Source organism: Phascolarctos cinereus, unplaced genomic scaffold (genome assembly GCF_003287225.1).
Source record: "Phascolarctos cinereus isolate Bilbo 61053 unplaced genomic scaffold, phaCin_HiC Scaffold_9;HRSCAF=440, whole genome shotgun sequence".
Classification (NCBI taxonomy): domain Eukaryota; kingdom Metazoa; phylum Chordata; class Mammalia; order Diprotodontia; family Phascolarctidae; genus Phascolarctos; species Phascolarctos cinereus.
The window spans coordinates 253,879,201-254,008,774 of NW_027556402.1; the positions used below are offsets into that span (position 1 = coordinate 253,879,201).

Genomic DNA, 129,574 nt, shown 5'->3' on the forward strand with positions numbered 1-129,574 from the left:
GAGGACACCCCTGCCAGACTCAGGCTGAGGTCTACAAGAACAGCCCTCCAGGGTCTGCAAAGCACTGCGATGTCATTTGGGGGAGATGGGGGCCTTTTCCTGGGGAGAAAATGGAACCTTGAATTCTCCCATACCAACCCTCCAAGCCCACATGAGGTAGCCTAGAGGGGAGTGGGGGTATGGTAAGAATTATCAAGGCTGCAGGTTCAGGAGGTCCAGCTCCATCTATCTGCAGGGTCAGGGCACGCCCTCAGCCTATAACCTGGCCCCTCTGCTGCTGGGGGCACAGCAGCCTAGCCAGAAGCTGGAAGAGGCCACACATCTGGGCTGGCAGAGCAGGTGTGGAGCCAAGCAGTAAGGTCAGAAACGGGCACCCTCAAAACCACCACTCAAGCTAGAATGGCATCATGCCAGGGAGGATCCACGGTGGAAGAATTATCACAGATTCCTGGGAGAGGAGGGCCTGAGGCCCCTCCCTCTTTCCATGGGACACCCACAGGCCAAGGAGAAGGTTAGGGGCTGAGTCAGGAAGAGATGACCAAAGGATCTGACAGCAGGTCCGATCCTCTTGGCCAGGGTGTGTCATTTATCTAGAGCTGGAAGGGACTCCAGAGGCCACCCAGACAAGCTCCCAGATTACAGATAAGCAAGCTGAGGCCTAGGGTGGTCAAGTGACTCGGCCACAGTCACACATTAATGGCTAGAGGTGGCATCTGAATCCTTTCTGCATCGGGCACAGCCCCTAACGCAGACGCTGCAGCAGACAATCCCTGGTCTGTGTCAGCCTCAGTGGGCAGATGTGAGCATATTGTGTTCAATCCCCAGAGTCAATTCAAAACAAGAAAAGCCCCTTGGTGTGTATGCTGCCCACATTCAGCCACTAGCTTTTTGTTAAACACCATCCTAAAGAAGGAGGGGGGAGGGAGGAGAGATGGAGAGAGGCAGACACCACACACGCTGCGGGGGAACGGCAGCAGAGGCCTCGCTTCCCCCAATAACGTGGGACGCTCACGCAGGGTTTCTGTGTTCAGTTTCATTTAATGACTGGCACCTCGCTGCAGAGGAAGCAGGCAGCGAGGTGGTAGCAGGGAGCATGTTCACTTGAAGATCTTGCCCTGATTGAAGGGTTTGCCCATGTGCTGGAAGGCCCCCTCCCAGGAGAAGTACTCTCGGACCATGGTCTGGGCCTCCTCACTGCCAGGATCCAGCTTACGCCATGTGTAGGACTCATAATCCACCTGCCAGTCTGGACTCAGCTGTAAAGAAAACAAGCAGTGAGTGACCGGGGCAGCAGCAGCCCATGGCCCTCACCAGCCTTAACTCTATCACACTGCCCACAGGCAGGGACAGGAAATCCCGCCTCTCATATTCTACCATCACCCCAAGGCCAGGGCCGAGAGAGAGCCCCAGCTCACCGGGAAGGCAAGCTCCTGGCCCCGGAAAACCCAGACTCCAGAAATGGCGCTACTGTTGTTGGTGCCAAAAAGGATGACGCTGGCGAAGGCGTTCTTCCTCAGCTTGTCCAGGCGCTGGAACATTCCTGGGGGGAGAGAAGCGTCAGCCTCCACGCTCGGTGCCACCCGTCCCTGCCCCGCCGGCCCCTCTGCCCACCTACCGGTGATGAGGTTGCAGCTCATGAAGGTCTGGCTCAGCTCCTGGGGGAAGCGGTACTCGGCATACCACAGGGACCAGCCGTCACGGTCGAAGTGCTCCCAGAAGTACGGCAGGGCCACCGTCAGCGTGTCCTCGTTGGAGTACTTCCGCTTAAACTCATCCAGCACAAAGGTGCTGCGGGGAGGCAGAGAACAAGGGCCCGTGAGGACGGCGGCCAGGCCGCGGGGCAGGGGCCGGGCGCGAGGTCCCGGCCGTTCTGCTTAACCTCTGCACTGCAAAGCCTGCAAAGAGCCTCTGTGACACTAAAGCACAGAAGTTTTCCCAGCTCAAAATGCAGGGCCACAGCGGAGGGCAGCGACTGAGTGGAGCCCGGCGGGCTGGCCAGCAGGGTAGAGGGGAACACTCCCAGCACCCCATTTCTCCTACTTCGCTTCCCTCCCCACCAGCTATGATCGGCATGTGGAGGGCGTGGGACCCAAGGGAATGAGGGCTCCGGCAGCGGGTCGCTGCTGCCCCCTGGCGTCCACTCCTGCTCCACCAGCAGACTGGCTCCCTGCCCCTGCCCTTCCTGGACACGGAGGCACATCTGCTGGATGACCGGAGCCCGAGGACACAGAAGGAACCTGGCCCACCGTGGTTTCCCTCAGCCTACCCATCAAAGCCCAGGCAGCTGCTGGAGATGGGGGTCACCCACATCTCCCACCCTCCCCAGGGAGTTATCCACACAGGTACGCTCTTTCACGGCCCGAGGGCACTTTCCTCTAGCAAAGCAGCAACAAAGTGAACCTTCTGCAGCACCACCAGGGGGTGCAGTGGAGAGCGCTGGGCTGAGGGGGGTCCACCCCCCTCCCACCCAGCCCAGTCCAACCTCCACACTGCTGCCACTACCTGGTGATGGACCGATCCCCGTCTCTCCTCTACTCCCTACTGGCCCCAGGATGAACGAGGACCACTCCAGGGAGCTTTCAAGCCCTTTGCCACTCTGTAATCACCAGGAGGGGCTAAAGGACCCAGGCGAAGCCCATAGGAGGACCCACTCAGATCTACAAAGCCCCATCCTCACTAATGCTGCGCAAAGCTCCACTAAAGCTCAACTACTACCCCATTTTACAAATGGGGAAACTCCGAGCTGAGGCTCCTGACCCAAGTCCGGCCAACATCTCAATGATCTCAATGATCCCAGCTACACCACCAACCATCCCCAGCCACTACATACAGGTCCCAGACCCTGGGAACCCAAACTCATCCCAGGGCACATGCACGGTAGGGCAGTCTGTTACAGCGGTCTGGAGAGGGCGAGAGTGACTGACCAAGGGAATCCGAGCCAGAGCCAGGAAACACCTCCCACAAGGACAACCACAGCCCCACTGAGGAGAGTCAGCGCAAGATCACAAGTGACGGGACCACGGCTGGCTGGGGAGGAGCCCAGGAGGCTCTTTTTCTTTTTGTCTGATGAAAAACACCATTTGTTATATGGAATGGCTCTTTGTGAAAAGACTGGCTGATTGAGTGGGAGAAGGAAAGGGTACTGGGGGAAAGCAGGGTCATGTAAAGAGATGATAAAAACCTATTAAGGAAAAAAGAAACAGTCCTGTGTGTGAGCCACATGAGTCTCTCACTTCAAAGGGACACTCCAGGGAAGGAGAAGATGAAGGGCTCAGCAAAGCCTCCTCTGGGAGCGCTGTGCACTCGAAATACAAGCTCTTCTAACACGGCATGTCGGGCCACCTCCTGGATAAAGGGGAAGCCCAGGGCACTTCAGAGCAAAAGCCAATCCCGCTGTGACAAGAGATTCTTCTCGGTGCCCACAGAGGTCCCTGACTCTTCCAAGGATCTCTACTGGGGGCCCAAGAACATGGATGGAAAAAGATCACACCCTCATTTTCACTATTTCCTTCAGTTCTTTAAAAACATCATCCCAAGGTGTCCGGAACACACCAAAGGTGAACAACTCCTGGTCTCCCCAGTGTCTCCCTTTGCAAGATGCGAGGCCTGATGCCCAAATCCACAGCTGTCCCTATGACAAGGCTGGGCTTCCTCTCTCCCATCACAGAGCCACAAAATGCCCCTGTGGGAGCACAGCCCAGCAGCATGTGCGCTGCACGCACAACCCCAGATCAGGACCAGGAAGCCAGCTGAGACATTCGAGCTTAATGATCAGGACAGCGAGGGGCTGTCCAATTGGCCCCAACTCCAGGCCCCCAGCTGCCTCTAAAGAATTGGGCCCAGGGACAGCTAGGTGGTGCAGTGGATAGAGCACTGGCCCTGAAGTCAGGAGGACCCGAGTTCAAATCTGGCCTCAGACCAAACACTTGACACTTACTAGCTGAGTAACCCCAGTGGCCTAAAAAAAAAAAAAAACAAAAAAACCTAAAGAATTGGGCCCAACAGGCGCTGGAAAACCACCTCTGGGGTTGAGAGGGAAGTCAGCATAACCAGTGGTACCCAGAGGCTTCGGGGAATGCTGGGATCCATCCCACTGCTGGCTGGCCAACCGTCTCCTAAGGATCAGTTAGCTGCCCCCTTCCTTGCTGCACCTGGCCTCCGGGTGAGATCCTCATAGCCACACTGGACAGAAACAATAACTGGTTTTCACAGGTGACACTGACACCCAAGACAGCATGCCGAAGGATGGCCCTGTCTCTCCAAATCTCTGGACCAGGAGCCCTCACGGGCTGCCACCTCCCTTCTGGCCTGGACCCTCCTCTTCCCCACGGGTTCAATTCTCATCTCTATGCCCAGGGCCTTCTGCTCTCCCTTAGTCAGCCCCCGCCCCCCTCCACTGCCACATGTCAGGCTGGAAGGCCAGCAGACCCCTGAAACTCACCATGTTCAAACCAGAATTCACGCTCTTCCCACCAAAGGCTAGCCTCTTCTTCCTTTCCCTGTTACTGCTTACAGCTACGGCCTGGGCCACCATCTCATCCTCATCTCCTCCCTCTCCTTCCCCAAACATTTCTCCTCCCCTCTCGCCTGGACTACTAGAAGAAACACCTAATTGTCTCTCCCTATTCCACTCCATCCCCCACATAGGTGCCAAGGCAGGTCAGCCCTCTGCTCAGTAAGCTCCCACGGCCTGCAGGATCAATACAAACTCTGGCATTCGGAGCCCTTCGTCACCCAGCCCCTTCGTGCCTTCCCAGTCTCTCCCTCCCTCCTGGGAGGTTCCATCTTTTGCATTGTCTTCCTCCCTCCAAGGCTCAGCCCAAACCTCACCCTCTGCAGGCCTTCCTCCTAGGGCGCTCCCCTTGGACAGCCCCCTACATCCACTCCGTCCAACTCCTATGCAGACCCAGTGACTGACAACGCCATCTCCCCACTAGAAGGTGGGCTCCTTGAGGGAAGGCATGATTCTGACCCCCTGGCCCACTTAAGCACTCAGTAAATGCTTCTAATTAACCGACTGCTTCTGACCTCTTGGGCAGGTGGGCAAAGGGGTCCTTGGCCTTGGGCTCTGCAGCCAGCGCCTGGTCACACTCGTCCATCTCCTCCTCAGGGCCGGGGGCTGCAGCCGCCTTCTTCTCTTCCTTCCGCTCAGCCTGGGCCTTCTGCTTCTCTTCTCGCTGACCCTTCTCTTTTCGCGGGGCTTCCTTCTTAGGCTGACTCTCCGCAAACTTCTTAGCTAGAGAAAGGGAGAAAGAGGCCCCGCTAAAGCCCCATCTCTGGCAGCTCTCACCCGGGCAACATGACTCTGAGAGCCGTGAGAGCCGAGACGGACCGAGGGCCGGGCCGCCCAGCCAGGGCCCAGCGCTCAACAGGGCTTTGGCAACATCTGCTCTAGAAAGCAGGGGTCATCAGAGCCACGGGGAAAGGCACGAGAACAGAAGATGGGGTCAGCAGGACAGAGCAGCCTGGAGGATCACTCCACTCGATGCCTCAGGCCTTGGTAGGCCTCTATTGACCAGAATGGCTGGGAAGCAGCCTGGCAGAAACCAGATTTATTTAGACCAGCACCTTACACCACACACCATACTGAGATCTACTAGGGAGCTGGCCGGAAAGTCAAGATCAGACCAAAACAAAGGAGGAGAGAAACAATTACAATTACAATCAATGCCAAAGAGAACCAGTTACCGAAAAGAGAGCCCTGAACATATGAAACTTAAAAGGTTTTGTACGAGTAAGAAACTGAGGAGCAACCAAGTGGGGAACGTCTCTGACAAGAGTCTGACTGCCCGGATGACCGGGGCAAGTAATGGGTATGCTGAATGCAGAGCCTCCCTCTTGACAAGTGGCCAAGTACAAAGACACACAAGCACAAGAATGACCAGTCACCCCCCCCCCCCAGTGCCAATCTCCACAACCAGTCAGCAAGGGGGTGGGATGCCTGCCTGGCTACCCCAGCCTGCGGGCTGAGCCGAGGAAGACCTCTGAGCCTGACTCCGCCGCGGGGCACGCCCCACAAGCTCAGGGATGGAACTGGAGGAAGGGCCCTTGACACCAACATTCCTTTTGTACCACAGAAACCTGACGCCCCTCGACTGGGTGAACTGCTGAATGAGCCACGATACATGAAGATGACGGAACACACGTGAGCAGAGGAAACGACCGGGAAGAAACACGCAACACACGTGAGCAGATGCAGAGTACAGCAAGCCGGAAGACACGCGGCAAACAAACAAGAACTAAATCGGCCCAAAGGCCCCAGGAGATGCCTGCCTCTGCCTCTCGGGCAGAGGTGGGGGGCCACGGACGGGGAATACTGCACACACCAGCAGTTCTGTCACCATGCCAGGTTTCAGGAAGGGGTTTTTTCCTTCCTCTCTTCACCATGAGCGATGTTGCTCTGAGAAGAGGTAGGGGAGGATACGGCACAGAAAGAGAGGTTCAAAAGGCACTGCTTACTGGTCCTCCCTGCCGCTTACCATCAAACTGCGCCATCTTCTCACAGAGCTTCACCTCTCCCAACACTGCCTGGAACTGGGGCTGGTGGATGCAGGTAAGGAACCAGCGGTTGGTGTTGGGAAAGGCCTGCCGGAAAGACGGCTCCAGAACCTGGGGGGAAATGGCAGGGGGTGACTCAGCACTGACATGTCCTCACCCCTGAGGGGGAGTGCCTGAGAGCTGAGGGCCCCTGGGGGCAGGATCCCAGCAAGCACGGACCCTTCCCCTTCCCAGGAAACACTGGCAGCGGCACAGCCCCCATGAAGGGCTGGGCCACGGAGGCAGCAGCGTCAAGTGTCCAGGCCTCGTCCCAGCCGCACCCGGCCACCTGGCCCGCTCACCTGCTTATAGAGCCACAAGAGGGTGCACACCACTGTGATGTCAGCCAGAGTCACGCGCTCCCCCACAAGGAAAGTCCGCGTCTTCAGGTGGGCGTCCAACAGCCCCAGCACTCGCCTCACCTCCTCTTTGGCGTTCTCTGTGGCCTGGTGGAGACAAGGAAACACAGTGACCTCAGGGGACCTTCATGGTCCAGCCACACTCCATCCCTGCAAAAGAGACAGGCCGAGGCACCCAGCTTCCCCCAGCTCACTCTCCGGGCTGAGCGGTGCCCAACCTGGATGCCTGCAACAGCCCTGACGAGTTTCCCGGCTCCTCAGCTGCCCGTTCTCTTCTGGGGAAGCTGCTTTCTCTTCTATCCAGCCTCAAGTTGCCTTTTTGCCCCTCTGGGACCAGGCAGATGTCCCTTCCAAATGCTCCCCTCTGCAGTGCCTTCCCTGACCATGTGACCTGGACAGGCCCCAGGGAGGGAGAGCAGGTCAGCTCGAGTCCTGCCACACAGACTAAAGAGGGCAGGGAGGTGACCGGCAGCTGACGGTGCTATATTCTGCCATTATGACTTGGCCCCGCTCACTCAGTGCCTTCTAAAGGCTCTTTCCAATGCCAACTTCTACCAATTTAGAAACCATAGGATGCAGAGCTGGAGGGAATCTTCAAGGTCATCCGGTCCAACCCCCCTTCCCTTGCAGAGGAAGAAACTGAGGCCAGAGAAGGGAGATTAGTTCACCAAGGTCAGAGAGGGACACAGGGCTCAAACCTCCCTCCCCCTCCTCAAAGGCTGGGCCAAGGGCACTACCTCAAAAGGGGTATCTATCTCTGGCTGAAACTATACAAGAAAAGCCCGGCCATTCCTGGTCACACCTCTGCCAACTCTCAGTGGTCACAGACCAAGAAAATAATCCCAAGGACCACATCTTCTCCAAATTCAGCTACTCAGGCCCTTGGGGTCCTGGGGCACCTCTTCAGCTCCCCCAGAGAAAGAGGGAATGGGACTGGAACATCTAAGGGCTCCTTCTGTCTGCTGTGAACCCCACCAGGCTTCCCCCTGGCACCGGCCCCTCCCATCAATCAAGCACAAACACCTCCTGGCAGGCCGTGTACCAGGTGCTGAAGAGTCCCTGCCCTCAAAGAGCTTACGTTCCATTGGAAAGACAACACATGCCTCTGTGGGCACACACATGCACAGACAACAGAGGGCTGAGGATCAGCAAAGGCCTCAGGGGGAAGGGAGCGTCTGTACTGAAACTTGAAGGGTGCCAGGGTGAGCAGGGGGAGCGTTCCAAGCATGGCCGATGGTCGACGCAAAGCCACGATGAGGCAGCCAGTGTGAGCGGACCATAGAGAAAGGCAGGCTCAGAGGAGTCGTATTCGCTCCTCAGAGAGTCAGGCCAGCTCTGTGCTTCCTGAAGGCCAAGCAGCAACTGGTCTGGAGGCGATCGAGACCTGCACCAGGGACCGAAGGGAGACCAACCCCATCCCTTATCCGTCTCTTCATCAGGTCCGCCTCATGCTAGCCAAGGATCACACCTTGGGCTGCCCTGCAGTCGGGGGTGCCCCGGACCCCAGGAGCTCACCTGTTTGTTATGGTGCATGATGCCGAGAGTGGGGAACACCCAGGTACTGGCCGGAGGAACAATGTCACTGTCAGCAAAGCTCACCCACTGGATCACCTGGGCAGCTGCCTCGGGAGTAGCGCCTCGAAGGTCATCATTGCTCACTACACGAGGGAGGAAAGGAGGGGTGCATCCTCTGAGGACCAGGCCTGAAGGGTTCCCACCATCCCAAGAACAGCCCCTCCAGCAGCCCTCAAACAGCCCCCCACAATTACCATAGTGTGCAATGGCATTGCTTTCAAACACACAGAACCCATCATCACCCTCAAACGCTGGAACCTGGGGGTGAAAGCAGACCATATGAACCCGTTACAAGCAGCCTGAGGACAAGGCCAGTGTTCTCTGCTTGTCCTTCCCACAGGGTCTAGCACAGTGCTAAGTCAGCAATAGGGGTTCAGACCCATTTCTCCCACCCATAGAACCTAGAACGGGAAGGGGGCACAGTGGCCTGGGAGGAGGAAACCATACTGGGCCCCCCCTCCCCCCGCCCAAGATCTAGCTCCAAGGTAACAGGAAGCCTGGAGAACTCAGACTCTGAAAATACCTACTCACCTTGCCCGCAGGAAACTTTCGGAGGAATTCGGGGGTGCGGTTGGTCTGACCAAAGTGGAAGTGGGGAGGTGCGGACAGCACGCGGACCTGGGCCCCACTGTACTGTGCAGCAATGAGGGCCTTGAAGGCCCGCCAGTTTTCAGGGTATGTGTACAGGGTCTGTGGAGATGGCATAAAGAAAATGAAAGGGAGCCCCAACACTAGGCAGCCTCAGAGCCCCCAACACTCCTTTCTCCCTACTAGATTCCTTGGCCTCAAATGCTATTGCTTCAGGCAGTGACCTCCCCGATGTGGAGAGTGTTAAGAGACGGCCACCCCTCAGTGACTTGAAGCCCCCAGAAAAGGGATCTCTCCAGGGCTTCCAACCCATCCCCCTCACGGCTCTGGTCAAGCTCTGAGCCTCAGTTTCCTCACGTGGAAAACAGTGATTACAACTGTCTGACTCACAGAAGCCTCACAGCAGGAGGAAATCGCAAGCCCCGTGGGAACCCGAACAGAGGTCCTGACCCCAATCAGCCAATGAACAAGGACTAATGGGGGATTACCAGGCAGGGCCCAGGACAGGGACGCCCCCCACCCCCAGCTCTGGGAAGGGAAAGGCAGTCGCTGGTGTTCATCCCCCTGTCCCCAGGCCAAGGCCCGGCATGCCAGAGGCTGAATCAGCGTTGGCTCAGCCCCCCCCTCCCCCGAAAGCCTGATGTCGGAACCCGGAGAGGCCCGCCCCTGCCTCCCCCCCACTCCTGGGCTGGACCTCCAGAGCACTCAGAGCCCCGTTCCCCCTGGCGGCCTGCAGCACCAACCTGGCCCCTTTAATTACCCCCCCCCGGGGAGAGGGGACCAAAGCACTGACAGCCTGCCCCCCTGCCCTTAGCCCCGCAACCCCTAATATCACCCCCCCCAGTCCCCCAGGCCTCCAGCCATCCCCCCCGCGCCCGGCCCTCACGCCCTGCCCCGGCTCTTGCCCCCGCTAGCCCCCAGCCGTCACCTCTCGGCCCCGGCCCGGCTCCCCCGGCCCCCCAGACCGCTCTGGGACGCCAAGCCTCCGACGCCGGGCCCTTCAGAAAGGCAGGGAGTCGGGAGGCCGGCCGGCGAGCGGCGGGGCTGGGAGGCGGGCAGGCGCGGGGATCTCCAAGCGCTCTCGAGCCGGAGCAGGCCCGGGCACCCGGCTCCGGGGCGGCGCCTCAGTTTCTCTCCCCGCCGCCGCCTCGGGGCCCGCGCGGCCGCCCCGGCTTGGGCCGGGCCCCCACACGCTGCGGGCCCCCCCGAGAGGCGGGCGGCGGCGGGGGAGACAGAGGATGGCGGCGGATGCGCCCCCCGGGGCCCGGGGCCGCCGAACTCACCCCGGCCGCCATGGTGATTCCGCAGAGAAAGGGGGCGGGGACGTCGGCGCTGCCGCAAAGTGAGACCGGCCGGGGGGGGGGCCGGGAGGGGGAGGAGGAGGAGGAGGAGGAGGAGGAGGAGGAGGAGGAGGAAGGGAGGGAGGGAGGGAGGGACGGGCGGGTGGGAGGGGAGAGCGGCCGGAAAGCGAGGAAGGCGTCGAACGGAGCCGCGCGACAGGAGGACGAGCCCTTCCCGCACCGGCCGAAGTCGCGAAGCGGCGCGCGCCTGCGCACAGGACGCCGCCGAAGGCTCGCCGCGAGGGCGGTCGGTTAGCTTCGGAGCACCTCGGAGTCTCCTCTCCCGGCCCGCCCCGCGGAGAAGTTGCGGGGCCGGAGCCCGAGCGACGCTGAGCTGGCGAGCTGCCCGAGACGCTGCCCAGGCGCGCACCCGCCCGCCCCCTAGCGCGTCCCCGTGAGAGCGCTCCTACTTGCAAGGCGGGGAACCTGGGCTGGCCTGCCGTATCACTTCATCCCGCGGCTGGGGAAACTGAGGCTGGGCGGGGAGAAGTGATTCGCTAAGGGTCACTAAGGATCTCAGGACGGCAAAGATGAGATTCAAACCCAAACCCCCTGACTCCAGGACCAGGTCACTGAACCAGGGAAACTGAGGCATGGGGGGCGGGGAGAGATGACTTGTTACTAAGTACCCACTAGGGGGCGCCAGAGTGGGATCAAGTAGACACCAGTTCAAATCCAACCTCATACTGTAGTTTTTGAAACATTTTTTCTTTCATTAAATATTTCCTAATTACACGTAAAAAAGTTTTAACATTCATTTTTTAAAATTTAGTTCCAAATTCTCACTCCTCTCCCACCCCTTAAGAAGACAATCACCATATCAGTTATATATGTGAAGTCAGGCAGAACATTTCCATATTAGCTAAGTTGCAAAAGAAAACATACACAGAAAAAAAAAAAGAAAAATTAAGAAAGTTTGAAACAGGCAGCTTCGATCTGCGTTCAGAATTTATCTGTTCTCTCTGGAAGTGGATAGCATTTCTCATCATGGAACCCTCTGAACTGTCTTGGCTCATTGCATTGCTGAGAATAGCTGTCATTAACAATTACCACCTCACGATGTGGCTGTTACTGTGTACAATGTTCTCCTGGTTCTGTTCATTTCGCTTTGCATCAGTTTATTTGTCTTCCCAGGTTTTTCTGAAACCTTCCCCCTTAACATTTCTTACAGCATAATAACATTCCATCGCAATTATATGCCACAACCTGTTCAGCCATTCCCCAAAGGATGGGCACCTGTCAATTTCCCATTCTTTGCCACCACAAAAAAAAGAGCTGCTATAAATATTTTTGTACACACGGGTCCCTTTCCCTTTTCTTTGACCTCTTTGGTATTCGGTCCTAGCCGTGGTAGTGTTGAGTCAAAAGGTATGCAGAATTTTATAGCCCTTTGGATATAGTTCCAAATTGTCCTCCAGAAAGGCTGGACCAGCTCCACTAACATGGCATTAACATCCGTTTTTCCACATCACTTCCAGCACTTGTCATTTGCCTTTTCTCTCATGTTAGTCAGTCTGATAGGTGTGAGATAGTAGTTCAGATTTGTTTTCATTTGCATGTCTCTAATCAGTAGTGATTTAGAGCACTTTTTCACATGACTATGGATAGCTTTGATTTCTTCTAAAAACTGCTGGTTCATATCCTTCGACCATTTATCAATTGGGGAATGCCTCTTATGTGTGTAAATTTGGCTAAGTTCCATATATGTTTGAGAAATGAAGCCTTTTATCAGACAACCTTACTGTGAATTTTTCCATTTTCTGTTTCCTTTTGAATTTTGGCTAATCCATTAGTTTTGTTTATGCAAAACCTTTTCAATTTCATGTAATCAAAATCATCATTTTAATTCACACGATACTATCACTGGTTTGGTCATAAACTCCTTTATCCATACATCTGGCAAGCACATTTTTCCATGTTCCCCTAATTTACTTTTATTGCCCTTTATGTCTAAATCATTTCTTCCTTTCTGGCCTTATCATGGTATACAGTGTGAGATACTGGTCCATGCCTAGTTTCTGCCAAAACTCTTTTCCAGATTTCCCAGCAGTTTTTGTCAAATGGCAGGTGCTTGCCCCAAAAGCTTGGATCTTTGGATTTATCAAACACCAGATTACTAGTCACTTACTACTGTCTCGTAAGTAATTAATCTATTCCATTGCTCGTCCACAACTCTATTTCTTAGCCAGTGCCAGATTTATTACCATTTCATAATATAGTTTGAAATCTAATAGTAGTAGGCTGCCTTCACATTTTTTTCCCATTCCCTTGATATTCTTGACCTTCTATTTTTTTTTAGGTCTATAAAATAACTCTTATAATATAGTCAAGTATGCTGAGAGTTTTCCTAATACTGAACCAGCCCTGCCCTTCCTGCTATAAATCCCAACTGGTCATAGCTGATGATCTTTATGATATATTGTTGTGATCTCCTAGCTAATTTTTTGCATCCATGTTAAGGAAATTGGTTGATAGCTTTATCAGCACTCTATGGTTTCAGTAGAATCTTTTTAAGTGAATAAAATGCCTATTATGAAAGAAACCTTGCACATAAGTAAAAATAAAGATGTAACTTTTTTTCCCCCATCCAAGGTTACATCCCTCCATGAAATGTATCCACAGAACCCCAGCTAAAAATTCCTGGCTCAGACCCAAAGCTAACAGTTTGCTAAGTTAAAACGGACATTTGGCATTTAAAATCCTTCACAACCTGGCCTCAGGGCAGTGCCCCAAAGATAGGACCCCAAGTCAAAGCTCATGTAAAAGCACTTTATTGGCCCCTCCTCTCTTCAGTCACCTTTCTCACACTCTAGTATGCCCCGAACAGTTCGAGGTAGAAAGCCACGTAGGAAATGATGGAGATCAGAGAACAGGTTCTGAGGATCCCGGAGCTGGGTGAGAGTGAGAAACTGGCTGGTGGGGCTGGTGGAAGCAGTGAAGATGAGGAGAGGCTGTGGCAGCCGCAGCAGCTCTGACTCCTCTCTCTGCCTCCTGTTTTCCTGTGCTATCAGCTCCTGGGTCACACGAGCCTCTGCTTGCAGCCAGCTCATTTCCCCTCTGGCTTGCTGCTGCAACTGCCTCCGAACCCTCCGCCGCCCGAGCCATACCCGGTGCCGGAGCGTACAGAGCCAAGTCTGTGTCGTCCCTGGCCCTGTCTCCTTCTCCCCCAGGGCTGCTGCCACCTCTTCAGTCCCTGGGTCTTCTAGCTGCTTTCTTTCTCTTTCAACCACATGCCGCCCAGGGTCCCCTGTGGCCGGTTGGCCCTTCTCTTCCGCCCCAGCCTCTCCGTGGTGCCCCTCCGCTGCTCGCTGCTCCTCCTTCTGCCCTTCCTCCCTCTCTAATCGTAGCCTTTTGCTCGGTCCTCCCTGGGGACACTCTTCCCCACCTCCCTCTCCTTCTGGCCTCCTTCTCTTGCCATCCTGCTCTACCTGGCACCCCAGTGCTTCCTCTAACACCCGGGTGATGGCAGCACAGAGCTGAGTGAAGGGGGCCGGGGGCAGGGGGATGGGAGTAACAGACAGCAGGGAGCTGGCAAAGCTGGGCTGCAGGAGAGGAAGCAAGCCCCAGTCCCGGCCTCGGGGAGAACGACGCTGGAACTGAAGGCTTCGGCAGTAATTAGCCGACTCCCGACAACAGTTCTGCAGGCGGCCGGCTACCCGGCCTGTCACATTGGCTGCCACGTTGTGACTTAGGTCAAAAGGGTCCTGGAGATTCAGAGGGCCGAGGCGTAAGCTCCCCCAGAGACCAGGGGGCAGGCCCTCGGCTACGGGCAATGGCTGGCCTTCCCTCAGAGACAGCAGCAAGCTGCGGAGCTCCCAGGTGGACACACAGGAAAAGAACTGGGCCAGGAGGGCGGCTGTAGGGAGGCCAAATTGAAGCCCCTTGAGCTGTTCACTAGATCCATCCAGGAGATGGGATTCCCCCGCCCTCCTGGCCCCTGGTCTGGCTCCCAGGAGCACAAGGGCCCTGCGCTCCCCGCCTCAGCCCAGTCCCAAACAAAGCCCAGGCTCCTTCCTTCCTCCTCGGACGGTCTCCAGGCACTTACCCAGGGGCTCAGTGTTGCTGCTGGGCTCTAGGCGGGAGGCCTCCTGGGGGAAGCTACAGTCCCAGCCATCCACCTCCACACGGTCCTCCTTACCTGAGGAGAGGAGAGAGGAAACATGGAAAAGAGGCCAGGAGACAGAGATCTCACCAAAATCTCCCCAGAGAACTCACAGTCACTAAAGACAGGAGAAAGACAGTGATGTGGGCAGACACAGCAGGAGACAAAGACAAGGGCGAGGGCCACAGGAGCCTTTGGCCTGGGACGTCATACCTGCCATCTGGGTGAGCTTTGTGAGGGAAGGCAGCACCGGAGGGTCCCGGGTTTGAAGGAAGTAGATCACCAAGAGAGTCAACGCATAATTACTCAGAAGGGGGCCACTCCCTAGGCAGAAAACCGAAACTTAACCAGTAGCAGCGGAGAGCCTCCGAGGTCCCTCCTGGTCACTGCTCCCAGCCTGCTGCGTGTGGCCTCACCCCTCCAGGGAGGGTAGGAACCAGCTCACCTACACCACTCCTCCTCATGCCCACCTTCCTTACCTGTCAGTCCTCGTCCCTGAGCCCAACAGCGCAGGGTATAGACCAGGGGCCGTACCCGCCTGTCCAGGGCACAGCAGAGATTCAGGAACCGTGAATTGTATAATGCCAGCCTGGGATAAAGAGGAGACCAAGGAGATATGGCAGCAGGAGCCTAAACATCCTCCCAAGCCTAGGCCTCCACTCCACAGGTCAGGAGAACTCAACACGCCCCCTCCCATGTCTGCCTTGGCGGTCTCCCGTGCCCGTCGCAAACCTGGCCTCAACTCCCAGCTTCGTCTCTGCTTGCTGCCAGGCTCACCTTCCCCAGAAGAGATCGCCTCATCCCCCCACTTCCCTTCTCCAGTTACTTTCTGTTTCCTTCTCTATTCATGTTGTGTGTGTGACTACCCGGGGGCAGAAGCGAGCTTGTTCTGTGCCTGTACCCCCTGGACCCAGGACGCTGCCTGGAATGCAATTGATACTGAACCAACTGAAACAGGGTGGGAAGGCCAGAAGCGGGGCCGTGGGCAGCACTACGGGCACAGAACTTGCCCCAAAGGCCCAAAGCAGCGACAGGACAGGAAGGAGGAAACAAGGACCAGGGCGAAGGTCCAGAAGCTCCCTGACCCTCGACGGCCCCTCCTCATGCCAGGGAATTTCCCCCACATACCTGTTACCGAGGGAGACATCACCGTGAAGACCAGAGGGCCGATGACAGAATTTGACCACGGGGCGTCGAGCTGAGGGCACAGTCCTGACGCTGTGCACCCCAGGGACACAGCCTCGGAGGACAGACCCAACAAGTTCCAGCATGGCCTCTCCCTCCCCCGGCTCCCCCTTCAGGGCTCCAAGTTCCCAGGCCTTCCCCACGTCCCTTTCTCCCACCTCTTCCTGGATGGGTGACACTGGGGGCAGGGACTGTGGGGAGGCCAGGGCCGAGTCAGGGGTCGGAGGAGCTAGGGAGGAGGTGGGGGTTTCAGAGTCTGGGGGAGAAGCTGGGGCCTGAGGACCTACAGGGGACGCTGGACTGGAGGCCAAGGCTTGAAGATCCAGTGGAGAAGCAAGGGCTGAGTCCAGTCCTGGAGAGGCCGGGGTTTTAGGGTCCTGTGTGGGGGAGAGGCGAGTTGGGCCAGCGATCCCTCGGGGCTCCCTCCATCGCCCATCCTCCCGAGCTGCTCCGCCTCAGCACGGCACGGTCGTCTCCTCCCTAGCCTTCAAGAAGGAATCTACCCACCCTGTACCAATTGATTTCTCCCTTCTTTTTAAGGCAAAGCAGTACAAAGAAAAGCATGCTGGGCATAAAATCAGGAGAGAGCTGGGTTCAAATCCCACTATGAACATTTACTAGCTGAGTCATGCCAGGCAAGTTACTTAGATTTCTGGGCCTTGGTTTCCTCATCCAAACTGAGGTACCTAACCCATGGGACCATTAAAGGTCCACTGAGATCCATCCATAGACTGTTCCCTACAAGTCCGCTCTTCCTCTTCCCTGCCCATTGCACCTGGCTCTCTGACGTCTCACCTGTGGCCCCTCCAAATCCCCCAGATCCAGGAAGAGGTCAAGGTCACACCCGTGAACATCAAAGCCGTTTGTAGAGGAGCCAAAGGGACGGACGACACAGCCTGGGCGGCGAGCAGAGCGTCAAGATCAGGGGATGCTCAAAGAGACACCAGCCGTGCAACTGAGTGGGCAGGACAGGTGCTCACAACAGAGGGGCTGACTAGAGGCCTCGGCAATGCAGGGACCCGGGGCGCGGCTCGGGACAGGCAGCGAGGGATGGGCAAGCCTCACCAGGGAAGAACTCGGTGAAGACCTCCTGCAGCAGGGTCACGACAAGCCCCCGCAGCTGCCGCTCCGCCTCGGACAGCTCTCGAAGGCCAACCAGCTGCACCATCTGGGCCTCCACATCTGGAGCCTCTGCCAGCTCCCGCGTCAGCTGCTGGTCATCTGGCGGTGCCCCTTTGGATGACCTGGGAGCCGGGGCCTGGAATTCCTTCTGCTGCCGAGGCCTAACACGTAGCCGATGGCCGCTGAGAGCGTGCTGGGGCTGGGACAAGACGGCATCCCGGGCACCCACGTCCCCCATCTCGACAATAGCAAACACCCCCTGTCAGGCCACCACAGAGAAGAGTTCTCAGACACCCTTTTCCAATCACCGTGGCCCTCCTGTCCCTCCCTGTCTCCCTTTCCCCAGATCTTACTCCCTTCTCCATCAGACTGCTCACAAGGGCTCACCCAGGCCGGCCCCACTACCTTGTCCTTGTCCATGACGATGCTGGCCACGGGCCCAAAGGCCTGGAAGTACTCAGAGAGCTGGGCCGGATCCACACCACGGGGAAAGCCGCTGACAAACACACTCCGCAGGCCCTGGGCCCGGCGTGCAGCTCGGAGCTCTTCAAGGCGCCGGTGCTTCTTTCCCGCAAGGTGGGCATCCAGGCTGGGCCCTGCAAGATGTGTTCACTGAGCACACGCTACTTGCAAGGACACAACAACAGAACAATGACTGTCTCTGTCCTCAATGAGTTTTCAGTCTGCATAGTGGAGACACCAAACCAAACATGAAAACACAAACCACAATTTTGGCTGGGGGGAGCTCCAAAGGACCATGGAGGCCCCCTGCTCCTTTGACAGTTGAGGAAACTGAGGCCCAGAGAACCTAAGTGACTTGCAGAGGGAGGAACCAGGAGAGTCAGATTCAACCCAGGTCTTCCCCCTCCAACTAGAGTATCACCAGGGGAAATCACACCTGGGCTGAACCTGGAAGGTAAAGACAGGCCTCAGGAGTCTGGGGAGCCTGAGAAACAGAAAGTACACTAGGGGGCGCTCACCAGGTCAGAAGGAAAGCACGGTGGGAGCCAGGTGGGGCCAGATGGCAAATGCCCTCTCATGACGGGCAAAGGAAGTCAGGCTTGGTTTTAGATACAAAAAAAACTCACAGAAGGGTTTGAGCAGGGAAGTAACAGGCCCAGGAATGATTCTGGTGGAGTGCAACGGAAGACGGAGGAGGGAGAGGGGAGAATGTAGGCAGAGACAAGTCAGGAGGCAAAGACAAGAGTTCGGGCAGAAGGCCATATGAGCCTGGCTCCAAGATGGAAGAAAAGGGATGCAGAAGGGAGGTGACTGGGGTGGGAGGTGACAGCCCAGTGAAGAGGAGAATGAAAGCTTTCTACAGAAAAGAGAGAACTTGGGAGATGAGGCCAGTTGGGTCAGGAGAATCATGGGCTCCCCCCCAAACATGCTGAGATTGAAGAGGAGAAATCCAGGCAAAGGGTTCAGCCAGCATCGGAAGAGGAGGAAGAGGGGCAGAGGGGCAGCGGGACAGAGATCTGGAATACTCTACATAGAGATCAAACTATGGAAACAGAAAAAAGTCCCCAAGGAGGGCATGTAGAGAGAAGGGAAGAAGGGCCAGGGATGTGGCCAAGGAATACCAAAGCCCAGAGCACAGGGTGAGGAGCTGGAAAAAAACAGATTCACACCCGGCACCTGCACCACTAAGGTACCTCAGCAGTGACTGCAAAAAAAGCAATCTCCATGAAAACGGTCCTAGAGGAGAATCTGGAGATTGGGAGCATCTGTGTTACAGAGCGCTTAGAAATGTCAGCAAGGAACAGGGCTGAGAAAAAGCCACAGAGGAGCCTTGGGAGAACAAGCTCATGGACCAGTGGGCACAAGGCATGGAAAGTGAGGCAGCGACAGATATGGGAGCTGGGAAGGAAGAGAGAAAAGACCCCAAATGTCAGCTACGGATAAGCTGTCTTCGGGATGGGGAAAGGCCCGCTTCTACACGGCAGGGAAGGGAGAGACAGAAGGGGAGAGGAGATAGCAGAGGGGCCAAGGGCTTTGACAAGGAGAAGTCACAGCCCTAGAGGCCAGAGAAAAGAGGATCTGGAGGAAGGGAGCAAGAGACAGACGAGCTCAATCAGGACTAAGGACTCTGCCTGCAGCATCCAGACAAAATCACACGAATGGGGTATGCTCAGCTGACATGATTCTGTGGCTTCTTGGGCAAAGTTCAGGGGCTTAGAATCAGGAGCAGAGTGGGCCTAGGGCCGGAGGGAGCCAGGCTGAGGATAAGCAGGGAATGGACAGGACAAGAGGGCATCTTCATGGGTGGAAGACCGCGTTTTGTAAATTAAGTTTTATTTTAAGACAGGGAGAAAACAAGAAAAGCGAAATCCCTGTTATCGATAAAGTCAAATACCACAAATCGCACGTTGGTGATGCCCACGTGTGTGGACGTATGGGTAGACATACGAATTCACACGCGCATCTCTCATACGCCCACACTCCCTCTCTATCACGAGGTGGGCGGCAGGCTTCACTGGAGCCGGGATGGCAGTGACGTCAGTGTTCCAGCACACGCCCCCCCCCCCCCCCCGCCTCGACCACGGCCTGGGAGAGGCGGGGCAATGAGGGGGCCGGCCTGGGCCACCGGATGCCCCAGGGGCCGAAGCCCGGAGAGGGGCCACAGAACTCCCAACCCAGGCCGGCTCTGAGCCTCCGTTTGCGCCTCTGAAGTGAGGGCGGCTCGCCTGGCCGCTTGTAATGAGGACCCGAGTTCAAATTCTGCCTCGTATACTTGTGGGGTGGCCCTGAACAAGCCTCTTCGCCGCCGCCTGCCTCAGGTTCCCCCGTAAAAGGAGGGGGGCCTCCAGCCCCTTGCAGATCCGGAAGCCCCAGCTGGGTATGCGCCTTCGCGCTGATCTCTGAGACAGTGTGAAGGGAGGCCAGAGCTCCAAACATTGAGGCCGTTAGGTGAAGGTGGGTTCGAATTCCGCCTCGGACCCAAGTAACTTCCCAGCGCCCTCGGTTTCCCCACGGGGGGGGGCAAACGGCCAAGAGCCTCAGGAACCACAGCTTAGGGGATCAAGAGAGCACCCCCACCCCCAGATCCCCGGGGCAAGAAGCCCAGCTCGCTCCGCGCAGGCCCGGGGTCTTCGTGACCCACGATCTCCACCCCGCCCCCTTACGATTAGCCGTGTTCACGTGGCAGAGGCAGCATCTGAAGCCCCCGCGCGGCAGAGCCTCCACATCCGGCTCCGTCGTCGCCATAGTTCCCGCTTCAGAACGGTAGAGGGCACGACTTCCGCCACTACCGGAAATGGGTCACCGGGTTCGCGAAATAAGAAGCCACTTCCGCCACTCTCGGGAACCTAGAGCTCATTCGGCCGCGTCTCTGGACGCAGACTGCACGCGCGGTCTCCAGCCCGATTCCTCCCGGGTCAATCTGCATACGGTAACGCGATTGGCCAGCTCTGAGCGGCGCCTGTCGTCGATTGGCCCTAGGCTAACATGAATATTCATGAGCAACGGGCCGCGGCTCGGGAAGCTGCAGGCTCTGGAACCGGCCGGGACTCCCAGCTCCGCCCCTCCGGTAGCAGAGGCGACCATGGCAGTCACCGTCTAGGCCCCGCCGCCGCCTCGGCCTCCGAGGGACCCGTGGGAGCAGCCCAGCCTCCGTGCGGCAGCTTCCGGCGGGACGCCCCGCCCCCGGACTCTGGTCCCGCCCGGAGCCCGAGGGGAGTGGGGGATGGGTGCTAGAGCGCTCTTATCCATCTCTTCCTCCAACTCGAGCAGTGGCTGTTGAGCGGAACCCCACGCAAAACGATGGACCCACCCACGGACCGTGGACCCCCAGTAGGAGCGACTCCCGTGGGCGTGACCCTAATCCTGCTGGTGGTGCAGCGCGCCCACGCGGGACCCCAAGAACTTGGGATCGCCTCCGGCCCGGGCCCCAGCCGCAACGGACGGACACCGCTGGGCCCCTCCTGATCCTGGGGCTGGCGTGGGTCCCGGTCCCGTCCCGGCAGCACTCCTGCCCCCGGGGAGCCCGCCGGGCGTGGGGCGCTGCGGCCGGCGGCTTCTGGAACCCCAGGAGTAGGAGCGCCCCCGGGTCGGGCTCTGGCCTCGAGGGCCGGCCTGCGGTTGTCACCAGAAGGCACTGGCGGCAGGGAAGAGAGAGTAGGATCTGTGGCCGAGTTGTGGCCTCAGGGCTTCACCTGAAAAATGGGTACAGGTGGTTAAGCCAACCTTCAAAGGCCGGTATAAATGTGAGTGGTCACTGGACTCTTAGCGAAGCTCCTGCCCTCACCCCTTCTGTCCGTTAGCCTCCTCCTAAGCCATTCCTGGCACCAGACCCCACCAGAGGATTGACAAATCCTATAAGCATTTACTAAGCACCTACTAGGTGCAAGGTGCCAAGGACAGAGGCAGTCCCCATCCTCAGGAGCTTGCATGGTGGGGACAGTCAAGAGGCCCTCTGCGTAATCTCCCGTGTGGGGGATGTAAACATTGCCAGTCTCTCCCTCTACCCTTGCCGGGACTCCCGGGCCATGTCCTCACTTTCTGCTGACCCAAGGATGCTGCTTCATCTCTTGCCCCCGAAGCAGTCTGTAGTCCTCCTAGCCTGCAGTGCCCGTCTAACCAGCCCTGGCCCAAGGGCTGGCCCCAGAACTTCCAGAGGACCAGCCTGCTCCTTGGTGGCTGCTTTGGCCAGTTCACTTGTCGTTCCCCCCCCCCCACCAGGGAAGTGACTAGGAAGCCTCTCCTAGGACCGCTGGTGCCTCTTCCTCCGTCAGACCTCCTTCCCCCCAGGCCCCATCCCATGTCAGAGAGCAGCAGAGCCAGGAGGGCTGAAGAAAAACAGCTTTTTATTTCTGTGGATCTAAGAATGGATTACAGATTCCAAGGTTAAAAAACAGACAAAGGGTCTTTATTTCTGAGAATTGGTGTAGAAAAGGCAGGGATGTGGGGGAAGGGAAGGAAGAGTGAGCACCAGGAACTGGGATTGCCCGAGCCCACAGGCCTCTAACTCCAATTAAGTAGGGACATTGGATGGGAGTAAAACCCAAAATTAGAAAAGAAAACAAGTCTTGAGACATGGCAGTGCACGCCCCACCCCCACAGGTACCAACTGGCACCCTACTTTCCCCTCCCACACTCCCCAACAAGGGGAGGAAAAATTAAAAAAACTTTAAAAAACCCTCCCCCAAAAAAAACCTGCCCCAGGACTGAGTCCTCTGTACCCCCCAAAACAGGCCATCCTGTGTGGGGCTTTTCCTCCTTCCCCAGGATCTGGAGAAGGCCAAGGAAGAGGCAGACCTGGTGTCAGAAGCTACAAACACGCGCTCCAACACCCTCCCAGGACCCCGGCACACAGGGCAACGCCCCTGTCCAGAGGCCACCCTCCCCCCAAGAATGCTCAATCCTCCAAGACGATAGGCTCATTGGTACTGGCAGGGTGTGGGGGCAGAGGTGGAGCAATCGGGGCCCTGACCGCTGGCAGTGGAGGCTTCACCTTCAATGGTAAATTGGGCCGCCTTGCAGCCCGACGCATTTCCAGGTGGGTCAAGGCCTTCCGTAATGCCCTGTCGGAGGAAGATAAGGTCCGATGAAATCCCACGGTTGACAGCTAGGCCCTTCCAGGCTGCCCGGTCCCATCATTCCTGCTTAGTCTGTTTCTTCCCTCTGACCCGCCAATCTCTGCGGTCAGCCGCCCACGTGCCCAACGCTGTCCACCCGCCCGCTACCTGGTGTCTTTTGTGGCCACAAATACCACAGGGTTGGGGGCATCAGCCGGGTTCAGCTTCTGCCGCTTGGCAGCTGGCTGTGTGCTTGATCGAATCCCTGAGGTGAGGGGCCTTCCGTTGGCTGAAAACGGAACCACCTGGAGAAGGGGAGGGGAAACTTTCAAAACCTCAGCCACGTGCCAGCTGAAGACACCCTGTCCTAGAAGCCTACCACCTCCTATTCCACTTCTGGACAAGCTGAAGGTAAGGAAGCACTCCCCTACAATGGGGGGTAAATCTGTTCCTCCGCAGCCAGGGGGCACAGTGGGTAAGAATATGGGTCAGGGAAACCAGGGTTCAAATCTCACTTTAGACACTTACTAGCTGTGTGACCCTGGGTGAGTCACTGTCTGCCTCAGCTTCCCTATCTGTAAAATGGAGATGATAATAACAGCCCTGACCTCCCAGGGTAGTCGTGAGGACCAGATGACTTCAGAATGCGATGTAAATGCCAACACGTGCACGTACGTAATGGGCACACGTATGTATTTTCTGCCATTACTGCTACTTCCAATCCCTCAGAAACCAAGCAGAGCGAGGAAGAAAGAGGGGCTCCCCTAAAAGTCACCCCCCGGGCAGTCTGGCCCCGGGTCCCGACTCACGCTCTCATAGGCACGCTTCACCACGATCCCCCCCAGGCTCCGGTTCTGGGTCATTTGGTTCCTGTTGATGGGCGTCTTTGTGCCACGTGGGGTTTTTGGTTTCAGGGGAGCCTGGGCCGCTGCCGAGGAAAGAGAAATCCTTGCTGAAATCCTTAGTCCTGGAAGCACTCCTGGCCCTTCTTTCCCGTGCCCCTCCCCCATACCGAGGTCTTTGACGATGGTGGCCAGGGGCAGTCGCACCAGGGGGTGGATCTTGAGCGGTGTCTTGGCTGCCTTGGGGAGCCGGATGGAGCCTGGGATGGGAAGGAGAGTTACCAAATCGAAGTGACCCCCCCCCCATTCCCTCCAGCAGATCTCTCCCGCCTGTTCTCACACTCGGCCTTGATGGCGTTGGCGTTGATGGGCGCGTACGGCCGCCGGGCAGCCCTCCTGGGCTGCAGCAGGTCCCTGCACATGCGCCGGGCGAGACGGGTCAGCTTCGTCGTCTGCAGCAGGAACGTCTGCCTGTTCTTGGCCAGCAGCTTGGCCCGATTGGCGCTGGTTGTGTATGGAGAAAGGCTCTGGGCTTCAGGTCGAGACAAGTGGCCCCGGGAGTGTGGCTCCTGTGGAAGGAGGAAACGAGGCCGCAGTCAGCGGGGGGGGGGTCCTACTGCCCTCAGAAGCCCCACCTTCCCGATCCACTGGTTTGGGGAAAACGGATCAAAAGCCGCCACCGTTTCCTCCCCGTCATTCAGAGTGAGCGGACAGCTTTCTCAAGCTCTTGCCTTCTAGGCCCGCTGCCCCAGCCCTGAGCCCTGGGTCCTTACAGTGGTACCCCGTGCTGCCCCCTCCAGCTGCGTCGGAGTCTTCAGCCCCCCATACTTCTTCCAGTAGATCCAACAGGAGGCACAAAGGCGGCACTGCATGTTGGGGGGGCCCCAGGCATACCACTGTGCCGACTGGGTGGCTGAAGAAACAGAAACAGGTGAGCTGGTGGGGCAGCAGTCAGAAGGGACAGGCCCAGCTCCCCTGAGCTGGGGCAGGAGCCAAGGCCGCCGCACCCCAGCAGGCCCTGACACTCACTGTGGCAGCTCTCGCAGGTCAGGCCCTTCTGGAATCCGGCCCCGTTCACGCCGGGCTTTGACCCCACAGAGATGATCTGGTTTGGGTTTGGCTTAGTGCTGGGGGGACAGAAAAGGGCAGGAGAGGATGGGCGCACAGGCTGGTTTCAGTGGCCAGAGTAGGGCGGCTTTCCACCCCATCCCAGGCCAGGGAGTCTCCCGCCCACTCGGGATCACAGGGAAAGGAAGGAAGATGCCCTAGGCTCCCCACCGTACCCACCTACTCCCACTTACTAGGTAGGGATGTAGACCTGCTTCAGTTTACTGTCGGCTTCGGCTGCTTTTAATCTTTTCTGTAGGCGACACAAGAAACAGAGAAGGCAGCATGGGGGGCTGTCTCAGGGCCGGGCCTCCCCCCCCCCACAACAGCTCAATGCCTTCCTCCCAGGGCCACCGTTCCCGTCCTCACCTGCTGGATGTAGCGGTCCGTGGTCTTCCACATGTAATAGAACTGGACGATGCTGGCGAGAGACTTCCAGGGGAGCTGGGGAGGTGATGCACAGTGAGCTGGTACCCTAGCCCGAGGACCCCGATCCCCTTGCTGCCGTGGCTGCTGCTTACTAACCTAGCCCTCATCACAGCCTCACTACTCACAAAGTCCTGACGGATATCATTGAAATCCTTGCCGTATTTCTCCAGCGCCTCCTCAAAAAGCATGGCCTCAGAGGCCGACCACTCCTCCATCTCATCCCGGCACAACACAGGGCCACCCTGGGGCACCAGTGTAGACATGGCCTTGGCCAAGTCATAACCATTCCGCTGCAGAGTGTCCATGGCATGGAACTGCAATGGGGGCGACATCCAGTGAGGACATTCTGAAACGGCCCAGGGACGCCGGCACTGGCCATCCCTCTGCCCCTCCGAGACCCCTGCCTTCCCCAGCCCAGACGGCGGCGGCTCACCAGGGTGATGTCTCGGGAGGCAGCTGCCGCACTCATGTGCAGACTGGGCTGCCGAATAGAACTGCTGCAGTCCAGGGCCCTGGCGAAGGTGCCCACCGCTCTAGGGGAGGAACAGCGGGTCACTGGGGCAGAAGGAAGGTTGGAGGGAATGGGGAGGGGGAGGGGGAGAACACCACAGGGAAGATCAGGACAGCCTCAAGGACGCCAGCTGGGACTGAGGCCTAGAGCCTCCAGTCCACAGCTCCCCCAGCCTAGGGCCACAGTCGCCCACCCAGCCCTCACCGGGCCACAACGAGGAACTGGTCAATCTGCCGGTCAGTCAAGGGGTTGTCTGGATCCCACACCTTCATTTCCATCTTCTGCTGATTTCGATTATCAGACTCACCTGGGAAAAAAAGAGTTCTATCATCATGAAAGAAAAAGGTGGAGGGTGGACCTCTAGACTCCCTGTCCTTGGACAGTGCTGCCCCCCCCTTTTCCCCTCCCCTTTAACGTCTCCCTCCTCCCTCAACTCTCGACCATAAGGCCTTACCTTCGGCCAGCCGCTCTGGAATCTCTGCTTGGTATTTGCAGCCAACCCGAATCTCCCCCTGGTCAGCCAGAAGTGTTTTTTGCACGGGGTCAAACACCAAGGAGTAGAAGAAGCAGTCCTGAAACAGGGTGGTGGAGGCAGCTGAAATGAGCCTTCCCCTTTCCCCCAGGGCCTCTCCCCAGCTGGTCCCCAGCAAGTAAGACTGGAGGGCCCAGAGACACCCCACCCCACACAGTTCCTTCTCTCTCATCCCAAAGCAGGCTCTCCTGGAGCCCTCAAGCTTCATCCTTCACTCCACACTCACTCCACATGTGCAATCACCAAATCTGGTCATTTCCACGGCTCAGCATCTCTCCCACCCACACCCTCCTGTCTATCCTCACAGCCACCAGGCTGCCTCAGGCCCTCAGCACCTCTTCCCATCCTCCACAGAGCCATCCATGTCACAGAAACTTGCCAGTTTGGCCTGTGATATACCCTAGACAACCTGACCTCAACCTGCCTTTCCAGCCCTGTATCATTCCCTATCATCCATCCTCTGGTTCGGCCAGATTGGCTTCCCTTGCTGTTGTTCCTCCATCTCAGGACCTCTGCACCTAGGCTGCTCACTCCCCCTCCCCCTCCCCTACTCTACCACCCCTTAGAATCCCAGATTTTCTGGAGACTCAGGTGAAGTAACACTTTCTAAATGAAGCACTTCTGGAGGCTCCAATCACCATGAACGTAAGTTGGTTTTAGAGCCATTCTGCACGCACCTCTCTCCCCATTAAAATGAAAGCTCTCAGCCCTGTGCTGGTTCTCCCCGCCATGGTGGTACCACCCAGACCCTTTCTGCCAACACAGCCCTCTTAGTCACCTCCTTCTCCAGGTACTGGCTCAGGATGTCTGTCTCATTCAGTAGCGTCACACTGCATTTCCCACTGCAAGAGGGGGAAGGAAAAGTCACCAAGTCCACAACCCCAATCTTCATCCTTCATCATGCTCCCTGATCCTCACACCCCTTTGTCTCTGGGAGCCAGGGGGTGGGGGGTGGGGGTCTTCTCCACTTGCCAGCTAAAGTGGAGTAGATGGTGGGTGAGAAGCCCCTCGTAGGTAGAGCTAAAAAATGCCTGTGGCCTGTCCCCTACCGGATGTGGGTAGCTGGCAACGATTCAAACTGTCTAGAAAGGAAGAGCTCCCGGTGCTTCAGCTGGTGCCTCTGCTGTTCTGAGACTCCCGGCTGCTTGGACTCTTCCTCAAATTCCCCTGGGAGATGAAAAGAGAGGAGAGGGTAGCTGGGGAGGGGAGGGCAGGAGAGAGGAAGGAAAGGCAGGGGAGGGGCTGTGCTGGTTCGAGGTTCGCATCTCGTGTCTCATTCTTATGCTGCCGCCCTCTTTCTTGCCTTTCCCACACTTTCCCCAATGCTGCTTCACCCCTAATGCTCTGGGTTTAAAGCTGATACTGAAGAGCTTCCATAACCCTTCTCTCCCCACCCCCCCAAACCTCAGAACTTCATCCCAGGCCCCAAGGGTTGATGCTAGGATCTCACTTGCCCTACGAAGTTGAACCCCAGTGAAGTTCTACCAGGCTGTGCCTCCCCAAACATGTCATGAGACTTCACAGGCCTCCCCACCGTCAAGCATGGCCTGCAAAACCATAAACGTCACTCGCTCTTTGTCAGGCTTGTGACGTTTACTTTTCAGAGGCAGAACTTCCACCCCAAAGAAAACACTATCCCCCCACCAAGGCCTCAAGCTGGCCAAGAAGCCCAGTTGTGAAGGTTTAACAGGGATGGGCGCCAAGCAAAGAAGAAAGGTGTAGGATAGCAACAAGCCCAGACCCATAGGCCATTGTTCAAAATACCAGGAAGATGAGGTGGGGGAGGAGTCTGCAGCTGACTCCTCCCCTTGCCTGCTACTCTGGGACCACACCCCCCAAATCCCTTCTGATTGGACAAAGCCAAGGTCAGCCCCTGCCAGATGGAGCAGTAAACCCCAGGGGGCTACGAAGCTTGGAGAATCTGGTTCCCCATTAACCCTTTAGTGCTGGAACCTTGGTCTAAGAAGTTGAAAATCGAAACATCAATGGAAGGGAGCAAAGAAATCAAAAAGGAAAAGAGGAAGAATGATAGAGATGAATAATTACTAGGAAAAGAAAGGAGGAAAAAAGGGAAGTGAGGGATGGAGAAAAAAAGGGAAAGAGGGAGGGAGGAAGAGAAGAAAACAAAGAGAAGGAAGATGAAAAGGGAAAGCGAAAGAAAGGCAATTCGGGCAGTTCTTCCTCTTCCCAGGCCTCCCTCCTGTCCAGACCAGCCATACCCTTATCTTGGGCACAACCCAATCCTTTAGTATTCAAAACAAACTACCTCCCCTACTTCCTAAGGCAGGATCCACTGTATGTTTTGGTCCTTCCCTTCCCTTTAACACAATCCTTCTCATTCTCTGCACCTAACTCTAGTTCAAAAACTTACCCACAAGTCCCATTTCTCTATGATTACATCTGCTGTTTCTACCCTCCTGACCAAACCTCCCATACCTCCCATCTCCTACTGTCCCCCCCACCTGAAAACTCACGTTTTGCTCTCCTCATCACATGGCTCCTCCATTCTACTCTTCTGCCATGTGAAAACAAACCCTAACCCCTCCATGCAGACCTGCTCCCCCATCTCACAATTCATCCCCCCAGCCTGGATCATGAGACCAGAAGAAACACCTGCAGAGATCTGCCCAGACCTGAGGACACAAGAGGAGGGGGAGAAGACTCACTGGCATTGCTGTCAGCCAGGCTATTGAGGCTGCTAGAGATGTCCCGTCTTCTGAAAAGGCACACAACCTTTGCCTCCACGTTCCCATTTGCAGTCTAGGAAGAAAGGGCAAAGTGGTGGAAACTGGATGTTAGAGAAAGATATGTCTTAAGGAAAAGGAGCTAGTAACAGGGAATATATTCAAAATGGAATATGAGCACTTACTGGTTTAAAAAAAAAAAAGACCTCAAGGAATTATGTGCCCAAGAGAGTCCCGCTCAGTCTTGGGGCCTCCCACCTAAAGAGCTCAGAACTAGGCCAGGGCCAAAATAAATTCAGCCAGGACACCTCAGGATGCAGGAGACAGTAAGGAGACCACCTGAGAAGCACACAACTCGAAGGGGCCCAAGGCCCTCCATTCTAACCAGCCAGAAGAAGGGTAATACCCATATTGCCTAAAAGTGATCAACCAGCCTTCATTTGTAAGCTCTAGTAAGGAGAAACCAGTTACTTCCTGAGGCTGTACCTTTTACTCTCTGAGAGCTCTGTTAACTAGAGCTTCTTGTTAGGAAGTCTGTTCTCCCACTGAGCTGAAACCTACCTTTCCCCAACTTCTGCCCCCTGCCCCATGGAGGCCATGTTGAGGAAGTGAAGCTGACAACCACCCACACAAAGAACAGAAGCCCCACAAAAGCATGTGTGCCTTATCAACCTTCATCGCACATCCTCACAGACGGTTTCATTGCAATGATTACCACCTCCCCCCTTCCTCACCCCCCAACACACACACTCTCTCTCTCTCTCTCTCTCTCTCTCTCTCTCTCTCTCTCTCACCTTATTGAGCTCCTCAATCCTCCTCACCAGGTAAGGATTGCTGGAGGAGTTCTCAAAATAGACGTAATCTGCAATGGGGAAAAGCCAGGAGGTCAGGAGGCGGAAGAGCCAAAGCCCTGAGTGAGAAGGGATGCAACAGGAAAAAAGGGAAAGGGTGGGGGTAGAGAGCCTTGGAAAGGATGGGGAGAAGGCGAGCTGAGGAAGGAAAAACCTGGGACTGGCGTCTAGGCCAGAGTAAATGCAGTCAAGGCTCTCTCACCATCCCTCCCTGAGCTTCAACCAATCAGTCAGCATTTACTACTTCCCAGTACTGGAGATACAAAAGAAAAACCCAAATAATCCCTGCTCTTAGCCCTCCTCCTCCCAAAGGCCTGAAGCATCTTTACAAAGACAAAAAGGACAATTAATCTGAAGAAGTCAGACTACCTTAATTCTGGGGATGCTGATCAGGCCAAGGGCAGCCCAGGAGCCGGAAAAGCACTGAGTGACCCCAGCCCGGCCCTCCTGATCCTTACAAGCTCCTCTGGGAGGACCTGCCCCCTGGACTCATCCCCGGCCCCCCTGCGCCTCTCACTGCTACCCCTCCACACCGGGCTTCCTGGAGGCTGAACCTCAGCTAACTCCGGAGGGCAGGGCTGTCGGCTCGGATCTGGGGCTCTGTCCAGGGCGCTGACGGGGAGGGTGGTAGACACAACAGTACGGGGCTAAAGCCGGGAAAACCCAGGTCCCAAACCGTGCGCCTAAGACAGGCAGGATGCGCCCCAGAGCCCCGGCACAGGAGGGAAAGTTAGGGGCTGCTCCAGGGCAGGAGCAAAGGACGTCCCTGCCTGGAGAAACTCTCAGCCCAGCCCCAGCTGGACAGAGGGCCAAAGGGCCGCCCTATCGCTGGAGGCACAGCGGGGCACGAGTCCTGCCCCAGGGCAGAACTATCACGACAAGGGATCCAGGCAAGAGCTCCGCCTGGGGGCGCTAGCACGCAGGGCATCCCGGAGCAAACTGGGCCCCGAGGGGGTAGGGGTTTCCTATCGCGACAGAAGCGGGGAAGGAGCCTGCTGAGATGTGGCCGAGCGTGCGGGCAGCGAGAGTCACTCCTTCGCCCCGAACAGCCCGGAGCCCTGAGCGCCCGGGCCCCACTCAGGGCCCCCCCCCACCCCCGCTGCGGCCTGAGTGGTCAAGTTCATCTATTCAAGTCTCGTTGTGCCCCCCGCCCGGGACCCCGAGACCCCCCACGGGGTGGGGGAGGGTTGCCGCGCATGCGCCCTCCACTACCGGGACCCCCGACAAGGCTCCCCGTGCGCGCATGCGCCCTCCCGTGCCGCGCCCCCCCCAGCCCGTCCGCGCCCCCCCAATCTTGCCGCGCCCCCCCCCCCGCCCCGGCCCGGTCCCGGGGAGCTTGTTCCGGTTCCGGTGGGGCCGCGGGCGTGCGGTACTCACCTCCCACCCGGTACATGTTGGCCGCCATGGCCGCCCGACGGGGCCCGCGGGCGCCCGGCTCAGCCGCAGGGAGGCCCCGGCGCTGCTCGGCCCTGCTCGGCGCCCCGGCCCCGGCCCCGCCGCCGCCTCAGCCCCGGCTCATCCCGCGCCGCCGCCGCCGCCGCCGCCGCTGCTGCCTCCCGCCCAGAACGCGCCGAGGCCGGCGGCGGGCCCGCTCGGCTGCTTCCGGTCCCCCGGCCCCGCGTCCCGGGTCCCGCGGTTCGGTTCGTCCCGACGAAGCCCTGCCTCAACACCGAGCCCTTCCGGAACCCTTCCGGCTGCGCCCGAAGGACGGGCGCCCGCGCTTCGGCCACTTCCGGAGGAGCTTCGGCTCTTTCCGCCTCTTCGCCGGGAGGGGCGGGGGCGGGGCCGGGGCTTAACCCTTCCCTCGCCTCAGCTTCCCCCGGCACGTGGCTGCGAGAGGGAGCGTCGGACCAGCATTGTGCATGCCCTTTGCTTTTCATTTGCATGGGCCCCTTCTTTTCTCTTCCTTGGTTGGCCTAGCTCCTGCCCGTGGACTCCTCATTGCCCCCCCCCCTCCACCCTGGTCTGAGGCAGCCCAGAGGATGTCCTCTAACTTCCAATCCAGTGCTCTCTCCAACCCCGCTCCGTGCCACCCCCCAGCCTTTCACCGGCAGAAGGACACTCGGGAAGCCGCAAAGGGACTTTGCATCTGTTTTATTGCCCCTGCACTGTTGCGGGGTCTGGGAGGAGGGCGGGGGCTGCTCGGCTCAGCCTGCGGTTCTGTACAGTGTTGGGGAGTCCCAACGCCCCTCCCCGACCGGGAGAAGGCACGGAATGTAACGAAGTTGAAAGAAGAGGCTCCTGGTCCTTGGGAGGGGGATGGGGGCGACGGGAGGTACGGGGGGAAAGCACCCTCTAAGTGGGCCCACCCACTCCATCTAGTCCTAGTGGGGTCAGGCATCCAGCGAGGAGGCGGGGGAGAGGGAAGGGGTGCGGGAGGGCGTGGGGGGGGCTGGTCCGGGGCCCCCACCACCCAGCATGCGCCACTGGAAAATGCTCGCATCCTTTCCTCCCAGTGAGATGAGGTGAGAATCATCATGAGTGAACCGGACACTGGTGACGTGGCTGCCGTGGCCTCCGTACTTTCGGCTGGGAGCCTGGGGGGTGGGGGAGCAGGGAGGACGTCTCAGAATGGGAATAAATAGGTGGAATCTAGCCCAGTTACGTAGGATTTAGAGCTCTACAGAAGTTTAGATACCACCATTTAACAAATGAGGCAACTGAGTCTCAGAGGAAGCAACTTGCCCAAGATCACACGGCCAGTAGTTAAATCCTAGTCTCCTTACTCCAAGTCCAAATGCTCTTTCCACTTAGGGACAGCTGGAATGCCGTCTCCCTTGGCCCCACCTACTCTTCCGCAGCTCTGGACGGACTCCCGTCTCACACCCCTCTTCCCCTCCCCCACCCACTCTTCTGCAGCTCTGGACTGACTCCCGCTTTGCACCCTTCTTCCCCTCTCCCACCCATCTTCAGCAGCTCTAGACGGATTCCCGTCTCACACCCTCTTCCCCTTCCCCACCCACTCTTGTGCAGCTCTGGACGGACTCCCGTCTCACACCCCTCTTCCCCTCTCGCCCCTCCCCTGGCCTCTGGACCGGTAGCGTGGAGGAGACACCTCACCTTGGCACGGGCGCACGGGTACAGAAACAGGTGCACTTTGCAGAAGTCATCGGCTACGGCGACCACTCGCTCATTGTGGGAGCGGCACAAGGAGTTGATGTCTGTCCCGTCTGATCCATCCGGCCACACGCCTACCAAGTCAAGCCCTCCTCACTCCCGTTTCCTCCTCATTCCAAGCTCCCACATTCCCAGCCACCCACAGGCCCAGCATTTCTATTGTTCCCGGACATTCCCGGACCCACGACGCTGCATTCTCAGGCAACCAATGCTTCTGGCCTTCCCCTCCACCCAAGGGCGTTCGTTCTCAGTGTTGCAACATTACCCTCCACACAATATTCCCAACTATCTCCACCAGGCTTGGTTCTCACCATACACGTGGAAACCCAAGACACAGGTATAGGTCGCCCACTCCCGATCCCGGCTCTCATACCGATTTCTCAGTAACTTGCAACCCCCTGCCACGTCCCCTGGGTGGAAGGGAAGGTGAAAAGCCCCACTTAGGTCAATCACTTTCCATCAACTCAGCAGATTGAAGAAAATGAGGAGAGCCTAGAGAGGGCTTGGGCTCCACGATTTCCTGGCAAATCCACATTCCTGAAGTCACCCCTCTCCCCCAGTGCTCCTGGATAATTTTTCTATACAGGTCTTTACTTGGCACATTTTCTACGGATTAGATTCATGAGATCATAGGATTTAAAGCTGGGAGGAGCTTTAGAAAATAGAAATATCAAATGTCACAGCAGGAAAGGACTTTAGAGCACAGAACATAAGAATGTTAGAGCCTGGAGGGAGTTTAGAACCTAGAATGTCAGTGCTGGGACAGATCCGAATCTCATTTTACAGATGAGCAAATGAAAAGCTGAAGAAAGGAAGTAACTTGAGTGTAAGCAACAGTGCTGGGATTCAAATACAGGAAAATGCACCCAAATCCCCCAGTGCCCCCTCACCCTAGCTCTACGCCATCGTGGAGGAGAAAACGTGATCCCTGTGACCCACCCCTGTGAACCCCTCCTCACAGTAGAGGATCTCGTAGTCCCCAGAATTAGACATGATGAAACTGCCATCTTTGGACCAGTCTAGATGAGTGATGAAGCTGGAGTGCCCCTGGGGAAGGGGGGGGTGTCAAAATTGGAGCCTTGGGTTCCCACCCCAGCCCCAGGCCATTCCCTAGGAGAGTCAGTGAAGAGCTTGCCAGCTCCTACCGCCACTAGCACCACCCCCACCTCACTCTGCTCTTTAGGCACACTCACCACGCATCGGCCAAAACGGCTACACTTGGCCCCATCGCAGGACACACTGTAGATATAGATCGTGTTGTCGTGGGAACCGATGGCCAGATACATCCCGTCTGAAGAAGTCAATCAGCAAGCGTGTCTTAAGGGCTTACTATGGGCCAAGCAGTGTGCTAAAAGCCGGGGGTATGAGGAAAGGCAGGACCAAACAGTCCCTGCTCCCCAGCTTACCTCTGAATACAGGAGACAAGGGGCTAACAATTATGGGCATAATAAATAAGGGTAGAATGACTGGAAGGTAATGGCAGAGGAAAGGAACCAGGATGGGGGGAAAAAGGCAGGTCAGAGAGAGGCCGCCTCTAGATGGGGGCAGGGGGTCGGAGAGGCTCTCACCTGGACTATACCTGACAACTGAGAGCTGCTCATTACCATCAGTGAAATCTGACACAATGTCTCGGGTCTCTGTGTCGAGAACCAGCCACCTGGGATCAGAGGAGGGCATGGGGCCAGCTGCTAGGGCCACGTCTTCCCCCCCCCCCCCCCCGCAACTTCTCCTTACCTCCCTCTTCCCCCTTCCAGCCCTGGAGCCTTGGTTCCACCCACTCTCACCTCCCAGTATTGAGTCCCACAGCCACGACCTTCCCACTGGGGTGGAAATCAGCACAGAGACCCGTCTCCTGGAGGGGGAGGGTGGTCAGAGATGGGAGGCTGGGGTTGGGATTCAAGGAGATACTTTTCTCATGGGGGGAACCCTCCAGATCACCCCACCTCTTGACAAACTCAAAGTCCACCCCCTCCTCAGTGTTTCTCAAAAGGGGAAGAATGGCCAGCCCTGGGAGAGATCGCTGGATTCCCCAAAGATTACAGGGGAGGAGAGGGAAAGGGGTCCCAGGGGAAAAAATGGTAGGGTATAGGTTCATGGCAACAGTACCTTGAGATCAAGGCTCCAGGCCAGGGCGTGACACTCTCCGTCCCACAGACAGAGCTGTCGGTCATGGCCACAGGTGAGGAAGCGGTTCAGGGAGGGGTGAGTGCAGAGACCCCAGAGCTCATCAGTGTGACCCTACAGGACACCCAGGCTAAATGATGTTATCAGATCTCCTTTGCCACCAGCCCCACACCCCTGTGGCCCCACACAAACCCGAACCTGGATAACAGGGGAAAAGCCCTGAGTCAGGTCTCCCCTCAGCAGTGCATTCTTTGTGGTGCCCACCAGCAGCTCTGAGCCCAGCCCCTCGGCAATGGCCCGGACAGCTCCAAACTGTTCTGGGATCTGGAGGTAGGGGATGTCCATGTCTCAGGAGGAAAGGAGTCCCCACAACTTTCCTCCTGCTCCCCAGCCCCATCTACCCCAGTTCTTCTTCTCTTCCCTCCACTTCCAGTCCCAGCCTTACCTCAGCCTCCTGGAGGGCAGTGAGTCCAGGGCCCCACTGAACCAGCCGGCGATCCCGCCCACCCCCACTCAGCACAGTCCCGTCCCTCAGCAGACACAAAGCGAAGATGGAGCCCTCATGGGCTCGGGTTTGAGCCACAATGCCAAACGTCTCTGTACGGAAGAGGGAGGGCCAGGGTTGGTGGGATCAAGGTCACTTGGAAGGACGTGATAGATACAATGCAGGGGGGAGAGGATGGACTGAGGGCCAAGCCCAGATATAATGAATCCTTTAAAACCTAAAACGGCAGAGCTGGGAAGGACCTTAGAATATGGTATGTCAGTGCTGGAAATGGCCTTAGAACATTGACTGGTGGGGCCCTAGAACCCAGAATGTCAGAGCTGCAAGGGGCCTTAGCAACCACCTAAGTCCAGGGGGTCTTCACCTTTTTTGCAGCATGGTCCCCTCTGGCAATCTAGTGAAACCTAACACGACTGGTTTGTTGCCTGCATTAATAATTGAAGGAAATGCTAAATTTCTGTTAGAGGTTAGTGGAAATTTTAAAATGTCATTTTTTTCCCCTCCAAGTTTAAGGACCTTCTAAAATCTATCCATTAAGCAGAGTAAGAATCCCTGATCCAGTCCAACCCCCTCCTTCCACAGATGAGGAAACTGAGGTCTGGACGGGAAAGTCACTTTCCCAAGGCAGGTTCCTAGGGCTACCTCCAGGGCTGGACTTCCTTCTACTAAGGCTCTTCTTCCTCTCAATTCTCTACCCTGCCCCCTGGGAACTGCCCTGGCTCTCATTTGGTGTGATGGTCCTGACAAGCCTAGGGGATTGGGGTAATCATATACCTTTAGCCCCACCCCTCCCTGGGGTTCTGGAGTCAGGTAGGCTCCGCCCCCAGGTGAGGATGGTCCCTTCTGAGTCCCCAGTGAGGATGTCTCCATCCGGAAGGAACACAAAGCAGGGGACGAATTTGGGCTTCTTGTATTTCTGGGAGGGGGCAGAGGGCAGAGGTAAAAGGTGAGTCATGAGATCATCCGAGTGCTCAAGGGATAAGTTGGTACTTTTGGGAGTCAGGAGCAAGGGGGGAGGGTCAGATGTCAGGGATCAAATCTAGGCTTTGTGGGACAGTCCCCACTTGACCCTCATATGCACACATTCCCACCCACCAAGCCCTTTCAGACCTCACCCCAAAGACACCCTGTTTCCGGGTGAGTCCCCCACTGCCCAGAGCCCCTCCTCCAGTAGACCAGTTCCAGAAGTGGACATGGGACTTCCCACTGGTGACGATACAACTGCTATCTCGGGGGTTGAAGCCGACAGCCAGGACAGAGTCGTTTGTACTCTGGAGGGAGGGAGCCCCGGGGGTTAGACAGCCAGGCAGCCCCCAGATCCTCTAACCCAATCCCCAGCCAGGGAAGCCCACTTGCCACCCCTGCCCCTTTCAAAGTAACCTGTGCTTCAGGGTGTTCCACGTTCAGAGGGCTCAGAGATGCCGAGCTAAAGGGGACTTCAAGGTCACTGGGCATTTTTCAGGAGAAATGAGGCCCAGGGAGAAGTGACTTGCCCAAGGTCATTCCCATAGCAGTAAGAGGCAATGGTGGCATCTGAACCTCAATCCACTTTACACTGCCAATCCTTCCTGAAAGGAGGCTGCAGCTAACCATGGAGGGAGGCATCCAGAGGCTCCAAGTTAGCCCCAGTCCCTGACTCTGCCTTCTGTCCCCCAAACCACCAGAAGACTTTGCCGTGACCTTGACCGACTGCTCAGGTCCCTGACCTGAAGCCCCCACAGCCTCGCTCCTCTGTCCCACCTCCCAGCCCCTCACCTTGATTTCCACCAGCTTGGTGCCCCGGTTCCAGTCCCAGACGGACAACATGTGCTCGTTAGAGTCATCCACCACACAAAGGAAGTTGCCCTGATCCTGGGGGTGAGGGCACATTGGGAACTCAGGGGGGGAGCCCTGGGTCTGAGAGCTCACAGGGCACTCATGAGGAAAGGGGACAGGAAGGGCTAAAACATGCCCCAGTCATAGGGGCACAGGAAGGTGGCAGGCAGACACTGAGGACTTACTAAGCACCTACTACGTGTGCCAGGCACTTGCTAAGGCAGGAAGGGCCCTGGGCTGCATAGGTTTCTCTCTGAGTAGAGGTAACACAAAATCCTGGCATGGACATGGGCTGTGGGGAGGGGCCAGCTCACCGAGACAGAGAAGGCGAGGGCCCCAACTCCTCGCTCAAACACCCCAAGGCCGATCTCCTGTAGCTTATGTAGTTTCTCTGAATCCCAGATGTGAACCACTGGCTGAAGGGGCTGAAGGGAGAGTCAGAGAGCCAGAGGCAAAGGGAAGTCAGCAAACAGGTTGAGATCATCAGCCCACCCCATCTAGGCTTGGTCCCACAGTACCTTCCCATCTTTGTCGACCCCTGCCGTCTGCCCAGAAGCTACTCGGACACCATCGGGATGGACAGCAAGGCTAAAGGCACAGAAGGGGATATGACACTGGGGGACAGATCTCTAAGCCCCCCATCCTGGGATCCCAGGATTTCCAGCTGCAGGCAACTGGCCTAGATGAGCTGGAACAGACAGGTACCATCTGCCTCTAATTTATAGGATCAAAGAGCATCTGGTCCAACAGAGGCCACAGAGAGAAGGGAGGTGACAGAGGAATTGAACCTCAACCCTCTGCCTCCAAACCCATCAGTAAGCCCATCACTTTCCTGAAGCCACAGCTTCACTCCCTCCCCTCATCCCTGAGGGCAACCTGGCCATCCCATCTGGGCAGAGCCTTCTCCTGAAACAGCTCTCCCACTTCCTGGGTCCTCCCTTTCCCCCATGCCATTGACCTCACCAGCGAACACAATCTGTGTGACCCAGGTAGTGTCTCTGGCCACCACCCCCAGGGCCTCCCGGGCCTCCTCCTGGGCGATACAGCACCACCACGCAGGCAATGAAATAAACTACTTCCCCAGAGCGAAGTACAAATAAGTTGGAACGTGAGTCTCGGCCCCTGTACCCATAACTGGGAGGAGGAGGAAGAAGGTCAAGGAAAAGAAGCCAGTGGGAAGGCTGCTATTAGAATTCTTGGGTATGGCTCCACCAGCCACGCATGGCTCTTCCATCCCCTCCACCTTTTGATGCCAATCAGTGGCTGAAACCTGCCCACCACCTCCGCAGGCCCTCTCCAATCCTTCCCATTGTTTTCCCCCTCAAAGCTATCAGCCTGGTTCTGGATCCCACAGCAGGGCCAGGGTCCCCCAGAATCACAGAACCAGAAGAGAACTCCAGGGCTACCTGATGTCTCCCTGCTGCCAGCCTCTCCCCTGATCTCTCTCCGAGTGGCTGCTGCCAAAGTCATCTTCTGAAGGCACCCCTTTGACCATACACTCCTCAGCTCAAGAATCTTCAGTGTGTGCCTAGTGCCTTATCCCGGCATTTCTGGCCTTCTCCAATCAGACTCCACCTGACTCTCTGGAGACCTGTGACATCACTGCTCTCCACTCAGGGGTACCAATCAGACCCAAACTGTTCCCCAAACTCAACCTATTACCTCTGACATCTAGACATTCATGAAGGCCTCCTCATCTTTGCCTGTTAAAATCCCTTTTCTCCACTGAAGCCTAGCTCAGGGGCCATTTTCTCTAATCTCTTCTAGGTAAAACTGAGACTCTCCTGCCTTGAATATTTCTGTAGCGTTCTACAACTCTTGCTATCCCAACCTACCTTGTAACAAACCTATGGACAAGCATTTTACTGCTCCCTGATCAACTGAAGGCCTCTTGAGGCTACTATAATGAGGCAAATGCTTAATAAATGCCTATGGAACTGAACTGTGAAACTATGATGGATGGGTCAGAAGTCAAGGGTGAACAGACGGAGTGGGATAAGGCTCCTTTGCTGGCAAGGGCACTGAGGAGGGAGACGAGAGGATTCTGGGGCTCTTTGAGGGAAACTCCAGGGAGAGGAGGGGGCAAGGTGGCCACTCTGGGTCAGGGGGATGGGAGGATACACCCAGTCTAGGCTGAGGTTTTCAGGGGGCGGGCCACTGGGCAGCTCCTCAGGACTGCGGACGCCTGATGGAATGTACATGGTGATGGGCCGCCCTCGAAGGAACATCTTCACCGAGATGCCCTCTGCAGGGAAGACAGGGAGACCGGACTTACCTTCCAATTCTCTCTCCCCATGGCGAGAAGGAGGACAAATTGGGAGCTAAATTCCATCCTCTGAGCCCCATCCTCACTTAAGGGCCCACTGTTCTCAATTCCAGGGTTCCACAGCCCAGAGTTGGAAAGGACCCCAGAGGCCACCTTATCAGACCCACTCCTGACCACAAATCTCACCTCCACAACACAGCTTACGAGTGATCCTCTCACCACTGCTGGGAAACCACCCAGGATGGAGAACTCACTCTCTTTGGAGGCAGCCATTCATACCTGCCCTGCCTCCTGAGTCCACCAAACAGACCCTGCTTCCCCAGATCTGCCCTTACCCAGGTTATAATTGCTCCTCCGAGAACCAGGGCCTCCAGGGCTGGAGACTGGATCTTTCCCTCCTCGGCTGCGGAGGGAGGTGAAAAACAGTCAAGAGGTGAGGATGTGTCACAGAGCAGGACCTTGAGGAGAGAAGTCTGGGAGACGGTTTACTTAGTATCAAGAAGAAAAACACTCTAATTATAGCTAGCACAAAGCATTTTTACAAATATGATCTCATTTGGTGCTATGGTTACCCCCATTTCACAGATGAGGAAACTGAGGCCAACAGCAGCGAAATGACTTGCCCAGAGTCACTAGTGACTGAATGCCTGAAGCCAGTTTGAACTCAGGTCTTCTTGACTCCAAGTCTGGGAACCACCCAGCCACTGTGGTACCACCCAGCTGCAGCCATGGCTCCTTGGGGATGGTTGGCTCTTTCAGGGAACTACCAGTGATAAAGAGAGGCCCAGGACGATCAATAAGTGCCTTGAGGCTTCTATTCTAGGGCGCTGCCTGAGGCACTGTAAGGAACAGTGACTAGCCCAGGGTCATACAGCCACTTTGTGTCAGTGGCCAGACTTGAATCCAGGTTTTGCCAAGAGGATGAGGAACCCATGAAGTCATGCAGCCTCCCACTCTGGGCATTATTATCCCCATTTTTCAGGAGAAAATAGAGGCTCACACAGCTATTAAGGGTCTGTGTCAGGATTCAAAGCCAGACCTCTCTGGCCTAGGCCATGGTAACTGGCTGAGCAAGAGCTCCTACCGGTTCTATAGCTGACCTGTCCCCAGGGCAAGTAGATCTGTCTGCTTGGGGAACAGCAGAGCCCACACAGACCCTGCTACAGTAGCTTGATTTGTAACAAACCAGGTGGCTGAGAGGGAGGGAGAGATACATTTCAATGGCCTGGCCGAAACCTACTGGGAACCTGGTGCTTTGGCTACATTGGGGTAGGCCTCTCCTGGAGCTGGCTTAAGCTGGTGGGGAGGTGCTTAGGAGTGCCTAGGTTCAGATCACATTATTTTAGCACTCTGGGCCTCAGTTTCCCCCTCTGTAAAATGACAAGGCCAGACTAGATCAGGAGTTCTTAAGCCTTTGGACAGTTGGGAAACCTAAGGGTCCCTTTTTGGAATATTGTTTCTAGGTGAACAGAATACATAATATTAATTAAGGAAACCAGTGGAATTGAAATAGTTATTAAAATATTTTCTAAAACAAGTTTGTGGGCCCCAGGTTAAGAAGCCCTGAACGAGACGGCCTCTCTAAGATCCTGCAACAGCATCTCAGTCAGTATTGCTTCTTCTACAGTGCCTAGGCAGGGGTGACAAAAATGAGGTGTGTGGGAGGGGGAGGTGGTTCAGTGTCTTAGTGTGGGAGTCACAAAATCTGAGTTTGAAACCTGCCTCAGACATTTGGCCTTTTAATCTGTCTGAGCCTCAATTTTTTCATCCGTAAAACAGGGTTAAGAATAGCATCTACTTCACTCGCTGTGGTGAGGATTGAGAAATGTTGCTTCTAGTGTTTGTGGAATGAATAAATAAATGACAGAATGCCTAGTGACGGCTACGACCTCCCAGAGACCTCTGAGGATGCTGGGGAAGGCAGACAGGCCTGCACCCTAAGAGCCAGGCAGCCACCCCCACCCCGATCTGGCCATTGTATGGGAAGGCTGACAGAGAGGAAGGGAAGTGTCTGGAGGGAGGAGCAGCCCACCTTTCCGAGCTGCCTGACCGGAGCAGCAGGTTGGCTGATGAAGCCGCTTTTTTGGAGAGCTTCTGGCGAGGTCGTTCCGAAGGGGAGGAGGAAGAGGAGGAATTCCGCCGAGGCCTGAGTACAGGCCGGGGGTGGGTGGTGGAACAGGCCCCCCGAGGAGACAAGGAAGAAGATGAAGTCAAAGAACGAGCCTCCATTCCCACCTTTCACCTCCTAGCCACCCCCCTCCCTTCCTCTCCCACCCCTGGCTTTGATGCCCAGGAGACTCACGTGTCCCCCCTTTGAGGGAGCTGAAAGGGCCGCAGGGCCCCGGGAGGGCCCGGAGAGCCAGTGCCACTGCTGCTGCCTCCACCTCCTTCGGACTGCACACCCCCCAGCTCCTCCTCTCCACCCCCAGGAGGAGCTGGGGGCCCATTGCTCAAGGCTAAGGGGCCAGAAGACAGCTTGGACTCAGTCTCCATCTCCGTCTGGGTGCCCCTGCTCACCAAGAAAGGCCTGGGGGGAGGTGGCAGCCCTGGAGGGGCTGAGGGGCCACTGCGGGAGAGAGTGAGACGATGTGAGCCTCGGCCCACGGGTCAGAGAGCAGCAGAGAGAAAGGAGGAAGGAGGCAGAAGGGAGGCCAGGTACCTGTCACTAAGTGAGGCAGCCTCCCTGGATGCCTGCACAGAGACAGGGGAAGCTGGGGCTCCCAGGGGTGACCTTGAGGTCCCCTCCTGCAGCCTGAGTCTCCGCAGGACTTCAGCCAAGGCAGCTTTCACCAGCTCCATCTCCTCCTCTTGAACCCGGAGCCTCTGGCTTAAGACCCCCAAGAAGTCTGATCCGGGGGGCTCCCAGCCCCCAGCCTGTCCCTCACCTACATCAGGAGAGAGGGGTGATCATACCCGGCCCTCTCAGCTCTCTGCTGAGCTGGAATTTGGGAGCAGGACCCAGGGCTCCTGGCCTTTCTGTATTCCCTCGGGAACAAGGACTGAAGGGAACCCCCCAAGTACCCCTCCACTGATGCAAGCTGTCCCCAGCCTCAGGAGGGAGAGAGGGAGGGGGCCGGGCTCAGGGTGCAGATTCCGGGGGAGGAAGGGAGTTCATTCCCTGACGCCCACTTCTCCCTCCTGGCCGGGGCTCAGCCTGGCGGGCCCCTTCCTGCCCGACCTACTACAACGTGGAGTAGGGCAGAGGGGACCGGGAGCCGTGCCCAGGACCTGGGGACTGACAGCCGGCTAACAGCGCCCCAGGAAGGCAGGGGCTCCACGCTGCGCCTTGCTGCAGTGAAGCACCGGAGACCCCCTCGGAAGGGCCGCTTCCTTAAGTGCCCTCAAGTCCACGGAGGTGTTCCCATTCCCCCTGGCCTGGTACTCACCCGGCCCCGCGGCCCCGTCCATTCTGCCCCCACCCCGGGGTGCTCCGATCGAGCCGCGAGCTGCGGCCGCGTCTAAGGCTGGGGAGATGCGAGGGCCATGGCCCGCCCGGGGAGGGCACTGGACGACCGGGCGGGGAGCGGGCAGCCGGGGGGAGCAGGGGCCCCCGTCGAGGCGCAGGAGGGCGCCTTCCCCGGGCTGGCTCTGGGCTCCCGAGGGGCAGGGTAGCAGTCCCGGGCCCCTGCTCCGCGGCGCAAACAGACGCCGGACGCGGAGCAGCCAGGAAGCACTGGGGGGGGGCAGTGGGGGGGCGGGCCGCCTGGTAACCCCTCCCTACCCGGTCCGGCTGTACTCCCACGGGGGCGGAAGGGAGGGCGGAGCAAAGGGCCCGAGACCTCCCGTAACCTACTCGCCTCCTCCGGACCCCCACACTTCCCAAGTGCCTTGCCTGTCCACTGTCCCCCGACTCTTCCCGGATCGCCCCCACACATTTACCCTCTATTCCCAGGGGACCAGAGAAGGGTGAGCTATGACACCCAACAGGCTCAGTAGCTCAGCTCTCACCCACCCCCTTTTAATGGACTCCAGCAAAGTGTGTGTAAGGGGTACGGTGCACACAGAGGCCAGGCCGGGCAGGTAGGGTTTTGGGGGGGGGGTGTAGAACAGGAGCAGGAGGCGGGGCCACAGGACTGCTTATTTTATCGATAGGGGACAGTCCCACGGGGGGATGGGGGGGGTGTGGAGCCCGGAAACCAGTGCTGGGACGGGTTGGCTGGGGGATGGGGGGGAGGGGGATGGGCAAGGCAAAAAGTTATTAAGGCTTAGGGGTGGGCCCTTGGGGTATTGGGGTCAGGTTGGCATTAACCCAGCGCTGAGCCAAGCCAGGCTGACTCAGCAGCCTGGCCCCTGTCTTGGTCCCCTGGCAGGCCCCCTCTGCACTCCCACAGGGCAGAGATGGGAGATGGCTGTCATTCTGCCCCTTCCCCTGCCCCTCCAGGCCCGGATCCGCCTGGCCCAGGGGCTCTGGCTCTTCTCCTGGCTATTGGCTCTGGCAGGTGGCCTCACCCTGATCTCCAGTGGCCATCTCCTGGCACAGCTATGGCACCTGAGCCCTTTCTTGGAGCCCACCTGCTCATTTCCAGCCCTCCCCAAGACAGCTTTGGCTGCAGGGGTGGCTGCCCTGGGCACGGGGGTTGTAGGGGCTGGAGTCACTAGAGCATCCTTGGACATGACCCGATATCCACCTTGGCGAGAGGTGCTGGGACCAATCCTGCTGGCTGGGACCATTGGGGGTGGGGGTCTCCTGGCCCTGGCAGTAGGTCTGGCCCTGGCATTGCCCAGGGGCCTGGATGCTGCTCTAGAAAACGGTTTGGGGACAGCCTTGGCTCACTACAAGGACACAGAGGTTCCAGGGCACTGCAATGCTAAGCGGCTGATGGATGAACTCCAGCTGGCCTACCACTGCTGTGGACGGCACACCTACAAAGACTGGTTCACCGTTCAGTGGATCAGCAGCCGGTATCTGGACCCCAATAACCAGGATGTAATTGAGTAAGTGATGGAATGCTCCTCGTCCCCCTCTAGTCCTGTAAGCCCGCTGCCCCCACCCTCTCCCCCTCCCCTACCATTGTCCTGATGGGCCCCCCAGCTGACAGCCTCTCCACTTCTTTGGCAGCCAGATCCAGAGCAATGTGGAAGGGTTCTATCTAATCGATGGGGTCCCCTTCTCCTGCTGCAACCCCCACTCCCCCTGGCCCTGCCTGCAGAACCAGCTCTCCACCGCACAGGTCCATCCCCTGTCTGATCCTCGGCAGCCCAACCTCAACCTCTGGGAACAGGGCTGCCACGGTGTGCTACTGAGGCACGTGGCAGGGCTGGCCAGCACCCTGGGGACTGTGCTCGGCATTACCTTCCTACTACAGGTAAGCAGATGGAGCTGAGGCACCACCTCTGAGACTCTGCTGCCTTAGGCTAGAACTCAGACAGGCCCTTGGGCAGCCCTCAGGCCTCTGAGTGGTGGCACTCTTCCCTGAGCCCTCTCCCTTTGCCCCTCACAGGTGTTGGTGCTCCTGGGACTACGGTACCTGCAGACAGCTTTGGAGGGCCTGGGAGGAGCCACAGATGGGGAGGGTGACACCCAAGGCTACCTGTTCTCGGGGGGGCTCAAAGAGATGCTGAAAAGTGCATTCCAGCAGGGGCTGTGTGCTCAGAGACCTGTGCCCGAGGAGGTCCCAGCAGAAGCCTAGCACCCCAGAGGAGGGGAAGGGGGCAATGAAAGGAGGAGAGGCTGGCCAGAGCAGTTCTCAGTGCCCCTCCCTGCAGCGGTGCCCATGCTGAGAACAGCACTGCTCCGGAGGGGAATGAAGAGGGGCAACAGCAGGGTCCAGGGAAGAAAGGAAGGGAGCTAGATTAGGAGCGACAGGCAGAAGACACAGAGGGAAGCACCAGCTACAAGCAGCTAAACACAGAAAGCCACCATCTGCTGCTGGCACAGGCGGTGCTGGGGGCAGGGGGGGAAGCGAGGAAAGAAATGGCCGAAATCAATAAACCTCAGCCGCCCAACGCTTTCCTTCCTTTCTTTCTGGGGATGGGGAGAGTGGGCGCTGTCTTCTCTGACCGAGGCAAGGAGGCACTTCTTGGTTCAGGAGGGGCCTTGGGACCACTCTGGGGTCTGACCCGATTCTGAGGAGGTTCAGACGCTGGGTGTCGGGGGTGGCCCTGTTAGAACCACTGAGCGAAGAGCAGGAGTCAGAGGACTGACATACTTTATTCTGGAGGGAGGAATGGGGGAACATGCTTACTATGGGGAGGGACCTGACAGCCCCGTCCTGATCAGGCCCTAAAATGCATGCCCATGCCCACTGAGTAACTGGACAGCACCGCTCTTCAGGCAGTCGTCCCTGCTCCTCCAGCCGAGTCCATCTGCCCGGTAGGACTGACCCAGCTCAACACCACTGTCCACTTGTTCTCTTCGGCGAGCTCCACATGGCAAGATGGGGGAGGAAGGAGCCCTAGAAATGGTCACTGTGTCCACCAGGCCCATAAGGCAGACCCGGCATCTGGAGGGTCAGGACCTTGGACGGCCAGAGAACAAACTCCTCTAGCATATGTATGTCCCCAAGAGTGTCAGCCTCTTGGGTCACACCTCGATGCCGGGGTCTGAGCCCCGTCCTAGCCTCTGCAGCTGTTCTTCCTGTTTCATCTTGGGTTTCTCTGTTCTTGTGTGCCACACCAGCACCTGCAATCAGCACCAGCCCCCCCAGTCAGAAAGCGCGAGGGGACCCACTCGGAGGAGAGAAGACAATACTTCTTGTCCAGCCTCCATGATCATGCGCTCTCTTCTTTGCCATACCCAAACGAGCAGGTCCCTTTGGGCTATCCCCACCTCCCCAAGACCTGACCTCTCCCCCACTATGCCTCCTCTTCAATCACCAGACCCTCCACAAGTTCTAAAGCTCTCAATCTCAAAAGCAGGTCTTAAAAATGTGAAAAAAACAAGCTCACTAGAATGAGAGGCTGCATGCTTATGCCTGAGAAAAGTATCTTCTGTCTCTGACCCCTCCCCCTGCCTTCCACCCTGTGGTTCCCGACCCTTTACCCGTGTGCAGTTCGAAGCCCGGGGCTCCAGATCCTTGGGGTCAATGAGATGGCTGAGGAGACTGCTCTCTAGATGGCCCCGGGGGGCCGTCGGGTCAAACCGGGCACCGGGCCGAGACAAGAGAAGGGGCAGCGATACAGCAAAGCCGGCCATGTCCAGAGGGAAGGGCCGCTCGGGCTCCCAGGCTGTGTGAAAGCCAACCACCTGGCCCCCCTGCACTTGGGGCCCCTCAAACCGCAGGCCACCGACCAGTCCCACAGGCCACACAGAGACACCTCGGGTTGCCCTCATCTGGAGAATAAAACAGATCAAGTTACCAAGACAGGAACAGCGCATGAACACATGCACAACAGGCCAAACTCCTCTGAGGGGCCCCTTCTTCCACCAGCAGCCCCCCAACACAGGAATGTTCTATTTGACTCTTTTCTGCACAACCTCCACCAATGGTTCCTCTGCCTCTCGCCTTTCCCTTACCTCCTCAAAGAGCTCCCGGCTATAGGTGTTGTCATCATCAGCAAAGTACACAACCCCACGAGCCCCTTCAGGAGGTGGGTCCCTTTCCCCACCAACTGCAGTCTCTTTTCCCCTGAGCCAATCCAGGGCTCTGTTCCGCTGCTCCACACCCCGGGGCCGGACCCAGCCTGGCTCCCCTTCTCGAAGCCGCTGTCCCTTGGGTGTGAGGACTACCAGGTGAGTGAACCGGAGGCCAGAGGCAGCCAGCAGTCCCGAGACCAGTGGGGTAGGGGCCTCAGCATCCTCTACCACCACCCAGTGAAGTCTGGGCACCAAGGACAGGGTCTGTGACAGGCGAACCAGCTCGGCCTTCTGCACCAGCCTGAGATGGAAAAGATGAGGGTAAGGGAACGATAAAAACTGGGGGATGTGAGAAAGGATAAGGATGGACACCACTTAGCCATGGCTGAACCCTGACGTAGCTTCAGAACAAAGAACGTGCTAGAACGTGCTTACTGTTTCAGAAGCCTGGATTTAGGATTCCATGGAGTCCACCCCTGTGATGTTCTCTACTACTGTGACCTTGGCAAGGCCTGTGACCTCCCAACCTGTTTCTAGATGGACAATAATAGCTAGAGTACCTTCTTCACGGGGTTACGGTGAGAATAAAATCAGCTGCGTACAAAAACCACCGCACCCTCCAAAGAGAAAATCTCCACCTTTGTCTCTTCCCTCTGCAGCTGGGCCCCATCGAGGGAAGCAGGGACTCCACGGGGCACTTTGCTCAACAACCGCATGGCTTTTCCCATGTTTCCTCTCTCTGAATCTCAACAGCTTCTCCTATTCAGTCTTAGCTTTTCCCTCAAAAAGGTGCCAGGTCCCCAGCACCCCAGACCCACACAGGGTCTCTCCAGCGAGGGCCCAGATGATCCTCCTCACTCCCACTCTTCACGTGGTCAGAAAACATCCTTCCAGGATGGACGTCAGTCCTGGACGACAGGCTTTGCGCCCAACCCTGGCCCACATCTTGTCCCCGACTATATCATTTATGTTTTTAAAAAACCGACCGACCCCACTTTGCTGAGAGAACTGGCTTCCCAGACAGAGCAGGTACCTGGCATAGGTAGGGGTCACAACATAGATGGCGGGCAAAGCCTCAGGTTCAGGGGGCTGGGCGGGAGCAGGGGGTGGCCGACCAAGCTCAGCTTGCAGCTGGGAGATCTTCAGGTCTTTCCTGCGAAGGTGCTCGGCAGCTGCTCGAAGGTGTGGGGAGCAGTCACAGGGCTGGCCTGGGTTACAGAAAAGGGGGAGGAGTGGGTAGAGCAGAGAAGAAGGGATCATTTCTGCCCCAAGGGCCACAGACTAGAAGAGAGAGGTCTCTCCACCTTCAACCACCATCTTTCGTACCTGTGCGGCCCAGGCCAAGTCTCTTAACCTCTCTAGGCATCAGTTCCCCCATCTGTACAATGAGAAGGATGGAAAGAAAGGGCCTCTATGGGACATCCCCTCCATCCCTAAACCCGGCACTCCACCATCTGATCTGTATAACCTCAGGCGAAAGGACCCATTTCTTCACCTTCAAAAGGAAAGGTCTGAATGGGCTTCCTGCTGACACTTTACCTTATCTTCCCTCCAGGAGCTCCAAAAGCCTCGTCTGCAGGAGCCAGAGAGCACCTACCTGACCTGCCTGAAAGCAGGAGGCAGTGAGGAACATTAGAAGGGGAGCCTAAAGACCCTAACCCTAGTCCCGGCTTGGGTGCCGCCATCTCTATATGGAGAGGATGGTTCTGGAGGATGCCCAAGGCCACTCCCAGTCCCAGCATCCAAAGATTCCAGAAGGAGAGGCCACACTGGCTGCCTCTCACAGCCCTTCATCCGCCCCTTGCCACCAAGGGTCACCATCCAGGACACCTTGAGCCCCGTCTGTCCCGCTCCCTCGCCCCTCCTTCCTCACCAAGCTGCAGGAGGGCATAGAGGAGGCCGGTGAGGGACACCAAAAAATAGACGAGAAAAACGTTCTTCAGCTTCAGCTTCATGACCAGACCTGGGAGGACCCTGCGGAAACGGAGGGCGTAGCTGAGGATGAGCAGGGAGAGAAGTGGGGACAGAGGTGACCAGGCGCGGGAAGAGAGGAGCTAAGGAGGGGCAAGGGTCAGGGGCCTCGAAAGTAACAGAGAAGGGAGGCCAGCAGGGGAGGGGCCTGGGGAGACCCAAGGACAAGGGGAGGGGGGTCTACGAGGCCTGGGGAGGTTGGGGGAGATGACAGGGTCAGGGACTGGGGGGCTTCAGGGCCAGAGGAGGGGGATGACAAGGCCGGGGATGGGGGCTGGGGGGCTTCAGGGCCACGGAAGGGGGACAAGGCCGGGGGTGCGGGAGGGGGGCTTCAGGGCCGGGGTCGGGGGATGACAAAGCCGGGGGTGCGGGCCGAGGAGGCAGAGCGGGAAAGGGGGGAGGGGCAGAGATAAGAGCGTGGCACGATGACGGGCGGGTCCCAGGGATGGGGCGGGGAGGGAAAGGGGGTCGTTGGATGCGACCCCAGCCTCACCCTCTACGGGGTCCTGGATGAGCTTACGCCTCCTCCCCCTCCCCTTCTCTCCTTCCGGCCGGTTGGCAGATGTTCATTTCCGGTCACTTATCCTGGCCCATCCCCTAACTTCCGGGGCAAATCTCTCCTCGGTCCCACCCCTCAGATTTCCCGCGCCGCTCACTTCCGGGAGCGCCGGGCCCGTGACGTCACCTCCGGCCCACGCACCCGACGCGGCCCCTAACGCCGCGGAGCCTCGCGGGTGGAAGGGCCCTAGGACCGTCACGTGGGCGCTGCCCCCACGTGGATCCTGCGGCTGCGTGGGCCAGGGGCATGCTCGGCTCTCCGCGGCTCCTGGTGGGCGGGGGGAGGAGGGGAAGGCCCCTCCAGGCCGGAGAGGGGAGGGGCCGCCAATGCCACGCCCCGGCGGCTTCCCTGAAGTTCTACCCTCCCAGGGGTCACTCGGTTCCTCTCCTTGGGACCCCCCAACTCGAATGAAAAACACTGCTCGTTCCACGGACCGCCCTCCCCGCAGTAGTCGTCCGGGAGGATGCGGCGCAAGCGCAAGGCTGGCTCCGCGACCGTGACCTGACCCCGGCCCCTCCCCTCCCCCACCCCGCCCCATTCACTGACTCGTCTTCCAAGAATTTCGGTTCTTTTATTGTTTTTCCGTTTATCAAAACCTGTCCCGGCTCGAGCCGCGGGGAAGTACAAATGTCCAGCCGGATGCCCCTTCCCCCATTCCTCGGAGCCCCCCATCCCCCACTCTGCCAGCAATAAACACACGGAACCGGCAGCCTCGTCCTGTGCATCCCTGCGGGGGGGGGCGCCCACAACGCGGGGTTGGGGGCTCCCTCCTCCCCCGCAGGGCAGGGAGGCGAGGGGCCCCTCTCATGAACCGCAGCAGCTCTGGCCAGGGAGAGGAGCTGGGGAAGGAGGAACCCCACAACCTTCTTTCTCCCCACGCATCCCCCCAGGCTAGGTAAGGGGGTGGTCCCAGTGTATCGGTCAGGTATGAAACCAGGCTATACCAGGCTGACGGGAAGTCACCTGGAATCTCCTTCCCTCCACCGGAGAAGAGGAACAAAAAGGGTAGGCCAGGGCTCAAGGTGGGGACCAGTGTCCTTGGGTCACGTGATCCAGATGCCAGAACCCAAGGCATTCATGGGAAGAGTCTAGGGAGGAAGGGTTCAGGTCCCCTACAAAGATGGGGCGAAGTCGAGGGAAAGGGCCCTGCTGTCTCCATCTGCAGGGAGGGTGAGGGTCAGGAAAGCAGAGGAGGGATTCCCAGGCCGGGAACCACCCCTGGCCCCCGCCCAGCTTATGGCCAGTGAATCCTTCAGGCAGCCTCTGGGCCCTACTGTGGTTGGAAAGGTGACTCTGGGGCAGGGGGAGGGGTGGCTTGCTCAGGATCACGCTTGGGCAGGGCTAACCCTCAGGCTATCGCAAATGGATGCTCCAGTCGGCTGACACATGGACTCCAGGCTTGCGCAAAGTTAGCACCGAGGTCTCTGCGTTGTGATGAAAGCTCAGGATGCTTTCAAGCACGCCTGGAGACAGAGAGGAAAGCCTGTGAGATATGGACAGGCAGAAACCGACCCCTACCCTCCTCCCTCGGGGGTCAAGGCGCTCCCTTACCCTCTGCCTGGAGCAGCACCGAGGCAGGCTTTCCAGCCCCCAGGATCACCACCCGCTCAATCCAGATCGAGGTCTCAAAGTAGCCTTGTGGGTCAGCTGAGCTGGAGGGGAGCAGAACAAAGAAATCGACAGAGACGCGTCAAAGGGAAGGGGAGAAGACAACGCCCCACTGCATGAGGAGCGTGCCTCACCTGGAGGTAAGAGTGTTGCCCGAGAAGGTGAACTTGCGATGCAGGTACTCCTTCTGGGTCTGATAGTTAAACGTGTGGCCGTCATCTAAATAGAGTTCTCCTTCCGCTGTGCCCTGTGTGGAAGCGGGGGAAAGTCTAGCACCAGGGAGAGCAGAATTTAGAGGGACTGGGGCAGGAGGAACCTGGGGTCCCTCACCTGGGGGCTGATTGCCACATAAAGAGTGATGGGGTCGTCCTTCATGCAATCTGAAGATCGTCTCACCCGCTCCCACCGAGGTACGATGGTTCCCCCACGCTGGAACACAGGGATCTGCAGGAGAGAGAAAAGTCTGGGTCGAGTGCTCCCGACTTAACGTTCACACCTGCCCCTTCCACTTACTTTAGGTCCCCACCTCCCGTCCTCCCAAGGAGCACACGACACTACGGACAGTGGGGGGGCACTCACGCTGCTAAGAGTGACGGGGAGGTACAAGGTCTGGGGGCCGTGATGCTTCTGGTAGCTCTGAAGCTCATACCACACCTAAGGAGGAAAAGGGACCATGGCGGTTTCCCCTCGTGTTTGTTCTTGCCCCAGACCCCCTCTTCCTCTCTCTCCCTTTCCTCTGTGAGCTCACCTCCCCTTGGCCAGGCAGGTACACTTGGACTCCACGGGCCCCAGGCTCTGTCACAGGGTGAACCAATAGAGAGTCTCCTAAAATAGACAGGGAGCTGCGGTCACCTTCAGAGCAGGAGGAGGGCCCCAGCTTCCAGTCTGTGGGCAAGGGATCTCCGTACTACACGCTCCCATAGCCACAGATCTTAATCCCTTCCCAGCATTCTCACCTAGCATGTACTGATCATCTTGGCCAAAGGTGGTCACATCCTTTGGATACTGCACCCACATGGGCCTGCGAAGTAAGAGGATGGGAGAGTGAAACTGAAGTACTGAGTGGATGTCCATACGTCCCCGTCCTTCTCCCAGCCACTCTTCTGTTCCCAACCCACGGCACTGCCCCTCTCACCTCATGACAGGATGGCCATCGCGGTGAGCACGATAGAAGAGGGTGTACCAAAAGGGGAGTAGGGCATAGCGTTGGCGCAAGGCATCTCGGGTTGGCCCCAGGTACTCGGGGGGCAGCAGCCAGGGTTCTCGCCGGCCTGTGTCCATGTGTGAGTGTGCCCTGTAGAATGGCTGATAGGCGCCTATCTGGTACCAACGCACAATCAGCTCTGGCTCAGGGTTCTTGAAGAAGCCACCCACATCCGCTGGCAGACAGAAGACGAGACGGAGATGAAACGAGACTGGTAGAGAAGGTGCGCCATCCCCCCACCTCTTGGGCGTTCCCAGCCAGTGACCTCCCCCTGCAGCCCCTCTTTCACCCAGGTCCCCATTTCTCACCCCCACAGAAAGCAAGCCCCACCAGCCCCAAGCTGAGGCACATGGGGATGCTGATTTTCAGATGGTCCCACTCTGCCGCATTGTCTCCTGTCCAGACGGCTCCTGGGAAAGGACGCAGAGAGAGAATGCCACAAATAGGAGCTTGGAGAGGGGAAGCAGGCCCAGCCTTTCAGATCCACCCAACAGCTCCCCCTGCAGCTCCGCAGGGCGCCACAGGGTGGGCTGTCCCACCGGGGTCTCCTGGCACGGCGCCCTCACCCACTTGCTGACTGCTCCTAGGAGGGGTGCTCCCACTCCCCATGCGGCCTCCTGCTCTCCCTTCCCCCCACCCTGCCCCCTTCCCTCGGATCTCACCAAAGCGCTGAGAGCCGGCGAAGAAGGCCCTGGCGAGCACAAATGGCCGCTCCACCCCTCCAGAGCGTCGTATGAGCCCCTCTGCTGTGGCCATGTGCTGAGGGGGCACAGAGAAAGCTGTGGTGAGGGCAGTGCCGCAGCGGGCCCCAACCCAACAGGACCCATGGCTCGAGGCCCCCCAAAAGCCTCACCACATAGAAGCCATAGATGTTGTGGACATCCCGGTGCTCCCAGCCTCCGTGGTGCCGGGCGTCCTTGAGCATGGTGACCTCGGGGCCACTGAATACCGACGGTTCATTCATGTCATTCCAAACAAAGAGATTTGAGGCTGAGCCCTAGAAACAAAAGGAAGAGAACCAGGGCTCAAGGAAGCAACACACAGCATTTCTAAAAAATGACAAATGCTACAGATGCAGGGAAAGCAAGCAACAAACTGATGCAAACAATGTACATGATGACCAGAAAGACTTCGCAAGCCCCTGAGCAGTGCCTGGGCAGGACTAAAGACTGATAACGGCATGGGCCTCCCATCACTCAGTAGAGCTGGGAACTGGGTCTTTTCAATGTGACCAACGACACGGTATCTTTTTCTCGATGATGCTTGTTACAAGGGAGGTCTGAAGGGAGCAACAGATGACAAAGAAAGGAAAATCATCAACAAAATGTGCAGAAGAAAACAAGGACATCCCAAAAGGAACACAGACTGCGCCCTCTGGATAGAACCTAGAACCACAAAGCAGAGGCTTGGTGAATTGGCTCCTGCTTGTCTGGACAGCCCTGCAAAGACTTGTGCTTGGGAAGCTTCACTTCCCTGCAGGCCCTGGGGTGCCTAGCCCTCCATGACGGTCCAACCCACCAAGGCCAGGGCAAAGTAAGGAGTCAAGCGCCTAGGCACGGAGGGTCATGGATGGGACGGGGAGGGAGGAGACAAGGACGGGCGGAGGGGGCACCCACCCTCATCCTACCTCATATTTGTCAAAGCTGAACATGTTTGCCCACCACTCCCTCATCTTGATGTCTGTGAAGTCAGGGTAGCCCACAGAGCCTGAAGAAGGTCAAAAGCAAGGGTCACCCCCTGGGGTTAGGGGCTGGTGACACACCCATGTCAGCCCAACCTCCAGCCACACTGGGACCCCACTCCTCTCAGCTCTGCCAGTCCTGGCCAGACCTTCCCGCCTGACCTGGCCAGCACCATCCCTCGTAGTCAGAGCCATCTCGGGTCTTGACATACAGTCCCAGTGATCGCAATTCCTCGTGCACCCGGTATCCCGAGTCCACCTTGATGTGGGGGTCCACAATGGCCACCAGCTAGGAATAGGGAAGACCAAGAGGTCAAGGGCTCTCCACCTGGGACCCCCTGAAAGTTGTCAGACTTCCCCTCATGGCCAGCTAGCTCTCTTACCTTACGTCTTTTGCTGGCCAGATGTCCCAGCATGGCAAGGGGCTGGGGAAAACGGCTCGAGTCCCAGGTGAAGTAGCGTTTGCCATCAGCATGTTCAATGTCCAGCCAGATGACATCATAGGGGATGTCATGGTTATCAAAGCCCTGGTCCACTTCAATCACATCAGCCTCATCTCGATAATTCCAGCGGCTCTGGTGGTAGCCGAGAGAGAAGAGTGGGGGAAGGGCCTGGGTCCCTGTGGGAGCGGGGAAGGATTGTGAAGTGACAAATGAGGCCAGAACCAAAGCACGGCTGGGACCAAGAACTGAGTGCGAGGCTCAAGATCAGCCCTAAACCAGCAATCCAAGACACGTAAACGGGGGGGGGGGGGCGCGGCCTGAGAAAAAGTATTTTCCTCTCATCTATCTCCTGGCGGGAGGAGGGGATTATGGATGTGAAACAACTTTCAAGGGCGGCCCAAACTGGGCTGAATGAAGAACCACAGAGCAGAGGCTCGGTGAATCGGCTCCTGCTTGTCTGGATAGCCCTGGGAAGCTTCACTCCCCTACAAGGCCTTGGGGCGCCTAGCCCTCCCTGACAGTCCAACCCTTCTCTCTCATCTCTGGACGAGACTGTGGATGTGCAAGGACTAAGGGGCTGCCCCAACACACCTGACGTGACTGACGGCTCCTACTGAGCTGCCTTGTTATCACTCTTTGTTGTAAGAGATGGTTCATGAGATAGAGAAGAGGAAAGGATATGTATGGATGTAAAGGTGACGTAAAAAATACAAGATGTCATCACAAAATCAAATTTAAACAAAAGAACAAGAATTCTAGGGATGCGGTCAACTAGGCACCATGGGATTTGAGAAGGTGAAGCACTCGGTACATGCAAAGGGCTGCTGTTCCGACACTTAAACCAGGAGGCTAAAGCTAGGCAGGACCCCACCTGTAAGACTGGTGTACTGACGGAAGATGTCTGAGATCGTGGGCCCAAGGAGTAAGAACACGTCAATGATGCCGCTCTCTGACATCCAGCGCACATCAGTCTGGGGTGTCTCCCCGCCACCTTGCAGGTAATCTAGCATCTTCCCAAACAGCGTCTGTCCCAGGGGGACCCGGAATTAGATACTCCCTGCCTACCAATTTCCACAAGGGGGAATCTGAGTAATCATTCTCTAGGAAAAAATGTCCAGGACCTCCTTCCACAGTGTTGTCTGACGGGCTCTGCCAGAGGGCCTGGTTGAGAAGTGGACTTCTTCCTCCCACCCAGGAATCACACATCTTAGCTACTCCCTTTGGGCCCAAACAAGTCGTCCCTGCGTTATATGCCCAGACTGTGTTGACCTCAAGTGGTTGTTTCCTATCACCCCAGTCTCCCCCTCACCTTTCCTGCTGTATTAGAGGATATATCAACCCATGTCTCCGCTGCATTGAGCCAGAAGATGCCAAGGTCTCGGTGGACGTTGTGTGCCAGGAGCACGGGTACTGAGCCATACAAGGCCATAGGGTTGTAGAGCTCATACTGGAACACATCGAGGTTGTAGAGTCGATACGGCTCCCCACCCCTGCAAAGGCCACAGCATCAGAGCTGCCCCAGAGCAATCGTAGGGTGACTGCTCAGATGACCTCTCGAGAGCAGCTAGCCAGGATGGAGCTCCTCCAGCCTCAGGCTCACATCTTCAAGCTGTGCACGCTTCTTCCCTTGCCCTCCCTACTCCCTTCTCTCTGCTTGCGACTCACTCAGTGACTTTCAGTCTCAGGTTGTCTGCATGTTCTGGGATTCCATACACATGTTCCATTCCAGGCAAAGAGAAATCCAGACCCACTGATGTGGGGCCTGTAAAAGGAGGCAGGAGGTCAGGAGTCAAGGGAAGGCCTTCCTGCCCACCCACTTAGTGCCTCTCTCCCTCTCGCTCAGATCCCCTTCTTAACACCCCTTCCCTCTCACCATAAGGCTTGCTGTCTGGGTGGGTTTTGAACATCTCCTCCCAGGCCCCTGGCTCATCACTGTCGTCCTTTTCTTTGTTCTCTTCCGGCTGCAAGAGAAAGAAAGGGGATCCCAGCCCAATCAGGTGGCCCCAGTTCTGTCCAAACCCCTCAGTCGGTCTGAGCTGAGGCTCACCCCTTGCCTCACCTTGTCCTCTTTCCCAGCAGCCTCCTCATCTGGGGTTCCATCCCCCTCAGCTGGTTCCTTTGGTCCCTGCCTGGAAGGTAGGAGAGTCGTCTGCTCCAGTCCAAGAGGAGAGGGGATGAAGGTTTTTGGTTTTGATTTTGTTTGCTTGGGGGCTGGGGGGAGCACGGGGACAAGGAAGGAGTAGCGCTCCAAGGGCCAAAGGAGTAGAGGGCCTGAGCTTCACTCAGTCATGGAGTGCATCCCCAGGGAACATATCCTCATACAAAGGCAGGGCTGGGAGTGTGCCAAGAGGTGAAAATTAGGGAAGGAGGGAGGGAGGGAAGGAGGGAAATCATCAAGGAAAACAAGTAATGTGCTTTTTACGTGTCCATACAAGCCACTGTAGAGCATTAGGAAAGAGGGAAAGGAGGGAAGGAGGCAGCTGAACAGAAGCATAAACCTGGTTGTTACTGACTCCCTCCCTGGGTCTCCCTTTGCCCTTCTGCAGCAATGCAAAGGTGAAGGGCCGTGGTGAGGGGGCCCCTAAAGATCCTCCTGGAGGGATCTAGACACTGGGGGGGGCACCTGGGGGGACACCCTGACCAACTCCTGCTCCATCTTGCCTGAAGCAGAGAGGACAAAACTCCCAGCATCCAACTTCCTGGCCCCGGGTTCCCAGCACTTCCCAGCCCTCCTGGAACAGAAGGGGGCTGAGGTGGGGACTGTGTATGTGAGTGTACGAGTGTCTGTGAGTGTGCGTGTGTTCACATGGGGTGCAGGGCAGAGAATGGGACGGAGGGATAGGGATTAAGGAACAGATACAGTACCAGTGGCCGTGGATTTACCTAGAGAAAAGGTTCTTGATCTTATCCCACATGCTACCGAACGTGAGACTAACTTTATCCGAGAAACTGGGGCAGGAGGAGAGGGGAAAGGAAGGGGAGGGCAGAGGGGCAGGGGAAGGAGGCACAAAACCAACACAAAAACAGAAACACAAAAGTGAGTTTCAGTCGACGAACATCCAAGACGGAAAAACCAACCAAACAAAAAAAATTCATTTAAAAAAAGGGGGGGGGGAATAAATCTGGGAAATAAGAGACAGCTCCAGGAGAGGGGTGAAGTCACTCCGAGCCCAGGAAGGGCAGGGACAGTCTCCTGGCCAGCGCGCATTTTCCCAAAGCTTCTTGACTCCCCCTCCCATCTCCCTGTCTCCTCCATCCCTCCCCAAGAAACCCCAGGGGCCCAGACTCTCTCAGAGGCTGCCCTGCAGCCCTTTCTGGTAGGCTTCCCATCCCTTTACTCACGAATTCCTGGGGAGCCTCTGGTGCTCAAAGACCATGAGTCCCCGGGCGTTGACACTGAGCACAAGGCTTCGATGCTCCAGCAGGTCCAGTCGGAAAGGCCTTCCTGTCAGGATGATTTTGTAGGGCCCCTCGGCCACAGTCAGCTCTACACTGTTCTCATCTCGGCCAGAGACAGACAGCCTAAGGACAGCACCAAAAGGAAGCAGCAAAGAAGAAAGGTGTTTGGGGGGGTGGGGGCGGGCGATGAAGCTTTGAAGAGGGACACAGACCCCCGCAGAATTACCGAGCTGTGGGGGGGTCTGCCACCAAGACATCGGGCACCCGGTAGCGTGGCCGGAGGGGCTCAAGCTCATCGATCCGGATCCTGGTCATGTTCCCTTGCAGTCCTTGCAGCTCCAACAGCAACACCACCTGCACAGGACGGAGGTGAGGTCCTCACGCTGAAGCACTCCGTCCCAGCCCCCGCTGCCCCCACTCCCTGTCAGGTGCTTCCAGACCTGTCCCTTCACACCACCTCTGACCTTGGTGCCTTCATTGACCAGCTGGACTGCGAGGGCATCAGGGGCCAGTTCGAGAGAGTCCAGCAGGGCACGGTAAGGGGATGAGCCGGGTTGAATGCCACGCTGACGCCTGCGTGGAAAAGACAGCTTATGAGTGTCTTCAGGTCCCCACGTTTGGCAGGGGCACTTCCTAGATGCCCCCCAGGCCCTTGCCCGTCATTTTTCTCCCTAGGCTCCCTCAAACTCCATACTTGCAGAAAGAACTCTGGTCACAGGTCTTAAAGTTGCTTCTGTCCACGGCGAAGGCTGTCGAAAGGCAGAGCCCTAGAAAAGCCAGGGCTAACTCTGCCCAGGACCTGAGAAAGGAAATGAGGAAGTGCTTAGCACATTCAGAGGGGAGCAAGGAAGAGGCCAGCAATTCACACCCTTTCAATGGCCCCAGACCACAGGTTCCCAGCCTGGCAAATAAAAGTTACCCGTGACGTCCAGAAAACGTCTGGCAAAAGTCTACGTTATCCTGTTGGAACTAATTCATTTTTTATTTCCTATGTCATACGGATAACTAAAACATTGCAGGGGAAGGCTTACTGAAAGCCAAGGGGTATGGAGAAAGGTGGGAAACTCTGCCCAAGGCCAGATCGCAGCAGAGGAGGGCAGGTCGGGGTTCCCTCTCCTACACGGGAGGGAAGAGGTAGGTCCTCGATCTTTTGTTGTGGTGTTGACTCGGGTTACATCAGCGTTTCCAGGGAAGGGGCCAGCAATAAGCCTTCCCAAGGGAAGCCTTTCTACCTAAGGCGTCCCAGGGGCGCCTGGGGCTGCTGACAAGGATTCCCAGGGGCCAGGGCTTCCAAGCCAACCCCAGACAGGCCCGGTCACTCTGGTCAGCTCATCTGGGGTTGGCTGGACTCAAAGCCAGGCTTTCTGCCGCCTGCCCCCACGGCTGTCCTCTGTCATCATAAACCACAGGTAAAAAGTGAAGTTTTACAGAACGCCCACAGGCCTGTGACAAGCGGCCCACCCCCTCTGCCATCAGATACGCAAAGGGCTACGTGGCCCCTCTGCTCTGGACAGTACGGAACCAGGAAGTCAACGTGAACAGAGCCGGGGGTCCGGGCAAAGACCCCACGCCCCAGAGCAGGGTCTAAGCCTGGCTCCCCACACCCCACTTTCACCAGACCCCAGGGGAGCAACAGCTCACGTGCATCTACTCTGGGGTTACGTAAGCTCCCACCCAAAAACTGCCTGTGCCCCCATTTTACAGATGAGGCAGGAAGCCCTGAGTTCAAATCCCGCCTCAGACGCTCCCTAAGCTGGGGTGACCCTGGCTAAGTGCCTCGATTTCCTCATCTGTACCCCCTCTCAGGGCCGGTGAGGATCAAAGGGCCCGGCCCGGAGGAGGGGTGGGTGGCTTCTGGGGGTGTCTACACTCGCTGGATGTCACCGTGGTTCTCAGGCCAGCCACGCTGGACCCTCAAGGCTGGCCGGCCGGGAAGGCGCAGGACAACCCCCTGGACCGTCCCCTCCGCCCCACTCCGGACTCTGGCCTCAGCCCGGGTCGGCCCTCGGGAGTCGCAGCCGGTCCCCCCGCCCCCCCGCCCCGCGTCAGCCTGGGCCGCCCCTCGCCCCAACCCCACGGGCCCTTCCTGGGGTTCAGTTTCCCGAGGTGTTAGGTGGGGGGGGAGGGGGCCGTCGGAGCCGGGCCGAGCTCTGTCCCACGCTCCTCACCGCCTCCGACGCGCCGCCGCCGCCATCTTGTGCCGGGCTTGATCCTTGACCCCCGGCTCTCCCCTCCTCCCGTCTAGCGTCACGCAGGGACACGTGGCTCCGCGCGCCCCCCCCCGTCCCGGGAGGTGATTGGCCACCCGAGAGCAGGGAGCCAAGCCGGCCTATAGGCGAAGCGCAGGTTGTGATGGACGGGGGCCGGGAGGCGGGAATAAGGAGCAAAGCACCCTTCGATAGGAGTGCTCTCAACCTGCTTCGCTGCCATTGGCCCGTTTCCTCCGTCCCAGCCCGCCCAGCGCCCTCCCCTCCTCCCCGGCCCCCGCCAAAGTCTGGAGCCCCCCCACAGCGCTAGGAGGGCCACACCAGTCGGGTCTTCGCAAACTGGACAATCTTTATTTATTGGGCAGCACACGATCAGAGTGGGGGGTGGCACAGACCTCGGCCCCTCCCCGGCCCCCTAACCCCGGGGGGCAGTTGCAGCTCACATCCCTGGCCTCTGCGGCGTGGGCCAGGCCTGGAACCTGCCCGAGAACAGCCCTAGGCGGTCAATGTTCCTGTGCAGGACGCTGTGCAGGACGGCCAGGTGGGGCCCCCCAGCTCCACCACCCTCCCTGGAGAAGTCCCTGGCCAAGCGGCCCCTCTCGGGCTGGAAAGCAAACTTCTGGGGCAGGGGGCCGTGCTCTCGCAGGAAGCCCCAGACGCTGAGCAGCAGCAGCCGCACCTCAAAGGGCGCCAGCTGGCTGAACACCTCGTGCATGTTGCCCAAGGTCGGGGGCAGCAGGCTCCCCTCGGCCATGACAGCCACCAGAGTACACGAGGCCTCCAGCTGCCAGGGGGACTGGGAGGTGTCCAGGTGGCGAGAGGCCTCCCAGTGACCCAGGAGGGCCGCCAGGAGCCCCCTCAGCAGGACGGAACAGTAGCACAGGGCCGGGGGTGCTGCAGCCACCAGCTTCAGCAGCTCAAAGAGCAGCGGGTGCTCCCGGAATCGGCGACTGATGCGGAGGTCCCGCTCCACTGTGGTTCGAGCGTGATCCTCAGGGGGCCAGGCCAGCTCGGCCCCGGCCGCATCTGGGCACACGCTCTCCACCAAGGTAACTGCCACCGCTTTGGCCGCCTCGGGGCTCAGCGCCGGGGCTCCCCAGCAGTCACCGGTTCCGGTCCCACCTGAGACACTACAGCAGTGCACCAGCAGGCGAAGGAGGCTCTGCGTGTTGTAGGTCACTTCCTGTGCGCTGCGGGAGTGGGTCGACCTGGGAGGTTTCAGGCCCCGGCCGATGACTCCAGCGTGAAACACTGACCAGACGCCCCCGGAGCCCGGCACCGCTGCCGTGTGCCGTCTGTTGGTCTCCAGCAGGTAAGCAGAAGCTGAACTGGATGAGGCAGCGGACACATTCTCACTTCCCCCTTCCCCTTTCCCCCCAAACAGCTCGGCATTTCCCCGATGCAAAGCTCCCTCTACCAGAAGCTGGAGGACGGCTTTGAAGCCGGCGGGGGAGGCCTGAGAGAGCCGTGCGAGCAGATGCGAAGCCGAGGAGACACCCGGGGGCCCATGAAGCCTCAGGGAGGCAAAGAACCGAGACACGCCAGCCCTCACCAAGCTCAGGAGCTGGGCAGGGAGCAGGGCGCCCTGAGGAAAGGGGCAGATGGCCAACAGGGACGCAGCTGCTTCAGTGACTTCATCTTCGGGATGCAGCAGGAGCGGAGCCAGGTCAGGAAGCTGGGCAGAGACCGCTTCGCCAACACGGGCCCCCAGGGCGGCGGGCCCCTCACCACCCTGCTGCTCCCAGCCCACCAGCAGGGCCAGGTTCCGGAGCAGCCTGGCCGTGAAGGGGGGGAGCAGCGTCCCCGCGTGGACGCGAGCCAGGCAACTGCACAAGGCCAAGGGCAGCAAGCCAGAGAGACTGACCGCCAGCCCGGCATAGAGCTGTGTGGCCAGGCTCAACTCTTCTGGGGTTCGGGCCCGACTCAAAAGATGGCCCAAGGCCTCCGGTCCACAGCTGGGCCGCGTATAGACAGACAGCAGCCCCAGGAGCTGGTGCTGCCAAAGGAAACGCTTCCGCTCCAGCCTCAGGGTCTCCCCACAGAGCTCCCCAACGTGGCTCCGCAGGGCATCCAGAAAGGGCACCGGGCGGGGTGGGGGTGGAGGGCCCAGGACCCCGTCCCCAGGGGACCCTCCCCGATTATGCACAAGCTTTTGGAGGTGCAGCAGCAGCAACTGGATGAGCCGGTCACAGGCCTCCCGGACAGCGTCGGGGACGGCCAGGCCAGGGGGCGTGATGACGGACGCCGGCATGGCCGTGTCCACCAAGAACTGCAGGAGCCGGTAAGCCCCGGCCCCGGACGCCTGGCTGACCAGGTGGACTGCCAGGCTCAGCATGTTATCCAGCTCCTCTCGGCCAAAGACCTGGAGATGCTGCTGAAGCTGGCTCAGGACCGACGGGGGCTTCAGGCAGTCGACCAGCTCCCCCGAGACGGTGCCCAGCAGGGCTGGCGACATGACCGCCAGCTGCAGCAAGAAGGGCACCGTGGCCTGCAGGGAGGGGTCGCCCCCACGCCCCCCAGAGCCTGCTGCCAAGCTCTCGTGGAACATCCGAAGGAGCTCGCGGCGGATGCTGTCCCCATGGCGTGAGGCCAGGTGCCCCAGAATCCCCACCACAGATGCAATCTTAGGCATGCGCTTCTCTCCAGGGACAGAGGGGGCTGAAGGGAAGACATCTGCTGATGGGGCCGGAGGGGGGCCGCCTGCTCCCCCACTTCCCCCTCCAGCCCCACCATGGACACAAAAATCCTTGAGTCCACACGACAGGACACGAGAGATAATGGTACCCGGGAACGAGGAGCCGATGTGGGCCACGACCCAGTCAAAATGGGGAGAGTGCTGGACAGACGTGTCCAAGAGGGCGTCCACGCAGGCATCAGGACAGCTCCCGATGAGGGCAGACAGGCACTGCACGTAAATGTCCATCAGGGTCCGGGTAGCGCAGCACCCCATCCACAGCTGCAGCAGCTCGTTCAGGGAGCCCGCGGCGTGGGGCACCCGCTGGTAGCGGCCGGAGTACTTGCTGCTCAGCTGTCCCATCAGGTCAATGGACCACGCGCTGACCACGGGGGCCCAGGCCTTGGGATTGGCCCGGATGAACTCGGAGAGCACCTGCTGCACCTCCTGAACGACATCCTCCAGGCCAGGACCCCCGGCGGGAGCGTGGGAAGGGAGCGGCGCGCGGAGATGCTGCGGGCCCGCCGTGGCACTGTCATCCAGCGTAGCCAGGTGGGCCCGGACGCTCTCGTCAAAGACGCTCCTCAGGTGGTCCAGGACGGCTGCCCGGGCCGGGGGCAAGGAGCGCAGCAGGAGGAGGCCACAGCGGGCATGGTCACGGGCAGAGAGCTGATGGCCCAGGACGGGGTCAACACCAGTCAGAAAAGCCTTGATTTCCTGAGCCAGCTCCTGGGCGCTGTGAAGGAGGAGAGAAAGGGGGGGTCAGGCAGGCCTCACCACAAACCCAGCGGGGGTTTCCATGCGATCACCAAGGAGAGCTCGTTGGAGCCTCACCCGAACAGGAGTCAGACTGCCCTCTCTGAACTTCCCCAAGCCTGGTCAGCCCACCCGACCTGCAGAACTCTCCTGAGTGGGGGCCCACCGCTTTCCCCAAGGCAGCACCCTTTACTTTGGGGCATTTCTAATTGTGAGCACGCACTTCCTTGTATCGAGCTGACTGGGCCTTATTCTTGCAAACGTGAAGAGGGCCATCACAATCCTGCCTCCCATTCACCCAGGACTGCTGTTCTCCAGACCACAAGTGGTCTCTTCCTTTGATCTTCCCACGGGATGGTTTCCAGTGCCCTGATCCCCTGGCCACTCCGACATCCCTCCTAAACTGTGATCCCCAGAACTGAACACGGTGCTCCACGTGGCATCACAAAATTATGAAATGGCAGACCTGGAAGCTCCCTGGGTCCAGCTCCCTCATGTTAGAGAGGGGGAAACTGAGGCCCAAAGAAGGGAGGTGCTCCCAACCACGGAGCTGCCTCCTTCCCCTACACCGTGATAAAGATCCAGGCTAATATGCAAGAGCCCCAGACACCATCCTGTTCAATACCGCCATTTTACAAATGAGGAAACAGTCCTGGAGAGCGGGAAAGACTTGCCTAAAGTCACACAGCTAGTCTAGAGCAGATCTGAAGCCGCACTTTCCAACTCCAAATCCATCAGGGCATAACCACTGGGCCACACTGCTTCTCCTGGCCTGGATGGTCTTTAAGGTTCCTCTCAGCGCTGACCGCAGAGGTGGAGGGCTGAATTTGACCTCAGAAACCTTGGGTCTTGGCTCTCCTACTTATTCCCTGGGCAGCTTGCCGAGGGTCCCTGAGAGGGCATCCCTAGGGCCATTTTGACGGTGACTCTCGAATCAGTGGAAAGAGTCTAGTCAAAAGCCCCCAGTGTGTCCTCACTTCCCAACCTCTAGTGAATCCACCCAATAGAAAGAAAGCCTTCTCCAAGGAGGCCAAAGATCTTTTCATTGCCAATGGTCCCTCCCCTCCTCTTCATCCTTCCAGACCTCAGGGAAGCTGTGGACCAGCTTGCTCCTCCCACACCACCCCCTAGGCCTGGCCCCCTGGATGTGGGTGTGTCCCAGGGCTCCACCTAGGCTCCCAGCTTCACAGATTCAGGTTTCGCTGACCATCTCTGTGCTGGTGACTCTCCAAAGCTCCAGACCTCCGACGGCAGCTGTCCGACGGACATCTTGAACTGGACATCCGGAAGCGCTACACTACTGAGTCTGGCCTTTGCCTCTTCCTTCTGCCCCCCCCTCCACGGCTAATTGGCTGCCAAGTCTTTGCCATCTCGATCCACAGCAGCTCTGGCATCAGTCCCCTTCTCTCCCTTGGTACCGAGTTCGGACTCTGCTCACCCCTCCACGGACTAACTGGACCTCGCGCTTCCAGTCCGTCCCCCACATAGATGCCTGGTCCAGACACTCACCTGCTCCAGATCCCTCCTGGGCTCCCTAGTGCCTCCAGCACACACCACCAACTCCCCCAGTTTGCACTGAAGCCCCCCAACACCGGCTCCACACTACCATTCCCTGCTCCCCTTTACAGACGAGGCGACACTCCAGGCCAGCCGCCCCCGTGGGGTGCCCTCACCTCTGCCCTCCTGTGCCTTTGCACTGGCCGTCCCCAACGCCTGGGCTGCCCTCCTTCCTCCCCCCCAGCACCTCTAGGAACCCGGGATCCAGAGCACCTGCTGGGGGGAGGGGTCCCGGGGCCCTGAACCAGGCTCTGCCGTTTGCCCTCGAGGCCCTTGGACTAGACCCTCCCTCCGCGGGCCTCAGTTTCCTTGGATGTAAAAGAAGGGAGCCGAACTGGCCGCCCTCTGGCTTCCGCCCCTCCCCCCCACGCGGCCTCAGTTTCCTCGTCTGTACAATGGGGCGAGATCGACGATTTCTAAGCGCCGACTCCGGGTCGGCGTGATTGCTTGCGCCCACGCACCTGAGCGGGGACGCGGGCCCGTGGGCGGCGGGCGCGGGTGGGGCCGGGGGCCCGGAGGGATCGCACAGCGCCGACATCCCGAGCCCGGAGCCTGCGGCTGCGTGGGTTGGAAGGGCGGCGGGGGCGGGAGCGGCGGAGCGAGGGGACGCATGCGCGCTGGGCGGCCAGCGAGCGGCGGAACCCGCCGGGGGGGGGGTGGCACGCAAAGGAGTCCGACGCCGCCTGAGGCCGGGGTAGAAGCGTTCCGCGGCCCGCCCGGTCCCTGCAAGGCTGAGGAAGGAGGGGCGGGGTTGAGGAGGGAAGGGGCGGGGCCATCCTCCCCGAAGCCAATCCATCAACGTCAGAGCGGGCAGCCCCGCTAGGCCGACCCCTCCATTTTACAGCCTGGGAAACTGAGACCCTGGCCACCCACTGTGAGCGAATTCTAGAAGGAAGAACGTCGCACGGGACTGAGGTCTGACAGACCTAGCCTCGCTTTCCGCAGCGCTCTGCCACATTCATCCTCCCTACACGCACGGGACACGATAGGGCGCCATGTATGTAAGGATGTCCTGTACGGTGGGGATAATAGCACCTCCTTCCCAGGATGGTCGTGCAGCGACTTAGACCGTCATCACTTTAGGATCTTCATAAATGCTTGATTATCCATTGTGTTTGGGGGCTCGCGGAGAGAAAGGGAGTAAACTGGCGCCACAGAACAATCTGTCATCTCCCCTGGATCCACCCAAGGGATTGGCGGTGACTGAGCCTTCCTGTTCTTTGAACACATTTTTTCTTTGGACAATTTGCTGAGCAAAAAAATGCAACAAAATTGACTCATTTGCTTTTAAAATTGAACACATGAAACAAAAGTTGTTCAATATGTAACACCAGCTTCACGAGTAAATGCCACAGATATTTTAAAATGTGTATCAATTCCACATTAAGGAGGAAAGGAGGGGACCATAACGGTCAGGGATGGGAAGGACTGACAAGCGACAAGGTCAGGAAGACCTGAGGTTTGACACTCAGACACCAACAAGTCACCTGATCTCAGCCTCAACTTCTTTATCTGTAAAATGAGGTGGATATGGCACCTGCCTCACAGAAGATATAAAAACGGGTTCAGGGCAGGAGCTGGAGATCTTGCCAGGGCCACAGAGCGAGGGAGGTACGCACATTGTGGGTCCTGATGTGATAAGGTAAAGTGCCCCTTTTACACCTTGCTTATTTTCTCGGGATTCAGGTTTTCAGATCAATTGTTCGGAGTGGTTAGTGTGCCTGATTTAACTCAGCTCTTTAACCACTCTTCTGGAGCCCGTACAAATCCAATCACTTAACAAAATCATTGCTTAAGCATCTGGGGACAAGGACGGTATAATGCCAGGTCTGTTCTCCATAAACTGACACACACACACACACAACTCAACAAACCAAAACAATATGGGAAGGGGGCAGGGAGGGGAGAGTGAGGGACAAGAGGGAAGGAAAGAAGCATTTATTAAGCACCTACTATGAGCTGAGGACTGTGCTAAACAGTCAACAAATATTCATCTTATTCGATCTCAGTGGAGCGTGGGACAAACTATACAAGGGGTGAGCAAAGATTCATGAGGGCAAGGAGGCTCCTGGTGGAAATGGGGCTTTGAAGACTGGGTATCGCTATGTCATCAACAAGAGTCTTGAGTGATAGGACCCTGCCTCCTACTCCCCAGAACATTTCCATATAATGATACCTAGCATTTACACATCCCTTTAAGGACCCACTTTACAGATACTATTCTCAACCTATCTTTACAACCACCCTGTGAGACAGGTGCTATTATCCCCATTTTACAGGTAATCAAGGGAGCCGGGTAAGTGACTTGCCCAGGGTTATTAATATGAGGGAGAATTTGAACTCAGGTCTTCCTGACTTCCAATTCAGTGCTCTAGCCACTGAATCACCTACCTGCCTTCTTCTACTCCTACCATTTTGTTTGATTTGAACAACTGCGGTCAGGAAGTAGGTCAGGAAGTTTATAGATAAGAACATTGAAAAAGAAAGGACTAACCCAGATCTCCTTGAACGTAGGGCTGTGAGAGGCTACCTGTCAGCAAATCATAGTCTGAAACACTAAACCCTCAGTCTTGGGGGCAGGGATTGTCTCAGGGGTTGCCTCTGGCTTTGCTCCCTGGTTCTTACCCTATCCCCCCCTTTTTTTTTTGAAGGCTTCATAAATAATTTATTCCATTTGAAGTTTTTTCTGTCTTTTTTTTTTAAGTATAAACTATCCTCCTCTTTCCACAGACTCACATAGACACTCCAGCCAGAACTCAAATGACTTTATTACAAACTTATCACTACTGAGCCATTGGCCTCCCTTCTTTCCTCCCCAGGAAGCACAGGAAACAGTATCTGACACTCCCCTGCCCCCAGCAAAGGGACTTGAATCATGAGGCATAGGAGGGGAGGGAAGGGAAAGGTCTGAGGCATGTAACTTTAGAAGCCTATGGTGGGAAGGGGGCAGCTAGGAGGCAAATAGGATAGAACACCAGCCCTAGAGTCAGGAGGACCTGGGTTCTAATCCAGCCTAGCTGTATGACCCTGGGCAAGTCACTTAACCCCAATTGCCTCCAAAAATTAAAAAAGCCTATCATTCTTGTCCTAACTGAAGGGATGGCCTCTTCTGAGGTTGTCTGGGCTCAGCTGTCTCGTTCTAGGTCTTCCATCTCCACATCCTGGATAATTCCAGTTTTCCTTTTCTTCTGCCATCTAGGCTGTGCCTCAGTGGTCCTGCCTGGCTTCAGTGGGGCTTCCACTGACCGAGAAGTGAGGGGAAAACGTTAGACAGCAAAATGCCCTCCAACCTCTTCTTCAAGAGGCCCCAGTCCTTCCCCTGCTCCCAGCCTCCCAGGCCCTCCATCCTCCTCACCCTCCATGGCAGCCTTCTCCTTCTGGGCATGCCTGATCTGTTGCAAAAGTTTCCTTCGCTTCTTCCCAGACAGGGTAATATTGGCCCGGGCACTGGAACTAGAGGGAAGGAGCAAAGAAGCTACCTCCAGGGGCAGCTCTGTCACTGCCTCCTACAGGAAGCCTTTCCTGATTTCCCCGTCCCTTTCCAGGGATATCACTTTGCATTTTATGTATGTTTTGAATTTCCTTATATGTATACACCTTGTATGTATGTATATGATATGTATACCCCCAAAGAAGGTTCCCATTTTTGCCTCTATCTCTGGCACATAGTAAGTAACAATAGCTACTTCCTGCTTATTGCCTGAATTCTCCAGGGGCCTCCAGGTTTCTGGCTTAGCCCTCCCCTAGTTGGGGGTGGGGCACAGATGGCAAGGTCAGCATGAGCTCAGTCTCCTGGTCCAAGGTGGTGGGGAGGCAGGGAGTCCCTTGCAGACAGGTTGAGGAAGGCTCAAGCAACATAATGTAGGCAACTAACAGGGCCACTCGTGTCAGGGGGATGGGATCTTAAGAAGCCACTGGACAGACCAGCTGGTCCACACCACCTCCACTCACGCCCCATCAACAAAGCTCTGAGAGACTCCTAGGCGCTCAATGCCATGCTTGAGACAGCTCTAAAACAGCCTTGGGACTCTAAAAAGCTGACCGAGGTACTGGGAAATGCAACAGAGAGACAGTCGTCACCCAGCCAAACAAGGCCCTCTATCTCCCATCACCTCGCCTTTGCACTGGCCATCCCTTAATGCCGGGAATGCCCTCCCTCCGGAGAAAAGGTCTAGGAAGGGCTCAAGAGAGATCGTCAAAGGAGCGGATTGGTCCCAGTGGGAAAGCCCAGGGAGGGAGGGGGTCATGGGGGACTCACGCCCGCTTCTTGAGATGATGGCGAGTAATGAGCCCCTCGTCCACCACCGCCCCGACCACCCGGTGCCGCCGCCGCTGCTCCCGTCTCAGCACCCGGCGCCGTTTGAACAACTTCTTTTTGAGCTCCTGGCAGGGAAGGAGAGGGTAGCACAGTTAGAGGGAGGGGGTGCTCTAGAGCCCAGCCCTCCCGGCCACGCCGCTGGAGGGGGCTGGGGAGGAGCCGGAACCGGGGCAACCGGGGGGGGGCCTGCGCGGGTGGCCCGTGCTGGGCAGGCGCGGCATGGGCCGCAGGGCCACGAGGGCGGCGTGGGCCGGGAGCTAAGAAGACGGCCAGGCCTGGCTAGGGGGCATCGGGTGGGGCCCCGGGCAGTCACCGTCCGCGGCCGGTTGATCTTCCCCCCGGGGGCCCCCATGCTCCAGCTGCCGAGTTCAGCGCAGCCACTCCAGCTTCCGAGGCTCCACGAGAGCGTCTCGCCGCGTCCCGCCCCTTCGGGGGAGGCTCCGCCCCCTAGCAGAAGGCGGCCAATCGGGGGGTAGGGGGGGGTGGGACGGCGGGCCTGCCTATAAATACGGCGCAGGCAGCCGGGGGTGCTCCTTTCCAGCCGGGGAGCCGGTGAGTGTGGCTGGTGTTCCTCCAGTGGAGGGTGCTGTCGGGGGCGTTCAAAGGGAGGGGCCTCGCCTGGGCTCGGGGCTCTCGGAGACACGGCCTCGTGCTTCTCCACATCCCGCCTCCATTTCTTGGCGGGGGCCGGGTGCTCGGTCCCGGCCCCCGTTATGTACGGAGGCAGAGCAAGGGACCCTGGTTCCCCCGGCGTCATGTCTTCGGTGCCGGCGGCTCCCCATCCGCCGGTTCTATCCTCACTCGCCGGGACACCGTCCCTTTTGAGGGACTGAGAGGGGGGGCGTGGCATACTCCCGCCTTTCCCCGCATCCTCGGATGCTCATCTGCTGTGCTTCTGTTTCAGGGCCTTGATCGCCGCCGCCACTAGACCAGGAACGACCGCATTCCTCCTTTCTCCCCTTTGGTCCGCTAATTGAATAAAGTCCACTCCCTGAGAGCAGTCTGGGTCTGACCTTTCTTCCTCGTTCCTTCGGGGTGCGGGGTGGGGAGGGAGCGTTCTGCAACTTGGCTGCGGGCTCAGAATTGGCCTGGCCGTGGTCCCGAACCCTTCCCTGCTCCTCTTTTGGCATTGCGTCCTTCCTCCGAGACTGACCCTGGCGACCTTACCGATGGCACTGCTTCGTAGACTTCTCCACGGGGCGAACAGGGTGAAGCGCTCCTGGCCCGATAGGGATTTGGACGTGGGGAATGTGGGAGGGAAGGAACTGAGTTCCCAGCGCGCGCCCTTGACCGCTGCCCTCTCCCTGTCCCGCCTCTGTGCGGGCTCCCTGGCCGGCAGCTGCCTTTCCGATCCCAGCCTCTGGGACCGCCTCCACGCCCAGGCGCTGCCCGGAAGTCTCCCTAACTTCGACTGGTTTTTTGGCTATGAAGAGGTTCAGGGGCTTCTCCTGCCCCTGTTGCAGAAAGGGACTCCCCAGGGGTCAGCAGTGGCCCCCCTCAAGGTGCTGGATGTGGGCTGTGGGACCTCGGATTTGTGCTCTGGACTTTACACCAAGTGCCCCCTGCCCTTGAATGTGCTCGGGGTGGACTTTTCTCCAGTGGCTGTGTCTCACATGAAGCGCATGCTGGAAGGGCATGGAGACCACCCTGAATTGCACCCCAAGCACCCTGCTTCCCGTCTGCATTTCCTGCAGGCTGATGCCAGGAACCTGGGCTCTCTCTGTCCTTCTGGATCCTTCCAACTGGTGCTAGACAAAGGCACCTGGGATGCTGTGGCCAGGGGTGGCCAAACTGGGGCACAGCAGCTGCTGTCTGAGTGTCTGCGGGTGCTGGCCCCCAAGGGCACCCTAGTGCAGTTCTCAGATGAGGACCCTGATGTCCGCATGCCCTGCTTGGAGCAAGGAGCTGGCAGCAGATTGGTGACAGTCCAGGAACTGGGACCCTTTAGGGGACTCGACTATTTTGCTTACTTCGTACATGCAGTTCAATAAAACCAATCTTCCTCATTTTATTTGTGTGTGAGTTTAGGGGTGGGTGATAACGTTTCCCTTTTGCTGGGGGTGGGGGTTGGGAAGCATAGGGTCTCATCTACCGGCCAGGTTGGTGGTGGTTGGGGTGGAGACCTTGAATGGCCCCAAGATTGAGGAAATAAAGAAAGGAGTCTTCATCTCACTCACCAGAAATCCAGGAGGTTTCACTCTCCCCCCAGGTTTCTTCCTCTTCCTCCTGCTCCCAGTCAGATCCAGGATTGAGGGTTCTTAGAGAGGATCTGGGATCCAAGGGGCACCAAGCCCAGCCTGGGGTGGGAAAACCATGTTGACATTTCCAAAGTGTTTTAAGTTGCCAGAGAAAGAAAGCCCTTTACACTCCACTTTGATTTGATTCTTCCCATCTCACTGTTGAGGAAACAGGCTCAGGTGAAGCCAAGAGTCACCAAGTTAAATTTCTGGGGCAGGATTTGAATCTATGTCTTCCTCTACTCTGCCATTTGGGGTTAAAGAAAATTCTTCCACCTTCATTATTTCCCCTTTGGTTTCCTTCTTTCTCCCACCTAAACAGTTGCTTCCTGCCTATTTTCATTCCTTCCTGGCCCTTCCCCCATTTGTCCCCATCTGTAGGGCTCCCACCCCAATACTTTCTTCACCTGATTCTTCATCTTGGTCCTGGAAAAAGGCCTCATCCTCTTCCTCTTCACTGTCTGATAATAGCAGCTCCTCGGGAGGCCACCTGAGCTCCCCGCTTTCCACCTCATTTGTATCTGTGGCTTCCACGGTGATGGACGGTGGATGGGGCTTTTGAGAAGAAACCTAAGGCAGGGCAGAAGCTGACTCAGAATCCGAAACAAGGAGAGGCAGGGTCTTGGAGGAGGTTCTAGGCCAAAGTGGGAAGAGGGCTTGGAGCACATACCTGAATGTCCTGGTCATCCCACAAGTCCTTGACCTGATTCAGAGGGTCTGGTTTCCAGGGAGAGCCTGGGCTAGTGCTGGGCCAAGATACTTCCTCCTCTTCCTCACTGCTCCTAGGCAGGAAGGCCATCGTGACAGGGTGACAGTGGAATTGTTCCACTCAAAGATCTTCCCAATATGCCGGTGTCCCCCTCTGTCCCCAGACCCTTTATGCCCAGATTCCCACGGAAGGGGAGACTGACTTTGCCCCTGTAATCTCCTTTGGAAACTGGCCCCTTAATCGCATCTGAGGAAAGGAGGCTGCCAAGCAGCAGGGAGATTATGGATCCCAGAGGGGGAGGAAATATTGTGGAAGAGCAAAGTTTGGCACTTGGAAGAAGAAGAGAGGGGGATTGCATGCTATTTTTCCCTTTCCGCACCTGAATACATGGCTCTGGATCCTTTTTGTGAGACCTTTACCATAAAATCAAGCAGCTTTTTGTGTTTTGTTTCACAAAAGGAGGTAAGGGTGGGGGGGATGGGATCTGGGGTCACATTGACATACTTAAGCCCAATCAGACCCTTGCAGAGACAACAGACATAGCTGCCTTAGACTTAATGATTAGATGGTAGGATTTGGGCAAATCCCTATACCTTTCTAAACCAGTTTCCTCATATATAGAATGGTAATACTAATACTTAGAATATAGTCCCTACTTCACAGGGTGGCTATGAGGCCAAGTATTGTACAAACAAATTAATAGAGTTGGAAGGACCTTAAGGATAACTAATCCAACCCATTTTGTAGACGAGCAACCAAGAGTCACAGGAACATGGTCACCAAGCTAGGACTTCATCCCACATCTCCCAACTCCCATCCAGGGGTCTTTAGAATCATAGAGGAATAGAATGTTTTAGAGCTGAAAAAGATTGAGCCTAAAGCCCTCATTTGCAGCAAAGCAGGCTGGCTTACCTGAGGCAACAAGTAAGTCAAACCCTGATCACCTCTTTTCTGACCCACATGGAGATAGCCCAGGATCCTGTCACCAAGAGCCCCTGAGAATAGCTTTGCTTCCAGCCCAGTTGGCTGGAGAAGGAAGCCTAGTGGAAGAGGAGCCAGGCAAAACCCAGAGAAGAAATTTCTTGCCACCAAAGTTCTTGGCACTGCCAAATTATTCAACATCAGAAACTAACACCATTTTATGAGTAGGCCATGGGACCTTTCCATCTGACTGGGAGCTGAAACTGGTGTGTTATGTCACCCTTTAGAATGACTTGAGAGAAAGTACTGTCTGACTTTCTATTTATAACCCCAGCACAACCCAGGGCTTTGCATGTAGTAAACACTGAATATAAATGCTTTTTTATTTATACTAATAATAGAAGCTAGCATTTATACACTACCTTAAGGTTTGCAAAGCACTATATCCCATTTGATCCTCATTACAACCCTGTGAGGTAGGTACTATTATTATCCTCATTTTTAAGAGGAGAAAACTGAGGGTGGGAGAGGATAAGTGACTCTGTGGATAGATCCAAGAACACTGGTACGATCGAATATAGAGCAAAACAATCTTCACGATCACATCAATAATGTAAAGGAAAAGAACAATGATAGATAGTCTGCAATCAGTGACCAGTGTAACCTGAATGTGAACGTGAGGCATGTCTCAAGCAGGCGGTGGACAACTGGTGCAGATTAAAGCATACATAACAACGACAATAGCATTTATGTGGCGCCTAAGCGCTTTACAGATACAATCTCATTTCACACTGTCACGATCAGTCATCATATGGACATCTAGATGAAGAGCTGGGTTCTCCAAACACATCTGGCAGCCCGAGTCTTCGCGATGTTTTCAAGGGAAGCTAACCGCACGTGCACGGCCGGCTCCGCGGGCGAGGAGCAAAGGCAGCTCTCTGCAGACCCCAGGCGTGCATCCCCAGGCACATATTGGAGGACTCGGCGTTCTCCACCCCCGGCTGCCATAGCAACCCCGCCAGGCTCTACGAAGTCGGAGGAAGAGCAGCAGGAGGCGCTCTCGGGCCTCTCTCTGCGTCTTGTTGTCCCCCTTCTAAAGCCTCCGACTTCCGGTCTCCCTCAGCCCCATCTCGATGGCCCCGCGCTGGCCTCTCTAGGCCGGCGGTCCCGCCCGCGGAGTGCAGCGTCTCTCGTCTCGATGGCCCCGCGCTGGCCTCTCTAAGCTGGCGGAGAGGGAGTGCGACTGGGCCGAGGCCATGGGGTCGCTGGGCAAGGTGCTGCAGGCGGCCGTGGTGCTGGGCTCGGGCGCGGGCCTGGGGCTCTTCCTCTTCGTGCTGGTGCCGCCGGGGGAGCAGCGGACACGCGATCTGCTCAAGGTGGGTTGCCTAGAGGAAGCGCCTGCTGTTTGCCGGGCGCACGGCACCCGGCAGCGGAGCCGGGGCAGGCCGGCGTGCAGAGCGCACGGGAGCCCGCGGGGAGTTGACCGGCTGTCTGGGCAGCGGAGGCACGCCTGCAGAAAGGGGCGCTAGCTGGGGTGGGACAGCTGGGGAGGCCGCCCTCCACGGCCCCTGACCTGCCTCCCTCTTTGGTCCTGCCCAGGACACTCCGGAGAGGAACCCGCAGCGAAGGGACGAAGCGACCAAAACCAAGATGCTGTGGATGGACACGCTCCGGAAAGCTGTAGAGACCCACGAGAACGTGGCCTGGAGAAAGGACTGGAACCCCAGGGGCGGGAAGGAGGCTTGAGGCCCTCTCCTGGCTCCCATCTGGACTTAGGATGCCCCTCACCTCCTCGGCTCCCCAGGGCTCTTGTCTTGCGCCTCCCCTGGGTGACTGAGGGCCGGGACTCTCTCCCACGGAAAGTGGACACCGGTGTGGAATAAACCCTGGGTTTTGACGTGAATTTTGGCAGGCGTCTAAAACGGAATGACCGTTTTCTCCCACTGCACGTCAGTCTCTGGCTTTCCTTCTCTGACCGAGAAAATGACGTGGAATTACATTTCCCCATCCCCAGAGTAAAGGTTAACACAAAGATTTCAGCTGCTGTGCCCCTTGGCCCACAAAGAGACTGGCACTGGGTGAAAAGTCTCTGGGAAGGTTGGGACAAGGTTCTAGTCCTGTTCTGGAAGGGTTTTTGGCTTGGGCTGAGGACACAGTTGCTCCTTGAGAACCAACACTTAGCAGGAGTGGGAAGGGCCTTATGTTTGCACGCTGAGGACAAACCGGGGTGGGAAAGAAAGGAGAAGGCACTCGGGACATTTGGCTGGATGGAGACAAGGTGGTTGTGTGTGGGGAGGCACGCGGCAGAGGGATCTCCTCAGGGCCTTCTGGCCAAGGCCGGCCCCCTGCCACTTGTTGGTTGGGCTGCAAACAAGGGTCCTCTTCTGGTGTGGGTTGACCATTAATGTCCCTCTGAACGTGGGGAGCACTGTAGCACAGACCACAGGGGCCAGGCCCAACCTGAACAACTCACCAGCATGGACCCTTTTTCAACAGCCAAAGTAAAATGGCAACAATCGGGGGGACAAACCACATTGATGTGAACAAGTCTGGGAAGCCTTAGCCCTCCCCCTCACCTACTTTCCTTTCCTGGACTCCTCCGCCCTCCCAGCCCCTCAGGAAGGAGCCTGACATACATGACTCAGGATATGTTTATTAGGGAGGGGATGTCAGTGCTCTGTCAGAGGTGGGGGGAGTTTTGAGGGGAAAGGCAAGGAGGCTGGAGACCCCTTCAGCTGGCACACTTCTTGGCTACAATGAGGACAGCGGAAGGCACAAGTCCTGTGGGTGGGAGAAGAGAGGACATTCAGGCAAGCAGATCTTCCCTTTTTGCTCTAAAGACTCCAGTTCCTAACATCCAACACGGAAACCTCGATCCACTTCAAGCTGTCTCCTGTCCCACCGCCTCCTTAGTCCCATACCCAGCTCCTGCAGAGGTCTCTCCATGTCAGCTTCAGAGAAGGCCCGCCGGGGGAAGCCGCTGAGCAGCTGCACGGGGTCCTGCCCACTCCCCAGTTCCTCTCCTCGATGGAGCTCCACATAGAGTCTCACTGCGGCCAGCTGCTCTCTGGCCTTGAACGTCTGGGTCAGGGATGTCCCATCAGGCAGTCGAACCTGGGGCAGAGAATCAAGTATTAGGGGAAGTGTAGGATAAATGGCTAACGTTAGTGTTTACTACGTACCAGCCTCTGTTAAGTGCCTTACAATGATCTCATCCGACCCTCATAACTCTAGGAAGGGGGTACTAATTATGACCCCCATTTTACAGATGAGGAAACTGAGGCAGAGGTTAAGTGATTTGCCCAGGGTCACAAAGCTCGTGAATTCGTGAGGCGGAATTTGAACTCAGGTGTTCTGATTCCAGGCCTACTGCTCTATCCACTTTGCCACCTGGCTGCCTCCAGTTGCTTAAATAAAAAGTTGCAAGAAAAAGACATGAAGCTATTACAGGGACTCATCATAACCATGATAAAAAAATGTTTATAAAGCACCTTTCTGGGGCTGTGCTGGAGGCTGGACGTGGTAAGTTAGAAATGCCCATTCCCTGCTCTCTGGGAGTTTACAATTGCAAGAGAGATGTAACAGATTGGACCCAGGGAGCTGAAATGCTAAAAATTACAAACAAGTACCAAGGTCAGCATATGTCACAGGACTTATGTTATGGGGGTTCAGTGTTCAAACAGGATGAAGGTCAGTTGGCTAGTTCGCCGCTGTTTTTGAAAGGCTCCCTGAGAAGGTAAGGATTTCATCTGGGAAGGAAAGGAAGACTTAGCCAAGGGAACAGAGGTCAGAACGTGGGACAGTGGGAAGAAGCTGTGAGGCTGTGGCGTTAGCACGTCCATATGGCTCTTGGCTTGGAGGAAGGCCCACAGCCACCCAGAGGATCATCTCCCACACACACACCTGTATGCGACACTGATCATACTCTCGCTTGGTGGGAGGCTCCTGACTGGGAGAAGGAGGAACAGGGCCTGGCTCGGTTGCAGGGGAAGTGATCTGTGATCCGGTGCCACCAAACTAGGGGTTGAGGAAAAATAGCTAAGAGTCCACCCTTAATCCACAGCCCCCTCCCACACCCATTTTCAAGTTCTCTGTCCACCTTTTAAGGGCCTCTAACAAAGCAGAGTTGGGAAGTCTTCCCATAACTGACCCTATCCTGATATTTACGAATGGGATCCTTTGACTGACAGTTCTCCCAAGTAACCCACCTTCTTGGCTCTCTCTACTTTATCCCTCTCGATCTTCTCCCGGACTCGCTGTCTGAAGATGGGGAGGAAGGTGGAGAATCACAAGGATGAGTGTGACCTCGGCCCCCCCTTGCCAGCCTTTCCTCCTGCCCTCCACCTCCACCTGGGGCCCCTGACCTAGCTGCCGTCTCTTCAGCCTTCTCCCTCCTGCGTTCCTCCGCTGCCCGGCGCATCTCATCCTCCTGGAGCCGCTGCCGTGCAGCCGACAGCTCCTGGCCCTGCCGTCTACGCTGCCTCTCCCGCTCCACCGCCTCTCGCTGCTCTCTTTCTCCTCGTTCCTTCTGTTTCTGGGCCACCAGCTCCAACATCCTGGATTAGAGAGAGGACGAAGTCTTCAACCATGAGGGAGAGAATGGTGGTAACTGAAATTTGAACAGGAAGACTTTGAAAACAGGATCTGATGGTAATTTGGAGAAATGAAAATGAAAAGAGTAGGTATTCAGCTATTTTAAATACTTACCGAACAACTACTGCGTGCACAGCACGGTGTTTTTACCGGCAGAGACCAGAAAATGTTTTAGAGATGTGGCCCCTACTTTTGAGGAGCTAACCAACTGGGGTGGGCTATGCAGAACACCAACAACAGAAGGCAGACCCTGCTAGGTCCAGGGTTCAGGGAGAAAAGCAGGACGGAAAGACCCAGTGTCCTGTACCTCTTGGTCTGTTCCCGCTTCTCCGCTTCACTCAGAGGTGGCTTCTCTTCCACCCTCGCTGACCCAGGCCCTGCGAAGAGGTGACCCAAATCATGTCCCCAACTGTTACAGCCCTGCCACATCTTCCCAAGTCCCCATCCCTTCCCTAATCAGAAGGCGCCACTCCTCCACCTATTCCTTTGGCTCTGACCTTCAGGGCTGCCTCCCCCATAGGACGGGGGTTCATGCCCCAAGGAGTGTCCCAGGGGGGAAGCTGGGGGCTCATCCACATCCGGGTCATCTTCATGTTCCATCAACCTAGATGAGTGGGGCAACCTAGTGAGCTGGGGCCTGCTTGGAGGCCAGAACCCTGAGCTTGGCTTCTCCACCTACCCTACAACTTTCTTTCCTCTTCCAGGACCCCGCCCCCAGGCCACCACCGGCTCCCCTTTACTCCCAATCACCCCCTGGGCCCCCCTCTCCTCTCACCAGTCCATCGCAGCCTCGATGCCCTGGTTCCCCGTGAGGGCCAGAGCCTTCTCCCTGGGGACAAAAACCAGGGTGAGCCTTGGGGGGGCGGGGTCACGCAGACACCCCCCCAGTATTGCAGCCCAAGAAAGGCAAGCCCCGAGCTGCGGGTGCACAGGAGGCCTGGGAGAGGGGGGTGGGCGTCCCGAGCAGCCCAGGACCCAGGCTCCGAAGGGGAGGCTCAGCCCCGGGACGAGCCTGGGGCGGGGAAAGCAGGGGCGGTAGTGGGGGGAGGGGCGCGGTAATGGCGTGTCCGCGGACATTCCGGGGCTCCCACGGGGAAGAGGCGGGAACAGCCGGGGGGAAGCTCCCAAAAGCGGGGGCAGGGGCTGGGGACACTGGGGCCGCGCGCCCCCGCGGGGGCGGGGACGGGTTCCCTTACGCGCGCCCCCGCGGAAAGCCCATCTCGATGAGACTCTCCAGAGCCGTCCGCTCCGCCATGGCGCCGCCTCCGCCTCCACCGGGACCTAGGAGGGGGCGGGGTCAGGGCGGGGGCCACGCGCAACCCCCTTCCTTTCCCGGAAAGGGGCGGAACAAAGAACGAACCCCCCCCCCGAGCGCCCGCCTTGCCTCCGCCTCCTTTACGTTTCTCTGCGTGGGAGCACGTGCCCGCTCGGGGCTGCGCGTGCAACCTCTCCTTTCCCTCCCCCCTATACCACCCAAGGCTCGGCAGCGCGCGCCTTCGGGCCCGCGGATGGGGCGGAGCCAGACCACGGGCCCCCTTGGGGCACGCGCACCTTCCCACAGCTCGCCATCTCCCTCCCTTCCCCAGCCCCAGGCACGAGCCCGCTCTGGGCTGCGCGCGCCTCCTCCCGCCCCTCCCGATCCGCGTCGCGCGCCCTCACCCAGACTCGGCGGCTCCGGACACGCTGGGCGCTGGTGGGAGGTGGCGGGGGAGGGGGCCCAGGGTGGTCGAGGGGTAAGCGTGAAGGTGGAGGAAGCCGAGGAAGTCGGAAGTGCCGGTGTTTGTGTCACGTGGATGCTCTGGCCCGGAGGAGGGGCGGTCTACGGGACCTGCTGAGGGACAAGGCAGCGACTTCGCTTTTCGAGGGCACGTGGTCGCGTTGGTGGGAGGGGGAGGAGTTCCATCTGGTTTCCTAGGCAACCCCCTCTGCATCCCCGCATTCTGGCCGGGGGAGTGAAGCGCTTAGAGTTGGCAACCTTTCCGTGGCCCTCTCCCACGCGGAGCCGAGGAAGAAGCTGAGGAGCTTAGCCCAGGAGTCACGCAGCGGAGCCTCTCAATATCTCCCGCAAACGCTCCCGCCTCCCCTTGCCTGGTCCTGACCTCAGATCCTCCCATCTGTTCGCCGTTTGCTGCCGTCCTTCCTCTCCTTAGGCTTTGCTGGCCCAAACCCCGTTATCCGTCTTCAATCATGGAATATTAAGCACCTACTATGTGCAAGGCACAAGTGCTGGGGATACAAAAAGAGGCAAAAGACAAGTCCCTGCCCTCAAGGAGCTTGCAATCTAGTGGCGGAGACAACATGCAAACAAAAATGTATAAGGCAAGCTATGTACTTGATAATGAGATAATTAACAGGGGAGGTGAATTAAATTAAAAGGGGTTGGGGAGGGCTTCCTGTAGAGGGTGGGATTTAGATGAAGCCAGGGAGGTCAGTGGTTGGAGCAGAGGAGGGAGAGCATTCTTGCACTCCTTAGTGAGTTCTTTCCTGGGCCTTCACCCCTCCTCTAGCTACTCTCTGCCCCCCTTCCCGCTGTGGACCCCCGGTGAGCCAGTTCAATTCTACCCTGCCTTTTTCAGTCCTTTTCCAGAGTCCTATCCAGTCGTCCTGCCTGGGCTTCTATTCACCTGCTGAGGAGCAAGGTGGGAGCAAATCCCCAAATGGTTCTGACCGCATCTACTCATCTTAACTGGGCCCTGGCCCTAGCAAGGCTGACCTTTTAGGGCTCCCTCATTTCCTACTTATCACAGTACTCTTCCAGACCTTTTCTTCTTAGTCCTTCGTTCTCAGAGAAAACCGTGACATCAGGAAGGTGATGCTGTGACTTGCAAGCGTATTGGATTTAAGTGAGGCAGGGCTCTGTTAAATCACCAGCCTCACTTTGTCCTCTGGAGCCATCTGAGTCCAATGGTGAGATATAGATCAGGATGACTGGAGATGGCCCAGGTTTCACTGGGGGACCTGTGCCTTTTTAAGCTAAGGTCTTTAACAGGTCTCAGTTTGACTGAGGCAACACCCATTCAGTGGTTAAGGCTAGTAAGAAAACCTTTTAGCCCTCCTCCAACCTCTCATGGCTTCCCTTCTCCCCACCCTCTCAGCTTTGAACCTTGCCGGATGAAATGGAGGCCGTTTGCTAAGTGCTCCCTCTTCTCTCCTCCTCAGCTCCCAGAGCCTTCTGCCTCTGTCTCTTCCTTCACCCATTTCACATGAGATCTGGCCCTTCTGCTTGCAGAGGCAAACCCCTTTCCATGCACAAGTGGTCCCATTCTATTGTCTTCTCCACAAGGCTGCCCCTTCTGTCACCCCCCCTTCTCACTTACCTTCAATCTCTCCTTGCCTCCTTACTTCTTCCCTACTGCCTACAGACATGCACCAGGTTGGTCCATCCCTGTTAACCATCCTCCCAGATCTCTTCTCTCATTTCTGGCTGTGCTGGTAGCCAAATCTACCACCAATGCTCTCACTTCCTTTCTTTTTCCATCCTAAACTCTCCGGTCAAGTTTCTGAGCTCGTTGTCCAACTGAAATCCCCCTCTCTAAAGGGACCGGTGATCTCTTCATTGCCACCGCTAGGAGCCTTCTCTCAGTCCTCTGCAGTTTTTGACACTGCTCTGTCACCCTCTTCTTCTTGACACTCTTGTCTGGGACACTGCTGTCCTCTGGTTCTCCTTCTGCCTATTGGATCTGTCCTTTTTATTCCTTTTGGCACACTCACTAACTCATGATTAACCCCAGCCCTGCTCTGGAGTCTCCCTTTTTCCTCTATCCTATTTTATTTGGTGATCTCATCAGCTCACTGGAGTCAATGGTCATCTCTATGCAGACGATTCTCAGATCTGTCTGGCACTAATCTCTCTTCCAGACTCTAGTTTCATGTCTCCAGCTGCCTAGTGGATAGCTTAAACCTGGATGTCTTGTAGCCAACTTAAATTCAACATGTTAAAACAACTCATTATCTGTCCTCCCAAACCTTTTCCCCCTTCCTCATTTCTCCATCGATGTCCGGGGTAACATCATCCTCCCAGTCCCCTAGGCTCCCACCTTAGATATCATCCTCAGCTCCTCACTCTCTCACCTGTCACATCTGACCAATTTCAGGGAGCTATGGCTTCCACCTTTACAACCCATTTCCTGTTCACTCCCTTTTCTCCTGTATGCCTGCCTCAGGTGAAGGCCCTCATCACCTCATGCCTGGATTATTGCAATAGCTGCTGAGTGGTCTGCCCACTTCAGTCCATCCTCCACTCCGCTGTCAAATTGAGGCAGGTCTAGAGGGCAAGACTGACTGTGTGTGTGTGTGTGTGTGTGTGTGTTGTCATACACACACACACACTGCCATTCACTAAACTGGCTCCCTGTTACCTCCAGAATGAAATCTAAAAGCTTCCATTTTCCTTTTAAAGCTCCCCATAACTTGGCACTTTCTTATCTTATGCCTCCCCCTCCTCCCCATATTCTTTGAGCCAGCTTGAACAAGATACTTCAGACTCTGGCCTTTTGGGCTGGCCACCCCGCCTCCTGGGAGCTCTCCCTCTCCTCGTCTCTGCCTTGTCCAAGGCTCAGCCCAAGTCCCACCACTACAGAAAGGCCTTCCCTTGTGAGTCACATGCAGCCCAGGCTGTTTCTGTCTCGTTGGTACAAAGTCATGTGCATGTTTTCTCCCCCATTAGACTGGGAGCTCCTTGGGCAGGGACTGGTTTTGCCTTTCTTTTCATCCCCATTGCTTCACACAGTGCCTGGCATATAGTAGGAGCTTAATAAATATTTACTGATTGACATCTCCCGTTTGACTGTGAACTCCTGGAGGGCAGGGACTGGTTTTACCTTTTTTTAAAAAATCCCCAGTACTTAGCAGTGCCTGGCACACAGTGCCATAGTTGTTGTTGTTGACTGGCCTGCCTTTCCCCTTCAGCAGGGACACAGAGCCAGAGGGAGCTGGGAAGCACAAGGCTGGGCCTATGCTGGTGGCCCTCGGGCTCTGTCCACAGCCCCAGGGGCCCTGCCTGCCCACCATCTGCTCTCTGCTGCCTCCAGGGGCTTGAGTCAGAGGCTAAGAGGACTCCACCCGTGTACACATCTCCTGAGAGAGGACAGCTGGAATTTCAGGAAGGTCATAAAATGTCAGGGTTGGAAAGGGAAATCAAAGGCCCTCTGATACAATCCCCTCATTTTCCAGCTGGGAAAGAAAGGTCTGCAGAAAGTCCTACAACTAGGAGGCAGCTGGGCTAGATTTTAAATCCAGTGCATGACAACACAGCCTGGGTCATAAAGCTTGGAGCAGGGAAGCAGTAAAAGAAAGGAGAGAGGGGTGGGGGGATGACAGGCTGAAAACGAGAAGGGGGAGGCACAAGGCCAGATCCAGGAGCTGAACCTATTCCTGTCTGAGATTGCTTTTTGAAAATGATGGGAGCAGAAAAGTTACTTATTCGTGTTTGGAGATGGTATGTCTCCCAAACTGGAAAGAACCTGGCATTTGGATTCAGGAGACTGGAGTTCATTTCCATGTTCCAGACAGTTGGCAAGCCTCAAGGTGATGGCATGGGGTAGGGAACTTGAGGCCACATGTGGCCTTCTAGTTCCTTGGGTGTGGCCTTTTGACTGAGTCCAAGTTTTACAGAACAGATCCTTTTACTAAGGGGATTTGTTCTGTGAAGTTTGGATTCAGTCAAAGGGTCGCACTTGAGGACCTAGAGGGCCACATGTGGCCTCCAGGCCCCAGGTTCCCCACCCCTGGCATAGGCAGATGGTGAGGGGCAAGTCCCCTCACCTTCTCAGGCTTGTTTGTCCATCAGTGAAATGGGGAGAAGAGTCCTTGCACCCCAGGGCCTAGACAGCTGTTCTAGGCACAGTGGCAGCAATGGTGGGCACAGCCAGTCAGCTCTCTGGCACAGCTCCAAGGAGGAGTTTCCCTTCCTCCCTCTCCCCAGTACTCCATTGACCCCAGCCATGCTCACACAAAAACCTACAGATAAGGAGGTTATGGGCTCCATTATTGTGTGTTTATTAGTCAGCAAGAAGCAAAGACTACTAGAGAAAAGCAAAGTCTCCTCCCTCCAGGAGGACTGATCTAAAGATCAGAGCCCAGACACATGAAGTGGTGCTCCTCTGTGGTTGCAGCTTTTCACCCTTACCTAGGGGAGAGGGGGAAGGGCTCATGTTACACACACTGCAGTTTGAGGAACTCCAGGCTGGGCTGTGGGATCTAGTCACTTTCCCTTCTGAGGGGAACTGCCTCCCTCAATAGACCTAAGGCCACTTTCTTAAGGTGTGGGAAGTCAAGCAACTCTCTGAAGGTGAAGTCATCCACTGGTTTTTTTTTTTTCTGTCCATGGTCCTTGAGCTCGTGGCTGCAACCACTAGAATTCTTCCCAGGTTCTGGAAGCAGCTGTACCTCTGGGCTGGTGGGGACAGCCCCAGCGCTCCCGGAGACAGAAATGCCACAGCAAGGCAGCAAGGCTTATGCAAATCAGGACTATCCCCATCCCCACAGCTATATGCACCAGGGTCTGGGGTCTAGGAGGAATGGAGAGATGGCGGCAGGGTCCAAATAACGGAAAGGTGGTGGGCAGGGCAGTCCCATCTGCCCCACCTCCCTCTGGAACAGCACTTATACCAGCGTCATTTGAGGCCACCACACAGAGGACATAAGCTCTTCCAGGCTGCAGTCCTTCCAGTTCTGCCCTTCGGACGGTAGCGTTGAACAGAACAGGAGGGCCTGTTCTGACAAGGGCACCTCCTTCCCAGAGCTCAAGCCAATACTTATCCACAGGGGATAAGGGAGCGCACCAGTGGACTACTGCCCGGCCCTGTTCTGCCCAGATATGCACTTCTCCAAGACGAGGGGGCTCTGGAGGTTTGTGGGAACTGGAGAGAGCCGGGCAGAGGCAGGCTGTGCCATTAGAGCCCTGGAGTTCTTCACAGGGCACTTGCAGATGTCTGCATCGGTCATAATCACACAGATTGTTCTTAGGAGGGGGGGTCTTCTCTCTCTCCTCCTCCTCTTCCTCAGTGTCCTCTGAAGAGAAAGACTGAGCCAGGTGTGGTAAAAAGAAAACAACAGCCAGAAACTGCAGGAAACAGGCTGAACTCAGCATGACACCTATAACAAGGGCAAGGGAAAAAAGTAGTTAACCCTACAAGAAGAGATCATAAGAGACACCACATGTAAAACAACTGCAGACAGCAAAAAATACCTGGAAGTACACCTGCCAGAACAAATTCAGGAATTATGTGAACAAAATTATAAAAAATCTTATATAAGTAAAATCAGACTTAAATGATTGAATATTAATTGCTCATGGGTAGACAGGGCCAATATAATAAAAATGACAATTTTACCTAAATTAATCTATTTGATGTCATCCAATTAAATTACCAAAAAAAATTTACTGCATTAGAAAAAATAATAATTCATTTGGATGAACAAAAGGTCAAGAATATCAAAGGAACTAATAAAAATGTAAAGGAAGGAGGTTTAGCTACTATCAGATCTTAAACTTTATTATAAGGCAGTAGTTATCAAAACTATCTGGTACTGGCTAAGAAATAGAAAGGTAGATCAATGGAAAGAAGTAGACATACAATTTACAGCAGTAAATGACTATAGCAACCTTATGTTTGACAAGTGTAAATTGAGTTTTGGGGATAAGAATCCATTATTTGGCAAAAATTTTGGGGAAAGCTGGAAAAGTCTGGCAGAAATTGAGCACAGAGCAATATCTTACACCGTTTACTAAGATAAGGTCAAAATGGATAGATGACCTAGATAGAAAGGGAGATATTAGAAGAAAATTAGAAGAATATTACCTATCAGACTTCTAGATAGGAGAATTTATGGATAAACAAGAGATAGAGAGCATTGTGAAGTATGGAATGGATAGTTTTAATTGCATTAAATTAAAACGGTTTTGTACAAAGGAAATTAATGTAGCCAAGATCAGAAGAAAAGCAGAAAATTGGGGAAAAACTTTTTATAGACAGCTTCTTGGATAAAGGTCTCATATCTCACATATATAAAGAACTTTGTCAAATCTATAAGGATATGAGGCATTCCCCAATTGATAAAATGGTCAAAAGATATGAACAGGCAGTTTCCAATGAAGAAATCAAAACCATTGTTAGATGAAAAAGTGCTCTAAATCTATTGATTAGAGAAGTGCAAACTACAACAACCTTGGGATATCTTTTTATACCTACCAGACTGGCTAAAATGATAGAAGGGGAAAGAAACAAATATTGAAGGGGACATGGAGGAATTGGGATGCTAATACACTATTGGTGGATTTGTGAACTGATCCAACGATTTTGGAGAGCAATCTGGAATTATGCCCAAAGAGTTATTACACTGCCTATATACCCTTTGACCCAGCAACACCACTACTGAGTCTGTTTCCCAGGGTAATCAGGGAAAAAGGAAAAGAATCTCTACGTTCTAAAATATTTATAGCTGCTTTCTTTGTGGTGACAAAGAACTGGGAATTGAGGGGATGCCCATCCATTGGGGAATGGCTGAACAAGTTGTATATTATTTTAATGGAATGCTATAAGAAATGATGGCAGCTAGGTGGTGCAGTGGATAGAGCATAGGCCCTGGCGTCAGGAGGACCTGAGTTCAAATGTAGCCTCAGACACAGAACACTCACTAGCTGTGTGACCGTGGACAAGTCACTTAACCCCAATTGCCTCACCAAAAATAGAAAGAAAAAAACATTTAAGAAAAAAGAAATGATAAGCTACTGAATTTTAGAACAACATGGAAAGACTTGAATGAAATAATGAAGAGTGAAATGAGCAGCACCAAAAGAACGTTGCATACACTTTTAAGGACAGAGTCGAACCCAAATGTTCCCCAATGTACACTAATGTTTATAGCAGCTCTTTCTGTGGTAGTCAAGAATTGGAAATGGAGGGGATGCCCATCACCTGAAGAATGGCCGAGCAAGTTGTGGTCTATGAATGTAATGGAATACTATGGTGCTCTAAGAAATGATGAGCAGGCAGACTTCAGAAAAACCTGGAGAGACTTGCATGGACTGATGCGGAGTGAAGGGAGCAGAACCAGGAGAACACTGTGTGATAACTGACTTTCATAGACTTGGACCTTCTCAGCAATGTAAGGATCTAAGACAATTCCAAAAGATCCACAATGGAAAAAGCTATCCACATACAGAGAAAGAACTTAGAGGAGTCTCAATGCAGATGGAAGCAGACTATTTGCTCCCCTCTTATTTTGTTTTGTTTTGTTTCTTCTCTCTCAGGGTTCTTCCCATTGATTCTAATTCTTCTTTACAACATGACTAATGTGAAAATAAGTTCAATATGAATGTATATGTAGAGCCTATATCAGATTGCGTGCTGTCTTGGGGGGGGAGGGGGACAAAATCTAAAACTCAAAATCTTATGGAAGTGAATGTTGAAAACTAAAAATTAATAGTTTAATTAAAAAAACAAGAACATTTTGAGTGTTGTAAATACTCAAATAAGTACCAAGATATACAAAGGAAGATGCTATCTGCTTCTAGAGAAATGATCAGTGGAAGTGTATAGTATGGTTTTACACACACACACACACACACACACACACACACACATGTTTGTGTCTAATGGTGACCTTCTCTAGAGCAAGGAGGGGAGGAGAAGGGAAAAAATATCAAAAAGTAAGAGTAAGAGCAGAGAAGAATAAAAGAAAGTGTAGAAGGAAACACAGAAAACAACAAGAGTATTTATTATACAGTTTTTTAAAAAAGTAAACGGTGAGATGTAAATTCATGGTTTTATAGTGAATCCTCATTTTAGGTCATGCTGTGTACATGGAAACGTTCTTTTTCTGGCTTCATATATTTAAGTTCAAAACTAATCAAAACAAAACAAAAGGCAGTCAATTAGAACTGTCCCTTTTCCAATGTCTTATAGGAGGTGGGCAGATAAAAGCCATATGAGAGTCAGGGAACAGAGGAAATTCTAATGAGATAGCAAAAGAGGAACTGAACAAGAGGGTCCCAGATCTCTCTCTCTGTCTCTGTCTCTCTCTCTCACACACACACACACACACACACAACACACACACACATACACACAAAATCAGGCTAATGCACTAATTAGCCAGAGCTGCCTTTGGCCCAGTGCCCATGACTTGACAGAATTTCCTAGGATCTAGAGCTAAGAAGGACCTTGCCTACAGTCAATATGCATATGAACAAGAATTAGGATTTGAACAGAACCTGACCTGTGGTTCTCTCCACTACCTTTAGGCTGCCTTTCTATAACACAGAGAAAACAGTGAAATTTAGGTAGCTAGACACCTTCCAGGGTTCTTGCTAGTTAGCTGGCACAGGGGATAGACCTAGAGTCAGGAAGACTTGAGTTGAAATGCGACATCAGACATTTACTAGCTGTGTGACTCTGAGACACTTTACCCTGTTTGCCTCAGTTTCCTCATTTGTAAAATGAGCTGGTGAAGAAAATGGCAAACCACTTTGCCAAGAAAACCCCAAATGGGGTCTCAAAGAGTCAGACGCGACTGAACAACAAAGGAGCCTTCAGGCTCCTCATCTGCTGCCAGGTTTCCCCCCAAGCCCTCCCATTAGTTCTCACCTCTGACATCTCCCACAAAGCCCAGGCCTCACTCACCAGCTAGCAGCTTTGGACTAGTGTTTCTGGATCGGTGGTTCAGGTGCGGGGAGTTCTCATGGCAGCACTGGAGGAGAATCTCAATGGCTCTTAAGCTCCGCTGCCTGATTTCATCAAGAGCCTCCGATTTTATAAGCCTCAGCAGTGATGTCACGATCTGCTCCCCCCACCCCCATCCGTGGTCCTGTGTCTGCACAGAGAAGGGCTGGTCCCAGCACAGGGTCTGAGTCACGGGACTGGGGATGAGGAAAACCACATTCATCTGGCCCAGCTGGAGGCCAGGCTTCCAGGGTCCTGGAAAGGAAGGGGAACATGGACACCAGCCAGAAGTTTAAGAGCGGAATGCGTTAGGCATGTGAGGAAGACGATGAGTTTCTGTGTGGACAGCACATCTGCACAGAGGTACAAGAACTGGGTCCATACACAATTGTTCTGGCCAAATCCCGACCACACCCACCAGTTTATTTCCTGCCTTCCACCTCCCAGTGGATAGAGGGAGGCATGAGACAGAACAGTTCTCAGTGTGTCAGCCCCCAACCCGCCCCAGTCCTGGGCCACATGAGGGCCCCACGTGAGATGCAAAGATTAATAGCTTCCACAAGAACCAAGCTCACCCCAGCCCCCAACACGTGAGCAGCTCTGACATGAGAGGGCCAAGAGGGGGCTGCTCCAGGGGCCGCTCCTTTTCCATTCCTCGATTGATGACCTTCCCAACGTGGCCCAGTAAGGAAACCAGATGGTGCGAAAAAAAGTTTATTGTGGAGAAAACAGGAAAGGAAAGTGCTGGACATGTAAGGACCACAGCCCCCACTCTCAAGAGCTGGAGCAGGCTGAGCGGAGGCGGGGGGTGCCTGAAGGGCTCTCCACGCTGCCCGGAGGGTCTGCGCTACCCAGGGTTTCTGGGCAGGTGGACGGCAGGTTGGCCTCGGTCAGCAGGGCTGCATCCTCCCAGGAGCCAGAACCTGAGTGGGGGAGAAAAGAAGGGAAGACATGAGGAGGAAGAAGAGGGGGAGACAAAGGGAGTGTGAAATAGTGCAACCACGACCCCCCCCCCAACTCCCAGGCCCTTCTAGGCTGCTCTGGCCTCAGGGGTAAAGGACATCAGGGCCCCTTACCATCACTGGTCTCCTGATCCGGCCCCTCTTCGTTAAGAGGCTGCACTTCGGGCCCTTTCTCCTCTGGCAGCTGACTCCCTGCAGGGAGAACGAAGGGGGCAATCACGCTTGGCTGGGTACATCTTAGGAAGGGAAAGAGAAAGGACGGGGTGAGGTGGTGTCTTTGTCTCTGCCCTTGGCACATACCTGGCCCCAGGACAGCTTCGTGGTCCCCGTCATGCTGCGATTTCTCTGGAAGCCTGGTTAGCTCGGCTCGGCCTCTTGGCCCTAGCCCTAAGGAGAGGGAGAGGCAGTAGGAAGCCGTTCCAACAGTGACATACACTCCTTCCCCACCACTCCCACCTCCTCCAAGCAGAGGGACGGAGGGGCATCATGCTTACTCCTGATAGGGGCTGAACTCTAAGGCTGGCACTTGGGAGGCCTGGGCTCCACTGGGAAGAAGTGGCTAACCCTGGCGTCACTTACTGCGTGAAGTTATCGTGAAGAAAATGCTGAGTTGCATGGTGTCCTGAGATACTACACACATGTGAGTTATTGCTGCAGAGGCCCGAGCTCACACAGAGAGCCTGGCCAAGAGGAACTAGCTCTATAGACAGACCGTGAACCCGACCACATATGGGAAATTGCCCAGGCCTCATCCTGGTCCCCAAGTGTTCAATGCCCCCCCTTTGGCACCAGGGCACTCAGAAGAGACCCCAAATTCCCCTGGCTTGTTGGCCCCTTACAAGGCTCATGATGAGCTGAGTGGCTATAAGGTATTATTCCTGCTATGGTCAGGTGACCTTAATTTTTTTCAAACCAAGACCTTCCTATGACAAATGGGCCCAGTCATGACTGGCACGCCAGCAGCGGCATGAGACATCAAGGACACGTATGACTGGAAAGGAAGTGAGCTAGCCAAGAAAGGGGGAAGGCAGGAGGATCTCCAGAGTCAGGGCTCCAGCTGCTGCCACGGTTCTCTGAGGCCAAGCCCAGGGCAAGAAGTCCCACAGGAGAAGAGAGTGTTCAGGGGAGATCCCAGACCCATGTGCGTCTGCCTCAGGAGGGGGAGGCATCCCGGACAAACCTGGCCGTCTGGCGGGGACCCTTCTCTGGCCTTCGGCCTGGGAGCCATCCTTATCTTGGTTCGTAACCTAACACAAGGAGAGAGGTCACTGAGCTGTGAGGAAGCAGGGACCCCCAAAGCTCTCCTTGGAAGCCGTAGCCCTGGAGTTCCAGATATGCCTGGCCCACTTCACAGGAGGGCACGAGAGGGTCCTGCCCACAATACCTGCAAGGTGAGGCGGTGCCTGGGCCAGATGCCGCCCCACACCCACTGCAAGTAACTGAAGAGCACAATGACACTGAGGAAGGTCAAGTTGCTGGCGATGCCAATGACAGCCGAGGTGACGGGGAAATTGTAGAGCAGATACCTGAGGCCCAGTGGAGAGGAGAGTCAGCATTACAAGAGAGCCTGGATGGCTCTGAGGTAGGGGTTTCCCCTGCTTGGGTTCAAAGGGCTCTAACCTGTAACGTTCCTCCCTCCTACTGACTAGCCCGGAGTTGGGGAGATGCTTAGAGTCTTGTGTCAAGAAAGCCAATGTCTGAGAGCTGTACCTTGTGTTAACTTAGGAGCCAGGAGGGAATTAGGGACCCAGTCGCCTCACCTAATGGAAGGGGAAACTGAGGCTTAGCAAGGCAAGTGGCTTGCCCCCAGTGACTCTTTGTGGCTGGGGCTTCCTTCCTTCACCATAGCAGATGCCTCACCCCAGCCTGGCTTCGGGGAAACAAAACATCCTCAAGATTGAAAGCCTGCCCTGCCCCAACAGGAGGCCAAGGCACAGCCCACTGGAAAGGGCCAATGCCCTCCTTTTCCCTTCCTGAGGTCTGTGCTTCAAAAGCCCCTCCTCCTCTGGACCCTTTCCTACCTTAGCCCCGTAAAGTGGGCGTGGATCCGGAGCTGGGCCCCATAGAGCTGAATGCGGTTGCTATGGATCTCAATTACTGCACCTGTGGTTGGCATGTACTGTGGAGGAGGGACCCAGTGTCAGTGCCAGGAGCTCCTCAGCGCTTCCACTCTCTCTCTCTCTCTCTCTCTCTCTCTCTCTCTCTCCCTCTCTGTCCCTCTTCACTCTCCCTCTGTCTCTCCTCTCCTCCAGTGCTCAGCTGCTCCCCGCTTTCCCTGCCTTTCCACAGTAGCCCTGCTTAATGGCTGCTACCTTTCAGTAGAAGGGGCCAGGGCTCCCCCACTTCCTACTAGACCCTGACTTCAGGGCCCCGCAACCTCACCAAGTCCTCCCTGTAGTCTGCATACAATTCCACCTCCAGGAGCTGCTTTTGCTCTGCAAAGCCAGATAAGAAGAGGCCCGAGAAGACAAGGGTGTCCAGCAGCGCAGCAACGTTGAACGATAATGCAGCATTGCCTGTGAGGGCCAGCAAGGAGACGTGAGCTGCCCAGAAAAGCCAGGATAGCTCAAGTTTTGGCGCGTGCCCCCCCCCTCCACTGCCTCCACTCCTACTCGGCCCTTTCTCTCAAGATCTCTTCAGTATGGTCTGTTCCCGTGCTTCTCCCCAGCCAGGGCCTCACTCCCAGCCCACCTGCCCACTTACCGGGCTCTGCATCACCATCTCGAGGGCACCTCAGTGCCCTCTTGCCTTTGGTATGCTATAGAGCACATTCCTTTCTTTACAAGGTCCCACATTCTGGATGGCTTCCAGGACCAAAACCACTATTTTAGTCCCAAAAATCTGTCCTCCCCCCTCCCCCATTGTAATCAGAACAGTCCCTGGTCAGGGATTCTTAACCTGGATCTCATAGTCCTTGAGTTGATTTTAGAGGGGTCATGAAATTGGATGGGAGAAAAAATTACACCTTTCCTTCAATATAATGCTCTTATAAACAGGATTCTGGGAAGGGGTCCAGAGGCATGTGCTCAGACAGCCAGAGAGATCCAGGACACAAAAATGGAACACTAAGAGCCTTGGATCCTTAGATCAAGTGGAGTCTGACAATCACATGGAACAGATGCATTCCAAGTCACTGTTGCTAGATGCTAGGGATAAGATGGTCTAGGTCAGGTTGTCTCATTATCCGTTGGGATCAAGAGCTCCTTAAAGTCAGGGCCAGTCTCAAAGTTGATGCTTCAGCCAAGGGCAGGCATCCCATCCCACCCCAAACTCCACCTAAGAGCCCTGAACTCTTAGCTCCCCGCCAAAGACCCTCCTCTATGGCTGGATTGCCCTCCACACCTCCCCCCTGAAGACTCACAGAACGGGCAGAAGAGGAAATGACTCGTCCACCTCGGGTGTAGCAAGCAACGGTCACCATGAACATGCCCAACTCCTGGTTCACCGGGGACTCGGGCATCTCCAGCTCCAGGGAAATTCGGTATGGTTGTCCATACATCAACACCTGCACCACACGGGGGGGGGGGGGAATGTTACATCAGCCCTCTTCCTAGCCCCAAATTCAGCTCAAGTGCCTCTTTTTATTACTATCTTTTGCTTTTTCATCACTTTCATTTCTGAATTTATCTCCCCCCACCTACTAGTGAGCCATTATTTGTAACAAAGAATTAAAAAAAAAACCCAAACACAATTGAGTAAATCCAACCAACACGTCCACTGAGTCTGACAGCATAAGAAACATTCCAAGCCTACAGTTCAGCACCGCTTCAGTGGTGGGGAGGTGTGTGTGTGTGTCTGTGTGTGCGTCCTCCTTCTGACTACCTTCCCCCAGAGTCTCCCTTCGCTCATCCACCTTCCCCAGCCCCACTGGACCCACTTCAGTGCCCCAGTCTCTGAGGGCCAGAATCCTGGTCACACTTCTCACATTGGGCCTCACTTCCCTTGTTTAAAGACTGTTGCACATCAGTGACTCCCCTTCTTGGAAAGCAAACTCCCACATTGCCAAATGGGTCATCCGTGACTAAGGCCTATGTGTGCTAAAGAGACCATCCCCCCTGGAACCAGTTTGACACATTTTTATCATTAATTAACCAACAGTCAGCAAGCAGTTCCTTTTTCAGGAAACACTACTGTCTCATCCCTAAAAAGCTCTTCTCCAGTCCCCCTCCTCCCTGGTGCCATTTGTAAGAATGATCGCACCCGACTTCTTCAGCCTCCTCGTCCATGTCCAGCCAGGCACCCCGGGGGTTTCCTATTCTAGGAGATCACAGCTGCCCTTGCTTTAGCTCCGAAGTTTACATCTCTGCCCTGATCATCCTGGGCACCCATGGCACCTCCAGCTCAATAAAAGCCCTGCAAGGAGCCCATCTTTAGCTAATACTATTAACTCGTGGGAGGATGAATTCCACAAGGTCACTGTTTCCTTTAGCGTGCGTCACTCTGGTTTTTGAGGTTTCCAACAGCATCACTGGAAATGATGGGGTGTCAGCATCTTGTGACCAAGTTTGGGCCTTTGTTCTTCGCAGAAAGAAGAGCAGGAAGTCCCCCAGCCCATCCTTGCTCACCTGGCCCACCTTGAGGCTCCCTCTCCTTCCTCAAGCTTTCCCTGCTGAGGCTCCTCTGGCCCAGCGACCTTCCTAGCACTTCTAGATCTGCTGCACACATACTTCATGACACTCCGGGCTGGGCCGCAGGACCGAGTGCCTTGCCTCCCGCCGGATCAATGCTGACTAAACCGAATGCCATCGGCTCGGGCGTCTTTCCTCATTCTCTGTTGTCTCGGCCCTGAGCTGGTTCTGCGTGGGGTGCCCAGCAAGCACTCAGGAGCCAAGCACTCTTGTAAAGGGCTCCCCACACTCTGTCCAGCATCTCCTCTCAGGCATCACTTCAGCTTGGCAAAACCTCACCTTTCTAGGGTGTGCCCAGACAACTCTGCAGAGATCATCTGGGCTGCCCTTCTCCAAAGATGAAGCTGACCTTGGGAAAGAATGACTCCCCTGTCCCCAAGAGCCACAACCACCACTCCAAGACCTCCCCTAGGTCAGGTACAGACGTACTGCAGCTGAGGTGGAGAGGTCATTCAAAGAAGCAACTGCTACCTCAAGGAACACAGGAAACGGAAATTCACCTGCCTACTCCTGACCCCTTACCTGGCAAAATCAAAATTTATCATCTTGGCATTTCGCTACCCACAAGAACCAAATGGTTCCTATGAATCTGAATACTTCGCTGCATATACATCTTTCAAACCTCATTTATTTAGGGAAGGGAAGGAATAATCGTTTATTAAGCACCTACTACGTGACTGGTATTGTGCTAACCACCTTACAAATATAAACCTCATCTGATCCTCACAACTACGCTGCGAGGTAGGAGCTGGTATTATCATCTCCATTTTACAGCTGAGGAAACAAGGCAGACTGAAGGGAAGTGACTTGCCCAAGGTCACACAGCCAGCATCTAAGGCTGGCTCTGAACTCAGATCTTCCTGACTCCAGGCCTGGCACTCCACCCACCAAGCCACCAGTCGCTTCTAACCCTAGCTCTCATTTACACAATCGTGAACTCGGATGGCTCCTGGCACAGAAAGTCTCAGGAGGATGCCACGGCTTTCCCCTTTCCCCTTTGGCAGAAATATTCTCTGATCTCTAGCCTCCAAGCAAGCCGCCCATCTGTGATCAAACGTTCACACTGCCCTGTTTTTCAAGCCTTTGTTGCAAAAGCTTGCCAAAGGCTTCTTGAAGGCCTAAGTAAATTCTGCCCTCTGATCAGCAGCCCAGATTGAGAGCTGGGAGAGCCCTATGATGCCAGCAGTGAGGAGGAGCCCGGAGGTGATGTGACTGGTCCACGTCCCAAGGCAACAAGCGGCAGAAGCAGGCCTCAAGGCCAGGTCCCAGGACACCCATATGTAACACGCTGTCCAAGGCGTAGGCCTGCCTCTGCAGACAAGACTACTCATGGGAACCTTGTTGCCTTTTTCCGAGTCCAGTTCTCCTTTGCTTGCCCAGCTCTCGAGGAGGGCTGACTGGCCTGCAGTTTCTTGACTGTCCTCAGGACGCATGGTGACATCTGATGACCCCTCGGAGCCGGCTGCCATTTCTGACAAGCTTATGTATCTTAGCCGTCAGTTTCACCATTTTACCCTTGAATCCATCAGCACTTGGGTGGATGCTCCCTCAGTCCAGTGATTTATGTTGTTACTAAGAAAAAACTACCTGTGCATTTAACAACGGTCACAGATAGGAGAGCGGAATCCTTCCAAGAAGAAGACTCTCCTTCCCCCTTCTCCCAATTACACCTCCTCTCACCTGCCCAGTCCCCAAGGCAGCCTCTTTTCCTGGAGCTCCCTCTCCCACCTTTCCCAGCTTCTCTCTCCCACCCCTTTCCTCTACTCACCCGATCGTGTCCACCTTTAACCAAGGAGACATTGGCAACAGGAAAGGAGCAGAGAACAGGCCCAGCAGAACCACAGTCTGTCCTAGAGTGCGAATGAAGGTACATCATTTGCCTTACCACCTCCACTGACCCCCTGTGGGGGCCCAGCCTTCTCTACAGTACACAAGATGTTAGCGTCTCACTCCCACTCCCTTCTTCTGCTGCCTCATCATTTTTTCTAGTACAAGATAGTGGAGCTCACTGCATCCGAGAGAAGGAAAACAGTGCCACTACTGCCATCATCTCTGTAGTGGTAGGTTCTGTGACGTAAAATAAGAGTCAAGTCCCTTGAGAATGAGCAGGGCAGGAAAAAGGGGGGGAGATAGAGCAAGAGGGTCCCAAAAGAGGGAAGAAAAGGCACCCCCAGTAAGAAGAGTTGAGGGAGGTTTCTATGATCCCAGGTTGGGTTGCTTTACATTATATTCCCTCAACAATGGGATGAATGAGTGAGGGCTCACCGGCAGGGGCTCGAGTGGAAACGGCTGTTGTAAAACATGGTACGCCCCACAGAATAGATAAGGAAACTTCTTCTCTTGGCAGGGGAGCAAGGGACTACCAGAACACAAAGTCACTTTACACTGGGTCACTGTACTGGGTATTTGTACTTAAATGTTTTTCTTTGTTACATGGGAAAGTTCACCTCCAAGAAATGTAGGTAGGGGAATTTCCAGAAGTGACTATGATAGAAAAATCAAAAGCTATCTTCAGCAAAACTTCAAAAAAGTATATAGTCTGAAATAAAAGAAATGCCACGGAGGCTGCAAAGTTCATGGGGGCCCTCAGAGATTGCAGTTCCAAAGAGGTCAGCTAGCATCTTCTGATCATTTGAATGAGCTGAGGTTGGCCCCCAGCCTTCCCTAAACACCCCAGCCCAGCCTCGTACCAGCCCCGGGGGAAAGAGAGAAGCTCTCTGTCAGTCAGCTGGCCCCCAGCCTTCCCTAAACACCCCAGCCCAGCCTCGTACCAGCCCCGGGGGAAAGAGAGAAGCTCTCTGTCAGTCAGCTGGCAGCAGGAAACCTCTCACCTGTAAGAAATGTGGACTGGGCTGAGGTGGCTGACTGTGGGCATGTAGGAATAGTAGAAGGAGCCATAAAGGAAGACAGACGCCCAGAGGAGGAGAAGGATGGTGCAGAACAAAACTCCAAACTGCAGCAGCAGCTTCCGGGTTCGGCCTACCACCATTTGGCCCACCTCCTGGGCCCAGAGCAGGGCTGGCACTGGGTCACTGGCCATGGGGATAGTGGGGGGGGGCAGCCAGGACCTGCCTAGGCCCAGGTGTCAGGCCACCTTGTCCAATTTGCTCAGTCACCTGGAAGCTACCCCTGGCCATGGGACAACACAGGCAGCAGTTCCTAGAACAAGATCAAGAAGGAAGAATGGCTCCTTCCTCTGTGGAGGTGTCAGGAGGCTGGAGACAGCCAGACAGAACCACCCCCGATTTAGTTTGACTCAACTACTCTGTCTATACTCCATTCCCGTGCCCACAGCCCCAGCTGTGATTATTTTTAAAATTCTATTTACATTGAGCTTTAGGGTTACAAAGTATTTTTCCCACAATCCAAATAAGAAAGATGGGAAAGGTCAAGTGTCGGCCTTCTTTCTTCCCACCAGACACATCCAACTAAGCGCTGGCCCTACTGTGTGCAGCTTCTCCCTTATTAGCCTGTGAGCCAGCAGGGCAGGGTTTTATCCTAAATTTTGTCTCCCTTAACATCCACCCAAAGTAATTAATGCTCAAGACATTCCTAATCTGATTAACACGGGTACATTCTGTCTAAGGATGTACATCGAAGCCTACCCTTGCTCACCCATCCTGTGTACCTCTTTATCTGCAGCTTCCCAAGTCTGACAGAGGGGAGGACCCCACCCCCCCAGGGTCCTTGCTCGTGCGCTTGGGGCACCTCTAACCCAGGAAACGTGGTAAGACATTTATTTAATAGAGAGTCACGAGACAAATGTCAATAATCTCCTACATCCCCAATTCAGAGAAAGCTGATCTGGAAGCAGGGGTGGGGATGGAATAAACCTTCCCTACTCATCCCTTTCACCTTTCATAGAGGCAGCCAGCCATGAGCATGGATAGCATAACAGAAAGTGTCTAGAGCAGCTCGGAGGAGCATCGAGGTCTGGGCTCTCACAGATTCCCCCACCCACCCCAGGGAGCTGGTCCTAGAAGGGTGGAGGTAATTGTGTGCCTCAGCGTGTGCCCCTAAGGCAGGTCCCTTTATGTTTCTGAACTTCCATTTCCTCACCTGAAAAATGGGGCAATCCTTGTACTTCTTACCTGGTAGTACTTATTGTGAACAAAGTGCTTTATCAACTTCCAAACTAGAGAAGTGTGAGTTATAATTCACTGCTTCAAAAGCTGCCAGAGCTGTTATCCAATACCTCCGTGAATCTGGGCAAACTCAGCTCTTCCCTCTAAAACAAGCGCTATGGCCTCGATGACCCTAAAGGCCTAAATCCAGCTCTAAATGCTAGAAGCTACAAATCCCTGGGATAAGGGAGGAAGACCAGGAAGCAAACAGTTCAAGGAAGGAGCAGAAAAACGAGACCCTTCTGTCTGCTGCCGGAGCTGGGCAGCTGGCGGGAGAGCGGAGGGTGGACACTGTGCAGAGGGTTTGAGGACAGAGGGCTGGGCTCTGCTACCAGGGGAACTTAGGTGGCTACTTAATGTCCTGGGGCCTCTTTGCTTCTGTTTCAAATAAGGGGAAACAGATGACCTCTAAGGCCTCTTCCAGGCTCTACTTATCATCTTGCATTAAGAAAACTCAACCTCTCTCCTCTCATCTGTAACATGAGAGGCTGCGTCATGTACTGGGAAGGGCACCCGATCTGAGGTTGGAGCAGATGCCAGCTACCTGCGTCTTGGGCAACCCATTATATTTTCTGAACCTGCCTCACAGAGTTTTTCGTGAAAAAAGCACTTGGAACCCTGAAAACACTGGAGCAAAGGGGAGGAAGGATGAACACCGGGGCACTCCTACAAATAAATAAGATCTCAATAGCCCACGGACCTAGGTCACGGGGTCACAACAGGAAAGGGCCTTTAGAGAGAACCTAGTCGAACCCATTTCAGATGAAGGGAAATCTATTTCTGGACGGCCTGCCCCCACACCCCCACCCCCGTGATTATGGGATTTGCCTCAGGTGACCCCGCTAGGAAGAGGCAGGGCCGGGGACTCCAACTCAAGGCTTCTGTCTCATCGCAAACGTCCTCACTGCAGACCCCCACCCCCGCCCTGTGCCTTGGGTGGAGGGCAGCAAAGCTCGGGCTCACGGTGCAGCCCTCCCCACGCCGATCTGGAGCGAGGAGGGGCCCCCCACTCTGGGATGACGCGACTGCCCTCGGGGACCCACCCGAACAAGTCTGGTCAAGCCTCAGTTTCCCGCATCTGCCTCTCGGGCCTAGTGGCGCTCCCGCCCCGCCTCAGTGGCTCTACCTCGAGGATGACCAGGCCCATGGGCCACAGCAGCCTAGGGGGGAAGGGCACAGCGGACATCCCTCCCCCGCGCCCCAGCCGGCAAAGCGCCGGCGCCCAGCCCGGGCCCAACGACGCCCCGACCCGGGCCTCACAATGGATCTGTGAGGTAAGCGCCGCGGGGGAACCCCAAGGCCGGGGGGGAGCCCGAGGCCCGGGGGGCTGCGGTCTCCCTCCCGCCCCTGTCTCCCGTCACCTCCCGGCGGCCCGCCAGTCCGCTCCTCACGCAGAGGCCTCTGCGGCCGGCCAGCCCCCCTACCTAACCGGGTCACCATGGAAACCATGCCGGCCGGCGGAGCCCCGCCGCAGCCGCCACAGCCTCCTTCTTCACTCACCGGCCTCTGTCGCAGCCCCGGCAACGCCGAGACGAGACTTCCGCCTCGCGCGGAAGCTCCGCCCCCGGCCGCGGTCCTGCCTTTGTACCGCCGCTGGGGGCGGGGCCGAGCGGCCCGGCCCAGGAATAGGGCCCAGCGATTGGAGGAGACGTCGCGCGAGGGGCGGGGCCCGAGAGGCCAAGGGGCGGGACGAGGCCTGGCCCCACCCGCTGGCTTCTAGCGGCACGTGCGCAGACCAACGGGCTGCGGCTCCGTTGCCGTGGGAACGAGAATTGCTGCCTCCCTGCTTTCCCCACCTCCCACCCCCACCCCGTCCGGTGCCCCTCAGGGCTGCTCGTCGTCTCACACCCCACTCCTCCAAAATTCTGGCCTCCCTCATTCCTCCCCTTCCACCCCTCGCCACCCACCTGGGCTCCCTGATAATCTCCTTGAGCCTCAGTTTCCCCCTCTGAAAATAGGGACAATATAGCTGGCACTGTCTCCCTCTGTCTCCCTCCGTGGGTGGTTGTGATCAAAGCGATTTGAAGAGAAAGTATCAAAATGCCAGGCTATGTCATTATTTTACCCCTTTTCTCTGGACCTCAATTTCCCCCATCAGTAAAATGAGGACCTATTTTACAATGTCCTTCAATCATCAACCAGCATTTATTCAGAAGCCCATCGCGCTTGGTGATGGAGCATACAAAGATGAAATGGAAACATTTCCCTGCCTTCAAGAAACTTACATTCAATTCAGGGGAAAGACCTAGATGATCATCAATACGAAATATAGACAAAGCAAACCCAGTGTGTTGTGAACCATAAAGCACCATAGAAAGGAGAAAGTTGGTGGTGTTATTTAATAATCCCTTCCCCTGTCTGAGATTGGGCAGACCACATAAGGGCTTTTCCAGCTCTCCTCTTCCATGAATCTGATGGAGAATTCCCCTCCCTGCTCTGGGCCTCAGTTTCCCCACTTGTAAAATGAGGAGAGTTAGACTAGATGGTCTCCAAGGTCCTGCGAGATTCTCCCAGGTAGAGTTGGGCACTCCTAGGCTAGCAGGAGCAGTCCACTGTACAGACTTGGCAGAGCTCCTGTGTATATACAGGATTGCCCCAGCATTTCAAGGCCTTGCCCCACTTTCAACGGTGCCCTATATTGGATCACCCAAGTATTCTTGCACACATAATCCCATGATCGTGATTGAGCAAACCTCACAATCGTGTTCCTGATCCTCAGCTCCTCCAAATGTTCTTTCTCAGATCTCTCTCCTTTCCTTCTCTTTCTTCCTCAACTCTTCTTCTCCCAACCCCATGGGCCTTCTGTGCCCGCCCCTCCACCCCAGCTCCTGATTCTCTCTCTCTTCAGCCATGGCTTCAGTTCTTTCCCTCAACCTCCCTATCCCTGGTCCCTTCCAAATCATGTGATCTCACTGGTGGCCAAAACCTAAGGAAGGAAGTGTTTAACCTGGCAGTGGGGGGGGGGGAAGGAAGGGAGAGGAGGGGTTTGGTGGATTATGGAGAGCCCAATCTAATGGCCTTTTCTCAATCCTCGTTCTCCTTAAGGTCTCAGTTGTTGACACTGTGATTCATCACTCTCTCTTCTCTCTAGGTTTTTGGGACACCCCTCTCTCACCTGGTTTTCCTCCTACCTCTCTGACCATTTCTCCCATCTCCTTTGCTGGATTCTCCTCCAGATCACACCCTCAGAGGTCCTTCAGGGTTCTGTCCTGGGCCCTCTTCTCCTTTTCCCTCTATACTACTTCACTTGGGGAGCTCATCAGTAGCTCCTATGAATTTAATGATCATCTCTATGCTGAAGATTCTCACATCTACCTTTCCTGTCCCAATCTCTGCTGACTTCCAATCTCCCATTGCCAGTAGCCTTTCAAGACATCTTGAATTGGATGTCAGGAGACATCTTAAACTCAATATGTCCAAAAAAAACCTCATTGTCTTTCCCCCTAAACTGCACTGGCCCTTCCCTCTATTGCTATAGAGGGTAACACCACCCTCCCAGCACCTCAGGCTCACAACCTAGGAGTCACCCTTGACTCCCCACTTACTCCCTCCTCCATATCCAATCCTTTCTATCTTCTTAACGACTCTCACTGTCGCTAAAGCCTGTAGACTTCACCTTTGCAACATTTCTCAAATACATCCCCTTCTGTCTTTCCAACACTGCCCCTACCCACATCACCTCATACCTGGATTATTGCAGTAGCCGGCAGGTGGATCTGCCTACCCCTCAAATCTCTTTCCACCTTAATCCATTCTTCATGTAGTCACTAAAGTGATCCTCCTAAAATGAAGATCTGATCATTTCACCCTCTTACTTAAACTTCAGTGGCTCCATATTGCCTCTAAGAACAAATACAAAATTCTCTTTGGGCACTCAAAGTCCTTCAAAACTAGCCCCCTCCTCCTTTTCTAGTCTTTTGATGTTTCACTCCCCACTGAGTCCCCTTTGGTCTAGTGACACCAGCCTCCTGGCTGTTCCACAACAAGATCTCCAAGTCTCAGCTCTGGGCATTCTCTTTGGCTGCTCCCCATGCCTGGAAGGCTATCCCTCCTCTACTCTAACTATTGACCTCCTGGGCTTCTTTTAAGTCCCAGCCAAAGTCCCCTGTCCTACAGGAAGCCTTCCCTAACCCTTCTTAATTACTGTGTTTTTCTTCTTTTACTTATTTCCTATTTATCCTGTATATAACTTGCTTTGGATCTGTTTATTTGCTTGTCGTCTCTCCCATTATATTGCAAGCTCCTTGAGGGCAGGAACTGTCTTTTGCCTTTTTTTGTATCCCTAGCACTTAGACCAGTGCCTGGCACATAGCAGATGCTTAATAAATGTTTGTATTGAATTAACAAGGGAGACCTTGGTTTTTACTAACTCAGTGACTAAGGGTCTCACATCACCTGTTAGGGCCCAAGTTCTCTTATCTACAAAACGGGAATAATACCTGCAGTACCCCACCCCCACTTATTTATCTACCTTACAGTATTGATCCTTGAAAGGGGCAACTTTGTGAAGTTTCTTGAGTGTAATAGGCTCTGAATAACAGTTTGACTGTTTGTGATTTTGCCAATGAGAATGAATGTCCATAAAGTGCTTAATGAACCTTGGTGGTGTTTTTATGACTAACCTCTCCGGACTTCCACTTTCCCATGTGTAAAATGAAAGGGTTGGCCTAGATCTCTGACTGTAGAATAGAAACTCCATGAGCAAAGGGGGCTATTTTTGACCTTGTATCCCTAGCTCCTAAGTGAGAGCCTCGTAAAGCATACCCGCTCCATAAATGTTTGTTGAATGAAATGTATGTAAAACCTATAACCTCACATCCAATGTAGGGGATTGTGAGTAAGCCTGTGTTTGGAAGGAACTGGGGCCTCTGGAAATAAGAGTGAGGGGATGACAATGCTGAGGCAGAATGAGGAAGGTAGGACAAGGGAGGGGAGAGTAAACGCCCAGCTGATGTCAGATTTCCAAATGAGCAGGGTCCCCTGCAGCCCAGCATAGACTCTACTGCAGCAGATGCCATGGGCCCAGACCACACAGGGCTGGTGGGGGAGGTCAGTTTAGCCTTGGATCCTTCCAGGCCCTCCCAGAAACATTCTGACTGTCACCTCAATGTGCCCATGACAGGGGAGGGCAGGGAGTTAGTCATTGACTGGGGCAGTGTGCCCACCCAGGGAAGGAGCCGGCTGTCAACCTCCCCCACTGGCTGGACGATTGGTATGTTCCAGGATGGAAGCAACTCCTTCCAGCATCCTTCATCCTTCAGGTACTAGTGGTCCAGACAGGCAGTGCTAACGCTTTATCACTTGGAACCAGCCCTTGAAGGACCTAAGGCTAGTCCTGACTCCCTTTTCAGGGATTGCTTCTATTCTCCTCTGAGCCTGCTATTTCTATCACCTGCATCAGAAAGCACCAGACAACAGGGCAAGACGCCCACTTCAACAAGAAGGTCTCTGTTTTCCTCAAAACCCCTGGATCTGCAGCCCACTAAAGCTTCAGGTCAGTAGTTAGGGGTGTGTGTGTGTGTGTGTGTGTGTGTGTGTGTGTGTGTATGTGTGTGTGTGTGTGTAGGGGGGCAGGCTTTCACCCACTGGATGGGGGTTTATGTGCTTTCTTAGGGTACATTCTCCATGTCCCTCATATCTTCCAGTTCAAGAGGGTTCCAGGATGCTGAGGAGGGGGCCGGGATTGAAATTGATTCTTTCAGGAAATCCTGGTTTAAATGACCCACAAATTGTTTCCTGAATTTGAACAGGTCTGGAGAAGGGTAGATGTAGGAAGTCAGTGAATTCATACCCTTCATGTTCCCTTCCCACAACCATTCTCAGCACTGAGGACAGAAGGGTGGAAAGGCTCTTGGAGAAGGATGGGGATTATCTAGCAATCTTTCTTAACCACCCTGATCCTACCCCAATTCCAAGCTCCCCAGTGATAGAAAGAGAGGCTCAGAAAGGAATCAAAGATCGGGACAAATGTCCTCAACCCCCTCAACGGTGGTCTTTTAAACAGAAGCTAGGGCTGCTTGTCCAAAAGTTGCAGGGGTGATTGATTCCTGGTCAGGTCTGGCTTGCACTAGATGCCTCTGAAGTCTTTTCTAATTCAGAGACCCTGTGATTTTGCTAGAAACGGCTGAGGGTATGCATGACCGTGGGGGTGCTGTTCATCTTGGGCTTTGCGGCTTCCTTACTGCAATGAGAGCATGGTTCTCCACCCACCCCCACCCTGCACCTGTCACGCTCTGAGCTGTCCTTCTGCTTTCCTCAGAGCCACGATGAAAGGAGAGACCCCCGTAAACAGCACCATGAGCATTGGGCAAGCCCGAAAGCTGGTGGAGCAGCTCAAGATAGAAGCCAGCATGTGCCGGATAAAGGTGGGTGGGACCCTCCGCCTCCCCCCTTAGCCTGGCCCAGCCGTGGAGTCTCTGTCGAATAGAGGATAGAGGTCCCTCTCTCAATAATCCTTTCTTCACTTGAGGAAGAGCTGCCTTCCAGGCTCATATTGGGTAGGGGGAGTCGTCTTTGGACTCTTTAGGGTGGAGGGAAAACTATGCCCAGAAACCTGAGGAAGGGGTTGGTTGACAAGAGAATTTTGCATTCAGGGCCCCGTGGGACCAGCAGGAGTGGACCCCAGGGATTTCGTTTTGTGGGTTTCTCTTGGGAGCAGAGTGGCCTTTCGTCCCCTCGGGACTCCTGGCTCACAGTCCCATCCCTCTCCTGGTGGTACTCAGGTATCCAAGGCAGCTGCTGACCTGATGACATACTGTGATGCTCACGCCTGTGAGGACCCCCTCATCACCCCTGTGCCCACCTCGGAGAACCCCTTCCGGGAGAAGAAATTCTTTTGTGCACTCCTCTAAGCGCCTGCCCCCCACCCCCGCCCTGGACCCACCCTGCGATCCCTCAAGCTGCCCCCAATCCAAACTCTGGCCCATCCCCCGAGGGTATCAGAAGCACAAGCTAGCCCTAAGCCCCTACCCGTCAGCCCCGTCTCTCCTCCCACCAAGGACAGCTCCAAGGAGGGCCAAGCGAGGGGACTCGCGAGGGTCGCCTCTCGGCCTCCGCCTGGCCCGCTGACCGTGGCACCGCCTTCCCCGGGGGCCGCAGACGATGGAGCGGGGGAAGGGGACTGGGGCTCGACGGCTGAGCCTAGCGGGGGGTTGTGGGGAGCAGGAATAAAAGCACTCGCTCTCGGAGGGAGCTCTGACATCGCCCTTATTCAACCTAGCTCGACGAGCGCAGACTGCTGGGGGCCCAACCCGCGGGGGGACGGGGGCGCGGGGCGGGGCAGTGCGGGGGGGGGATTGGGAGACGGAAGGGGGAGGGGCTCCTAGGAGGGGCGGGCGCAGCCTCCAACATGGCGCCCCCCATAGCTCGCTTTCTCCCAAGATGGACGCCGCCACGGACCGCCGCGACATGGCCCCGGTCGGGCGTACGGGGGGCGTCCCCGGACGACTCCATTCTTAAAATGGCGGCGCTCAGCCTGGTTCTCTTTGTCCCCGACAGGGTCCCATCCGCGCCCGTGCTCAAAATGGCGGCCCTCCGCCCCCACCCTCGTGGACTGCGGCAACGGGACCGTGGGCGGGGCCTCCCGCTGGAGTGGCCCCGCCCCCATCCCGACTCCGCCCCTCCTAAGGAGCGGATTGCGGTGAGGGCTGCGCGTGCGCATTGGGCTGTTAGCCCGCGTGTCCGGGACCCCGTAATTTCCACGCCTTACCGATGGGGAAACTGAGGCCAGGAGAAGGGAAGGAGCATCTCCAAAGGGGCCACATCGTATTCCAAAGGGAATACGAGCCCTGAAAAGGGAACACTGAGGGCAGGGCCCCTGTCAGCTGTTGCTGGCCGGGAGTCGAGGGTGGGGGTCTTCGGATGCCAGGGCCTCCGCCTCCCCCCTCCTCCCAGAGGCTCGCGTCAGGCACCCCGAACGTCTCTGCCTGGAGCCCCCCAAGACCGCCCCTGCCCCCTCCCCCACCTGGCCTGGGGCACTCACTGGGAGGGGTGGTCACCTGGGTAGGGCCCAAACGTGGGGCAGGTGGCGGTGCCCACCGCCCCCCCAAGGGCCGCCAGGGCAGAGTCCGGAGGGCCCAGCATCTTCGGTGGGGGAGGTGGGAGACTGGGGAGAAAGCCCGGGGAACTCATCCAAACAGCGATTTCTGAACCTGAGAGGTGGCTGCCTACAGTTTGGTCCAAACGTTGTAAAGGACGGGAGAAAAGTGAACAGCTGTAGACAATGACACGAGTGACATTTTTTTCCTCTTTTACTGGCCACATCCAATAACACTTTACAGGTTTTGTAAAAGTATTCACAGGCTTTTTTATTTTTCTTACAAGCTTTTCCGTCTACAAGAACTAAGACATTCAGAAAAAAACACAAAACAAGTGTTCTAGGAAGAACAAGGCCAGAGATGCCTTTTGTTACCATTATCCATGGGTTTTGTTCCCCTTAAAACTATTTTTTTTTAAACCAGAGAGACATTGACTTTTGACAAAGGATCTCTTGGTCTGTATTGACCAGGGTGTGGCAGTTACATTGCTCCCTCTCCAGAAAACCTAGCTTCTTTACAAACAGCCTTTCTACAGCACCCGTCTCCTGGCTTTCCCCCTTGTACCCTCTCCATGCGTCTGGAGCCCCCTTACCAGCCCCTCAGTCCAGATTACTTCCCACAGCGCTGGGAGAGCTCCAGACTGTTCACCAAGGACAGCACTTACTAAGGAAATGCAAGGTGGGTTGGCCTGGAGCCCAGCTGCCCTGGGCTGTAATGTGTGCCTCCAGCCACTGTCACCCACCCTTTCGGGGCAACATCAGGGGCCTGGATGCCCCATCAGCTCCTGACTCATGCCAGCTGGGGGGCCACAGTGTCTGTCAAGGACAAATGGAAAGAGTTAAGAGTAAGGACTCGGCTTCATGCCAACAGGCTGGGATGGGAAGATAAAACAATTTCAGACAGGATTTCAGACAGGCCAGCGCAGGCAGCCGCTGGGGAGATGCTGAGCAGGAAGGGAGCAGAACCCAAGGGGGATAGTCCATCTCCAGAGAGCAGGGGGGTAGGCTCATCCTACCCACCCCACAACAGCCACATGCTACCTCTGCTACAGCAAGGTCTCCACCAGCTTCATCCCACTTGGTAAAGAACCAGCTGAAAATGGGGAAATCTACACTAAGGCATGGCCACTGAAATCGCACCTGGAGGTCTCTCCCATGTGCACACACTCCCCTTTGTTCATCCTGGGAGCCCACTTCCTGCACTGGGCCTCCTATCCATCCCCCCCATGCCTCTTTCCTGGCTCCACTGTCTATCACAATGGGGGAGGATGACCCTTTCCACACAGTACAGAATTGCTATTCTTGACCCTGGGAGCTGGCTGCTCACATCAAAAGATCTGCCTCTGCACATATCACGCTCCAACGAGTACGAGAATCCTGTTGCCTTCGTTTGTGAAACCCTGAGAATGTTCCTCCTCTTCCACTACTCGAGAAGGCGGACACTGCACAGGAATGCCTTCTGAGGGCACCCCTGGCACACCCTTGGAAGACAGAGATGGGCACTGGCAAACCAGGTTCTCCATGCTGGTGCAGCACGCCCACTCACCAAGCTTTCAGGAAAGTGCACTGACAGACAAAAAGAACCGAACACTCTGCTCCAGACCCAAGCAGACCTTGCCCCGCTGAGCCTGGGAGTCCTATGCAACAGGTGCCTAACAGCCAGCTTCCATGCCTTGGCCACCAGCACCAAGACACCAGATGGGAGGCAAGGACACGCTGACCTCCAGCCCACCAGACCAGACATCCCAAGAGGGAAAGGCTGGTAAAGAAAACACAAGCGGTGAGTGGTGCGAATGGCTGACAAGAGCCAATCCTTTATTTTCACTGCCCCGGGCCCAGCCCTCTGGACCTCTCCCCCACCTAGCCGCCAGCCCAGCTGCCTCGGGATGTCGGAGGTCAGGCTAGCACACTGCTTGTCCAGTCCCTTCATTACAGGGACAGGGCAGGCGTCCCTAGAGCTGCACTATGCACAAAGGCCTGTGATTACAAATGTCTAACTAGATGTGAAATGTTTGATAGAAGAAGACAATATTCTTTTCAACAACCTTTGTTAAAAAAATGTACAGTTTTTCCTGGTTTGCCTCCTCCCCCTTCGCCCCCTCCCCCCAGCCCGTTTCTCATTGGTTGTGCCTGCGGCTCGGGGCCCCGAGGCTTCGCTCCTTGCGGCCGGGCCTTCACCGATACCCTTGGTAGCCATAGTAGCTCCTGTAGTATCGGTCTCGGTCCTGGTAGTAGTAGCTCTGCCACTAGAAGAGAGTGGGGACAGCCCAGTCAGCCAGGGCCAGGAGGGTCATCCGGCCCCTCTGCCCCAGCGTCGGCTCCTCCCACCCACTCACCTCCCGGTTGTACTGCCTGTAGTAATCCCTGTAGCGGTTGTAATCACAGTCCCGGCCATAGAATCGGTCATAGTCTCCTCGGTAGCGATCGTAGAAGTGCCGGTAACCCTGAGTGAGAAGGAGATGTGTGGAAGAAGGCTAAGGAGGGCCTGGGGGCTTCTAGCACCAAGGCCTGAGGCAGCTGCAAAGTGCTGGCTCCGTGCCAATCGCCATGCTGGGCGCTGACACAAAGATCCAGAAGACACAGTGCCCCTGCCCTCGAGGAGCTCACAGTCTAGCCCGTGGTCTTGCCGGGAGGGAGAAGCCGGAGGAGAGCTACACTCACCCCTCTGCTTCCAGACTGCCCCCAGTACTGCTGCCCATAGGCACGGCTGTCGTAGCCCCGGCGCCCGCCGGCTGGAAGAGAAACGGAGAATGGCTCTCAGACAGCTGCTTGGGGCTCTTGGCTGCAGGGGAAGCTGACGGAAGAAGAGCTGGAACCCAACCGGGTCCGAGAGGAATGGCTCGGTGCCAGCCACGGGGCAGACTAGCCCCCTGGCCAGGCGGCTCCTCCTTCACTTCTACCAGCTATGTGAGAAGGACACAGCGATGGCGCGGCAGGTGTAGGCACATAAGAACACCCGCCTTCCAGAGGATACAGGGACTGAGAAACAAGGAGTCAGCCCCTCCATTTACAGAGGAAAGGATGTAAAAAAGGCAGCAGGGTCAGGGCCTCCTCAGCAGGCTGGCCTCCCAAGGGCAGGATGGTCCATCCCAGGTCAGCTGCTGACTGGCTTTTGTATCGTCACACAAACCATTTTTCTTTTTTCTTTTTTTTTTTTTTTTGGCAAGGCAATGGAGTGAAGTGACTTGCCCAGGGTCACACAGATAGTGAGTATCAAATGTCTGAGGCCAGATTTGAACTCAGGTCCTCTTGACTCCAGGGCCGGTGCTCTATCCACTGCGCCATCTAGCTGCCCCTAAACAAACCATTTTTCCCCAACCTCAGTCTCCTCCCTGCTCCAGCAAGAGCAGAATGACACTTCACGACACACAGATTAATGACAACCCAGTGGCAGATGAAAAGCCAAGACCCCAGCACACTAGAGCGGCAGGGGGAGATCACAGGGAAACAAGGCCCGCCTGAGGGCCAGTCCGGGAGAGCCCCTTCCCCAAAGCCTCCACACACGAGGAGCCTTGGAGGCCGTGGGGGTGCCCCACGAGGACAACAGAGTGCTGGGCGTACGGAGGGAAGGGGAAGAGGGAGGAGCACAGAGTCCGTGACCGGCCCCGCAATGGTCAGCAAGCCCAGGAGGTCAAGGCGGGGCAGAGGGGACAGCAGACTCCTGCCCCGTGCCCTGCCCCCCCCCCCGCGCCCCATCCCCACTCACCGTAGCCTTGGCCGCGACTTCGGCTCTGCCGGTTGCGCTTGTTCCGGTTGTTTCGGCGGTTTGTCCGCTTCTCGGAAGGCGGCAGCAGCTTCCTCGCCTCCTCTTTGTATCTGGTGACCAGAGGCTGGGCCTCCTCCTTCTCCAGTTCCCCAAAGGTCACCTCCTCCATATAGTCACATTTTTCAGGCAGAGAGAAATTGGCTATGAATTTTTTAAAAAAGGGGGGTGGGGAGGCTTAGAGTAGAATAGACGATCTGGGGCCTTTTTTCTTCCTCTTGAAGATTCCAGAATGGAAGTGACCGGCTATCACCAGCCCTGCAGACACCTACAAGATTACCCCCCCCAACTTGGCACACATAGACTCTATCAACGGTTGACCCTAGATTTGGTTAGCCAAGTGTAAGGCTCTCTGCAAACAGAGCAAGACATTAAACGCCATTCCCCTGGTTGCCTTTTGGACTCAATCTCTCGGGCCCTGTCCAGCTCCGCCTCCTATGACGCCATGACTTCCACTTTTAAGAGCAAACTGAACGGAGGCTGCCCGTGCAGACGGAAGCAGCGGTGCCTTGGTTCTTGGCTAATACACAGCTAGAAAGCGAACCGTTCCAAGAAGTCCAAGAAATCCAAGCAGCCATGTAAAATGTCATTCATTCTGTCCAGTAAGACTCAGGCCAGCTGAGGGAGTAAGTCAGGGGCTGCCTCTAGCGCCCCCTCTTGGGGAAGCGAATCCACTTTTTTTAGGTCAATTCCCAATCAAGCCTCCTCCTCAATGTCTTAAGAAACTGAGACCAGGGACCCCAGTATGAAAATAAAACACAAGGCCTCGGCCATGCTCTAGGGACAAAGGCCAAAGGTCTTCTGGGAAGTGTGACATTAGAGGGAAGCCCTAAAAGGACCAACTGGACTTTCTCCTTTACCATCTCAGCTTAATTAGCATTTTGTCCCATGATGACCAATTGTCTTATCCAGCCCAACAACCAGCATTCCTGAGCGGTCAGAAACAGCCCTAAATGTGGAGCTCTCTGGATCCAAGTCCGCTTCCAAAGGCAACAGGCAGCAAGCTTCCTACTCTGCAGCTTACTGAGAACGTCTGTGCGGACAGAGCAGATCCCACACTAAGTATCGTGGGTATTACAAGTGCTCGGCCAAACAGCTGAAGCATTAACTGGCTAGCCACGAGAATGGCGTTCAAAGACCCCCCCAGCGGCAGCACCCCAGAGCTCCCGTTCCTTTTGTTTACTGCAGTCTATGAACCTCGTCCCCACGACCACCAACTTGGAGGCCTGTCCCAGGACGGGGCCTCCTCAGCCACACAACACGACCTCCCTTCAGCCCAGATACTGGGCGCCTAGAACTCCTCAAGCCGCTCCCGAGGGACCACGGCATCTGCAACACGCACCTTTCATCTCCAGCATGACAGTCTCTGGCACGTCATCACCCTCCACCTCCTTCCTCAGCTCCAGCCTCTTCTTCCAGTCGTCCTCGTTGGGGACAATCACCACCACTTTCCGAGAGAAGGCCTTAAAGAGGAGCAGCTTCCGCCGCTGGCCCGAGTTGTAGACATTACACTGAGGACAGAAGAGAACACAGCCACACCTGCTTCACCCCGGGGCTCCTGGGCAGGGAGGAGCTGGGGCAGAATGTTCCAGAAGCAGACCGGCCTGAAAGCCAGGGAGCTGCTCCTTGGCCAGGCGGCCTAGGGAGAGGCTCAGTCTTGTTAGATGGAGGGACTTGGAGCTGCTGGGCCCGCGAAGGCTGGAGCCTTGAATGCAGGGAAAGTGCTTGCAAGACCGATACCTGGTCCAGTATGATGTTTCTTTTTGTCCTCGAAGCCACCTGGACCAGCTTGCTAAGGCACTGGGAGGCTTGCTGCACTAGAAGGTCCCGGCTCTTGGGGTCCAGCTCTGGCTCCTCGGGCCCCTTCATCTGACACAGAGACAAACAATACCCTGCTCTCCACCACAGCCCTTTGGCCCTGTTCCCAGGCTCCCAGCAACAAGAGTGATCCAGACTTCCCAACAGGCTGTGGGGGCAAGCCCACCGAGGAGGGGTACTGTCCCAGGGCCTTGAGCACAAGGGCCCTCCCGCTTACCCTCATCTGACTGAGCACAGTCTCAGCTCCCAGGACATTGTATCTTTTCTCAGGATTATCTTGGGCATATTTCAATGCCCACTGGGTCTTTCCAGACCCAGGCAGTCCCACCATCAGTAATACCTACAAAGCAATAGTACCCAGCTTATAACGAGGAGGGAAGTGTTCCATGGGCCCAAACCTCGCACCAACCCCCCAGTGCGCACGCACACACACACACACACACACACGTATGCACGCAAACGCACACACACAAGGGGTAGCTTTGAGAGGCATGACGCTGCTCGGTACCAGCCTCTGCTGCCCGTACCTCACACTCCTCTGTAGTCTTAGGTGGCAGCAAGGTTCGAACCCGATCCTCCACAGGCACGGCATGGATGAATACAAACTCCTCAGGAGGGGGGAAGAAGGGCTCCTCCTTCTGACCGAAGTTGAGTTCCACCGCACAATTTTTGCAGAGGACATGAGGCAGGAGGGCCCGCTCGTTCAAGGACTCCTTGCTGACTCGGAAAGCTACGCCCAAATCATCTCCATTTCTGAAGAAGGAGAGTTCCACCTCCTCGCTTTCGAAATTCTGTGATCAGAAATGATAGCGACACAGCACAGCTGGAGTGGACCGCACAGCACATGTGTCCAAACAGGAAAAAATGCTTCTGTAGCTTAAGTCTCCCTTAAACAGGCTGCTGCACAGAGCCCCTGACATCGGAGGCCGAGGGGCTGAGTGAGAGGCCAGTGGGGAGGATGGGCGCCTCACAGAGAAAGGAAAGCAAGCGGCCCAACCTCCTTCCCCCGGCACCATGCCCTCGCTGCCTACATCCTTCAATCAATGGACTGCTCTCACAAAGACTTACAGCAAAGCAGCCAATGACATCATTTTCCCCAAAGGCCTGGCCATATTCCTCAAACTGCCCATTTTCTGCCTTTAGCCCCCGGCCATCGAAGCCATAAGAAAATTCATCTTCACCTAGAACAGAGGAGCAGAGTTACCTCCCCAGAAGACGCCCTCCCCCTCCGACTTCCCCCACGGGAGACTTGCTCCTGTCATGAGGGGAAGGGAAAAAAAGGCATTTTACCAAGTTGTGGACAGGAGAAGTCAACAGACCATCCCACACGGAGAAGGGAAGCCTCAGTGCAGCCTTCTTTCAGCGGCAGATTTTGAGTGACCTGTACCGAGTCAGAAATGGAAGCCTCAGTCACCGCAGTGGCCTCACAAGCAACACGTAGGTGTCAGAGGACTGAGGCCCACAGAGACTACAAGGCAGCATGGTGGCACACATCTCCATGACCCTGAGCCACAGCCACCAGGGCCGACTCTCGTGTGTGTGTGTGTGTGTGTGTGTGTGTGTGTGTATGTGTGTGTGTGTGTGTGTGTGTGTCTCTGTGTCTCTCTCTCTCTCTCTCTGTCTGTCCAGAATCCGCTGCTGCTGCTCCCAACCTTCATCACTAGAGGGGAGGTGCTGGGCCCTCGCTGACCAAGCCGAAGGCCTGGAGGCCTCTCACTGGGAAGGGAAGGGGACAAGGAATGGGCCTCATGAGCTGCTGCCCCACCTTGGCCTCAAAACAGACTTTTCCCTTCGCCACTCCATATGTGCTCCTCGCTCCAGACCAAAGGGTGGGAAATTTCTCAGAAAAAAGCGGCTGGCCCCCATAACGGTCCTTGCTCACTTGAAAATGGAGATCCGAGGTATCTGTCGGGGAGAAAGAGATGACATCACTCCAGTGGCAGTCAACATCAACAGGCCTGCTATCATCACAATGGTCAGAAGACACCCAATAACAGCCACTTCTACTCCAGTGGGAATAGGTGCAATGACAGCCTCAAACACTAAGCTTCCCAAGTCGTTTTGGGCCTACACGACACGTTAACTTCTAAAATGAGATAGGAGACAGAAGGTCTCCTGGTCAACACCTCCATCTCTTCTGTGTCCTACATACACGTGTCTAGGTTCACAAGGGTCGGATCCTCTTCCTCATCTCTGGCCTCTTCTTCAGGGGGGGGTGGAGACTTGGAGCTACACACAAGAGAAAAAAACCACAGTTTTGACCATCCCTGTCCACTTCTCTGATCAGTATTTATATGAGCTTGCATCCAATGAAACAAGTCTGCTTCAAGGTGAGAGTATAAAATCTCAGCAGAAAAATGGCACTGGGAAAGAAGGAGGTCCAATGAGCCCAATTCAAATGAAGCCCCTAAAATCCAACTAGTTTAACTAGCAGCAGCTGCATCTATCATGGCCAGTGTAGGAATTCCAGTGAATTCAAGGGGAGCTCGCTCTTACCGACTGTGATAAGCCTCTTCCCGAAACTCATAGTAAGCCCGGCCATGCTCTTCCTTCTCATCTCGCTGTCTTTTGACCCCACGACGCTCTCCGTCGGAACCAGTGGGTTTTGACTTCTCGCTATCCTTGTCATCTCCTACCGAAAGGAAAGAAAAATAATAATTTTCACTGAAGAAAAAAGTCTCCTAAATCAAACCACCCCTCCTGGAATGCAAGGAGGGTAGTCCCAGTGCTTTCACAGCCAAAGGAAGCCTTGTCAATAATTTTAAACGTTTGTATGTTAGAGACTGAGGATACAAAATACTGAGGACTCATGTGCTTTTCTCACTCATCTGCCCAAATTAACCAGGATGGACATGCACATCTTCAATGTATGATAATGAAAACTGCCCAAGGCAGTGCAGGAAAGGTTGAGGGTTCAGGCAAATGATCTGGTTAACCCCTACTTGGGATTCTAGCTGGACAGGTTAGCCCTAACACTTATATTTACTACCAAATTGGCCTCAATTAAATAAAAAATCCATTCCCCCAATTTAAAAATGTGTGGCCACAGCTTTCCTACAAATAGTAGGTAGATCTAGGTGCATGAGACAAGGCTATATTTTTGTCATGGCTTTTTAGTGAAAGTTGTGAGGGTAAAGCATAAGTCACAAGAGACCCATAAATAATCCTGCAGATTTGCTGCACACAATCTGGGACAGGAACTTACTTTCTCATTTTTAGCACCCAATTAATTACTGATTTTAAAAATGATAAACTGTATTTTTTAAAAACCAATTTTATAAAATTAAAAACCATGAAGATAACACTATTTGGAAAAGAGAGAACCCCATTTATGTTCTATTAATTGGAGTGTAGATACCTGAGCCTTCCTATAACTGACAAGAACTAAATGATTAATTTTATTCTCTGGGCCACTGAATATTAACCAACTATGCCGTAATGCATTTTTTAAAAAAAATTTGTGTATTTCCAGTGCCTAAAGCAGTGTTGCAAACAGTAGATGATTGATTAATCCGTCTAAGGGAACTTGTGAGTATTTATTTCTAAAGGCTCCCATATGCCAATACCATCTAGAGTATAGCTGCCTTAGACTTGGCTCAAAGAGGTATTAATGAACACAAGAACCCACTTTTCAAAGGCCCCCTAGATCCTCCCTTGACTCTGACAGATGTTTATGGATCCAGCCAATCTCTTTCCACGCCAAAAGGTCATTGTCTGACCCTATGAGTTGGCCGCCTCCACCAGCTACATTTCAAGATGCTTTAAGAAACCCCAGATACTTAAAAGAAACACTCACTGACATGAACCTCCCACAAGCATGCCCACCTGGTATCTCAATACAAAGGTTCACATTTGAGGAGAAGGGAGGTGAGGTAAATGCCCAATGTCAGCAAGCAGTATTAACTAGCCTAGCCCAGAGCAACCAACCGCAAGTCCCACTGGTTAACTATTAAACCTGATAGCCCACGGAAGAATCAAGTCAGAGGCTGCCGCTGCTGCCCCAATTTGCCATGGGTTTCCTGCCTGCCCAGATGTCCAGCTCAGCAGGGACCCGGGGGATAAGCTAGTCAGGGAAACCCCTTTTCTTCTGATGAGCCTTGCCTTCCCTCCCAGGAGCTCCAGGAGGCTGGGTGCTCCACAGGTAGGCCAGGCTGCCCCAAGAGAGGGGGCATCCTCATCCCAGGGTGGGCAGGAGGGCCCACAGAGGCCAAGCAGCTGGCCACTGCAATAACCATCCTTGGAAACCATCCCTCTCTCCACATGGAGCAGGGATTCTGAACTTCACCAACCTTAAGTGGGGGACTGCCCTAGACCAGCCCACTGATTTACAGGAGATCCAGAGCGGGCCGGAGCTTACCTATCAAATTGCAGAATGCAGTATAGATTGAGGGAAGGGAAACTGAGATCAGAAAGAGGAAGAGACTCGCTCAGCAGAATCACAAATCAGTAGTCCCTCTTTTTACTCTGGGAGAAATCAAGGCTGATAGAGGTCCCGCCCCCACCCCTTTCTACTGACTCTTTAACGAGGAAATAATAGAAGGGAAGAGGGTCTTACACGCCACTTAGCCAACCTCCGGCTTTACAGACGGCAAAAGAAGAGCCACTGGAGCCCACCTGGCCGAGCGCCCTCCCCCCCTTTACAGCAGAGGAAAGAGATGCGACCTTACAAGCCCACTCAACACAGCGCGCCCCCCCTTTTACAACAGAAGAAATCGAGGCCCATGAGCCTGAGTGCGACCTTGCAAGCCCACCTCCCCTTTTACAGCAGGGTAAACAGACCCACGTTCGGGGTGCGACCTTGCAAGCCCAGCACCGACCTCTCGTTTACAGCGGGGGAAACCGAGGCCCGCGGAGGTGCGACCTTGCAAGCCCACCCAGCCATGCTACTCCCTCCCCTCCTTTGCAGCCGGGGAAACCGAGGCCCGAACGCGGTCTAACCGCCGGCAGGACCGGGCCGATGCTCACCCGGCTCGTCGTCGTCGCCGGCCTTGGGGGCAGGCGCCGGGTCGCACTGGCCACCCGGGGCCAAGGCCGCCCCGGCCTCGGGCTCCGCGTCCCCGTCGCCCGGGCCCAGGCCCTGGCCGGGCTGCGGCAGCGCCGGGGGCTCGGGGGGCTGCGGGGAGGGCGCTGCCATGGCCGGCGCCGGGGACGGCGGGGCGGCTGCAGGCGGCCGGGGCTGAGCGGAGGCCCGGCCCGGCGGCTGAGGCAGGGGCTGGGGCTGGGACGCGGCGGCGGCGGGGGGCGGATCCTCGGCCTCGGCCTCGTCCCCGTCCTCGTCCTCCAGCAGCAGCAGCGCCTCCGCCGCGTCCTCCTCGGCCGCCCCCGCCCCCCGCTCCCCCACCTCCCGCTCCTGCTCCCCTCCTCCCCCTCCGCGGCCGCCGCCGCCGCTGCCGCGTCCTCGTCCTCGTCCGCGTCCTCGTCCGCGGCGGCGTCGTCGTCGTCGTCGTCGTCGTCGTCCTCGTCCGCCTCGTCGCCGCCCGGGCTCTGCACGGCCGCCGCCGCCGCCCCCGGCCGCCGGGGCCGGGCCGCCGTCGCCGCCGCCCCGCCCGCTTCGTCCTCCAGCATCTCGGCGTCCAGCGCCTCCTGCAGCCGCTGCGCCAGGTCCACCTTGAGGCCGCGCGAGTCCAGGCCCCGGCGCTGCAGCTCCGACCGCAGCTCGGTCACTTTCAGCCGCTTCACCTCCATCGCCGCCGCCGCCGCCTCCGCCTCCCTCCCTCCTCCCGCCGCCTCCTCCCTCCTCCTTCTCCCCCCTTCGCCCCCGCCCCGCGAACCGTCGGCCCGGTCCCAGCGCGCAGGCGCAGGGCCTGCCGCCGCCGCGGCCGGTCGCCTCCCGCACCCCGAGGCTGCTGCCCGCTGTGGCACGCGCTTCCGGAAAGCTGGGTGCCGGCGGCCGGACGCCGGGGACTCCTGGATGAAGCCCATCCTGGCCGTACCCCAGACTCTCCTTCTCTTCTCCAGGCCTAGCCCCGGGCTGGCGAGGGGATTCTTTTTCCACCCCTCCCTCCTCGCCCCCCCCCCCGAGCCGCGCGCGTCCGGGGATAGGCTGGCCTGTCCTGCTCTTTCCGCCCCCTCTTCCTTTTCCACCAATCACTGCAAGGGGGTCTGTCTTGGTTTGTTTGGGTCTTGTTTTTATTGCGGCACCCTGGCGGGGCAGCGGGAGTTGAACTGGTTTCTACGTCGGTGCTGCGGTCCTTTCTCACCCCGCACCTCCTAGCTTTCTGCACCAGAGAGAAGCCCCGCCAGCCTCTTCCCTCCATTTGGCGTGCACGTAGCTCCATGGCCGCAGAAACCCGTCGCGGGGAAGAGTGGGAGCAGAGAAAGGATCATTTTCTAGCCACAAAACTAGTACCCGGGACTTGGAACGATTGATCCTCTGCCTCACTCGGAGTCGGGGCCCGCAAGCAGCCTGCTGGGTTTCCCCTTTCTCCCGCCCCAGTCCCCACTTATTGGGCGGCTCGAATCGCCCAGTCTTCGCTTCCATTGGGCGGCCGATGCTGCCGGGTTTCTTTTTTTCTCTGATTGGGCGGCTCGGCCGGGGACGGTTTGCGGATTGGTCCGCGCGGGGTGCCGGCCCGAGGAGGGGGCGGGGCCTGCGGCTCCTCTCCCGGTGCGCGTGCACTGGCGTGGAGCCGTAAGGTGATTGGACAGCGAGAGCGCGCGCGGAGGCGCTTGGTAATCGGGCCCTGCCCGGTGTCCCCGCGGGTTGGGAGGCGGGAGTAGGCATCGAGGCACGGTCCCGGTTGTCGCGTGCGGGGTCCCGGGGGAGCCCCGGCGCCGCCATCGCGGCCTGGCCACGTTGAAGATCTGGGCGCCGGTGCCCAGGTGCTACCTCTGCGGACGGACCGTGGGGCCAAGCAGGGGCGCGGCGGGGGTGTGCCGGCTTGCGAAGGACGTGGATGCGAAGCCAGCTCACGCGCACGCTCGCGGGCTCTGAGGGCAGCCAGTCTGTCCATCCGCCCGTGGGGAGTGGGCTTGCTGGTGCAGAACCTGTCCCGCGTGCTCGCGCCTCTGGGGCCCCCCGTGAGGTTCTGGGAGGAAATCCTGGGTGTTGAAGCCCCCGGGGTGGGTCGGGCAGGCTCCAGGTGCCAAGGGCGTCCTCTGGGCCTCCTCCAGGGGCAGTGGCTGCGCAGCAGCAGTAGCAGCTCCCCGCCCCTTCTCTCGGACCCCGAGTCATGGAGAGGAGGCTCCGCGAGGCGCAGCAGTACAAAGAGGAGGGGAACCAGCGCTACCGGGAAGGGCGCTACCGGGATGCTGTGAGCCGATACCACCGGGCCTTGCTTCAGCTTCGGGGCCTCGACCCGACCCTGCCATCCCCGCTGCCCCCGCTGGGCGCCCGAGGCCCGGCGCTCACCATCGAGCAGCAGAAGGTGCTGGAGAGCACGCAGACCGACTGTTACAACAACCTCGCCGGTAAGAGCTCGGAAAGCCCGGGTTTGGCGGGGAAAAAAGATTGACCTTGGCAGCTGGCCGTTGAGCTCCGGTCACAATGTTAAAAGAATCTGTTGGTTTTGTTCGTTTAAAAAATGGGGAGGGGGGCTGGGATTTGTGAGTTTGCGGGTGGGAGATTTTCTTTGCCTTTCCTCTGATGGCCTAGGCAACTCTGAGCCTGGAAAGGAGGCCAGGTGACCCCCACCTCCCACCTCTCGTTTTCAGACTGAAGGACACACGCCTGAGTTAATGTCTTTAGAATTACTTTGTTGCAAGTGAGAGATCTCTTAGGCCAGTTGATATCTGCAACTAGCTAAAATAGATTCGATGTTAACTAAGTTACTAAGCATTGAGGTAAAACTGCTGGTTGTCCAAAATGATGCCATGAAGATGTTGAGACACATTTTTAATGGGGGAGAAAGTACTAGGCTGTGTAAAACAACCGAATCAAGTGACTTCCTGGGCCTGAGAAGGGGTGGGGGGGGAAGGGGTTAACCAGGCCCTCTCGGAAACCTCTGATCCTAGTGGAAATCCAAACCTGCTCTGGTATTGAATGCATATGCCTCCCCAGCGGCAGTGTCAGGGCCAGCCAGGCAGTTTAGTGATAAAGCCAAGAACTTTTGAATTGGAGGTTTGGAGAGGTTAGAGAAAGTATCAGAAGTGGTCAAATGAGATTGTAAGATCAGGTGCAGAGTTCCCATAGCACTTTAAGGTGTGATAGGGAAAACTGCCCAGGATCTAGAGTAGACAACAAACTAGAATTCTTCCTTCCTACACTCCACACCCCTGCAACAGTAACAGTATAGTCAGAGTTGAGTCAATCCTGGCAACTTGCTTCTAATCTCTTTTAATGAGCACTGGTGTCATCTACACCATGGGGCAGCAGTCTCCAGCCCCTGTCACAACCCCCTCCCCCCCCCAGATAGGAAGCACCAGGGCTCTTAGACCCTTGGGCCTTGAGGAACTGGAGGGACCCAACCCAGGACTCCGGATCCTGAGGCCAGTTTCCTGTCCATTACGCGTTCCTGCCTCCTTTTCTGTAACAATTGTATACGGTGTCCTTCCATCCAGGAGGTCTACAGTCTGAGTCCTGAATTTGAGGATTTAGAGCAAAGGAACCAAAATTACTAAGAGCTCAGGATAAGGTGCACGGGCAAAGAAGAGAATTAGGGGACATTTAGCCAAAAGGATGGTGATCGTGCCCAGCCTCCAGGTGTGTGAATTATTTCATAGCATATCAGAATACCTCATACTGTACTTCATGTTCAGTATCGATTGAAGGTATTTGGCAAACAGTTACCAAGCCATGATTAGCTCTGTAACCAGAAGCTGGGGGGGGGGAGCTTCATAGTCCCACCTTCAGGGCAATTAGGATCTAATTGGGGAGGTAAATAACACAAGAAATGCCTGTGGGATCATACATAGGATCAGAGGAAGGGATCCGGCCGACAAGCCCTTCCTTCTAGAGAGGATGAAAGCCCAGGAGACTGAGTGACCTGCCTGACTGGGCTGGGAGCCGCGTCTAGAGCTTCCTGACTCGGGGAGCGAGGACTCGTTTATTACACCACAATCCTTTATACTGAGAGACTTGGGCAGTGTTAGTTCAGAAGAGGGAGAGATCATTGGAGTGGTCAGGAAAGACTTGATGAAGCTGGCCTTGACCAATTGGGGGCCGATGACACAGCTGAAGCAAGGCATCAGTGGAGGGGCAGGCTGGGGGTGATACATATACGTGGGCACAATGCTGGAGCCTTGAGAAGAATGACAATTTGTGCGGGGAAAGGATAATATTCGATTAAACTAGAAGGATAGATGGCAGAGATATGGTGCCCAAGCTGAATTCTAAAATCAGAAGAAAGAGGTTTAAATTGCATCCCAGAAGATGGAGGTTAAGTGTCAAGAGACTTGGAAACACCAGATACTTTGCAAGAAAGTCAGGAGATACTCAGATCTCTTCCTTTTTAAAGCAGGGTAAAGTGCCCACCTTATTCAAGGAGTGTTGTTTGTTTTTTAAAAAATTTTTTAAAGACTGTCTCCCTCTGTCCAGAAGGCTGGAAGGAGGACAGTCACTCCTGGGCCCAACCCCATGCTGATGTCAAGCTCCCTTTCTCCAGCCTCCCCAGTTCACACCTCCTCAGGCAGCCTGCATCCTCCATTCCTGGGAGCTGACCATTGTTGATGTCTGACTAAGCTTTAGCACTGCTGCAGTTAGTCAGTCTGCTACCATTTACCAAGCACCTACTGTGTGCCAGGCACCCGGCTAAGCACTCTGGAGATTAAAAAAAGGAAAGACAGAAAACAGCCCCTGCTCTCCAGGAGCTCTCAGTTCAAAGGGGAAAACAACAAGCAGTGAGTCTGTGCCCAGGAGATATAGACAGGCGGGATCACTTGGGGATGGCCTCAGCTGGAAGGCTCTAAAAAGGAGGGGGTCTGGGAAAGGGCTCCTTTGGAAGGTAGGACTTTGGCATCCTACTGGAAGGAAGCCAGGACACGGAGATGAGGAGGGAGGACAGTCCAGGGACAGGGGAGCGTCATATTGTGGGAATGGCCAGGAGGCCGGGTGTCCTGGGATTGTAGAGTAAGGTGTGAGGAGTAAAGGAGCAAGGAGGGAAAGACTGGAAAGGTAGGAAGGGCCCAGGTCATTGAGGGGCTTCAAAAGCCAGGGAGGATTTTAGAGTTGATCCTGGTGGTAATGGGGAACCACTGTAGTTTATTGGGTAGGAGAGGGGAAAGATACAATGAGCATTTGTTTCAGGAAGATCAGTTTGGCAACTGTTGAGCGCGGCATGGACTGGAGTCGGGGCAGACACGAGGCAGGGAGATCCAGCAGCTGGTCAGAGTTCAGGCGCAATGCGAGGAGGGGGTGTCAGGGCAGAGCCAGCATCCCAGGAGATGTGTCAGGAGGGCTGACGCTGTGAGTGGGGTGTCGAGGATGAGGGGGCTGTGAGCCTGTGGGCCTGGGAGAACGGTGCTGCCCTCAGCAGCGATGGGAGAGTTAGGAAGAGGGAAGCGTTGTCTCCCAGACATCAGAAGGACACTTGGAGATGTGACACTGGAGGCCAGTGGAGAAGTCGGGGCAGGAGAAGCAGGTTTGAGAATCGTTTGCATCAAGACTGTCACTAAGTCCATGAATGCTGAGGAGATCCCCAAGTGAGAAGAGCAGAGGGCCTCAGCTAAACCACTGACCTGCCCCCACCGCAGGGGGCCGCAGCTGTGTGCTACCAAGGCCAGCTCCACTAATGCTGCTCTGAGTGGGGGGGGCAGTACAAGAGACACGCAGCTGGGATCCCCACATTTGTACGGCCCTTGACACTCTTCTGGGGCTCTAAACGCATTACTAACTTTAAATCAACAACCTGTAAGGGAGATGGGCCCACACTGTTGACATTCGGGCTGTGTGACCTGCCCAGGGTCCCACAGGGACTCCAGTGTTCTGCAATCCCCTGTCTGTCCTTTGTTTCAGTACATCAGAAAGCCATTCTCAGCATGGAGAAGTAGAGATGGTGCTGCTCCTGAGACCCAGCCAGGGCTGCCCCTTTTCTCTCAGGCTTTTGGCATGTTTATTTCTTTGCCAACAATATTCTTTTGGCATCAGAACAGGCCAAGAACAAAACGCTGGCCAAGATGTTCTGTGATCTGTGCATCCCATTGCGAGGGTAGAGGCAGTAACAAGACCAGCTGTCACCCGGACGGTTTGCTGAGAGCCCTCTTCACCCTCAGCTCTAGAATCCATGAATCCTGTGTTTTCCCTAGAAGTGGGTCCCACTTCCTTTTCAGTCCCACAAGAAGTGGCAGCTTGTGAAAGGAGTTGGCAGTTCTGTGGCCGGATTTGGGTTGAGAAGGTCACTAAGAGAACCCCAGGCCAAGGCTCCTTGGGCTTGCACAGGTCAGGAACCAGGGAGTGGCTGTCCTTGCGCACAGAGGGGAGGATGGCCAGGGAAGTGGCACCCACAGAACTGTTTGTGCACATGAGGCTGAGGGGCGGGGTCCCAAGTGGGAGATCTGGGTGTCGTTCTGCCTCTGAGCCATCCCGACGGGTGTTCTAGGGACGCTCTCCAGCACTGCCCAGCTGCTGGCGGTGGCAGGGGAGATTCCTCAGGTCTTCCTCGTTCCATCCTCCCCACCCCCGACGCAGGAGAAAGCAGCACTGGGCGTCTTTTCTGTTGTTCAGTCACGCGGTCACTACTCAATTATCACGTCCTACTCTTCAGTGACCCTTTGGATCTTACTGTTCATGAGGTTCTCTTGGCAAAGACTCTGGAGGGGTTTGCCACATCCTTCTCTGGCTCATTTTACACATAAGGAAACTGAGTCGAACAGAGGTTAAGGGACTTGCCCAAGGTCACAGCTAGGAAGTGTCTGAGGCCAGATTTGAACTCAGGTCTTCCTGACTCTCGGCCCAGCACTCTGACCACTGAGCCACTTAGCTGCCTGTACCATTTTTGAGTAGCCACTTAATATTGTCGGATTGATTGTTTTGGCTTCAAAGTCTTCTGTTCAATATGACCGTAAGTAAGCCAGTGCTGTCCAAGAAGGATCCACCACATGGCTCTTCCTCTTTTCTCTGCTCCCCTCAGCCTCTCTCCTTCAGATGGAGCCAGTAAACTATGACCGAGCGAGAGAATACAGTCGGAAGGTCTTGGAGCGCCAGCCGGCCAATGCCAAGGCCTTGTACCGGGCAGGAGTGGCCTCTTTTCACTTACAGGACTATGACCAGGCCCGACGCTACCTTCAGGCCGCCGCTGACCGTCAGCCGAAGGGTGAGGCAAAGGCAGCGGGTTGTGGGGAAGAACGCCCTCTGTCCGCGGGGTCCCTGAGGCCGACTGGGGGGGTCTACATTCCCAAGGATGGGCCAGTCTGTGCAGTCCATTGTGCTTACCGGCCGCCCTCCCCATCTGCCTTTTGGCCACCTGGGGACTTAGGAATAAGCTAGATTCTAGAGGGGCAGGGAACCTTCGGCCTCAAGGCTGTATGTGGCCCTCTGGCTCCTCAAGTGCAGCCTTTTGACTGCATCCAAACTTGTTGAAGATTCCCTACCCGACCTAGAAGAGGGTGGCCTTCCACACATCTAAGAAAGAAATCTGTACTCACATCCTACTTTAGGCTTCTGATGCAATGCCATGGTCTGATGCAATTTTCTTGGTTTGGACCTGTGATTTCTTTGGCGTAGGGAACGCCACTCCCCAGGGAGCAAATTCCTGCTTCAACTCTGATCTGCAACCCAAAGTCTTCCAGTGGTATTGCAAGAAAAGTAAAGTGACTTGCCCAGGGTCACACAGCCAGAGAGGGTCAACAACTTGAACCCAGGTCTGCTGGGCTCCAGGGTTTGCCCTCTATATACTACACTGTTCTTCCTCTTTCTATAAGAGGCCCAATGTCTGCTGGCTTGAAAAATCTAGCCTGAATTAATGAAAATGCAAATGAGAGGATATCGTTCATATGAAAAGTGACTGATTTCAAAGGTATATACCTCTTAATATTTCAATCAAGGTCCCTTAGATGTTTCCATGAAGAGTTAATGGCTTGTAATTAACATCTCAGCCTGTACATAAATGAGGCATCTAAGACGTTTTAAAACCTGTTTGCACTCTTAAATAATTAAAATGTTTAGTATATTTCTTTTGAATTCAAAACTAAAGTCCAGCCCTCAGTCCTTAAAAGAAATAACCAAACTTGGGGCAGCTAGATGGTGCAGTGGATAGAGCACCAGCCCTGAAGTCAGGAGGACCTGAGTTCAAATCCGGCCTCAGACCAAACACTTGACACTTACTAGCTGTGTGACCCTGGGCAAGTCACTTAACCCCAATTGCCTAAAAGTGAAAAAACGAAAGAAAGAAATGAAGGAAGGAAGGACGGAAGGACCAAACTTCCAGATTAATGAATTGGAATTAGATTTTACTAGGCCCTGTACAGTCAGAATGTTTTGGCTGTGGGAAGACTTGGGGTTATTTTTAATATCTGCTCTCTCCCCCCTGGAGATTTGAGTTACTTAATTCCTTTTCTTCTTCTTACCAAGATGCCAACGTCCGGCGATACCTGCAGCGGACAGAATCCGAACTGAGCAGCTGCCACCAAAAAGAAAAGCAGCTTTACGTGGGCATGTTTGGTTAGCCCAAGACAGAGGCCTTGCTAGAGGGCGGACCCCTAGATTCCCCCCTCCCCCCCCAGCTGGAAGCAGGGGCTTCAAGTAGAAGAAATGGGCAGTCCGCCTGCAGCCTGCCTGGGCTGCGCTTTGACTTCCGTCCCTGCACAGACTCCTCTCCTCTCCCTGGCCTTCTCCGTGCTTCTGTCCAGCATCTTCTTGTAGCCTCGAGGAGCTCTCCTGGGAAACACCAGAACAAGCCAACTAGATGCAAGTGGAATAAATGACCTCAGTGAGCTGCGGATTCCAAGAAGTGGATGGCCGCTGAGGCTGGCAGAAAGGGGTGTGAGAAGGGTGGACGGGAACAAGGCTTCCGTTCTCCTTCCTTAGAAAGTCAGTGGACCTTTTGGGACGATGGGTGTTTGGGGGGCATCAAAGGACAGCCTGGTAGGCTGGGAATGCCCTTTCTGGGCCACATTCTCATTTTGTTTTTCGTGATAATGAAAATCAGAGGTTAGGCCAAAATGTATTAAAATTTAACGTTAGAATGGGTTAAACTGACGCAGATGTCCTGAGACTAATGATTGTTTACCTGACAGTGACATCTGAGCCCTGCTCAGATTTTCCTTATCATTCCTGGTTTCTGCTTCTTTTTTCTACATAATTAGCATTTATTTCTGAAGCATACATGACCCTCAAGAATGAACTACATTCATTTGGCTACAGTGGCAAAGTGACCACACAATGCTGGCCTCTACGGAAGATGTATGAAAGCGGCCTCAGTCCGTCCCCATAGAAATCACCGTGCCACACAAGGAGTACTAAAAGCATCCTTCTCTAGCTACGTGTATTTTTCAAGTGCCTCTCTCCTCCAGGGTACCCAAGTACATGAGTGACAGAAAAAGAGAGGCTGAGAATTCCCCATTATCCTGGCCTTTCCAAGGTGTCGGGGATGCCCAGAGGAGGGGCTGGTCTGGCTGTCCACCTCATTCATTGCTAAGCCAGGGCTTCTCATATCAAGAGGCCATTAGCTTCTTTTTGAATTATTATTATTAACTGATTGAATACAATTCATTTCCTTTGTAATCCTGTGTATTTTGTGCATTTAAAAACATCATTCCAAGTCGGTGTCTATAGGCTTTAAAGCCACCCTTGCTTTAGGGTTGAGGGGTCTTTATCGAGGCCTCACACCATTCCTTGTGGGTGCTCTGTGAAGCCAGCACAGACGGCTGTTTGTTGGCAAGGCTCTTATAGTCCAGGGTGTCGTCATCTGTCATCTCTCGTCACACTGTACACCCATCTTCTATACTCAGTCCTTGGAAAGGCCCGCACTTTTAGCAGAGACTGTGCTTGTGAAGCTAACATAAGTGATGGTCTTCAGACATCTGCTGAAAGTGCTCAGCCCGGAGATTCACCTGATTGCAGATAGACTCATGGTGAGAAGTGTGGCTGGTCTTCAGCTCTGTCTAGACTCAGCTCGAGCTCTGCTGGCAGAGGCCTGGAGACCCCAGAGACACTTCCATGCTATAACACTGTTGGAAAAATAACGCCAGGAAGCCTGCTCTGTTTGCTCAGTCCCTGCCTTGACCAGGAACACTCCTCCCAAATAGTTGTCCCTTCCTCTTAGCTAGCCCAGTAGGAAAACACACGCTCATCCTGGCCACAAAAATAGGTGTTTCTGTACAACGAGGATTTTGGGGAAATTTAAAGAAAGGGGAAGTGAGTCTGGATATGTCTTTTAAGACTGGCTGGATGTGGGAATTAATGCTTGACAGAGCGGCTACACTGATAGTGTTTGCTTTCTCTTCCAGTTTTTAAGATTCTATAGACAATATGCCAACTTCTTATCTGACTTACAGGTAAAGGAAATTCACACATAATGATAGCAATCATATCACTTGTGACTAATCACAGAATTTGGAGCTAGAAAGAGCCTGAGACATCGCCTAGTCCAAGTGCCTCATACAGAAAAGGATGTTGTTTGCCCACATTCAAATAGGTACCAGGCAGTGTGGCCAAGATCTGAACCCATGTACTGGGACTCCTCTGACCCCACCCTGCCTCTCCTTTCTGCAAGGCTGCCCAGAAGTAACAAAACTGTCCTCTTATTCTCTGACAGATATCAGGGGCGTTAAAGGGGCAACAAGGAAAGTCAGCACGTGGAGAAGGAGGAGTCCAGGGGTCACATGGAATATGTGGCCGGACTGGAAGGCAGTGCACTGAAGTCTGAGAGGCCAGGATCCTCACCTAACCTATCTAACTGAATCTGGATTAAGTAAGGGAAGTGACTTGGGGGATGAGAACGTGAGAAAAAAGGAAAAGGATTGAGAGGTTTGGTAAGCTGAACTGGAAAGAGATGGGACACACGAGGAGGTACTTTACTCCCATGGAGATGAGTGAAAGGGCCTCTGTAGAGTAAGAAGCTGAATCGGACACAAAAGGCCCTCAGCAAGGAAGGGATGCTTGAGGAGATGCCTGGCAAGACTCCATTTACATAGATGGCCTCTGACCTTACAATTCTATCAGAGCTAGAACTAATATGCAGAGCTGAAGGTAAAAGGAAAGGAGGGTCTTAGAAGTGGGGGCAGAGGGCAGCTAGGTGGTGCAGTGGATACAGCACCGGCCCTAGAGTCTGGAGGACCTGAATTCTAACGCAGCCTAAGACCAGACACTTGACGTTTACTAGCTATGTGACCTTGGGCAAGTCACTTAACCCCAATTGCCTAAAAAGAAAAAAAAAAGAAATGGAGGCAGTTCTGAGCCTTTTCCTTCTTTGACGAGACCTCAGAAACTGCTCTATACTGAGGAACTACTGTTCCAAGTCCCACTGTATCCTGGGTTAGAACAAGAATCAGAACATAATAGGAATTTCCAAGATGGAAACGAGGTTATTAAAGGGATGGAATGTAATTCTTCAACCAAGATAAGGGAGGAAGATTTAGGTGCAACATAAGGCCCTTTATAGCCATTAGGATGGTCTGAAAATATAATGGTCAAGTACGGAGCTATAGGGCTGGAAAGGACCTTCGGTCATTTAGCATTTTACAGATGAGGAAACTGAGGCACAGCAGTGAAGTGACTTGCCCAGGGCCATGGAGTAGGTTGCTGTCACAAATGAATCTGAGCCCAGAGCCTGAGACTCCAAACCCAGGGCCTGCCTGTCCTTTGTCTCACTGTTTACGCACAGGCTAAATGCTTCCCTTTCAGCTACAGGACAGAAGAATGGGCTAAAACTCTAATGCCCCTCCCAATTTCCAAGTCTGTGACTTTTGAATCCCTAAATGGGATTGTTCAAGATTCTCGGGAAGCTTAGGATTCGGCCCTCAGAGCTCTTCACAAACGTGGTGCTGTCCACTGTGGCCAAGGACACCTTAGTGCTGTTGGCCACTGCTGCATGACTGCCACCGACCCCGCCTCCCCCCAGAGAGGCATGGATTTCATTCACAAATGAAGGGTGAGCAGAAGACAGACATTCCCACCCTGCCTCCTTCCAGGTACCCTGGAAGCCCCTGCAAGAAACTCTTCAGGTCACCTGAGCTGGACATTCAGTGGGCACCCTGAATGATTTCAGCAACTGGCAATGGAAAGTTTTGGAAAGTTCAAGATGCTTTCTAAATGTGAAGGAGGTCCCTGAGATTGCTTTCCAACACTCCAGCTCCTACACAATATAGAAAGGCAAAGGAGCTGACTTTGAGGAGCAGACATTGCGAGACACAACTCAAGCTGCTCTAGGAAAGCTGGAGAAAAGTGTTCTCCCCCAACCTGGTGGGGGTCTCAGTGAGCCTCAGAGGAGTCAGTGGCCACTCCCCCGCAGAGCTACAAGGCCATGGCCCTCTCCCTCCTTCCGTCTATACCCCCCATTTCCTCCTTCCCTTCTCTGACCAGATCCCCTTCTGTGAATGCAAGCTGTTATTACCCTGGCTGTCCTGGGCCTTCCTCCTCAGCCCAGGCTGCATCCAAGGGTTCTGTGCCTCAGGCCAGGAGTCCTAAACACACTTGTCCAGCATTCATTATGGCCGGCCCACTGAAGCGGCTGACCACAGGCCCTGAGAGCCGCCAAAAGCTCTGACCACAGCACAAATGAAGCAATACACACCAACTGCCCGTTAGCTTCATCCCATGCACTCACAGAATTCAGTCATGCTTCCTAATTATGTCTGTATTCCTTATTCTGTGTAAAACTCCCCTCCCCTCCCCTTATCCCTCATCAGTAATTTGACTCCCCCTTCTGCCACCCCTCCTCCCCCAGGTCAGATTCTTGGAAGGTCTTAGGAGAAACCCACATTAGGCCTCAAATTTGTCCAGGGGGGCAAAAAACCAGCCACGACCACTTCATAGAAAGGATTTACTTTCACATTTATGGCCCAGGCAATAAGACAATTCTTGTAATAGCAAGTGACAGCTTCAGGGGCACTCTGAAGGCCGCGGGGCTGGGCAAATAATCAGACTGGAGAGGAGCTAATCAAGGGGGCCTCTGTCCCTCGAAGCCCCGGAAGGGAAGTGGGGGGAGGACACTGGAATTCAAGAGCCAGCTCCTTGGCTCTGTGCTGCGGACAGTGCCGCCCTTTCACCTGGCTCAAAAAGGGCGCTGCAGCAGCCCAACCCCTACA

General features: G+C 55.6%; 20 protein-coding genes and 1 non-coding gene across 30 annotated transcripts in view; 7 read left to right on the forward strand and 14 right to left on the reverse strand.

Moving 5' to 3' along the window:
• Positions 1–1,018: 1,018 nt before the first annotated feature.
• On the reverse strand, positions 1,019–10,442 carry EEF1G (eukaryotic translation elongation factor 1 gamma). Its single transcript, XM_020968249.2, has 10 exons — positions 10,343–10,442; positions 9,003–9,161; positions 8,666–8,729; positions 8,412–8,554; positions 6,840–6,983; positions 6,480–6,609; positions 5,029–5,236; positions 1,616–1,788; positions 1,416–1,540; positions 1,019–1,256 (listed from the first exon to the last, which is right to left on the reverse strand). The coding sequence occupies exons 1-10, from the start codon at positions 10,352–10,354 to the stop codon at positions 1,098–1,100; spliced, it is 1,317 nt and encodes a 438-aa protein (XP_020823908.1). The 5' UTR covers positions 10,355–10,442; the 3' UTR covers positions 1,019–1,097.
• Positions 10,443–13,154: 2,712 nt separating this feature from the next.
• Positions 13,155–20,418, reverse strand: TUT1 (terminal uridylyl transferase 1, U6 snRNA-specific). The gene is made up of 9 exons (XM_020968424.2): positions 19,934–20,418; positions 17,214–17,404; positions 16,752–17,067; positions 16,482–16,582; positions 15,630–16,063; positions 14,981–15,090; positions 14,715–14,825; positions 14,445–14,537; positions 13,155–14,255 (listed from the first exon to the last, which is right to left on the reverse strand). The coding sequence occupies exons 1-9, from the start codon at positions 20,013–20,015 to the stop codon at positions 13,189–13,191; spliced, it is 2,505 nt and encodes an 834-aa protein (XP_020824083.1). The 5' UTR covers positions 20,016–20,418; the 3' UTR covers positions 13,155–13,188.
• On the forward strand, positions 20,065–24,094 carry LOC110195501 (uncharacterized). Its single transcript, XM_020968311.2, has 3 exons — positions 20,065–20,199; positions 20,342–21,013; positions 21,489–24,094. The coding sequence occupies exons 1-3, from the start codon at positions 20,065–20,067 to the stop codon at positions 21,498–21,500; spliced, it is 819 nt and encodes a 272-aa protein (XP_020823970.1). The 3' UTR covers positions 21,501–24,094.
• On the reverse strand, positions 21,597–30,744 carry MTA2 (metastasis associated 1 family member 2). The gene is made up of 18 exons (XM_020968425.2): positions 30,658–30,744; positions 29,224–29,291; positions 28,412–28,505; positions 26,795–26,912; positions 26,524–26,587; positions 25,668–25,785; positions 25,418–25,520; positions 25,136–25,235; positions 24,828–25,016; positions 24,643–24,717; positions 24,468–24,526; positions 24,196–24,293; positions 23,940–24,079; positions 23,507–23,735; positions 23,337–23,426; positions 23,134–23,252; positions 22,493–22,629; positions 21,597–22,330 (listed from the first exon to the last, which is right to left on the reverse strand). The coding sequence occupies exons 1-18, from the start codon at positions 30,683–30,685 to the stop codon at positions 22,165–22,167; spliced, it is 1,995 nt and encodes a 664-aa protein (XP_020824084.1). The 5' UTR covers positions 30,686–30,744; the 3' UTR covers positions 21,597–22,164.
• Positions 30,745–31,359: 615 nt separating this feature from the next.
• On the reverse strand, positions 31,360–42,785 carry EML3 (EMAP like 3). 6 transcript variants are annotated; one of them, XM_020968422.2, is made up of 22 exons: positions 42,494–42,785; positions 41,767–41,992; positions 41,410–41,673; positions 41,140–41,253; positions 39,443–39,510; positions 38,963–39,086; positions 37,805–37,975; positions 37,360–37,429; positions 37,156–37,266; positions 36,782–36,877; positions 36,142–36,297; positions 35,801–35,942; positions 34,967–35,118; positions 34,720–34,845; positions 34,504–34,635; positions 34,182–34,249; positions 33,966–34,054; positions 33,591–33,688; positions 33,357–33,444; positions 32,709–32,807; positions 32,341–32,471; positions 31,360–31,817 (listed from the first exon to the last, which is right to left on the reverse strand). In XM_020968422.2, exons 1-22 carry the CDS (start codon positions 42,513–42,515, stop codon positions 31,614–31,616), a joined length of 2,751 nt encoding a protein of 916 aa, XP_020824081.1. In that variant the 5' UTR covers positions 42,516–42,785; the 3' UTR covers positions 31,360–31,613. The 6 variants fall into 6 exon arrangements, 5 of the variants coding, with proteins under 5 accessions (XP_020824081.1, XP_020824082.1, XP_078005036.1 ...); XR_002320936.2 differs by lacking the exon at positions 31,360–31,817 and having other exon boundaries at positions 32,380–32,471; positions 33,337–33,444; XM_078148910.1 differs by lacking the exons at positions 31,360–31,817; positions 32,341–32,471 and having other exon boundaries at positions 32,685–32,807; positions 33,337–33,444.
• Positions 42,786–43,300: 515 nt separating this feature from the next.
• ROM1 (retinal outer segment membrane protein 1) lies at positions 43,301–45,053 on the forward strand. Its single transcript, XM_020968426.2, has 3 exons — positions 43,301–44,042; positions 44,167–44,413; positions 44,549–45,053. The coding sequence occupies exons 1-3, from the start codon at positions 43,453–43,455 to the stop codon at positions 44,735–44,737; spliced, it is 1,026 nt and encodes a 341-aa protein (XP_020824085.1). The 5' UTR covers positions 43,301–43,452; the 3' UTR covers positions 44,738–45,053.
• A 186-nt stretch (positions 45,054–45,239) lies between these two features.
• B3GAT3 (beta-1,3-glucuronyltransferase 3) lies at positions 45,240–49,205 on the reverse strand. 3 transcript variants are annotated; one of them, XM_078148913.1, is made up of 7 exons: positions 48,497–48,586; positions 48,163–48,229; positions 47,950–48,001; positions 47,657–47,831; positions 46,564–46,924; positions 46,090–46,380; positions 45,240–45,729 (listed from the first exon to the last, which is right to left on the reverse strand). In XM_078148913.1, exons 3-7 carry the CDS (start codon positions 47,999–48,001, stop codon positions 45,631–45,633), a joined length of 978 nt encoding a protein of 325 aa, XP_078005039.1. In that variant the 5' UTR covers positions 48,163–48,229; positions 48,497–48,586; the 3' UTR covers positions 45,240–45,630. The 3 variants fall into 3 exon arrangements, with proteins under 3 accessions (XP_078005039.1, XP_020824086.1, XP_020824087.1); XM_020968427.2 differs by lacking the exons at positions 47,950–48,001; positions 48,163–48,229 and adding an exon at positions 49,088–49,205 and having other exon boundaries at positions 48,497–48,597; XM_020968428.2 differs by lacking the exon at positions 48,163–48,229 and having other exon boundaries at positions 48,497–48,597.
• A 499-nt stretch (positions 49,206–49,704) lies between these two features.
• GANAB (glucosidase II alpha subunit) lies at positions 49,705–59,755 on the reverse strand. 2 transcript variants are annotated; one of them, XM_020968420.2, is made up of 25 exons: positions 59,657–59,755; positions 58,183–58,287; positions 57,953–58,061; positions 57,715–57,842; positions 57,432–57,611; positions 56,973–57,038; positions 56,149–56,218; positions 55,963–56,050; positions 55,755–55,851; positions 55,399–55,579; positions 54,961–55,114; positions 54,030–54,265; positions 53,809–53,935; positions 53,593–53,672; positions 52,819–52,962; positions 52,628–52,724; positions 52,274–52,375; positions 51,897–52,140; positions 51,718–51,782; positions 51,510–51,586; positions 51,341–51,415; positions 51,092–51,205; positions 50,896–51,008; positions 50,705–50,805; positions 49,705–50,616 (listed from the first exon to the last, which is right to left on the reverse strand). In XM_020968420.2, exons 1-25 carry the CDS (start codon positions 59,680–59,682, stop codon positions 50,507–50,509), a joined length of 2,889 nt encoding a protein of 962 aa, XP_020824079.1. In that variant the 5' UTR covers positions 59,683–59,755; the 3' UTR covers positions 49,705–50,506. The 2 variants fall into 2 exon arrangements, with proteins under 2 accessions (XP_020824079.1, XP_020824080.1); XM_020968421.2 differs by lacking the exon at positions 56,973–57,038.
• Positions 59,756–60,024: 269 nt separating this feature from the next.
• On the reverse strand, positions 60,025–65,292 carry INTS5 (integrator complex subunit 5). The gene is made up of 2 exons (XM_020968419.2): positions 65,144–65,292; positions 60,025–63,105 (listed from the first exon to the last, which is right to left on the reverse strand). Exons 1-2 carry the CDS (start codon positions 65,218–65,220, stop codon positions 60,135–60,137), a joined length of 3,048 nt encoding a protein of 1,015 aa, XP_020824078.1. The 5' UTR covers positions 65,221–65,292; the 3' UTR covers positions 60,025–60,134.
• Positions 65,293–65,428: 136 nt separating this feature from the next.
• CSKMT (citrate synthase lysine methyltransferase) lies at positions 65,429–71,006 on the forward strand. The gene is made up of 2 exons (XM_020968334.2): positions 65,429–66,324; positions 69,905–71,006. The coding sequence occupies exon 2, from the start codon at positions 70,170–70,172 to the stop codon at positions 70,989–70,991; it is 822 nt and encodes a 273-aa protein (XP_020823993.1). The 5' UTR covers positions 65,429–66,324; positions 69,905–70,169; the 3' UTR covers positions 70,992–71,006.
• Positions 67,433–69,433, reverse strand: CUNH11orf98 (chromosome unknown C11orf98 homolog). The gene is made up of 4 exons (XM_020968336.2): positions 69,314–69,433; positions 68,941–69,065; positions 68,038–68,135; positions 67,433–67,923 (listed from the first exon to the last, which is right to left on the reverse strand). The coding sequence occupies exons 1-4, from the start codon at positions 69,350–69,352 to the stop codon at positions 67,808–67,810; spliced, it is 378 nt and encodes a 125-aa protein (XP_020823995.1). The 5' UTR covers positions 69,353–69,433; the 3' UTR covers positions 67,433–67,807.
• On the forward strand, positions 69,668–69,815 carry LOC144455513 (small nucleolar RNA SNORA57). Its single transcript, XR_013484234.1, has one exon. It is a non-coding gene; the product is annotated as a small nucleolar RNA SNORA57 (small nucleolar RNA).
• Positions 71,007–71,011: 5 nt separating the features above from the next.
• Positions 71,012–72,490, reverse strand: LBHD1 (LBH domain containing 1). Its single transcript, XM_020968335.2, has 3 exons — positions 71,908–72,490; positions 71,645–71,807; positions 71,012–71,297 (listed from the first exon to the last, which is right to left on the reverse strand). The coding sequence occupies exons 1-3, from the start codon at positions 72,034–72,036 to the stop codon at positions 71,170–71,172; spliced, it is 420 nt and encodes a 139-aa protein (XP_020823994.1). The 5' UTR covers positions 72,037–72,490; the 3' UTR covers positions 71,012–71,169.
• A 1,474-nt stretch (positions 72,491–73,964) lies between these two features.
• UQCC3 (ubiquinol-cytochrome c reductase complex assembly factor 3) lies at positions 73,965–74,770 on the forward strand. Its single transcript, XM_020967988.2, has 2 exons — positions 73,965–74,243; positions 74,467–74,770. Exons 1-2 carry the CDS (start codon positions 74,124–74,126, stop codon positions 74,611–74,613), a joined length of 267 nt encoding a protein of 88 aa, XP_020823647.1. The 5' UTR covers positions 73,965–74,123; the 3' UTR covers positions 74,614–74,770.
• Positions 74,771–75,500: 730 nt separating this feature from the next.
• Positions 75,501–79,266, reverse strand: UBXN1 (UBX domain protein 1). The gene is made up of 10 exons (XM_020967987.2): positions 79,120–79,266; positions 78,657–78,741; positions 78,236–78,289; positions 77,958–78,064; positions 77,768–77,837; positions 77,232–77,423; positions 77,076–77,127; positions 76,771–76,884; positions 75,789–75,981; positions 75,501–75,648 (listed from the first exon to the last, which is right to left on the reverse strand). Exons 2-10 carry the CDS (start codon positions 78,713–78,715, stop codon positions 75,599–75,601), a joined length of 891 nt encoding a protein of 296 aa, XP_020823646.1. The 5' UTR covers positions 78,716–78,741; positions 79,120–79,266; the 3' UTR covers positions 75,501–75,598.
• A 4,167-nt stretch (positions 79,267–83,433) lies between these two features.
• LRRN4CL (LRRN4 C-terminal like) lies at positions 83,434–88,781 on the reverse strand. Its single transcript, XM_020967986.2, has 3 exons — positions 88,700–88,781; positions 88,086–88,379; positions 83,434–84,555 (listed from the first exon to the last, which is right to left on the reverse strand). The coding sequence occupies exons 2-3, from the start codon at positions 88,345–88,347 to the stop codon at positions 83,813–83,815; spliced, it is 1,005 nt and encodes a 334-aa protein (XP_020823645.1). The 5' UTR covers positions 88,348–88,379; positions 88,700–88,781; the 3' UTR covers positions 83,434–83,812.
• Positions 88,782–88,822: 41 nt separating this feature from the next.
• On the reverse strand, positions 88,823–99,440 carry BSCL2 (BSCL2 lipid droplet biogenesis associated, seipin). Its single transcript, XM_020967985.2, is given in 12 exon segments — positions 88,823–89,047; positions 89,201–89,278; positions 89,387–89,473; positions 90,267–90,333; positions 90,471–90,612; positions 91,108–91,205; positions 91,469–91,569; positions 91,572–91,602; positions 92,448–92,591; positions 95,483–95,564; positions 96,546–96,873; positions 99,339–99,440. Coding segments are annotated over 11 exon segments (1,188 nt in total). The 5' UTR covers positions 96,755–96,873; positions 99,339–99,440; the 3' UTR covers positions 88,823–88,898.
• A 3,635-nt stretch (positions 99,441–103,075) lies between these two features.
• On the forward strand, positions 103,076–105,023 carry GNG3 (G protein subunit gamma 3). Its single transcript, XM_020968260.2, has 3 exons — positions 103,076–103,332; positions 104,098–104,203; positions 104,561–105,023. Exons 2-3 carry the CDS (start codon positions 104,105–104,107, stop codon positions 104,687–104,689), a joined length of 228 nt encoding a protein of 75 aa, XP_020823919.1. The 5' UTR covers positions 103,076–103,332; positions 104,098–104,104; the 3' UTR covers positions 104,690–105,023.
• Positions 105,024–107,654: 2,631 nt separating this feature from the next.
• HNRNPUL2 (heterogeneous nuclear ribonucleoprotein U like 2) lies at positions 107,655–117,171 on the reverse strand. The gene is given in 15 exon segments (XM_078148370.1): positions 107,655–108,119; positions 108,210–108,317; positions 108,535–108,605; positions 109,580–109,780; positions 110,979–111,147; positions 111,377–111,505; positions 111,672–111,794; positions 111,982–112,245; positions 112,523–112,635; positions 112,745–112,835; positions 113,220–113,359; positions 113,607–113,683; positions 113,951–114,086; positions 116,420–116,815; positions 116,818–117,171. Coding segments are annotated over 15 exon segments (2,412 nt in total). The 5' UTR covers positions 117,140–117,171; the 3' UTR covers positions 107,655–108,047.
• A 493-nt stretch (positions 117,172–117,664) lies between these two features.
• Positions 117,665–125,525, forward strand: TTC9C (tetratricopeptide repeat domain 9C). Its single transcript, XM_020967947.2, has 3 exons — positions 117,665–118,864; positions 123,460–123,642; positions 124,899–125,525. The coding sequence occupies exons 1-3, from the start codon at positions 118,627–118,629 to the stop codon at positions 124,991–124,993; spliced, it is 516 nt and encodes a 171-aa protein (XP_020823606.1). The 5' UTR covers positions 117,665–118,626; the 3' UTR covers positions 124,994–125,525.
• A 3,770-nt stretch (positions 125,526–129,295) lies between these two features.
• Positions 129,296–129,574, reverse strand: part of ZBTB3 (zinc finger and BTB domain containing 3) — a 2,376-nt gene continuing 2,097 nt past the window's right edge. For both annotated transcript variants that reach the window (XM_020967944.1, XM_020967945.2), the window contains exon 2: positions 129,296–129,574. This exon is cut by the window's right edge and continues 1,595 nt beyond it. The gene's annotated coding sequence lies outside the window, so the exon portion shown is untranslated.

What these genes read in the sequence shown, in the direction of transcription:
- ROM1 (XM_020968426.2), top strand. Translation starts at nt 43,453, where the DNA reads ATGGCTGTCATTCTGCCCCTTCCCCTGCCCCTCCAGGCCCGGATCCGC. An exon ending in AATAACCAGGATGTAATTGA is followed by an intron (nt 44,043 to 44,166) that starts GTAAGTGATGGA and finishes CTTCTTTGGCAG; the next exon opens with CCAGATCCAGAGCAATGTGG. An exon ending in GCATTACCTTCCTACTACAG is followed by an intron (nt 44,414 to 44,548) that starts GTAAGCAGATGG and finishes TGCCCCTCACAG; the next exon opens with GTGTTGGTGCTCCTGGGACT.
- UQCC3 (XM_020967988.2), top strand. Translation starts at nt 74,124, where the DNA reads ATGGGGTCGCTGGGCAAGGTGCTGCAGGCGGCCGTGGTGCTGGGCTCG. An exon ending in GGACACGCGATCTGCTCAAG is followed by an intron (nt 74,244 to 74,466) that starts GTGGGTTGCCTA and finishes GGTCCTGCCCAG; the next exon opens with GACACTCCGGAGAGGAACCC.
- TUT1 (XM_020968424.2), bottom strand. Translation starts at nt 20,015, where the DNA reads ATGGCGACGACGGAGCCGGATGTGGAGGCTCTGCCGCGCGGGGGCTTC. An exon ending in GGGATTTGGAGGGGCCACAG is followed by an intron (nt 16,064 to 16,481) that starts GTGAGACGTCAG and finishes TCCCCCACACAG; the next exon opens with GACCCTAAAACCCCGGCCTC. An exon ending in TCAGGGACGAGGACTGACAG is followed by an intron (nt 14,826 to 14,980) that starts GTAAGGAAGGTG and finishes TTTTCTGCCTAG; the next exon opens with GGAGTGGCCCCCTTCTGAGT.
- LBHD1 (XM_020968335.2), bottom strand. Translation starts at nt 72,036, where the DNA reads ATGGCCTTCCTGCCTAGGAGCAGTGAGGAAGAGGAGGAAGTATCTTGG. An exon ending in GGGATGACCAGGACATTCAG is followed by an intron (nt 71,808 to 71,907) that starts GTATGTGCTCCA and finishes GCCCTGCCTTAG; the next exon opens with GTTTCTTCTCAAAAGCCCCA. An exon ending in GGACCAAGATGAAGAATCAG is followed by an intron (nt 71,298 to 71,644) that starts GTGAAGAAAGTA and finishes TTCCCACCCCAG; the next exon opens with GCTGGGCTTGGTGCCCCTTG.
- LOC110195501 (XM_020968311.2), top strand. Translation starts at nt 20,065, where the DNA reads ATGGGTCACCGGGTTCGCGAAATAAGAAGCCACTTCCGCCACTCTCGG. An exon ending in CCCGGGTCAATCTGCATACG is followed by an intron (nt 20,200 to 20,341) that starts GTAACGCGATTG and finishes CCCCTCCGGTAG; the next exon opens with CAGAGGCGACCATGGCAGTC.
- CUNH11orf98 (XM_020968336.2), bottom strand. Translation starts at nt 69,352, where the DNA reads ATGGGGGCCCCCGGGGGGAAGATCAACCGGCCGCGGACG. An exon ending in AGATCAACCGGCCGCGGACG is followed by an intron (nt 69,066 to 69,313) that starts GTGACTGCCCGG and finishes CTTCCCTGCCAG; the next exon opens with GAGCTCAAAAAGAAGTTGTT. An exon ending in GGAGAAGGCTGCCATGGAGG is followed by an intron (nt 67,924 to 68,037) that starts GTGAGGAGGATG and finishes CTTCTCGGTCAG; the next exon opens with TGGAAGCCCCACTGAAGCCA.
- EEF1G (XM_020968249.2), bottom strand. An exon ending in GAAAGTTTCCTGCGGGCAAG is followed by an intron (nt 8,730 to 9,002) that starts GTGAGTAGGTAT and finishes TTTCACCCCCAG; the next exon opens with GTTCCAGCGTTTGAGGGTGA. An exon ending in TTTGCCCACCTGCCCAAGAG is followed by an intron (nt 1,789 to 5,028) that starts GTCAGAAGCAGT and finishes GCCTCCCCGCAG; the next exon opens with CACCTTTGTGCTGGATGAGT.
- INTS5 (XM_020968419.2), bottom strand. Translation starts at nt 65,220, where the DNA reads ATGTCGGCGCTGTGCGATCCCTCCGGGCCCCCGGCCCCACCCGCGCCC. An exon ending in GGGCCCGCGTCCCCGCTCAG is followed by an intron (nt 63,106 to 65,143) that starts GTGCGTGGGCGC and finishes CCTCCTTCACAG; the next exon opens with CGCCCAGGAGCTGGCTCAGG.
- UBXN1 (XM_020967987.2), bottom strand. Translation starts at nt 78,715, where the DNA reads ATGGCGGAGCGGACGGCTCTGGAGAGTCTCATCGAGATGGGCTTTCCG. An exon ending in ATCGAGGCTGCGATGGACTG is followed by an intron (nt 78,065 to 78,235) that starts GTGAGAGGAGAG and finishes CCACTCATCTAG; the next exon opens with GTTGATGGAACATGAAGATG. An exon ending in AAGTAGAGAGAGCCAAGAAG is followed by an intron (nt 76,885 to 77,075) that starts GTGGGTTACTTG and finishes CTCAACCCCTAG; the next exon opens with TTTGGTGGCACCGGATCACA.
- TTC9C (XM_020967947.2), top strand. Translation starts at nt 118,627, where the DNA reads ATGGAGAGGAGGCTCCGCGAGGCGCAGCAGTACAAAGAGGAGGGGAAC. An exon ending in CTGTTACAACAACCTCGCCG is followed by an intron (nt 118,865 to 123,459) that starts GTAAGAGCTCGG and finishes TGCTCCCCTCAG; the next exon opens with CCTCTCTCCTTCAGATGGAG. An exon ending in CGCTGACCGTCAGCCGAAGG is followed by an intron (nt 123,643 to 124,898) that starts GTGAGGCAAAGG and finishes CTTCTTACCAAG; the next exon opens with ATGCCAACGTCCGGCGATAC.
- LRRN4CL (XM_020967986.2), bottom strand. Translation starts at nt 88,347, where the DNA reads ATGAATGTGGTTTTCCTCATCCCCAGTCCCGTGACTCAGACCCTGTGC. An exon ending in TAGTCCAAAGCTGCTAGCTG is followed by an intron (nt 84,556 to 88,085) that starts GTGAGTGAGGCC and finishes CCCTTGTTATAG; the next exon opens with GTGTCATGCTGAGTTCAGCC.
- CSKMT (XM_020968334.2), top strand. Translation starts at nt 70,170, where the DNA reads ATGGCACTGCTTCGTAGACTTCTCCACGGGGCGAACAGGGTGAAGCGC.
- B3GAT3 (XM_020968427.2), bottom strand. Translation starts at nt 48,578, where the DNA reads ATGAAGCTGAAGCTGAAGAACGTTTTTCTCGTCTATTTTTTGGTGTCC. An exon ending in GTGACCCCTACCTATGCCAG is followed by an intron (nt 46,925 to 47,656) that starts GTACCTGCTCTG and finishes TTTCCATCTCAG; the next exon opens with GCTGGTGCAGAAGGCCGAGC. An exon ending in GGGCTTCGAACTGCACACGG is followed by an intron (nt 45,730 to 46,089) that starts GTAAAGGGTCGG and finishes TGCTGATTGCAG; the next exon opens with GTGCTGGTGTGGCACACAAG.
- GNG3 (XM_020968260.2), top strand. Translation starts at nt 104,105, where the DNA reads ATGAAAGGAGAGACCCCCGTAAACAGCACCATGAGCATTGGGCAAGCC. An exon ending in CCAGCATGTGCCGGATAAAG is followed by an intron (nt 104,204 to 104,560) that starts GTGGGTGGGACC and finishes GGTGGTACTCAG; the next exon opens with GTATCCAAGGCAGCTGCTGA.
- MTA2 (XM_020968425.2), bottom strand. Translation starts at nt 30,685, where the DNA reads ATGGCGGCCAACATGTACCGGGTGGGAG. An exon ending in GACCTGCGAGAGCTGCCACA is followed by an intron (nt 24,080 to 24,195) that starts GTGAGTGTCAGG and finishes CTGTTTCTTCAG; the next exon opens with CCACCCAGTCGGCACAGTGG. An exon ending in TGAAGCGTGCCTATGAGAGC is followed by an intron (nt 22,630 to 23,133) that starts GTGAGTCGGGAC and finishes CCCCTTCTCCAG; the next exon opens with GTGGTTCCGTTTTCAGCCAA.
- GANAB (XM_020968420.2), bottom strand. Translation starts at nt 59,682, where the DNA reads ATGGCGGCGGCGGCGCGTCGGAGGCG. An exon ending in CAGAGGCTCCCCAGGAATTC is followed by an intron (nt 57,039 to 57,431) that starts GTGAGTAAAGGG and finishes CTCCTGCCCCAG; the next exon opens with TTTCTCGGATAAAGTTAGTC. An exon ending in CTGCTGGGAAAGAGGACAAG is followed by an intron (nt 56,051 to 56,148) that starts GTGAGGCAAGGG and finishes TTTCTCTTGCAG; the next exon opens with CCGGAAGAGAACAAAGAAAA.
- EML3 (XM_020968422.2), bottom strand. Translation starts at nt 42,515, where the DNA reads ATGGACGGGGCCGCGGGGCCGG. An exon ending in AGGGAGGGGTGGGGCTAAAG is followed by an intron (nt 35,119 to 35,800) that starts GTATATGATTAC and finishes TCTTCCGTACAG; the next exon opens with AGACGTTTGGCATTGTGGCT. An exon ending in GCTTTTCCCCTGTTATCCAG is followed by an intron (nt 34,636 to 34,719) that starts GTTCGGGTTTGT and finishes GGTGTCCTGTAG; the next exon opens with GGTCACACTGATGAGCTCTG.